Source organism: Vulpes vulpes, chromosome 8 (genome assembly GCF_048418805.1).
Source record: "Vulpes vulpes isolate BD-2025 chromosome 8, VulVul3, whole genome shotgun sequence".
NCBI classification, from domain to species: Eukaryota; Metazoa; Chordata; class Mammalia; order Carnivora; family Canidae; genus Vulpes; species Vulpes vulpes.
The window spans coordinates 59,589,806-59,733,984 of record NC_132787.1 but is presented as its reverse complement, the minus strand read 5'-3'; the positions used below and the strand labels follow the sequence as shown (position 1 = coordinate 59,733,984).

General features: G+C 37.4%; 1 protein-coding gene and 1 pseudogene across 2 annotated transcripts; both read right to left on the bottom strand.

The window, feature by feature from the left end:
* Positions 1–6,020: 6,020 nt before the first annotated feature.
* Positions 6,021–6,292, bottom strand: LOC112916825 (non-histone chromosomal protein HMG-17 pseudogene; annotated as a pseudogene).
* A 17,572-nt stretch (positions 6,293–23,864) lies between these two features.
* On the bottom strand, positions 23,865–143,442 carry TRIM33 (tripartite motif containing 33). 2 transcript variants are annotated; one of them, XM_025994727.2, is made up of 20 exons: positions 142,857–143,442; positions 90,272–90,390; positions 89,729–89,873; positions 89,435–89,567; positions 61,293–61,409; positions 58,500–58,614; positions 56,283–56,429; positions 55,695–55,812; positions 54,016–54,290; positions 53,066–53,230; positions 49,080–49,280; positions 42,189–42,321; positions 40,299–40,362; positions 37,504–37,663; positions 36,101–36,450; positions 34,230–34,353; positions 32,218–32,292; positions 30,407–30,559; positions 28,930–28,980; positions 23,865–28,850 (listed from the first exon to the last, which is right to left on the bottom strand). In XM_025994727.2, the coding sequence occupies exons 1-20, from the start codon at positions 143,380–143,382 to the stop codon at positions 28,638–28,640; spliced, it is 3,384 nt and encodes a 1,127-aa protein (XP_025850512.2). In that variant the 5' UTR covers positions 143,383–143,442; the 3' UTR covers positions 23,865–28,637. The 2 variants fall into 2 exon arrangements, with proteins under 2 accessions (XP_025850512.2, XP_072622925.1); XM_072766824.1 differs by lacking the exon at positions 28,930–28,980 and having other exon boundaries at positions 142,857–143,441.
* Between the last annotated feature and the right edge of the window lie 737 nt (positions 143,443–144,179).

The following is a 144,179-nucleotide window of genomic DNA, read 5'->3' as shown; positions in this document are numbered from 1 at the left end:
CCAGTTCCAGGGGAAGTCAAGGGACTTAAAGTATACAGAATCAGAAGATACTCCCCCGTGGTTTTTTTTTCTTTTTGATTTCTGATTGCTTCCCCCACCCTGTTTTTTTTTTTTCACCTTTCTTTCTTTTTCTTTCTCTTTTTCTTCTCTTTTTTCCTTTTTTTCTTCCTTTTTTCTTTTTTCTTTTTCTCTTTTCTTTCCTTCTTTCTCTCCTCTCTTTTTCTCCTTTTCCCAATACAACTTGTTTTGGCCACTCTGCACTGAGCAAAATGACTAGAAGGAAAACCTCACCTCAAAAGAATCAGAAACAGTCCTCTCTCCCACAGAGTTACAAAATCTGGATTACAATTCAATGTCAGAAAGCCAATTCAGAAGCACTATTATACAGCTACTGGTGGCTCTAGAAAAAAGCATAAAGGATTCAAGAGACTTCATGGCTGCAGACTTTATATCCAATCAGGCAGAAATTAAAAATCAATTGAATGAGATGCAATCCAAACTAGAAGTCCTAATGATGAAGGTTAACGAGGTGGAAGAACAAGTGAGTGACATAGAAGACAAGTTGATGGCAAAGAGCGAAACTGAGGAAAAAAGAGACAGACAATTAAAAGACCATGAAGACAGATTAAGGGAAATAAACGACAGCCTGAGGAAGAAAACCCTACATTTAATTGGGGTTCCCGAGGGCGCCGAAAGGGACAGAGGGCCAGAATATGTATTTGAACAACTCCTAGCTGAAAACTTTCCTAATCTGGGAAGGGAAACAGGCATTCAGATCCAGGAAATACAGAGATCCCCCCTAAAATCAATAAAAACAGTTCAACACCTCGACATTTAATAGTGAAGCTTGCAAATTCCAAAGATAAAGAGAAAATCCTTAAAGCAGCAAGAGACAAGAAACCCCTGACTTTAATGGGGAGGAATATTAGGGTAACAGCAGACCTCTCCACAGAGACCTGGTAGGCCAGAAAGGGCTGGCAGGATATATTCAGGGTCCTAAATGAGAAGAACATGCAACCAAGAATACTTTATCCAGCAAGGCTCTCATTCAAAATGGAAGGAGAGATAAAGAGCTTCCAAGACAGGCAGGAACTGAAAGAATATGTGACCTCCAAACCAGCTCTGCAAGAAATTTTAAGGGGGACTCTTAAAATTCCCCTTTAAGAAGAAGTTCAGTGGAACAATCCACAAAAACAAGGACTGAATAGATATCATGATGACACTAAACTCATATCTGTCAATAGTAACTCTGAACGTGAACGGGCTTAATGACCCCATCAAAAGGCACAGGGTTTCAGACTGGATAAAAAAGCAGGACCCATCTATTTGCTGTCTACAAGAGACTCCTTTTAGACAGAAGGACACCTACAACCTGAAAATAAAAGGTTGGAGGACCATTTACCATTCAAATGGTCCTCAAAAGAAAGCAGGGGTAGCCATCCTTATATCGGATAAACTAAAATTTACCCTGAAGACTGTAGTGAGAGATGAAGAGGGACACTATCTCATACTTAAAGGATCTATCCAACAAGAGGAATTAACAATCCTCAATATATATGCCCCGAATGTGGGAGCTGCCAAATATTTAAACCAATTAATAACCAAAGTGAAGAAATACTTAGATAATAATACACTTATACTTGGTGACTTCAGTCTAGCTCTTTCTACCCTCGATAGGTCTTCTAAGCACAACATCTCCAAAGAAACGAGAGCTTTAAATGATACACTGGACCAGATGGATTTCACAGATATCTACAGAACTTTACATCCAAACTCAACTGAATACACATTCTTCTCAAGTGCACATGGAACTTTCTCCAGAATAGACCACATACTGGGTCAAAAATCGGGTCTGAACCGATACCAAAAGATTGGGATCATCCCCTGCATATTCTCAGGCCATAATGCCTTGAAATTAGAACTAAATCACAACAAGAAGTTTGGAAGGACCTCAAACACGTGGAGGTTAAGGACCATCCTGCTAAAAGATGAAAGGGTCAACCAGGAAATTAAGGAAGAATTAAAAAGATTCATGGAAACTAATGAGAATGAAGATACAACCATTCAAAATCTTTGGGATGCAGCAAAAGCAGTCCTAAGGGGGAAATACATCGCAATACAAGCATCCATTCAAAAACTGGAAAGAACTCAAATACAAAAGCTAACCTTACACATAAAGGAGCTAGAGAAAAAACAGCAGTTGGGCCCTACGCCCAGCAGAAGAGAGTTAATTAAAATTTGAGCAGAACTCAATGAAATCGAGACCAGAAGAACTGTGGAACAGATCAACAGAACCAGGAGTTGGTTCTTTGAAAGAATTATTAAGATAGATAAACCATTAGCCAGCCTTATTAAAAAGAAGAGAAAGAACTCAAATTAATAAAATCATGAATGAGAAAGGAGAGATCACTACCAACACCAAGGATACAAATGATTTTAAAAACATATTATGAACAGCAATACGCCAATAAATTAGGCAATCTAGAAGAAATGGACGCATTCCTGGAAAGCCACAAACTACCAAAACTGGAACAGGAAGAAATAGAAAACCTGAACAGACCAATAACCAGGGAGGAAATTGAAGCAGTCGTCAAAAACCTTCCAAGACACAAGAGTCCAGGGCCAGATGGCTTCCCAGGGGAATTCTATCAAACATTTAAAGAAGAAATCATACCTATTCTACTAAAGCTGTTTGGAAAGATAGAAAGAGATGGAGTACTTCCAAATTCGATTTATGAGGCCAGCATCACCTTAATTCCAAAACCAGACAAAGACCCCACCAAAAAGGAGAATTACAGAACAATATCTCTGATGAACATGGATGCAAAAATTCTCAACAAGATACTAGCCAATAGGATCCAACAGCACATTAAGAAAATTATTCACCATGACCAAGTAGGATTTATCCCCGGGACACAAGGCTGGTTCAACACTCGTAAAACAATCAATGTGATTCATCATATCAGCAAGAGAAAAACCAAGAACCATATGATCCTCTCATTAGATGCAGAGAAAGCATTTGACAAAATACAGCATCCATTCCTGATCAAAACTCTTCAGAGTGTAGGGATAGAGGGAACTTTCCTCGACATCTTAAAAGCCATCTACGAAAAGCCCACAGCAAATATCATTCTCAATGGGGAAGTACTGGGAGCCTTTCCCCTAAGATCAGGAACAAGACAGGGATGTCCACTGTCACCATTGCTATTCAACATAGTATTGGAAGTCCTCGCCTCAGCAGTCAGACAACAAAAAGACATTAAAGGCATTCAAATTGGCAAAGAAGAAGTCAAAATCTCCCTCTTCGCCAATGACATGATACTCTACATAGAAAACCCAAAAACCTCCACCCCAAGATTGCTAGAACTCATACAGCAATTTGGCAGCGTGGCAGGATACAAAATCAATGCCCAGAAATCAATGGCATTTCTATACACTAACAATGAGACTGAAGAAAGAGAAATTAAGGAGTCAATCCCATTTACAATTGCACCCAAAAACATAAGATACCTAGGAATAAACCTAACCAAAGAGGTAAAGGATCTATACCCTAAAAACTACAGACCACTTCTGAAAGAAATTGAGGAAGACACAAAGAGATGGAAAAATATTCCATGCTCATGGATTGGCAGAATTAATATTGTGAAAATGTCAATGCTACCCAGGGCAATTTACACGTTTAATGCAATCCCTATCAAAATACCATGGACTTTCTTCAGAGAGTTAGAACAAATTATTTTAAGATTTGTGTGGAATCAGAAAAGACCCCGAATAGCCAGGGGAATTTTAAAAAAGAAAACCATAGCTGGGGGCATCACAATGCCAGATTTCACATTGTACTACAAAGCTGTGGTCATCAAGACAGTGTGGTACTGGCACAAAAACAGACACATAGATCAATGGAACCAGAATAGAGAATCCAGAAGTGGACCCTGAACTTTATGGTCAACTAATATTCTATAAAGGAGGAAAGACTATCCATTGGAAGAAAGTCTCTTCAATAAATGGTGTTGGGAAAATTGGACATCCACATGCAGAAGAATGAAACTGGACCACTCTCTTGCACCATACACAAAGATAAACTCAAAATGGATGAAAGATCTAAATGTGAGACAAGATTCCATCAAAATCCTAGAGGAGAACACAGGCAACACCCTTTTTGAACTTGGCCACAGTAACTTCTTGCAAGATACATCCACGAAGGCAAAAGACACAAAAGCAAAAATGAACTATTGGGACTTCATCAAGATAAGAAGCTTTTGCACAGCAAAGGATACAGTCAACAAAACTAAAAGACAACCTACAAAATGGGAGAAGATATTTGCAAATGACGTATCAGATAAAGGGCTAGTTTCCAAGATCTATAAAGAACTTCTTAAACTCAACACCAAAGAAACAAACAATCCAATCATGAAATGGGCAAAAGACATGAAGAGAAATCTCACAGAGGAAGACAGACATGGCCAACAAGCACATGAGAAAATGCTCTACATCACTTGCCATCAGGGAAATACAAATCAAAACCACAATGAGATACCACCTCACACCAGTGAGAATGGGGAAAATTAACAAGGCAGGAAACCACAAATGTTGGAGAGGATGCAGAGAAAAGGGAACCCTCTTACACTGTTGGTGGGAATGTGAACTGGTGCAGCCACTCTGGAAAACTGTGTGGAGGTTCCTCAAAGAGTTAAAAATAGACCTGCCCTACGACCCAGCAATTGCACTGTTGGGGATTTACCCCAAAGACTCAGATGCAATGAAACGCCGGGACACCTGCACCCCGATGTTTCTAGCAGCAATGTCCACAATAGCCAAACTGTGGAAGGAGCCTCGGTGTCCATCGAAAGATGAATGGATAAAGAAGATGTGGTCTATGTATACAATGGAATATTACTCAGCCATTAGAAACGACAAATACCCACTATTTGCTTCAACGTGGATGGAACTGGAGGGTATTATGCTGAGTGAAGTAAGTCAGTCGGAGAAGGACAAACATTATATGTTCTCATTCATTTGGGGAATATAAATAATAGTGAAAGGGAATATAAGGGAAGGGAGAAGAAATTTGCGGGAAATATCAGAAAGGGAGACAGAACATAAAGACTCCTAACTCTGGGAAACGAACTAGGGGTGGTGGAAGGGGAGGAGGGCGGGGGGTGGGGGTGAGTGGGTGACGGGCACTGAGGGGCACACTTGACGGGATGAGCACTGGGTGTTATTCTGTACGTTGGTAAATTGAACACCAATAAAAATTAATTTTTTAAAAAAATAAAATAAAATAAAATAAAAAATAAAAACATTTCTCAGTTAAAAAAATAAAACAAACAACAAAAAACAAAGGACTACCAAAATCAGAAAGCCACTATAAAACCCAATGAAGTCTTCATGTGATGCTCTGAACAGGGAAAGTTTAGAGTGAGGGTTGACAGTTCACATTTAGCATGTTGTTTAACAACTTTTCACAAGCCGACCCTGACTTTCAGGAAATGAAATGAAAATGGCAGAATTATCAATCTGAAGATCCACAAGCTAAAAAAGGAACTATTTTGAGGGACACCATCTCAGTGGTGACACTGTAAAGTCCAGATTGCATGATATACTGGGAACCATTTCATGGGGTCAGGTTCCAACAGGTCTCTGGGGTTAAGGAAGTCAAGTCTATGTTGAAGGCAGAGAGGGAGAAGAGGACATAAAAAAAATAATTTTGGTTTTTCCACACCACCAAGGTGGCTCATGTGAAACATCAAGGAATCCCTCTTCCTGGGAGCCAAGAGGAAGTTTCTCAAAACTAGAAGGGAAAGGTGTTTTTTCCCCTTGCTATCAATCTAGCTTCGAAGATATTCTATTAGTGACATATGCCCTTCCCCCAAAATAACAACGAAGTGTTCCATGTGCTAACAATATAGCTTAAAAAAAAAGTAAAACAAAATTCTACATTTTTATAAAACTTGATAAAAAAATAGTATTTCAAACTGTACAGTCACCAGAAGTACACAGTTATCAAAAATGCACATACTTCACTTAGCATCTCCAGCACCTCAAGCTTTCTGTGCCTGGTCTGTTTTGGCATCTCCGTTTTCTGTAGTGTTATTTTCATCCTTGCCAGCATCAGCTTCCCCTTTTTTCCTTTGGGTACCATCTCTCCCTTCTTTGCAGGGGCCTTTTTAGGCTTGAGCTCTGGCTTTGGAGGAGCAGGTTTAGCAGATAACCTTGCAGATCTTCTCTGTGGCTCATCCTTCACCTTGGCTTTTTCTCCTTTAGCATCCCCTTCAGCCTTTCTCTTGGGCATGGTGGTGACAGGGGTGGACGTAAGCACTGGACTGGGGGATGCAATGGCTCGTGGGCTTTGGCCGGTCTGGGGGTCGTTATCGCCTCTTCTTCTTCACACTGCTCCTCTCGAAGAATTTCTATGCAGTTTTCTCTCTGTGTGTCCTCAGGCCCTTCCTCTGAGACTGTGCCCACTGTGTTTCTCACATGTGAGAACTCTCCGACTTGTGGGGCTACCCAGGTCTGAGGCTACACAGCCAGGATCTGTCAGGCTTGCTTCTCACTCCAAGCCCGGCTCCTCCTCTCCCAGGCCTACCCTGAGAAGGACCCTGAGTGCCACCCCTGTGCAAGAGGGCCCAGGTGAACTGCCTGCAGGAGACAGGCTGAGCTGGGTTCAGTCTAAAGGGCGCACACTGCAAAACTCCCATCCACACATGAAACCAGACAATATCTCCCCCAAGCCCCTAGATATTATAATATGCACTTTATTTGAAAAGAAATCACTTTTAGGATGCTCACTATCACTCACCATCAGGGAAATGCAAAGAAACCACAAAGAGCTATCACCTCACACCTGTCAGAATGGCTAACATCAAAAACACAAGAAACAACAAGGGCCAGCAAGGATGTGGAGAAAAACCACCTTGTGCACTGTTGGTGGGATTGGTGCAGTCACTATGGAAGATGTTACAGAGATTCTCTGAAACCTTAAAAATAGAATTACCATATGATCCAGCAATCCCATTTCTGGGTATCTATCCAAAGAAAACAAAAACACTAACTCAGAAAGATAACACACACCTCCATGTTCTTTGCAGCAGTATTTCCAATAGTCAATATTGGAAAACAGCCCAAGAGTCAATCAATGAACAAACAGATGAGGAAAATGCGGTATATAGAAAGTGGAGTATTATTGAGCCATAAAAAGAATGAGATGTTGCTATTTGTGACAACGTGGATGGACCATTATGCTAAGTGAAGTAAAACAAAGAAAAAAGCAAATACTGTATGATACCACTTATATGTGGAATCTAAAAGAAAGGAAGGAAGGAAGGAAGGAAGGAAGGAAGGAAGGAAGGAAGGAAGGAAGGAAGGGAGGGAGGGAGACCAAGCTCATAGATGCAGAGAACAAATCGATGGTGGTCAGAGGTGGGAGGTGGGAAGTGGGCAAAATGGGTGAAGGAGTTCAAAAGATACAAAGTTCCAGTCATAAAATAAATAAGCCCTGGGGATATAAGGTGCCGCATGGTGACTATAATTAATACTGCATTGTGTATTCGAAAGTTTAAGGCAGCAGATCGTAGAAGTTCTCATCTCAGGAAAAGAAATTCCACGAGACCTACTGTGGTGATCACTTCACAATACGTACAGATATCAAATTGTTATGTTGTACACCTGGAGCTAATAATGTGGTCTGTCAGCTATACCTCAATAACAAAAAAGAAATCGCTTTTAAGGACCTCTCTACCATGAAGATACAAAATGAGTCCAGTTTGTTTAAGAACGGCACTAAACATTTCCTGAGTGATTGCCATGTGCTGCTGACTGTTTTTACTCATGAAATCCTCACAAGGATCCTGTGAGGCAGGTATTATCATAATGATTATTCCTATTTTACAGATGAGAAGACCGAGGCAGAGAAAGGATAAGCAACATGCCCAAGGCCACAGAGCTAGGACTTGGCCCCAGCAATCTGCTGTGAGCCCATGCTAACGACCAGGCTATAGGTCTACAGACATGTCACCAAGGAAGGAAAAACATCTGAGAGTCAGAATAATGACTTAGGAGCCAAGCAGTGCCCAGAGAGACTGGCTAACTAGGATGATGTGCACGGGGGAGGAGAGGAGACCAAGAGGGGCGAGTCCACACACAGGGTGGCCTCCCGCACACAACGGCAGCCCCAGGACATCCAGACGGAAATCCGAAATCCCAGAAGGGCTGTCATGCTGTCCACTCGCACTCCATTCCCCAGAAGAACCCGGGCATCTGCACAGCAGTGGAGGGTACTGCTCCCCTCCTGTGTCTGTCTCTCCCCCACTCCCTAGAAGCCCTGCTCCTTTCTCTTTGCAGGACCATGGCCCTCATGGCATGTGGTCACCTTTGGTCTACTCCTGACTAGATGCAGGGAAAGGCCTGGGTCACAACTACAGGTGAGGGGACTGGTACCCTTCCTCAACTCTGTGTGTGCGAGCTATGACATTTTCCAGGTAGCACATCCTTGGGAGAAATATGGCTCTCTGTTAACGCCATGGCAGGCTTCACATGACAGGCTGTTATTGCAGCGTAAGAGGCTGGGCAGGTGGTTAGTCTCAGTCCAAGGAGGAGGATCAGACTGACCTGGCCTGTCTCTGCAGCCTGGGGCCCAGCTCAGGCACTGGGCATCCTTGGGTCAGCTGCCCTCTGCCACAGGCTCTCCTTGGGGCTGCCCTGCCACAGGGACCACAGGCGCTTCCAACAGCGTGTGTGTGTGTGTGTGTGTGTGTGTGTGTGTGTGTGTGTGTATGTGTGTTCCTGGCACAGGGCGGGTGAATCCCACACAGGCAAGTGGGGCTCCGACTGCAAAGCTGAGGAAAGGCCCTAATACAGTCAGCCTGCTCAGGTTCAAAGTGCCAGACAACCTCCACCAGCTGCTCCTGCTTCCTTCACCTCCTCAAGCAGAAGGCCATGTCCTAGGGCATAGGACCAACGGCTACAACAAATCACTCTAAGAACACAAGAGCTTAAACAAGAGAGAAGTCTTTTCATTTGTCAGGTAACAGTCCAGAAGCAGACAGGTTATCCAGGTGGACAGCTCTGCCCTCAGCACGCAGTTACCACTTGCAGGTCCAAACGGCATGTGTGCTTCTTGCCCAGGCCGCAGCCACCAGGAAGGGGAGGAGCAGAGAGTGCCCACTCAGTCCTCTCCCATGCGTGGCTGGGGGACAGGATACCTTATTTCAGCTCACACCTTGTTGGCTGAACTCAGTTTCATGCAAGGGAGGCTGGGAAATGTCCTTGGCTTGATGGCCACAGGCCCTGGTGAATGTCTCTTACTGTGGCAAAAGGAAGAGCAGACACAGAGGCACAAGGTCCCACACAGGGAGACCCAGTCTTCATGAGGTGAGCTTCTTCTGCTCCCAGCCATTGCTTCCCTCCCCCTTTGTCCCATCTTGACCCTCCAAGGGAACCAGGGGTTTCAACACTCGAGCCTCCCTGCGCTAGGCCAACAGGGATCCTCGTGGGGGGCTCACTGGTGATGATGAGGGACTGCTTCATTGGAAGCCCTGCAGGGTTCTTGACCACCCAGCTTCCGTGCCCACCTATGTCATTTGTCACTGAATTTCAGTTCCCCGCCCACCCCCACGTTCCTCCAAGGGGTCTCAGGAGGTAAAGGAGACATGGCCCTGGTCCCAGGGAGCACTGGAGCCCTACCTCCAGTTCTCTCTCAGCCTCCTCCAACAGCTGGTTCTCCTCTCCCTCCTATGTGGTCAAGGTGCGGCCTGGGTGGGAGCAGAGTTCTGGTGTCACGCTGCCCTTTGCACCCAGCCCTCTCCCTGCACGCCTGTCCCTGCAGCTCTCTTGGCTCAGTGACTGGCTGGGCTGCAGAGACCCCTTTCTCCGTGTTGCACAGCAAGCAGCAGAAGACAGGCACTGCAAGCACAGGCCCACCTGTCTTCTCCCCAACTTGGATGCACATCTCCACAGTGAGTGCAGCCACCGCCAGCCTGGGTGGACCTGCAGGCAACAGCTCGCAAGGCCAGGCAGATGCCACATCCCTGATGTGGTGAGCAAGGTGTCAGATCCAGGGGAGTGGACCTGATGGACCGATGGATCTCCTCCTCCCCAATGCACACGCACATACAATTACTGTAGACACACCCCTCCACACCAACTTGCTCTTAAGCTGTCATGGAGGAATGCCCTCAAACAAATTCATACTGAGGTTGTAGTGATTTCATGGGCCGAGAGGCAGGATGGCATAGTGGCTAAAGGGCGTAGGTCTAAAGCCAAGTAAACTGAGTAAATCTGAAGTCTGCCACTTCCTAGCTCTGGGGCCTTGAGTAAATTACTCAACCCCTCTGAGCCTCAGTTCTTGCATTTATAAAATAGGGGCACCTGGGTGGCTCAGTGGTTGAGCATCTGCCTTTGGCTCAGGGTGTGATCCTGGGGTCCTGGGATCAAGTCCCATATCGGGCTCCCTGCAGGGAGCCTGCTTCTCCCTCTGCCTCTGTCTCTGCCTCTCTCTGCGTCTCTCATGAATAAATAAATAATCTAAAACAAAAAAGAAAACAAATTCTTTTAAAAAAAATAAAATGGATAAGTATTTTTAAAAAGAATTTTCATTAGTTTTTTTCAAGAAATTTATGCCATTAGAAAATTTAGATGAAATTAATAAAGTTGTCCATAATATCTATTTTTAAAATTCCTTTTAACTTTTTAATTATAAAATAAAACACAGATATAGAAAATCACACAAATGCATAGGTTAGTGAATTTTGATGAAGTTAACACCTTTGTAACTAGCCAATCAAACCATAAATAGAACCCTGGTAGCCACCCCAGAACACCCAGGCCTTGTTCCTATCACAGCCCACTTCCTCCCTCTGAAAGCAACCACCATCCCAAGTTATGAGAATCATTTCTTCAAGTTCAAGTTTTTATAACCCAAGAGTGCATCCTGAAGCAATATAATTTAGTCTCCCTCCCTCCCCCCCCCATTTTTATTAACTGGCATGTCTTTTAAGTCCCTTTTAATGCATAGGTTGCAATTTCCATCCGTCTTTCCCTCATATATCTGCTGATGCACACAGGGCATTTCACCTATAGAGTTTCAATCTGGATTTTGCTGACTGCATAATCATGGTGCAGTTCAACATGTTCATTTTAGCCCTGTAATCTCTACAAATTGGCAGTCGGATCCAGAGGCTTCATCAGATTCAGGTTCTATTCCTTTGGCCTATACGTTGGGTTGTGTTCTTTCATCAGGAAGCATGCTTCCTCCCCTTTCCCCCCATGGATGGCTCACTCCAGTAATTAACTGAGTGTTGCAAAATGATACTTTGATTCTATAATCTCATTTTCATTCATTAACTAGAATAACTTTATAAAGGAATGCTTCCCTCATCTAGTACTTGGTTATCCAGTGATACAGTTCATGTAGGCAAAGACAAAATAACGTATTTCTTTTTTTTTAATGTATTTGATTCTTTCCACTTATTTACCATTTTTAAAGGTAATGAATTGCTTCCCATCATCTTCTAAGGGTAGATGTTCATCATCTTAATTTTTATATCATTATGAACTCATAAATATAAGTATATACTATGGGCTCCAACCAAGTGCAATTATAATTCTTTCTGACATTAAAACTGTACCACTTTTGGAAAGGGAAAACCTCTTCATAGTGGCTTCTAAGTCCTTATGACATGAAAATAGTAGTGGTTAGCTTCCTTTATTCACTTACATGACAAGACGCCCCAGGCTTGTCTTATACGTTTCCCACACCAAAACTGCAATCAGTCATTTCACTGAAAATCGGATTAATTTTAGTGGGGATAGTATTTCAGGACCACATGATGAGCTAGGAATTGGTAGTAGCTTGGGAAAAATGACGTCTTTAGTGGAACAGTTAGGAAGCAAAAAATTCCAAAACCCTAAGAAAGTATTCTTTTAAAATAAACTTGGGATGCAATTTACCTACAAATGCATTTATTTAAAATAGATGAATTTTGACAAATTTACACATTTTTGTAACCACCATCCCAATCAAGATACAAAACATTTTCATGTTCTTGCAACCTTTTTCAGGTAAATCTACCTTCACCGCCAGAAGCAACCACTAATCTAATTTCTATTACCATATATTAGGTAGCCCTGGATGGTGTGTTCTATAAACCCTCACTGAACTTCATAGTCTTTTGCCTGTCTGACCATTTCTTCTTGTAATTCTGCCAATCTTTCCTTTATCTTTTGAATTTATTAAGTGTGTGCAAGTTTGTATTTGTATTTATTTCCTTGTCATTATGTGGTTACTGTTAGTATTTGTATTTAATATTTACTTGTCATTATGTGGTTACTGTTAGTTTTCACCGGGTGTATTTTTTCAGCCTTTCTGAGAGCCTTATCTTACGGATATCTTTTGTAAACAGCATATGTATGGATTTTTACATGGAATGCAACAGTTTTTTTTTTCTACTAGGCGTTTTGGTTTGTTTACACATACTGATTATTATTAATATTTGGATTTATTTCCAGCATATTGTTTCATGCTTTCTATCCATTATTTCTCCTTCCTTCCTTTCCTGCCTACTTTTAGATTTCCCCCTCTCTTTTCCTTGTATGTATATTACATATTGCTTTTATTCTTTTTAAAAGGTTGCCTTTGAAGTTTCAGTGTGCATGTTTAACTCAAGATCCAACAAACAAACATCTTTTGACTCCACTGTCAAAAAACTCAAAGCCCAAGAAAATGTTCTGAGCACCCCTTTCCTATGTATATGCTATTTTTAATCAGTAGTTTAGGGAATCGCTGGGTGGCTCAGCGGTTTGGCACTTACCTTTGGCCCAGGGCTCGATCCTGGAGTTCCAGGATCAAGTCCCACGTTGGGCTCCTGACATGGAGCCTGCTTCTCCCTCCTTCTGTGCCTCTGTGTCTATCATGAATAGTAAATAAATAAATCTTAAACAAATAAAAAAATAAATCAGTAGTTTGAGGTTTTTTTCAATACATTTATTAAGATATTTCAAATACCACATAATTCATCCATTTATAGTATATAATTAAGGGTTTTTAGTATATTCACAATATGTACAATCATCACTACTATCAGTTTTAGAACATTTTCATCACCTCCAAAAGAAACTGTACTCTGTAGTTATCAGTCTCTACCTCCAAGGAACCACTGATCTATTTTGTCTCTACAGATTTCTCTGTTCTGGACATTTTATATAAATGGAATCTTGTTGAAATGTGATTTTTTTTGTGACTGGTCTTTTCACTTACTATACTGTTTTCAAAGTTCATCTAAAAGTAGAATTGTTGGATCATATGGTAACCCTACTCTTGTTTGAATAGTGCTAGGCTATTTTTCAAAGCAGTCGGACCATGTTACATTCCCACTAGCAGCATATGAGGATTCTGATTTCTCCTCATGCTCTCACATTTGTTATTATCTGACTTTTCACTTTCAGTCATCATAGTAGGTGTGAAATAGTGTATTATTGCGATGTGCTTTGCCTATCTCTGACAATGTTGATTATGTTTCCAGTGTGTTTGTTTACTGGCCATTTGTATATCTTCTTTGGAGAAATGTCTATTCAGATCCTTGCCCATTTCTTAATTGGGTTGTCTTTTTATTATTGAATTTTAAAAGATTTTTAAAAAGATTTGCCAAAGAGAGAGAGAGAGAGGACAAGTAGGCAGAGCAGCAGACAGAGGGAGAAGCAGACTCCCCAGCGAGCAGAGAGTCGGACGTGGAGCTCAATGCCAGGACCCTGGGATCATGACCTGAGCTGACAACAGACATTTAACCAGCTGAGTCACTCAGGAGCCCCTTAAAAGATTTTTATACAGGGGTGCCTGGGTGACTCTGTCAATTGAGCATCTGAATCATGATTTAAGCTCAGGTCATGATCTGAAGGTGAGAGATTGAGCCCTACATCAGGCTCTGCAATGGGCTTTTGAATGAATAAATGAATGAATTAATTAAAAAATCTATACATTCTGGGTACAAGTCCCTTATCAGATATAGGATTTGTATGTTATTTTCTCCCATTCTGTGGGTTGTCTTTTTACTTTCTTGATGGTGCCCTTTGATGAACAAATTTTTTAGTTTTGATGTCAAATTTATCTTTTTGTTGTTCCTTATGCTTTTGGCATCACATGTAAGAATGCTCTGCGAAACACAAGATAATGAAGATTTTTTTCCCCTATGTTGTCTTCCAAAAGTTTTATAGTTTAGCTCTTACATTTACATGCCCATGGCTATCCAGGTGAACTATTAATATATATATATATATATATATATATATATATATATATATATATACACACACATATATATATATATATATTTTTTTTTTTTTTAACTATTAACATTTGTTAAAAAGACTGTTCCTTTCCCATTGGATCATCTTGGTACTCTTGTTAGCAAATCAGTTGACCAAAGTATGGGTTTATCTCTGGACTCTCAATTCTATTTGACTGATCTATTTCTGTCCTTGTGCCAGTACTAGTGTGTCTTTTTTTAAATTAATTAATTAATTCATGAAAGACAGACGGGGGAGTGGGCAGAGGGAGGAACAGGCTCCACACAGGGAGCTTGACATGGGACTCAATTCCGGGACTCCAGGATCACACCCTGGCCAAAGGCAGGTGCTAAACCGCTGAGCCACCCAGGGAGTCCCAGTACTAGTGTGTCTTATCATTGCTTTGTAGATAGGTTTGAAATGGGGGAAGTGTGAGGCCTCATTCTTTTTTAGGATTGTTTTAGCTATTCTGGGTCCCCTGCAATTCTGAATGAATTTTAAAATCAGCTTGTCAATTTCAACACATCAATTGGGATTTTGATAGAGTTTACAATGAATCCATATTGAATACTGCAATCTTGAGTTTTCTGATCTATGAACATGAGATTTTTCCAAGTAGTTAGATGTTCTTTAATTTCTTTCAATGTTTTGTAGTTTTCAGAGTACAAATTTTGCACTTGTTAAATTTAATCCCTAAGTTTTTTGATGCTATTATAAATGGAATTACTTCAATTTTTTTGATTGTTCATTGCAAGTATGTAGAAATGCAATATATTTTTGTATACTATCTTTGATCTTGCAACCTTGCTGAACATGATTATTAGTTCTAATAGATTTTTAGTGTCTTAGGATTTTCTCTATATAAGCTCATGTCACCTGTAGAGATCATTTTACTTCTTTCTTTCCAATTTGGAGGCCTTTCATTTCTTTTTCTTGCCCAAAGGCTGTAGTTAGAACCTCCAGTACAATGTTGAACAGTAGTAAGAGCAGATATCCTTGCCTTTTTCCTAATGACTGAGAAAAAGCATTTGATCTTTTAAATCTGATGTTAGCTAAGGATTTTTCATTGAGTCCCTTAATCATTTGAGGAAGTTCCCTTCTATTCCTAGTTTGAGTGTTGGGCATTGGAACCAGTCAAATGCTTTCCTTGAATCTGAGATGGTCATGTAATTTTTTTATTGTATTGATACAATGTATTACATTGATTTCCAGGTGTTGAACTAACTGTGCATCCCTAGGATAAATCCTGCTCAGTCATGGTGTAGAATTCTATGTTGTTTTATTCATTTTGTAAGTATCTTGTTGAGGATCTATGCATTCATATTCATGAGACATACTGGCCTGTAGTCTTTTCTTGTCTGGTTTTGGTACCAGGGTAATAAAAGCCATATAAAAGGAGTTGAGAAGTTTTCATTTTTCTCTTTGTAGTAAGAGTTTGTGAATAACTGGCCTTAATTCTTCTTTAAATGTTTACTAGAATTAAGTCATGAAGCCAGCTGTGCCAGTGCTTTTTTGTATGTGTAGTTTTGTTTTAAATTACTACTTCAGATTCTTCACTTGTTACAGGTCTATTGAAAGTGTATTTTTTCTTTAGTGAGTTTTAGTTTATCTTTCTAGGAATTTATCCATCTCACCTAGGTTATCTCATTTGTTGTCATACAATTCTTTATTGCATTCTTATAATTTTTTTATTTCAAAAAAATAAATGTGAACTTTCTAAGGTCACATTATTGATTTGAAATCTTTCTTAATATAGGAATTTACAACTCTTAAGATTCCCTCTACGCACTCTTTAAGCTGAATTTAATAACTTCTGTAATATTGTGCCATTTTCATTAATCTCATTGGGTTTTCTGATTTCTCGATTTCTTTATTGACCTATTGGTTATTTGAAGTGTCGTGTTCAATAATCCCACATATTTCTGATTTTTCTCAACTTTTTTTCCGGTTATTGATTCCTAATTTTATTCCACTGCTGCTAAAGAACATACTTTGCACTATTTCTATTCTCTTAAGTTTATTGGTTTGTTTTTTGGCTTACCATATGACCTACCCTGGAGAACGTTCCATACACACTTGAAGAGTATGTATATATATATACATCTGTTGTCTTTTGAGTGCTCTACAAATGTCTATTAGATCAGTTAGTTTGGGGATCCCTGGGTGGCGCAGCGGTTTGGCGCCTGCCTTTGGCCCAGGGCACGATTCTGGAGACCCGGGATCGAATCCCACATCGGGCTCCCGGTGCATGGAGCCTGCTTCTCCCTCTGCCTGTGTCTCTGCCTCTCTCTCTCTCTCTCTCTCTCTCTATCATAAATAAATAAAAATTAAAAAAAATATATATTAGATCAGTTAGTTTGTAGTGTTGTTCATCTTCTTTTGTTGTTATACTTTTTTATTCATTATTGAAATGTAGAATATTGAAGTTTCCAACCACTTTTGTGGTTGTGTATTTATTTTCCCCTTCATCTCTGTTTTTGTTTTCAGGTATATTGGTGCTTTGTTATTAGGTGTACATATGTTTAGAATGTCTCCTGATGTCAATTGACACTTTTGTCATTATAAAATGTGCCTTCTTTGATTTTTTGTGTTAAGACCTATTTTCTCTTAAAATACAACCACTCTAGCTTTGTTGTGATTGCTGTTTGCAGCATATGACTTATTTCCTCCTGTTACTTTCAATCTATTTGTATCTTGTAATCTAAAGTGTGTTTCCTGCAGACAGTAGAGAGTTGAATCAGGTCTTTTTTTACCAAGTCTGACAATCTCTGTAATTTTAATTGTTTAACACATCATATTTAATGTTATTATATTGTTGATGTCTTATTTTACTTTTTTGCTTTCTATTTTTCATGTCTCTTTTGTTCTATTCCTCCTTCAATGCTTTCTTTTACTTCAAGTGAATAATTTCCAAAGTATTTTCTTTAGTGAATTTCCACTAAAATTTTTAAGTTCCTCTAGGCTTTACCATATACACCTTATCAGAATGAGCTTTTGATTTATACTAATTCCATATAGGAACATTACTCTTCTGTTTCCTCCTTTTTGTGATGTTGTTATATATAAACTTCCTTTGATGTTACAAACTCAACAAATAGTTACAGTAATTTTCTTAGGCTAATACAAATTCCCTCCAACCCACTCCCTTTATGCTATTAGCAAATATATATATATTACATTTCTGTATGACCCCAATGATATACCACATACATCATGTTTTATACAGTCCCACTTTTTGTATCAAGAGGAAGGAAATAAGCATTTATGTGGTCTTATGTTATTGTTTCTGTAATACTCTGGGGAATTTTTAAGCTATTACATCTTTGAATATTTTTACTTCTTTTTCTCCTCTCCTTCTGGTACTTCCGTTAGGTGTGTGTCAGAATGTGCTTAATGGCATCCCAAATTTCTATGAAGCTGCATGAATTTTTCTCCATTTTCTCTCTGTTGCTCTATCTTCAAGTTTGTTTATTCTTTCTTCTGCCAGCTCAAGTCTACTGTTCAGTCTCTCTAGTGAATTTTTTATTTCAGTTATACATTTCAACTCCAGAATTCTTATTTGGATCTTTTTAATATCAATCTCTTTATTGATATTCTCCATTTGATGTGACATTGACATCATACCTTCATTTACTTTTTAACCATAGTGTCCTTTAGTTCTGGGAACATGTTCAGAAGGACTTCTTTCAAGTTTTCCCTTATAAATCCAGCACTGGTTACTCTCACTGGCAGTTTCTATTGCCTGCTTTACTTCTAGCATGTGACTTATACTTTTGTGTTTCTCTGCATGATTATTTTTTGGGGACTGGAAACTTTAGATAACATACCAACTGGTCCTTCTCTACTTCCACCCCAAGTGACTGTTGTTTAGCAACTGGCTGAATTATTTTAGTTAACTGTATTCCCTCCCCTGATCCAGCATAAGCCTCTGATGTTTTTCCTTGAGAAAGCATAGCTTTGGGTAAATTTCCCTGGGATGGCAGTGGGTTTGAAAGGGCTCCCATGTTCTTTGACCAGGCCAGTTGTTAAACTCCAGTAATTGCCAGCTGCTTTACTGTTTTCAATAAGCTGTGGAGCATAAATAAACTATAAACTAATCCAATCATATCCTGGGTCCTTTAAAGGCATAGTTACTGAGATCTGTGTATGATAATCTTATAATTCCAAGATGGCTCTTTCGGGCTTATTTCCCAGTTCTCTCCTGCAAACCAACTAACCTACAGTTTAGACTATATTTTGAATATCTCTTCAGTTGCCTTTTGTCATAACCTCCAGTGCTGTGCCCTCACACTTGAATTTTGCCGCTATTACAACTGAAGTCCATTCTTTTGGAAAAGATTAGAAGCTATCAGTTTCATAAAGTGCCTCTTTTTCAAGTTAAAAATCTCAAAGCCAAGGCTTAGCTGGAATAATGTGAAACTTCTGAATGACACCCCTACTTGAGAAGCTTAGTGCTAGTGGAGGGAGCAGGTAAGTAGCCTGGGGCCTTCTCACTTGTCTTTCCTGGTATAGAATCACCACCTCATGTGCCAAGGCAAAGGTGGTCATTGTCCCCATAATTCTAAGCATGCCCTACCCAAGGTAGAGCCTCCACTCTCTGAGTGGGGGCTGAAAAGAATATGACCCACCCTGACCTATAGACTTCTGAATCACACTCACTTGAAACTACACCTCAGCAACAGGCACTTGGAGATAGGATGAGAAAGACAGGTCTTGCTTTTCCCAGGAAGATAGTTTTTCAATTGGAAGCTGAGAAAGACAAAGCCTTCTGTTTTTGGCTGTAGCAGTCTAGAGTCTCCATGTTGCTGAGCTGGAGTGAGAAGCTAGGGAGGAACCTTCATTCAAATGTCACAGACTCAAAACAAAACAAAACAAAACAAACAAACAAAAACAAATGTCACAGACTCACCATCCCTACAACATTTTCGTAAGTTTTCTTAAAAAGATGTTTCTTCACCTGTTGTTTGCACAGATGTTTCTACATCTGCTGTTTGCTTATAGGGTCACTTCTGGAGGCTTCACGTTTTAATTTTCACCACTTTCCCTGGAAGCAGGGAAGTAGTCGCACTGTCATGCTAGAAGTCATCTGGTTCATTTTTTAACTCAAAACTTGAGTTTAGGTTACCCTCATTAACCATCTTCTTTGGTCATGATTACGTCTTGTGTCTTAAAACTTGTTTTTCCAGGAGTAAACCAAGAATGCGTTTAATGAAGATATGTCGATAGTAAGCTCTCACTTTTTATACAAAATGACCTTGCCCCCTTTTTTCTTAGTTTTATTAGGTATAAAATTCTAGATTGATAGCTTCCTCTATCTAAAAATATTATCCCATTGTCTTCTGGTTTTCATTGTTGTTCTCAAGTAGCTGTAGCACTAATTACCATGAACTTCATAAGCCTTCTTTTGCTCTTTTAAAGACTTGTTTTTGGTAGTTTGCTTCATAAGAGTGTCAACTCTAATTTCTCAGTTGTGTAGGTCCTATATTTTGTTGATCTTCCAGAACTTAGCTCAGTAGGTCTAGATGTTGATTTTCTAAACTCCACAAATCTGATATGACTTTAAGTAAATGTGAAAAGTTCTCAGCCAAAATACCATCCCTAACTATTCTCTATATCATTCTTCTGGTACTCTATAAGACGTTCACTGGCCTTCACCATTTGCTCTTGGTGACCTTTAACTTCTCCTTTATATATTCTGTGTACTGTACTGCATACTGTATTAATTTATATTGGTCTTCTTTGATCTGTATGTTTTTCTTCTCTAGATGTTTTCTTCTCAAATCTGATTTTTCTTCCCATGTACCCATTATCCCTATCCACCTACACCATTTTTAAGCCTCTTATTCTTTCTCAATTTTTGGACATTCTTTTTTCCTTATGCATTTTGTATTTCATTGAATCTAAACGATCATGTATTGAAGGATACACTTTTTATACCACTAATATAACCAATATATTACAATGCCATCACAAGTTTAGAGGTAATAAGCCTTTTCAGTCTCTGAACATACTCATCAGTAATTCCAATGTCTGAAAAAATAATAATTCCAATGTCTGCAATCATTACAGGCCAGATTCTGCTCTTCCTCCTAATTTTTAAATAATGACTTGTTCCTCATTTTTGTGACTCTGAATGAGTCCAAGAATATTGTAACACTATCTTTAAAAATTCTTTGAGATTGGGTTTGGAGTACTTTTTTAAAAGATTTTATTTATTCATGAAAGACACAGAGGCAGAGACAGGGAGAAGCAGGCTCCCTGTGAGGATCCTGCAGATATGTTTTCTACATCTGCTGTTTGCTTATAGGGTCACTTCTGGAGGCTTCAAGCTTTAATTTTCCTCGATCCCCAAACTGGGATCACCTGCTGAGCCAAAGGCAGATGCTCAACCGCTGGGCCACCCAGGCATCCCTGAAGTACCTTCCTTAAAATTTTGAGTACTAAAACTTGTTTAAATGCCTGGAATCATTTCTAACCTGATATACTTTAAGCCTTAGTTTTTCTGATGACACAGATAAGTGTAAGTCGGGTTCCAAACCTGTTTTAAGTGTTAGCTTGTAGACACCAATTCTCAGGGGAGAACTTTTTTTATTCTTCTCTCGGCCAGTTTTCTCTTCTCTCTTGAGGTACGGTATTCTGGCTCATTCTTTCACTGAATGTGTCATATTTTGAGGTATCAGGTTTTGGAAGATTATCTGACTCTGACTTCACACCTATGTTGTGGCCCTAGTCTCCCTAAAGCTTAGCCTATTCCAAAGTCTTTAGGACACAAAAGGATTAGCAGAGCCTTGGCAGTAACTGTCTTTTTCAATACTTCTTTGGATTCATACTTTTGTTCTACCCTCGTTTAAACCTTATTTTGACAACTTTCAAGTCTTCAAAAACTTGAAATAGCAATAAAATAAACACCCTACTTTTCACTAAGATTCACCAGTTATTTTGCCACATCCACACTATATCACATATATATTTTACACACACACCCATTTTGCCTAATCAAATATTCCTAGATATTTTATTCCTAGATATTTCAGTATGTATTTCGTAAGAAAAAGGATATTCTCCCGTGTAAGCAAGAAACTATTGTCACCTAAGAAAACTAAACATTCCATATCATTAAGAATTCTATACAAATCTCCACAGATGTCTCTAAGATGGCTTTAATTTCCAGGTTTACTTAATTCAAGATCAAATCTAATTTAATGCATTACTCGTTTGTTTTGTTTTTTAAAATTTATTTTGGAGAGTAAGCATGGGGATGGAGGACAGGAGATGGAGGGAAAAAGCCAAGTAGACTCTGAGCTGAGCGCAAAGCTGATGCGGGGCTCAATCTCACAATCCTGAGGTCAAGACCTGAGCCAAAACCATGAGTCCAATGCTTAACTGTGCCACCCACGTGCCATTACATGTTGCTTTTTGATCTATAATGGTCTCCCTGCCTGTTTTACCCAACAGTTACTTTAAAAATTCACATCAGGCATCTTTGCAAATGTCCTACATTGCCAGAGCGTGGTCCCAGAGTCCCGAGATTGAATCCCCCATCGGGCTCCCTGCATGGACCCTGCTTCTGCCTCTGCCTGTGTCTTTGCCTCTCTCTCTCTGCGTCTCTCATGAGTAAATAAATAAAATTAATTATTTCATATGATTAGATTCTCAAATATTTTTGGTAAAAATGTTACAGGTGATAAAGGTGGAGCTTTTGTTTTGTACTGGTCTCAATCTACCAATAAATAATGGTGTGGCTGGACTGGCCTCCGAGGTTCTAATTATTATTGTAAGACACTTCAGCAACAACCATCAGGAAACTGAAGAAATAGTTTATTTTCACACATTTCACTAAAAATTAAAGTGAAGCTCAGAGTTCATATAGGTAACTGGTTAACCAAAGTTTACCAGTTCAAACTAAAGGGTACAAATGGCCAAAACTCACGATTTTTCCACCACACAAAATACATCCAGAAAGGTACCAATTTGGAAGTTCCATTCTGGTATTTCACTCGGTTATTCATGGTCATAGTTCTGCATAACCTAAAGAAAAGCCAAGGCTAAATTTCTTGAAAAACAATCTATACTCAATCTAATCCACTGTATTCTTAATGCTGCTCAAAATGGAATAGTTCTTCCAAGGTCATCTATGGCTTCTATATTGCTCAACTTAGTGGCCACTTTACCTTCACTTCATCTCTTGCTCTAACACTTGGTATCAATGATACTCCTTTTGAAACCCCTTATAAAACCTCTCTCATCTTCCATTATGGCTCCTCTGCCTTTCCTCATGACTAACCTACAGTCTTCTTATAGAGTCTTTTTTTTTTTTTTAAAGATTTTATTTATTTATTCATGAGAGACAGAGAGAGAGAGGCAGGCAGAGACACAGGCAGAGGGAGAAGCAGGCTCCATGCAGGGAGCCCGATGTGGGACTCGATCCAGGGACCATGGGATCATGCCCTGAGCCGAAGGCAGATGCTCAACCGCTGAGCCACCCAGGTGTCCCTAGAGTCTTTTTAAAATATACTCCTTAAATGTTTCCTCTGTTACCATAAGTATCCTATTCTTCTCATTCTATAAATTTCCTAGGCAATATTGTTATTTTCACATTGTTTTAGTTAACATTATGCTAATAGCTCATCTTTTGATAGGTGTTTGCTGAATGCCTATCATGTGCCAATTTCAATGATAATAAGATAGACGGGATTCCTGATGGATCTTGGAGGTTCTGTCTGCAGCCTAGTTATTTCTCATAAGCACCAGAACCATGGACACCTGCACCTTAATTTTCCACAGGTACCTTAAACTCAACATATCCCCAAAACGAACCCATTCCCCTCCACTTATAATCTTTTCTCCCACTCTTTTTAATAGGTGCATTTAAAATATGCTTACTTTCTGTTCTAGATCTCTCTAGTTTCCATCTCCACTGCCAGATAGCTAGCTTAGGGATCACCTGGATTATTCACAGCCTACAATTCCCTCTCCACTTTCAATATTCTCCATAACCCATTCTTCACAGTTTAAAACAAACTTTCAAAAGGGCAAGTCTGATTATGTCAACTCTCCAAGACCTATTCTGTTCATAATTCTTCACGGGCTCGTTGTTGCCATCAGTGAAAGCCCCAAACCCTTTAACATGACTTACAAGGCACTGCTTTAAAAAGGACCCTGTCTCAGTTCTCCAGCTTAGTATTTTACTACTCCAAGTTATACTCTACTCCAAACTGAACTTCTCAGGTCCTGGAATATATTTATGTTCCCTTTCATTTTCAGACTTTTCTATATTTTATTCTCTCATCACTCTCTCTTTGCCTGGTCTCCTATCATCATATTTTTAGGAATGAAAGAGATCACTTTCTTCATCAATGAAGTTTGGTGTTAGTCCCTTTCCTATATGTTTCTACCATATTGTGTTGATCCCTATCACAACACACATTGTTCTCAAATAGAGTCTAACCACTTGTGAAGGCAGGGACTCTGTTTTATCTTGTTCACTTCTGTATCTCCAGTGCCCGGCACACACTATACATTTTTCAAATAAACTTAAATGATTAAATCTCAACTTAAAGAGGAAGAAAAAAAGGAATTCATTTGCAAACTTTTTCAATTTTCTAATTTAATAGAAATAACCAAAACAATGTGGCTTTCAAACAAGGCTTTAAACTAATCTAATACAACTTCTACAACACATTCCAGAGCATTATAACAAGAAATATTTACAGGCAGCTAATGTATTAAATAACCATGAAAAAGAAAATCTTGCTTTTAATACACACCAGCAAAAAACACAGGAACGGAACAATTAGAAACTGCAACCTTGTTTTAAAAAATTAAATATGATTATTTAGAGAATACAATACCACAGAAACAGCACTTTTTCTTTAAGAATCATATTGAAGGGTAGTTAATTATGTGCAAAAATAATAGTTGTAGTAATAGTAGGAATAATAATAATAATAATGAGGGGAGGAGACCAGTTGAAATACTGGAAGCAAGGAACTAGTAAGGCTGTAAATTTAACCCTTTCGTGTGTATGTCTACATAGAAAATTAACAGGCTTTCAGATTGCACATACCATTTTCATAGGCTTATATACATGTTTCACTGTGATTTAAAACATAGTAAATGCCTACATTTTTCAGACTAGGAGCAGACAAGCACTTCCTTCGTAAGACTGAAATTTAGGCCACACCTGAAAGGGAATATTGCAGTGGCACTTACAAAATCATTTCAGTGCCTTCCCACATACAAATTTGGTGAATTTAAAAGAACAGCATTTTTGACTTTAAAGATTACTTGCTAGAAAAGGGCTAAACATAATTTTGTACATTTTGTAGTATGATTATGACAAATATATCCAAATTGACCTATTTTTGAAGATAATTTTCTCAGATACAATAAAAAATATATAAAAGACCACGAAGGCAAACACAAGGAACTAAGATGAAAGATATGCTTTACATGCATTTTGGCCAATAAAAGAAACCATTATATCCAAGAGTACATGTTGAAATCTGAAATGTCTATGTAAACTGTGGCATATAAATTTTTTTTTCTTAAAAAAGTACCTTCAATTTTTTTTACTCAAATACTTACTTTTAAAAAAATATGCAACTTTCCCCAATTTTTAAAATAAAATGCCACAATATATTGTCATAAGCTCCAGCATACATTTAAATTTCTTATTTTTTTAAAAGATAGACTGGGTGATATGCATACAAACTTTCCTATAAAATCACCATCCGAGAGAGGACTATGACGTGCCTATTAGGCAACAGACTTAAAGCAGTGTTATTGCTTTATCAAGGAGGAGAGAACTGTGAGAAAAATAAAACAAAGCATCCAGGTTCAGTTCAAGATCAAACTGATAAACCTTGAAAACCTTGGATCATCTTCAGCAGATTATTAATACAGATGGTATGAATTAAGAATGATTGTTTTAATTAGGGGAGTTGGGGTAGGTGGATTTCATAAAACTACTCACCGATCCAATGCTGAGTATGCAAATAAGCAGTGCTGACTTCAACAAGAAATGAGATTTTTCTATTTCCTGTGTTGTTCATTGGAAAAGGGTAAGGGACTTAAAAGGCCAAGGAAGAGGGGGCCACAGAATCTACTCCCGTTTTGGATACTAAGAGATTGCTGAATAACATACGGTAGGCCAAAATCCAAGGGCACAGTCAGAAGACCTAAATCTACTGGCTTACTAATACTAATCACTAATAATTACATGGCAGGATACCTGCTGAGGTAATTGATAAACCTACAATTTGTACACTATAAACCTTTGCTTCTAATTAAAAGCATTATTTCTTTGGATTAACTAAAAATCTCAAAAACCATTACAACAAAAAGTGAGAGTTAACTAATATTATTTCAAATTCCCTTATATAAGACATAGAAGTCAGAAAGTACCTTGTTGATTCCAAAAAGACAAATTTCAACAGGGGATCCAATGCCTTATCATCTCTCTGTGGTCATGATTTGATATTTCTATATAGAACATGACCTATAATCTTACCATACTTTGGAATACTACATGCTTCACCTTGCAAAACAATTCTTTTACTCAGTGAATCAGCTGAACCAAGTGCTAAAACAAATGCAAATAAAGGCCAGCAGAATAGACTGAGGAACACTTTGTTCTTAGTGTTCTGATGGGTGATGGGAACTGAAGTACTACAAAACTTTGCACACTTCTTTAAGAAAAAAAAAATTTAACATCTCCAAATCTAAAATACTGCCTTTTAACAAAGAGTAATTAAATTGCCTTCAGGAATTGATATTCAATGTTTGCTTTTTTTGAAAAATAAACTAGTAGAAAAACATGAAGATATCTGAATACCAATTTAAGTTTTTATATTTTTTAACGGTTATATTAGATAGTGGCTGAACAAATCAGCTTAAGAACACAGTGATTAGTGTACAAGAAAAAAAGCTTCAGTGAAATCTAAACCCTCATTTAAGGGTGGTTGATAGCTATTTACTTAATAGTAAATTCTCAGTAGTATGAACTGTCTTCTATTAAGAGAAATGGAGCGTATTACACGTTGACAATAAAGTGGCTTTTCAAAAACCAATCTCAAAAAAAAAAAAAAAAAAAAAAAAAAAAAAAAAAAAAAAGAATTCCACCTCACATAGAAAGGGAACACTATCTTTTAAGGCCCCAAATATCAAGAAATAAATATTTACTTAAAATTTAATTTCTCCCCCATGGGTAGAACCTATGTATAAGACTTTTTCTAAGAATCATGAAAGGATTCATCTGAAGAGCAAGTGTAAAATATTAGAAATCAATGGCTTGACAAAAGGAAGTTATACTGCTACTCAGTGCTTTCCAAAACGTGCCCTTAGATATGACTCCTGATAAACTGAAATCATAAATGTGGTGGTAAAGAGGGAAATACACATAAATAAAGCATTTTAAAATGATTCTCTCCCTCGTTTAAGAAAATTCTTCTTACGTACCTGAAATTTGAGTAAAATGATAAGTTTGGTGTAAATTTTAAAGCTGAACTTACAACAAGAAGCTAAAAAGAAGCCACAGAATGAAGTTAGTCAACAGCTGTAATAAAATCAACACCACTTACATACACCATCAGAAGGCCTGAATAATATTCACGTTTACCCCCAACACTTGTTAAGAAAAGAAAAACCCAAAGGAATTTGTATAATAATTTCTTTAGAGCACTTTATTTGATTCAATATGCACTAAAAAATATTTACCTTAGACAATTATGTCAAATAATTTTTACTGAGTAGTCTACTGTCCGAACTGCAGAAGCTGAAGTTTTAAAAAGGCAAACGATTTGCCACAAATCTGCTGACGTCTGAAAAATATCTAATGGCAAGTCTTCTATTTTGGTCACTTTATATTTTAAGGTGTCCATACAAAAGTAGGACTAAATGTTTTTAATCCAACAAAAGAGAAGCCTGTACACAGTCTAGAATACACATCTTGGATCTGAGCATCACAAATGAAGAGAAGAAAAATGAAACCAAGCCAAGGTGGTTTACCTGTCTCAGGGGCTGAACTCAGGGTAGTAAAGGTGGGTTTACTCCAGTAACCATTCAAGTGGGGATTGGCTCATTTTCAGGATTTACTTACAGGCCTCTTCTAAGTCCGTTAAGCCCCCAGTCCATGCAAATGTCCCACTTGGTGGACAGATGAGTAATCTAACCCCACCGGGTTTATTTTAATAGTTTTGATATTTAACAATAAGCTGCTTCTGAAGATTTTCTGAGAAGTCTGTTCTCTATTAAAATAAGATAGAACCTCAAAATATGAATGTGAACATTAGAAATAGACAGCATATATTACAAATCCATTCTTGATAGGAACATTAGTAAGAATACACATTAGCTTAAAAAACAGGCTCAGCAAATGTTGCTGATCTGCCAGAAGTTTTAGTTCACTATTTACAAATAAGACAAAGTGAAATACAGAAAATTTTACACATTTGGTAGTTGACAGATTATTGTTTGCCAATAGTGGTCTATCAGAAAACTGATATGAAGGAAGACTGGATAAGAGCCAGTTGTCACCTTCTCAATCAAATTTAAATGTACAGAAAACTAGATTAATTTTGAAACAAACATTCTGCCTTTGATGGGAGTAACTTTATGATTAAATGATCTGACTGGGAAGTGCGATTCCATGGAAGTGTTTCTCTGGAAATGACTACTATATGATCTGCCACTGAAAAGTTACCATATTTATTTCAGCAGACCATTAAAATTGATTAAATGATCAATGATGTTTCCTAGACTCCAGGTATAAATAGAAAATAAAACTACTGTTGAGTTATTTAAACCAATAAAAAACTAAGGTCCAACAGCATCAAAGTGAGAAAAAATATAATGGATGATTCAATGCACATCTGCATTGACATCAAAGTGGAATCTGAGCAACTTTGATTTTACCTAGAAAACAAACTGGTATGTATGTGTGTGGAAGGGGAGGCATAGAAGTCGTTTTTAATAGCTGTGCACTCTTGTCCAAGAGACAATTTATCAAACGACATGACCTTCAAGTATTTACTTGTACACCAGCATCCTGCAGCAATCAATACCACATGATCACCAACATCTGCCATTCTAAAGAACCATCCTCTTTAGTAACAGAAATCTTCAAATCATTTCACTTTTACTTTTCGTTTTTTACTTTTAAAGTTGCAAATAGAGTTCTCTCCCCCTTTCTTCGCAAGAAGTGACTTCTGTCCATTACTTCAATCTAATACTGTGTAAAAGCTATCAGCTTCGTCAAGGAGGTGCCCATTGCAGGCAGGATATTCCAGCAACACTTAAATAAAAAGTTTTCTTTTCTCTCTCTTTCTCTTTTTAAAACAATTATTTAAGTTCATGTCATTTTACTTTATATGTACTGGTCTCTCATCTGACTTTAGGCGTTTTCTGCGGGGCTGTATAAAGTCTTCGTCAGAGTCCTCAGTTACCTCACCATCATCCTCTTCCTGCTCAAACTCTGGCAAAGGTGCGAAGGTCCTGTCTGAGTAGATCTCTGTGAGTTTATCTTCAAAGTACAATGCAACTGCTTTCCCTGCCTGAGCTACTTCTGAATCAGCCTGCAAGCAAAAGATAGGAATATTCACCTATTGGTAATGCATATTCCTTCACCAAGTTTGCATGGTCTGAAAAGCTTACCTTCAAATTAATCTCTTGTGTTTCTGCATAAACTTGAACAACTTTCATCATCTAAAAAGGATACCAGAGTCAAAAAAAAAAAAGGGAAATTATAATCCTTTCTAAAGTTATGAAACTGCATAGGATTGGTGACGAAAGTCAGCCATATTAGGGGGAACAAATTGCTATAACCAGATCAAGTGCTTTCTAAAATTCTATGGAACATGGAACTACTTTCTTTACAACGTTCTGTTGCTAAAGCTACTGTGAAACCTCAAGAATGGTTTCAAATTCTAAATTAGTAAAGTCAATCTGAAATGGAGGTCAAGTGAATACATCAATCTAATTAAGACCAAAAAATAAATCATTTAAGAAATGTTGCTTTTTTAAAAACTACCAAACCATCAACAAACCACTTATCAGAATTCTATCTGTATGGCAATTTGTTAACCATAAACTATTTAACTATCACTAAAGCAGATAAAATGTGTCTTCCTTGCAAATGTTAGTTAGCTACAATTCACAAAAGCACATTTATTTGAAAATAATCTAATTGGATTACACAATACGACAAAAAACTTAGGGCTGTATCAATTTAACTTCAAGTAAGTAAGGTTTTACTATACTCTCTGTGGTATACTGCTACACTATACATTTAACCTATAACGATTATTTTTTCCCCAAATTTTAAAAAGATCACCTAGATGCTTGCAGAGGTAGCTATGAGTATACTTTAAATGATTCAACATGCTTTTAGTAATAGTCATATGCCACCAAATTTCATCAGCAATAAAGAAGATCTTTTACGCTTTTGATCTTTCTAAATATTCTGTAGATTCTTATCCAATTCATTTTCTTCTCCTAGAAAAATGAAAATCTTCCTTAACCACAGGAGACTTGCCTTTTCTCAAAGAAAACAAAATTTCCTTGAAGGAGTTATGGATCACATGTTCCCTCAAGGATAGCCCATCCTTATCCTCAAAAATTACATAACCAAAATTAATGAAAGTCTTATTGCTGAGATAAGAAAACTTAACATTATATACTCTGGCCTATGATTCAAGATGAGCCACCAGTGATTAGTTTATGATTTTAGGGTTCTACATTTAATAGACTAATATTATTAATCTACATTAAAAACAAAATCAAAGGAACCAGTACAAATCCTTTTTCTAAATGTACCCTATCAAATATAAGCTGTTTATAATCATTTCCCACAAAATATACTTAACTACAGACTACTCTCTATACTTGTGTATCTCAACCCTCAACTTATTCAAAAAGGCATATCCAATATACTTCAAGTTATACACAGTAAACATACTTCTTTAGAGCTGTGATGCAATCAAATTTTACTTTTGACAGAACTGCAGCAGAAAAAAAATTTTTGAGTCAAATTAGAAAAATCTTTTGGAAAGAAAAATAAGATTAAAAAAAAAAAACAAGCAAAAACCGAAAACTAATAATCCAAGACTTTATAGTTTGGAAGCTAACATACTTCATTAAACCTTTCACAGTTCTTGAAGATCAAACGGACATCAGCCACAAAGTCATCTGGGATTTGGTAGTGTTGGGAATGTTTTTTCTGAAGCTTCTTTTTCACGGTGGATAAGTCCATTGGTTTCTTTATAATTTTATAGTAGTTTGGTATCTGAAGAAACAAATAAATAGGGATATATGAGGATTCTCCAAAAATGCCAAACTGTTTTATTTGAAAATGCACAGCATATTGATTTTGGAAAACAACATATGTTAATTATTGAATTGGCTGCTTGCAAATTTTGGGTATTGTAAATGTATTTTAAATCTTATGTCCAATCATCTATCATAAAAACTAAATCATATTCAGAATATGTGGCAGTCTAAATGGTTAATGAAAGTCCCAAAGCTCCATCTTTGGTAAAGAGCTTTGGAAAGAACACAATCAGCAAGAGTAGCCAATGACTACTGCTAAGGACACAACTGGCTCATCAGAGTTTTATGACAGCCAGGGAGTTTTTTTTTTTTTTTAAAAGGAAAGAAAAAATAAAAAGAACTAAATGTATTATTAGTAGAATGCTATCTTTTAAAAGCTATTAACTTTATATCATAAAGAACTCTGGACATAAAACAACAGAGGGAGAAAGAGTGTAAGTAACACAAGAAAAATTGTATTAACCCTTTAATAGTGATCATGCCAGGGAAAGTTCTGGCCCCAACTTTTGGCCAAAAATTTGTATCCTTGAGAAACAAATGAACTTGGAGAGCTATATAAACAGTTCATGAAAAGAAATGTTTGAAAGTTATTTTCTACTGTAAAGTCCCTGAATTTGAAGACAAACTTCCTAGTATCAAATGATTACTATTTGCATAAAACACCTTGTGTCCAGTAGGCCTTTTTGTGCTTTAAAACTCATTTCTGAGCCTACCCAGGAAACAAGTCCACTATTTAATATTCTATAACAGGTCTGGTATTCAACAGTATTTTAATTCAGCAACTGATGGTAAGCAAATGTATATAGCCTATTCTCATTCCATTTATGAAGCAGTGAGCACCCGATATTCCTTTTTTGTATGGGGCTTTAGAGCTTTTATTCCTTACAAAAGTCTCCTTTAAGATAAACAAAGAGCACGGGCTTGCAAATTTTCAGTCTTTTCTTAACCTTGACTATTCTTTATAAAAGTGGCCTTATCTTCGTAAGATAGCCAGTGTGAAAGATTCAATTTTATATTTTTATTCAAATTAATACTTACATAGAGAGATTGTTTTCTCCCCAAGGTACTGAGCCTAGAATCACAGAACTGGAAGTTTAGAAATAATTTAGTCCAATACTCCCACTGTATGTTTAAAAAAATAGAGGTAGAAAATTATGTAATTTCCCCAAAGTTATTAGGCTGGACTGGGAGAAGAAGTTAAGTCTTCTGACTCTTGGTCCAAGATTCTTTCCATTACACCTATATCCCTTATGTCCATTTTAAAAGTGAAAAGGTACATTGAAATTAAATCTTCCTGACAGCAATAAAACCTTTTAAAAACTGCGATTTTGACAAGTTAATCTCACATCTATAGAGCCCTAATAAAATTTCAGATTAGTAAGTACTTACAACATTATCAGATATTGTGCTAAAGCATTCTATAAAGGTATCCATCCTATGTGTCTTGGAATATCGAAAATGGGATAACAAATAGTAGTAGAAAAGAAAACTTGAACCTTGGAGAGGTTGAGATTATTCAAGAACCCTGAGATAAGAAGTCTTAAGGCAGAGCCAACATTCTAAAGTCTTATACTACCCTTCTTCACCAGAAATGTCCTAAAGTAAACAACTCACCGAAGCAGGAACTGGCTCCTGGAATTCAATACTTAATTCATGGCAATAGAGGTAAAGCAGAAGACGTTCACATTTCTGGCCCCAAAAAAGAAAGGAAAACTCATGAGATGTTTTTTCCCCTAATAAGACACTCTTGAGAAAGAGAACTTTATCACTACAAAGCATTACTACAATAAACTGAACATATGCCTCCTATATATTGACTTATCTAACTAAATACACACACTCAAAGAAAATCGTCTTGTTTCCCATTTAGTTTTGAGACCTCTGTTCTGCTTTAAATGAATTTTATCAGAGTGCTTCTGTTCTTAGATGATGACTAAGGTAATTTATCTACTATTTGTACAAATGGAAATGAGTCATAAAAGTCACATATAGCATTTTTGTATGAAAATTATAGATTACTAGATAATCCTAGTAATCTATAGTAATCCTAGTAATCTATAAATCATTGCTGCTGCTATTCACTGTAACGCTCTGATGCAAGCAGGACATATATTCTTTCTTTTCCTGAAATGACTCCACACAGGTCCAAAATTAGACAAAACGGTCTTCTCAATATAATTCTAAAACTCTTTTATACAATCAGAAGTAAGCTGAAATGCATTTTACATTTACAGTTTTCATTTGCTTAAATTTATTTTAATATGTCTGTACACTCTAAACAGATAGTAGACAGGGATTTTGCAAGTATATACATCAGATTAGACCCAAACACAACTGTAATGATCACAGAGCAGAGATTTTGTTTTTGGAGATGAGACTATAGACCAGCTCAGCAGAAATCTGAGTGAAAAGAGGAGAGGGGGATGCCTGGGTGGCTCAGGAATTTAGTGCCTGCCTTCGGACCCAGGGCATGATCCTAGAGTCCCGGGATGGAGTCCCACATCAGGTTCCCTGCATGGAGCCTGCTTCTCCCTCTGCCTATGTCTCTCTCTTTGTGTGTCTCTCATGAATAAAAGGAAAGAGAGAGAGAGAGAGAGAGAGCGAGAGAGAGAAAGAAAGAAAGAAAGAGAGAAAGAAAGAAAGAAAGAAAGAAAGAAAAAGAAAGAAAGAAGAGAAAAGAAAAGAAAAGAAAAGAAAAAAGAAAGGAAAGAAAAGAAAGGAAAAGAAAAGAAAAGAGAGAGAAGGAAAGGAAAGGAAAGGAAGGGAAAGGAAAGGGGAAAGGAAAGGAAAAAGGAAAGGAAAGGGGAAAGGAAAGGAAAGGGGAAAGGAAAAAGGAAAGGAAAAAGGAAAGGAAAAAGGAAAGGAAAGGAAAGGAAAGGAAAGGAAAGGAAAGGAAAGGAAAGGAAAGGGAAAAGAAAGAAAAAAAGAGAAAAGAAAAGAAAAAAGAAAAAAGAAAAGAAAAGAAAAGAAAAGAAAAAAGAAAGGGATAGAGAGAGGGAGAGAGAAAGAAAGAAAGCAAAGAGGATTTTGGATTTCATTTTTAAAGACAGAAAGCTACTGGAGGACTTTAAGCAAGGAAGTGACAGACTCATTTATATTTTTAAAAAGAACACTATGTAGGGGCACCTGGGTGGCTCAGTCAGTTAAGCATCAGACTCTTGATTTTGGCTCAGGTCATGGTCTCATCAGGGTTGTGAGATCGAGCCCCTGTATCAGGTTCTGCAGTATAGAAAACTATAGTTTAAAGAGGCAAGAGTAAATTCAGGGAATCCGAGTGAAGAGATAATTATGATAGTGCAGATGAACAACTATAATGGCTATCTCAGAAGTTGATGGTGAGGAGAAGTAAGAAAATCGTATTTTGGTCATTCCTGATTCTTTTATTTCTAACAGATTTCTGGCTTGAGCAATAGAAATAAGTGGTGATACCTTATAATGATAGGAAATGTAGAGGAAGAGTGCAGTTTTTTATATTATTTGTTTATTATTTATGTTTTTTTGAAATCAAGCTTTTGGTTGGGACATGTTAATTATGAGGAAGCTAAGATGTAAGCTAGATGTCTGGAGGTACATAGCCAGGCAACTACAGAATCCCTAATAATAAATCTAACTATTCTGACACTTACCCTTTGGTCCACGGGGCTTAACCCTTGTGCAGTTTTCCCCTTCTTACTATGTTGCAAATTATCACAATCGTATTCAACTTCTGGTTTCCCAATATCTCTGCAAAATGTGCATATCCAATCCCCACTAAAGAGGAAAACAGGCAATTAGTCCGTGTAATTCTAACAAAACTCACTCTAGAGAAGCTAGTTCTCTGGAAGTAAATCTCCAGTTTGTTTTCTTTCCTTCCCAGTTTTTGAGGGAAAGAGAGGCTCTATTCCTGTCATATCTCATAAAGTGAAGCTGTAGGAGAAAAGCTTCCCAAAACTTTTCCTACTCGTTCTTCAGTTACTTTCTAGAAAACTTTATAAAACTGGTGTCCCTGCATTTCAAAAAGGATCTCTTCATAACACAAAGTTGATAGTCAGTACTTGTGGCATAAGAGTGTCAACACCAGTACTACCTCACAATGACCCCATACACATGAAGAAGAAAAGAGTACAGGATATGGAATTCCTCGGGTATCCCATGCTGGTTTGGCATGTATTGAATATGCCAAAAATAAAACCATTCTTCTTCATGGCTAGCCAAAGCCAAAAATATACACATACCTCTGTAAGTGCAAGCACATGTATATATACCCCTTACTTTTTAAATCTGTTCAGTCTATGGTTTGTTTTTATCAGGATTTCCATTAAACCGTAAATTCCAAAATGGTGCATTCCCAGTAATTCTCCCCCTCTCCCCGACCATAAAGAAATTCTAAATCTAGAGTCTAGTCTGTGCCAACAGTTCCAATTCCTTCCAAAGTATCAGCCTTTGAGAGAAAGAATTCAGTGGCAAAATTCTAACATTCCAGCAGATGTTACTACCCAAAGGAAAGAAAAATATGAAAAGCCTTAATTACAACATCATAACGCAAACACTTTTCTTTTATAAAAGAGTAAAGTAAAAAAAGGCCCTTATTACATCTCTGGCAAATGACTAATAACCTCTCTTAAGACTTAGGTAAGAATTATGATTTCTTCAGAAAAATATTCTGGCACTGTTTATATATATATCTACCACTTTTCTAATTATTCAAAAGGTTGAATTATTCAAAATGGGTAGCATTTATTCAACTAAAATCACTGCTTCTCAGGAATCTGAGAGGAAATGTGAATGTTTTATCTATAGGCAAATAAAAGCTGGGCTTTCCCAAGAACACCATTTACTGTCACTTAAAAGGAAATTTTGGGGTAAGACTTTAGGAAGGGGAAAAATAGTCTCTGAAATCCATCAGAGATAAAATGGCATGGATACAACTTGATAAATAAGAAATGTGCACACAGCGCTAAGGCTGGCACTACCAATTAACTGCTTCCAGTGGTCAAGAAGTGGTAACTAAAAAACTCAAGATGTTGAAGGTGTTTTTACAAAGCACTTTTTTCCTTTAAAATGCCTTTTGAGAGTTTTCAAACATTAGAAAAGTAAGTTGTGGTAAGATCCAAAAGAGTTGTCTCCAACTGAATAGTATTCTTAAATGAAATTTCTGTAGACCCTATTAAGATTGATTGCAAAAGATAAAAAATTCAGCATCAATAGGAAATCAACTAATCTCTCCAACATCCCAGACCTCTGCCTCTCATAATTTAGAGTTTTATCTACTTTGCTTACACTAAATATAAACTGAAGGCCAGGAAATAGTCTATGTTTTATCATTCATATATTACTTAGATCTTGGACATTTTACCATTCAGTTATTAGTTTCTCTAGAAAATAATACCAAAGGAGTAAAAGGGTCCCTGTCTGATAGAAATACTATGCATTGGTTAGGATTTTATGGGTTGTTGTTGTTGTTGTTTTTGTAGCTTATAAAAATAAAGAACAAAAAAATCAATTATTTCACCGGTACCTTGGAAAGCTAAGAAGTGTTGGAACATGACAAGTTAGATGAAAGACCTTTGGACATTTTTCACAGCACAAGAGATCCCCTCCATTTTGGCAGACAGCACACCAGTCTTCATTTGGGTCATCATCTTTGCTACTGCCATCTCCTCCAATCCTTGACGACCTGTGTACAAGGCTTCGAATCGGGGACTTTCCATTAACAAGGCTGCTGAGCCCTGACTGTTTGCAGCTTTCATTTGTATCTGCAGGTTCAGTTTTCACATGGTTTTCCAGGCTTGCTAATGCATCCAACTCACTCTCTAGGTGCAGGTTGGTTGAGAGAGGTGGTGTCAAGCTACTCTCAGGACTGCTCAACTAAAATAAAACAAGGACAAATTCTTGAAGAAGCATTTAATCCTTATTGTATGCAGTGTGAGTGTAACGTAAAAATTATGTCAATATACAAACATATATACTGACAAAATTAATTTGGAAATGACATTAGTGACATAAAGGAATGAAAATAACCCCAAAACTATTAGGCATGTCAATGTATGATCTTATAGAGCACGCTAATATTGGTTCAGTTCGATAGTAAGAAAATGTTAAGCACATTGATTGGAAAGTGGGCATAGGGTTATACTTATCCTACAAAGAAGTGACTACGAGACCCTATTTTTCACACAAGAATCTACTGCATAGCTTTTAAGAAATGCTGTTCTGCCTACTTATCATTTTACTACTCTAAACACAAGGCTAAATCCCTCTGCTTTCTAAATCTACATATACTGTATTAAACATGCTAATATTCCAAGTTGAAATGTCTATGTGCCAACCATGTAGAATATGACACCCAAGCCTGGGCAAGAAGAAAAAATCAAGTTCAAGATTTACTGCCAGGGTAAGTAGATGGGGGTGGCCTTCCTTCACCTATATTATAAATTTTATAAAATGTTCTATCTGGAAAACTCTAAAATAGTAATTCATTAGCCAAAGACAATCATCCCATCACAAAACTCTTTGATCATTAAACTTCTTTCATGCCAGCAGCCCTAAGTCTGAGTTCACAGGTCCAGGAAAATAGTCAAGGATCTTTTGTGGCTGAGACTCAATGTGATTCCTGAGTTAATTAATAAGGTTGAAACAAAATAGAACCCGATTTAGAATCGTGGCAAAAATATTGACCAATAACAAACCAAATGATCATTTCAAATGACTCCTGAATACAATTAAATCTTTTGTGATAAATTACAGCTGATACTTAGAGGAAAAACTTGAATTACAGAAGGAGATATCCGACTTATACCAGGCATAAATATCCAAAATTAATAAATGTCCATAGGGCCACTATTCAGTCTAATATGCAGAAAATGGAAGAATTCATGAAGTGGCCTCCTTAAATCCCTGACAGCCTCAGTGGGAACTTACCATGCAGGCACTTCTCCTGCCATCTTCTGTCTTTTCTTGTTTCACAGCTCCTGAAAAGCTACATATTTCATCTTCAGTTCCAGGTTCTTGCTTGACCTTAACTTGATCAGACTTGAAACTAAGACTTGTCTTCTCAGCAGTTCTTCCTGATGACCCACAGCTAATAAAATACAAAAAATGTCACATATGTTTGACTGTAAAATGTATGTGAAATCAATTATATGAAAAAAAATGTTTATTAAAGTAAAAACAAGAAGCAATATATTAACTTTCCAGAAAATAAAGACACTTCATAATGTAGGTAAGAGAAGTATGATAGAAGCTTAGCTTCAAATTCTTTTAAAACATAGATCAAACTTTCAAAAGACCCTGAAAACATATTTTATGGTGAGGCATTTATACTAAATCATTTAAGAACTCTATTAAATAACCACTTTCCAAGACTAGTTAATATAGAATGTCAACAATTGCTTTTCTCTGTAAAAGTAGTTTTGATTCTTCTCTGCCCCCCGCTCCTCACTCCCCACCCCACAAAAGAAGCATTAATAACAGTAGTTCGTGAAGCCTCCTCAAAGGAAATTCTATTTTGGCTTTTGAGAGCAGGAAATTGGAAGAAGAGGATAACAAGTAATCAACAACTCAAGCCATCCTTATTTGAGTTAACAAAATAATAGGCTAAGAGAACAGGTATATGACTAATTGGTTCTATCTAGACCACAAAGCAAAACCACTGGCAAGAGAAATGAATAACTGATAAGACTGTACTGCTACTGAGAATGAACACCTTTTTCACTCAATATGTACTTTTCTTCTAAAAGTACTGATTATTTAAAGTATAAAAGTCATGCAAGTATTTAATAGCACTAGTCTTCAGAATGCACACACACAACCAAATTTTTAAAAAAATGTACGTAGCTTAAATCTTTCTTGCATTGTACTAAATTATTCAAACTAAGGTATATAAATCAGTCAACATTTATTCTATTTTGTTAACACACTCCACACACCACCTCCATTTCTTAGCTCTGTCCACCAAAAAGGCAGGAGAAACAATTCAGCAGCAATGAGTGCCCTAGTGCCCAGAAGACTGTCTCCAAGCACTATTTCCTCACTAACACAATCAGGATTTCTTAAGAGAAATGGTGGGCGCTAGTCCTGAGGCAGGAAATATATAAGACTAACCTGGAACATCATTTTTTAACAGGAAATAAAGGAAGCTTTCAAAGACTCCTAGGTTATACCAAAGGACTAAGGAGCTAAACTGAAAGAGCTCTGACAGGCCAAAAATGAAACAATCAGTAACCCATCAGTAAAAATAACATCTATAATAGTTTATAACATAAAATGTTTAAATATATGAGTTCACAACTGACTGAGCCACCCAGGTGCCCCTAAATATATGAGTTCATAAAGGTAATAATAAAAAAAACCTCATTGGTCACTGTTGGAAGGTGCTAGGAACTAACTCATTATTATGAAAAGAGAAATAATCTCTTATGCCTTTCTTATATCCAAATAAATAGTTGATGACAGAAAAGTTTCTCTTTTCAGAAATATTCTAAATTAGTAAACAAAACGTAGAAATAACACAATAATTAAAATATCATTATTTTTGAGGGCACCTGGGTGGTTCCATTGGTTAAGCATCTACCTTTGGCTCTGGTCATGATCTTGGAGTCCTGGGATTGATCCCCACATTGGGCTCTCTGTTCAGTGAGAAGTTTGCATCTCCTTCTCCCTTTGCCCTTCCCCCACCCCAGGGCATGTGCTGGCTTGCTTGCTCTCACTCTCTGTCTCCCAAATAAAATCCTTAAAAAAATGTTTAATTAAAAAAAATTTGTTTTTCAACCAGTTAAAAAAAAAAAAAAAAGCTAGGCAATTATCAATTAATGGTTGCTGTCATGAACAAAAAACCATCAAACATTATGTGTCCCTGATGGAAGCACATGCCACCATCAATGAAATATTCTTCCTATCCCACCTTCCCCCTGATTAAACCTGAATCGGATCAAACCTCATGATCAAAATTATCAATACACAGGGAAAAAAAACAGCACATAGTGTATTTAAATGACAAGCTAGGGAAAACTCTGTATGAGAAACAATACATTTCTTCAACATATAAACTGATTTTGACTCAATATATCTGTTGATGGCAATGTATAGAGTTCATTGGAGTTTGATTCAAAGAAACCACTTTTTTTTAAAAGGGATGTATGGCATCAAGTGGATCTCTACTGATGTTAAAGAATTAGTGTTTTGGTTTATACCAAAGTGGTTATACCACTTTTTTTTAGGTGTAATAATGGTTCTATGGTTAAAATTTTTAAAATTCTTTCAATGAGAGATCCCTGGATGGCTCAGCGAGTTAGAGCCTGCCTCTGGCCCAGGGTGTGATCCTGGAGTCCAGGGATTGAGTCCCGCATCAGACTCCCTGCATGGAGCCTGCTTCTGCTCAGACTCTCTCTCTCTCTCTCTCTCTCTCTGTTGCTCATGAATAAAGTCTTTAAAATAAAATAAAATTCTTAAAAAAAAAAATAAAAAATAAAATTCTTTCAATGATATATACTGAAATAGTCCAAGTAAAATGATAAGACCTGTGAAGTTTGTATCAAAATAATCCAAGCCAGGGGAGAATAATATATAGGAGTACAGAATAAATAAGACTGGCTATAACTTGGTAACTGTTGAAGCTGGGTGCTAAGATAGAAGTTAAATGTAATATTCTACTTTTTTAAATACCTTTTGAAATGTTTCTTAAGGAAAAGAAAACTATTAATAATGTTAACACTCACCTGCCTCGGCTGCCAGTACTAGAGGTACTAGGAGGTCTCACAGGTGTGTGAGAATTGGATAAACCTGGAAAATAATGAAAATATGAGTAGAAATGCAGGTAATATTCATAATTCTACCTACTAGTTAAAGAATTAAAGATTACTATAATGCAAGTTAGCAATTCTTGGAAATCAGACTTAGCCTTCATGTCAAATCAGGGATGGCATGTGTAACCCTTGGCAGGGCAGGCATCAACCAGCTTCTGTCAAACTATCAAACTAAGTCCAAATAGGATTCTCAGAATCCTCCTCAGAGAAATACTATCTAATCAATGAAAACTACCAGATCAAGAGAAAGCTATTTGCCATTCCATCCCAAGTCATCTGGTAAATCTCCTATTTAGATTCCTAATAATTATTCTTTCTTTTCAAAGTCCTGGAATAACTATATTAAACCTTAAAAATTCCACAACTCAAAAGCCATATTAATGAAGCATCTCATGAGAAACTCACATTTTTATATTTGAACTATTTTTGCTCTAAAAATAGCGAGGTGGTCTGTTTAACAGAAGTAAAAAATAAGTAACATTTAAGAAGTAAGTAACATTTAATTTAAACCAAAAAAATACACTCCATAACCACTTCTGCACTGTCAATCTGTTTGGACTTGCTTTAATCATTCATTCATGGTAAGAAAGTCAATAAAACAACTGGGATTTTGGAAGAGATCTGTATTTCACAGACTTAATTAGTCACAACTTTAATAATTATCAGTGTTTAAAGTTTTTGTTTTAAAACTGCAATTTGAAATTTTACTTCTTTCTTCAACTCTTGTTTTTGAAAATTTTTTTCAATATTTCATTATCTTACAAGTTTTAAACTCAGTATGAAACCAAAGAACTCTTCAACTGACCATCTATATTATAAAATGTAAGACATGGCAAGCAAATGCATCTATAAATCCAACAAAGAACAAGAATACAGCTGGGGATTGAGGAGGGGTAATTAACAACTCTGAACAGTAAATACTACAGATATATATTATTTCAGTTAGGTGAAAATTGCCAGCAGTATCTGAAGAAAAATAATTAGAAAAAGCAGTCAGGAAAAAAAAAAATGGCCTGATATTATGATGGTTAATTTTATGTGTCAACTTGGTTAGAATATAGCTACCCAGTTGTTTGGCCAAACACCAGTCTAGATGTTGCTATGAAGGTATTTTTAGATATGATTAGCATTTTAATCAGTAGATTTCTGCCTAAGCCTACCAACCTCCACAATGTGGGTGGGTCTCATCCAATCAGCTGAAGACCTGAAAAAATTGAGGTCCCCAGAAGAAGGAATTTCACCTCCAGACCCAAGCCTGTAACATCAACTTTGCCCTGAGTCTCCAGCCTGCTGACCTGCCCTATGGCTTGCCAGTCCTAACAGTCATTTGAGCCAGTTCTGTAAAACTTCACTTACTCTACACACATACCTCCTATTGGTTCTGTCTTCCTAGAGAACTCCAATACATATACAGTTGATCCTTAAATAATATGTTTGGGACATTGACCCCCTCAATGGTGCAATCAAAAATGACATATAACCTTTGACTCCCTAAAAATATATCTAAGAGATATTTTTTATTATTTATTATTATTATTATTTATTTATCTTTTATTTATTGACTAGAAGGCATATTGATACCAATTAACCTATATTTGGTACAGTACATATATTATATACTGCATTCTTATAATAAAGTAAGCTAAAGAAACTGTTATTAAGAAAATGGTAAGGAAGAGAAAATACATTTACATTACTGCACTTATCAAAAAGAATCCACATATTTGTGGATACATGCAGTTCAAACCTGTATTGTTTGAGGGTCAGCTGTAACAAAAGAAATGCCACCTCTGATGGCTTTACCTGATGATCCTGGAGACAGGGCAGAGGGTCCTGGGGAGGGATTCATGGTGCTTGTAGGCTGTGGGGGTAGGTGACTGCCTGAGATGTATCTACTTAGTAGATTATCTAAACTACTTGAACCAGCATCTTCCAACTAAAGAGAAAGAATGAAATGATAAATTTGCTTTGATTAAAGCAGAGAAGCTATTACTTTCATTAGTATAATTGCTTATGTTCACAGTTTACTAACAGATTATAGTATCAAATTTGGCTTAACTGTTGTTTCTTCAGCCTCTCCTGAGGACCCACCGAGTTTAAAGTTTTTGTGAACAAATCTATAATTTCAGCAAATACCTGAGGTAGCTCAAGACAAAACCCAATAATCCAATAAACCCTTCATGTTCAACTATGAAAATAAAATAGCTCTGACATATACTGACACTTTTGTCTTTTCTCAAAGTTGATGAAGAACCCTACTTATCAACATCCTTGTCCATCTAGTCTTCCTCTATTTCAGCATTCATAATCCTGTCAGAATCATTCACCTGAATAGAAATTTAATCATGTCCATGTCTAACTTTATTTTTTTTTAAGATTTTATTTATTTACGTATGATAGACACACAGAGAGAGAGAGAGGCAGAGACACAGGCAGAGGGAGGGACAGGCTCCATGCAGGGAGCCCACTGTGGGAATAGATCCCAGAACTCCAGGATTATTCCGTAGGCCGAAGGCAGGCGCTAAACCACTGAGCCACCCAGGGATCCCTCATGCCTTTAAACCATGGTTTAAAAAACTTTAAAAAGACTACACTCAGAAAAAAAACCCTTAGCCTGGGATATAGGGCCCCTTATTACACAGGGGCAGCCCACAGGAGAATGAGCCCTTTTCTCACTTACAGGCAGGGCAGCAGGTTAAAGCCAGAGGGCCAGACTACCTAAACCTCAACTTCCACTCTTAAAACCTCCCAACTATGCTGAAGAACTGTAATGGTGAAACAATATGTATGTAAGAAACAGTAAATACTATATAATTATGAAAATTACCTTAAGAAAAATTTTACACTATTCCAAAAAAAGCAAACTATTCTTAAATAAGTGAAAATCTTGCTTATCGGTCTCCTTGTGCTCATACTTGGCCTTTTAATCTTCTCTCCCATCAGAGGCAAGATTACCTTTTATGCAAATCTACTTCTTATTCAAGACAGAAAACACATACATTTACTTCTTTCCTTTCTTCTCAAAATTGCACTGATTTTCATGGTTATAAAATAGAAAAGGATGTCATCAAAGTAGAAACTTTAAAGAAAATTACAGAAATAAAGCAAGGTAGAATCGGACTGATAGAAAAATGATCAAAATAAACCAGCTCACAACATACCACACACAGGCCAGGGAGGACTCTTCTAAAAAAATAAATAGGTCTTTCTCATTAAAGCCCTTAAAAAACCTCCTATCAGAAACATAAAGGGCTAAACGTGGGAACAGGCAGTGGGCTCAAAAGGGGGGCAATGAAGGGCTCTATGAGGAGTTGTGCCTGCCCGGTGATCACAGCTGTTGGCAGATAGTTCACTTGTAAGCTGTAACTTTAGGAGAATTCCTAGCTGCAACTAGTCAACTGGAGGGTTTCTGGAGGGTGAGCTCATAATATGGGCCACAGATGGAAATTGGGACAATGTCACACATGAACACAGAGGAGGGGATGATTCAAAACAGACAGGAAAGACCCAGATTACCTATAACCTCTACTCCCATTCCTTCTATACTCTCCTACCTGCAATTTATATCTCTGGCCAGATAGGCCTAAGGCTAGAAGACAGGACTGATTAGGAAGAGGCAAACTGGGAGTACATAAAAGGGCCTCCATAATGTCACTACAGCCTCCAACAGGGAAATATTAGCTGAAGCACTCTCCCCCAGGTTTCACTAGACCTGGATGAAGAGTCAGCATTAATAAAGTTATAAGTCTAACTTGAAAAACATTAATTCATTTATTCATTACATCAGTGTTTTTTGAGCATCCTTGAGTAACTACATAGATTATATGTTATATAATTTCTATGAATTAAAAGGAAAAAGACAATCCACAGAAGAAATACAAATCATCACTGAAACTAAGAAAAGGCAACCAAGCACACAAATAAACCAAATGTAAATGAAATCAATAATATCTTTTTACCCAGCAGATTGGTAAAGATGGGGAGGAAAGACTGATTTATTTAGACAGTACTAGGAGCACAGTACAGAAATGGGTATCCCGTAACATTTAAATCTACATGAGTATCAGAAATAGTTTTCCCAAAATGTCATAATATCCAATACAGTATCCAGATAAATAGTTGCTAAGTATGTCAAATATGAAAAATCCTTCTAAGAGATTTCATTTATTTATTTGAGACAGAAAGAGCACAAGCGGGGGGCGGGTGGGGAGGAATGGAGGACGGAGGAGGAGAGGGAGAAGCAGACTCCCTGATGAGCAGAGAGTCCAATCTGGGGTTTGGGAACTTGAGATGGTGACCTGAGCTGAAGGCAGATGCTTAACAACTGAGCCACCCAGTTGCCCTGAAAAATTCTTTATAAAGAATAAATCATTAGAATATTACATCAACTGGGGCACCTGGGTAGCTCAGTCAGTTAAGCATCCAACTTTTGATTTCAGCTCAAGTTCCTAATCTCAGAGTCCTGAGATTGAGCCCCATGTCTTAGTGTGGAGTTCTGCTTAACATTCTCTCTTTCCCTCTTCCTCTGCCCCACCCCCCTGCACTCACATGTGCTCTCTCTAAATAAAATCTTTAAAAAAAAAGGATCATAGCTATTAATTATAATCGAATCTGAACAGAATCTAATATTCATTTATGTATTCAAAAAGTATTCAGGTTCATCATGTATCAACTCAAGGTGTAAATTACAAACATGCATTATCACTATGCTGGAGATGGGCAACAGTTCAAAATAAATGTAATTTAGGTTGAGAGAATTCTATTTAAATCACCTTCTAATCCATACTTGATGGCTATCATAACTACTATTAAGATATATCAACAAAACTCCAAAACTGCCTTTGAATTTACTTCTGACTTACATCACACAGTTAATGCTATCCTGTTTACTTCCTGTGTAGCCTCTGTCAGGTTTATTCTTACTATACCATGAAAAGTAGAGGATAGGACAGAAAGCAAGTGATTCTTAAAGAGAGGATAGGTTTCTTTCCCTTTCTGTTCTTGGTTCATATGGTTAACTATTTCTTACTATAGATGTGCTTTCATGGTAACCACCTCTACTTTTAAAAGTAAAGGACAGTAACAAGTGTTGGCAAGAATGTGTAAAAACTGAAATCCTCAAACAATGTTGGTAGGAACATAAAATGCAGCCTCCACTGTGGAAAACAGTTTGGCAGTTCCTCAAAAGCTTACACATACAATATATGACATGGCAATTCTACTCCTGGAAATTTACCACAGAGAACCAATAACCTGTGTTTATGCAAACACTTGTATAATCTGTTCACAGCAGCATTATTCCTAGCAGCTAAAAACTAGAAACTCAAATGTCCATCAACGGATGAACCCATAAACAAACATGCTATATCCATACAACAGAATACTCAGCCATAAAAAGGAATTAAGTACTGATGCAGGCTATAATATGGATGGACCTGAAAAACACTGCTAAGTGAAAGAAGCCAGACACAGAAGGCCATGTATTATAATCCCATTCATGCAAAATGTCTAGAAGAGGCAAAAACATAGAAACAGAAAGTAAATCAGTGGTTTCCAGGGGTGGGAAAGAAGGAAACATGACTGCTTAATGGATAGGGTTTCTTTCGGGGTAATAAAAATGTTCTGGAAATAACGGTAATGGTTCACAATCTTGTGCATATACTAAAAACCAGTGAACTGTTCATTTTTAAAAATTGGATTTTCTGGTATGTGAATTATATTTCAACTTTTAATAGGTGATAAAAAGGAAACTCTTAATATGATGCCAGCTTTTCAAAGATGTGTAGCATCTATACTTCTTCCATCTGATCTCTGTCAGCACCAAATGAAGATCAGAGTAGCATGAGCAAATTACACTAAGTAAAATATTAGTATACTTCCTTTTCCTTTTGAAAGTTTTTTAAGACCTGGAACCACGCCTTATTTATCTTTTTATTCTCAGTCCCCAAGGACTTTAGCATATACTAAGTATTTAGCAAGACCTGAATGATTCTTTTAACACTGTACATGTCTCTTAATACTGTACCTTTCCAGGCCTACAATCCTGAACTACCTCCCTACTATCTCTATGGACAGTGGGGAGAAAACCAGACTTGTAATCAGAAGCCTGAGCTTTGAATTCCAACTTTTCCATGTATTGGGTGACTAGTCACTAACCTTTCTTACTCTCATCCATAAAATAGGGATAGCACTTATCATAAGATGGTTTTACATATTAAACTGCTATACAGCCTGTGAAAAGTAGTTTGTAAACTATAAGCTTATAACTCAGAAATTCTATTTTTTAGGGGCACCTGGATGGCTCAGTCAGGTAGGCATCTGACTCCTGACTGTGGCTTAGGTCATGATCTCAGGGTATTGAATGGAGCCCTGCTTTAGGATCCACGCTCAGCAGGGAGTTTGCATGAGATTCATTCCCTCTGCCCCTCTTCCTGTTCAAGCGTGCTATCTCTTTTTTTTTTTTTTAATTTTTTATTATTTATTTATGATAGTCACAGAGAGAGAGAGAGAGAGAGAGACAGAGACACAGGCAGAGGGAGAAGCAGGCTCCATGCACCGGGAGCCCGATGTGGGATTCGATCCCGGGTCTCCAGGATCGCGCCCTGGGCCAAAGGCACGCGCCGAACCGCTGCGCCACCCAGGGATCCCAAGCGTGCTATCTCTAATAAATAAATAAATCTTAAGAAATTTTATTTTTTATAGATATGTTCCCACGTTTCCCATTCTATATGGTCTAGTCCTCTCAGCAACAATACAACTTGAAGTTAAAGAAACATCCTTTAAAACTAACTCTAATAAAACCCATTAAATATATTAAAATATTAAAAGGCAATCAAGGGCCCCAGTGTCTTAGTAATTTCACTGCTCTTTGATCCTATGGTGACCCTTGATTCTGAGTAACTTACACAATGCATGAGATGATGACTTGGTATAACTTCAAAGGTTAGAGACACCTGGGTGGCTCAGTGACTGAGCATCTGCCTTTGGCTCAGGTCATGATCCTGGGGTCCTGGGATTGAGTCCTGTATCAGCCTCCCCACAGGGAGCCTGCTTCTGTCTTGGACTCTCTCTGTGTCTCTCATAAATAAATAAATACTTTAAATGTTTTTTTTAACTTCAAAGGTTATATTTAAATTTATAAATAAAATGCTTTTTGTCAAGTCATTGCCTTGGCTTGATGCAGACATGCAGTGTGCTATGCCCACTCTTGGTGCCTTACTATTTCCACAAACCCTCAGGATGGCCCACAAGCAGACCTACCAACCTAAACAAATATTTTGATGAGCACGACAAGTACTGGCATGTCACATTACCCAGAGAATTTTCCAAACAAGTACCCAAAACCTATCTGATGTCTGAAGAGGAGTGGAGAAGACCTGGTGTCCACGAGTCTAGGCTGGGTTCATTACACAATTCATAAGCCAGAATCATGTATTCTTCTCTTAACCACTTCCAAATTATCAACAAAATAAAGTATATCTGGGAATCATTAATTAAACCTGTTTCAAATTTAATGTGTTTTATGTATGTAGTGTTCAGTGAATACCTGAAAAATGTACAAATCATCCATCCCTAACTGTGCATGAGCTGTATTCTTCACAGCAACAGAGCTCAGTTAAATGCAACTGTAAGTAAGCTGCAGTAAGGTGGATTTGCTAAGATTTTTTTTTTTAAGTAACCTCTAAACCCAATGTGGGGCTTGAACTCACAACCCCAAGATCAAGAGTTGCATGCTCCACCGATGGAGCCAGCCAGGTGTTTAAGACAAAATTTTTTCTAGTCTGTTTTTCCTTTAATATAAATGATTGACTCTATTACTTTTGTATTTAAAAGTTTGTATGTCGCATTTAAAAATTATTTATTTGAGAGAGAGAGAGAGCACACGCTCAAGTGGACACAGAGAGGAGAAGGGAAAGCAAGACTCCCAAGCAGCCTTCATGCTCAACAAGGAGCCTGATGCAGGGCCTGATCTCAGAACCATGAGATCATGACCTGAGCTGAAATCAAGAGTTGGATGCTTAACCAACCCAGGTACCACTCCCCACAAAAATTTTTAATAAAATGCTTTTAATTCAAATGAATTCATGAAATTTCAGAATGCAAAAAAAAAAAAAAAAAAAAGAAATTTCAGAATGCACTGCAAGATTTTTTTTTTTTCCAGGAAAATGCTACAGGTGAAAGGAAGAGAAACCTCAGAGGCCTTTTACCTTTTTTATCTTCTACTCTTCATCACTTCCTCTCTCAGTATACACCACCCCCACCAACTGCAACTGCCTGTTATCTAGACCTTCCAACCTTTTCTTCTCAGTCCAACCTGTTTGCACAAGGGGTACACCATCCCTTTTGGACCTAACATAAGATGTGACCACATTGTGGTCCTGGGTCTCCTCTCCTCTCTGGATCCAGACTCATAGCAGGAGTGCTTTATCTAATATATAATAAGGCTTGCCCGCTGGCAAGTGGCAGAAAGATTAGCATATTTGATTATCTTATTACTTTAAAATGTTGAGGTATGCTAGTTTTAGCACACATAACTTTTAAAAATCAAATATTATACTCTACTCTTTGGAAACTTCAAAACACGTTCCTAAAAGGAAAAGGAAAAGGAAAAGGAAAGAGAAAGAAAGAGAAAAGAAGACCCTTAACTCTCTAATTAACAGGAGGCTTTAATCTCTCATCCACTTAAATACAAACCTGTATGGGTGGAATATCTGGCAGTGACGGAAGGTTTTCAGGATTGGTAACTGAGGGAATTAGCTCTATTGCTGTAACAGATGGACTGGTGGGGCCTCGATTTGCGTTTGCCATCGTAGCTGTAGTAGGACTGGTTGGATTAATCGTGGTGTTGTGCACCGACACAACAGGAAAGGGTCCAGCATGCCCTGGGTTTGAGTGCTGTTAGGAAAAAAGATGTTATCATTACTTGATCTGCCAAGACATTTTAATATGAACTATACCTTCACAACAATTTTCAGTTTAGGAAGGATACACAAGTGTCTGATACTTGTGACTGAGAAACAAAGAAGTAAGCACTACCTTAACAAGAGCCAAGACACAGAAGAAATCTGTGTCCATGAATAGATAAACAAAGAAGATGTGGTATGTATGACTGTGTGTGTCCATGGGTGTGTTTGTATACACAACAGAATATTTTTCAGCCATAAAAAATGAGGCAATTCTATCATTTGCCACAGTATGGATGGACCTTGAAGGAATTATGCTAAGTGAAGTAAGACAGAGAAATATAAAAATATGACCACAGTTCTAACACCGTATGTGATATACAGGAAAGCTGTTAAGAAAGTAAAACCTAAAGAAGATGTGGTATTTACACACACACACACACACACACACACACATACACACACAATGGAATATCAGCTATCAGAAAGAATGAAATCTTGCCATTTGTAATGATATACACAGAGCCAGAGTGTATTATCCTAAGCAAAATAAGTCAGTCAGAAAAAGACAGATACCACATGATTTCACTCATATGTGGAATTTAAGAAACAAAACAGAAGAACACATGGGAGGGGAGAAAAAAAAGAAAAAAAGAGAGAGGGAAACAAACCATGAGACTCTTAAAGGTACAAACTGAGGGTTAATAAAGCGGGGTAGGTGGGGGATGGGCTTCATGGGTCATGGGTATTACAGAGGGCACTGTTATGTATTAAAGCACTGGGTGCTGTACGTAAGTGATGGTTACAGAACTCTACTTCTGAAACCAATATTGTGCTATATGCTAACTAATTAGAAATTAAATAAAAAATTTGAAAGGTAAAAAAGGTAAATCCTAAGATTTATTACAAGGAGGGGAAAAATTTTTTTTTAATTGTGTCTATATAACATGATGGATGTTAGCAGAATCTATTGAGACAATCATTTTGCAAAATATTTAAATCAAACCATTATACTGTAAGCCTTAAATTTATACAGTGATATAAATCAATTGTTAATAAAACTGGAAAAGAGAGTAAAGCCTTCTCCAACTCATACAAAAATATTCAAATTTAGGCTTTTACATTTTCCTACTCATTTCTGTGTAGTATTTAGAAAAAGGTAGACTTGCCAATAATTTTCAACCTGTCAACCTGGTGATATGATGTTATTTCAGAACAAAGATGTGTATAAATAGATGATCTGGAAGCCCCTAAAGTTTTCAAACATCAGACCAGTAAAACCTCTGCTCTATCTATATTCCTCTTTGGCCCTTTTGTATTTTTAAAAACACAAATAACTGCGAAAAAAGATCATGTAGTTATGCACTATATAATTGATATGGTAGAAAAAAAACAAAAAATGTACAAACAGAAATACGACATCAATTCCTAACTGTAATACTCTGTGACTTCGGGCAAATCCATAATCTCAGTAATTTAGAAATGTGGATAATACCTCACTTGCTTCATTGTGAGGGACTGTTAGGAGAATCACCTTTAAGATAACATAGGCAAAAATCTTTGGGAAACAAATTACACACATATAAAAAAATTAGAAATATAAACATGCAAAATCCTAACATCCAATGATTTCTGCAGGAGCCCTAACATCTGATTCTGGAGCTTTTGCACTCTTCCAAGGTATACCTGCCCCTTGGTAATATATATATAGATTTTAAATTTTATTTAAACCTCTGTTAATATTTGAGGGCTTTCCACATACTAATGGGTACATGGGTATGTATCTTTAAGGAAATTAATGTCCAGATCTTCAACCTTCATTATATATTTTTTTTCTAAAGAAAATACGATTTCCGTAGGAATGTGCCAGAGTCTACACTATGGATTCTCCTCTTCTACTTCTTTCACAATTGCCTTTCAACCCCCAGCCCCAAAACAGTATACCTCTGACCCATTCCTAATCTTATCTAGCATCCTGCCCAGAGGCAGAAAATACTCTCAGAATGACAAGCAAAGGTATGAGTTTCAAGTTGATGAAAAAGTGCTCAGCTCAAAAACCTGGTAACAAATCCCTGAGTGGGTTCTGATATGAAGAAACTATCAAATCATAAAAAGATTTAAAAGTAGTATTGATTATCTCATTTTGAGTTTCAGTTTATAATCTACAAAAGTTCAAATAATGGAGGAAAATGAGAAAATTCTTTTAATTCCCGGATACATGTTTTTGTGAACAAGTTTCCTGAGCATCATGAGAAAACAAAAACCAGGAAAAAACAGTAATAAAAATTGATGTTGAACTCTCATTTACTCCAGTAGTAAGTAACAGACATACAAATAGATATAAATGAATACAAAGGGGGAAAAGGCTCCATATATCTCATAAAGAAATGTGTATCTAAAAGAATTTTACTTTTTTTTATGTTTCCTAATACTCTTAAACCATGTAAATATATTTCTGCTATTTAAACAATTGTATAGGAATTATTGTAATGAAAATTCAGTTCAAAAAAATCTTTTTAAGCTTAATAACAGTCTTATTGTCACTGGAAATTTAACAATTTTTAAATTGAGAGATATTTTTCCTGCAGAAAACTGCAACTAACTGATCTGTGAGTCTATCAAATGTAACTATATTAAATTTCTGTAGAGAAAGTAGAAGAGTAATTCAAATCCAAGGAGAAAAGAGAGAATTAAACTTTGATTTTCAAAAAAGAGCTTGCTATGGTATTTGGGATTCTAGTGGATTCGTGTATAAGAATGATGTAAGGGTTTTACTTTATAATGTTAATATTTACAATATGCCAGAAATTATGTCCTCAGCAACCACTTAAACTTATAATAGAACTTTTTTTTTAATTTATTTATTTTTATAATAGAACTTTTAAATGTCAATTTTAAATGTAAAGGAATGCCTAGTTTTCAAAAGTCTTTCCAGAGGTACTTGGGTCTAAAAGTTGAAGGACCACTGCTCTGGGACTGCTTATCCAACTTTAGTGTGCTGATTGATCTGAGTTAGTAGAAGTTTACATATTTGAGTATTTTGCTCCTAGAAATCCTGATTCAGTGACTAAGGCTCAGAACCTATTTCTGACAAAGACCCCCCCCCCATAGTAATTCTGATGGTCATTAAAGCACACTTTGAGAAACATCACTGTAATGGTTATGAAATGAAATTTATTATTTTATAACTAGAAACCACATGTAAAAGTAGCCTGATTTTATAATCCTAACTCCTGTTTAATATAACCTATGTTAGGCAAAAATTAGAAAACGTGTTTCTAAATACACTTATTTTTAAGAGTAGGCATATCTATATTCTTAAAAGAAAAATAAGCAGAGAGAAGCAAAAAATAAATAAATTACACAGAGCATAGCTCTATTGTTTTCAAAGCCCTTTTTTATAGATTAGCTCCAAACACTGCATTAAAAGAGGACAGGAATAATTTCAGGAAACAAAGGTTCTAAACTTGACTTTACCATTACCTCTTGTGATCATGAATAAATAACAAGCTCCTCTGTTTTTTACTTCTGTAAAATGAACTGGCTGTATTAGAGCAGAGGTTTTTAATGCACAGTATATAATGAGTGGAATGCCATTAAAGAAGCTCTTAAAATTGAATTCATGTGTATATGTATTTTTCTGGGACAAGAAGATACACAGCATTAATCAAATTCTCAAAGGTATTAATGGCCATACATCCCCCCACCTGATTAAGAAAAATGATGTCTTTTAGTTTTAAAATTGTATGATTCTTACAAATGTAACTCTAGGCATACTTGTCTTTGGAGGTGTGGCTGCATCATGGAATACTGAGGGCCGCTGTGCCTGGGTATCCCTGGTATTCGGGCAGCATTCTGAGCCAATCTCATCTGATGGGCTTGGAAAGCTCCACAGTTCATGTTGCCTCTTTGCATCGTTTGCACACTGATCAATCTTGGAGGCTAAAAAAGGTAGAAATTGCATTTACGTAATAATATTTATCAACTTATCTTTCAATTATAAAATTTTATGGTAATAATTAGGACAGAAGGGCATAAAGTAAAAAGTGTAAGTTACATTCTCCCCCAGTTCTAGCCTCAATCTCTTCCTCTTGGGGGGTGTGTGTGTAAGACTTATTAACATTAATTTATCCAAACCTGGATTAATGGTTTTGATTTGGATGGGGAAGGGGAGATCAGGAAAGATACAGGGATGGAAATGATTTGAACAAATGCCTGAAGAACTTATCAGGTCGAGGTGCCTGCGTGGCTCAGTCAGTTAAGCGTCCGACTCCCAATTTCTAAGAGGCTAAGGTTGTGATCTCAGGGTCATGGGATCAAGCCCTGTGTGGGGAGCTCCGTGCTCAGCACCAAATCTACTCCAGATTCCCTCTCACCCTCCCCGCTATCACTGACTTAAATAAATAAGAACTTACCAGATCTTAGGCAAAAACTATCTAGTTCTCTGGCCCAAAACCACATGTGGAAAACAAAAAATATGATAAAAATTTGTGCTCCTCTATAGTAAGTACAGAGTCAAGTTTGTTTCCCATGTAAGTATTTAATGCCCTTCCTCACATCTCCCCCAAATCCCTGCCAAACCCAGAGGAAACATTTAAACTCTAACGTTTGAGCTTTGTCCTTGCTAGTAACTTTGAAATGTGTAAATTCATCCATACAGGACAGAAGTGTAATCTTGAGGCCTTCATAATCTTTATCAATAATGTCATGCATGATATAATACTCACCTGTTGCTGTAACATCTGCGGGGCTGCTTGTCTAGGGTGCTGCTGTGTTGTTGTTGTTGTTGTTGATACAGGTGCAGGTGGTTGCTGCATCCTCATCTGCTGCAACTGTTGATGTTTCTGTGCATACACTTGTTGTTGCATGTGCTGGAGTCGAAGCTGTGCTAAGTTAATCTGTCCAGGGGTTTTACTAATGTGGTTTGTCCCTGGAGGAACTTGCCCAACTACAACATTAGGAGTATAACCAGGAGCTGGCTTACTCTCTATTACTAGATTACCTGAAGGATTTAAAAAATGAGAATAATTTGCATATAAACGATTAAATTATCTACTTTGTGGATTAGTCACTATCTTTTCCTCTTTCCTTTGACAATTATCAGCACTCAAAGCATTTGACAGTTCAGCAGAGATAGAAGCTAGGTTTAAAGATAATGAAGATCATAAACAGTCCAAAGCCAAATAATTGACTTTTGATTATTCAGAATAATATATTGCCTGCCCTTATTCTTTATTTACACAAATGCATAAAAAATTAAAGATCTGAAAGAGATATTATCAGAAGAGGCCCATCTAGTCAGTCAAAATCCATTCTCCTGGATAGATTCAAGGAAACCTAAGATTGCTAATGCTGATGCCATTGCCTTTGAATTGCCAAAATCTGCAGGGGAGAGCATGACACTGCTCCAGAACTGTCTTCTGTGGAAACGTGGAATGTTTTAACCACTTATGTCCCTAGAAATGACAATTTTCCTTGCCTCTCACAGAGCTCTTGTTTTCTAGGAATAGAAAACAAGTTTTAGGAAGGTCTGATGTAAGGCAGAATTGGCAAACATTTCCTTTGATGGGTCAGGTAATTTAGGCTTTGCAGGCTACTTAAGATCTGTCACATATTCTTTTTTTTTTTTTTCATTTGTTTTCACAACTCTTTAAAATGTAAAAAAACAAAAAACTTAGCTGCCATGCCATACAAAAAGTTTGCTAATGCCTGATCTAAGGCTATAGTCAAGTTTTAAAATACACAAAAATTACTTTTTTACAGAAATCCATCCACCTCTGCTTTTACAACTTCCAATGGTGAGGACTTGACTATTTTGAAAGTGACTGTACTCAATGTGTAGACAGTTCTAATCATTGGGAAGTTTTTGGTCTTTGTTTTAAATTGAGCTGTTTGACTCCCTGTAACTTTCACCTGTGGTCCACAGGTCCACATTGAGGAGCAACAAGAGTAAAGTCCATCCCTCTTTCGTGTGGAAAAGAGCTATTCTTAGCTTTCAAACATTCTTCAGTATTTGACTTTCAGACACATCAGCATCCTGTAGGTCCTCCTCCAGTGGATAATTAGTATAACTAATATACAAATTACTAAGCATCTAATAAACTCTTTCAAGAAAATAAAGGCCCATTTGCTAACTTTTCGACATGAAACAGTCATTATCAATTTTAAAAGATGGGGGGGGGGTAGTTAGCAATGATAAACGTTTTTTAAATCTAAAATTAGGAGACTTTCAACATTCTTAAAGATGTTATGAACACAGCTCAAGTGAGTTTCCGATGAGGAACATATTTTCCAAGAAGTTTACATGTAAGAGTGAATTTAAGTTTTAAGTATCTAAGTTTTGCTTTAGATACTTTCTCCTAATTCAGTGTTCCCAGTTATATTCATGAAACTAATTATTTCTCACCTAAATTGACTACATTCTTTGCCCAGAAGGTGGGATCACAATGGAAACGAATTGCTCCATTAGCAGCAGGCACAGGATCACACCGTGCTTTCAAAATATGGCGCAATTGAAAAGTAATCTTAAAGGAAAAAATTCACATTAGTCTTAAAAATTTAAGTATCACTTGAGAAATCACACATGATAAAGACATTAAAAGCTCATCAAGCCCCACAATGTCAATCTCAGATGAGACAGTACACGTTTAAAAGACTATCTATATTAGCAATCAAATGCACATGCTTGAACTTCTGACATTTCTGGTGATAAACTGCATTATGATACCAGGTATTTTCAGGAAAATAAATACTGTCTCATTCCATTCATATGAGATTCTAGAAAATAAAAGAAATCAGACTAATGGTTGCCTAGGGTCAGGAGTAAAGGGAACAAGGAAGCTTTTGTGGGTGATGGAAATTTTCTGTATCTTAACATAGTGGTGATTACATATGCAAAACTACAAAATCTATACTTTAAAAAAGTGCAGTTAACTGAATGTAAGTATGTTAACATCAAGTCAATTTAAAACCATAAATATACTATGTGTCTCACCAGTCGCTTGCTGTACAGTAGTGCTGTGCTGCTGCCACTCGCAATTGCCCAGTTTGTAAAGTTCATAACATGTTTCACCTGTCGGGAAAGGCCTGTAATGTCATTCTGTTGCTGTAGTAACTTCATCTGTCTTTCTTTTGTAACATTCTGAAACAGAACAAGAGTTCAGTGAAGAATTCTATATGAAAATTTCAACTCACAATTCTTATTATAAATGAACAAATTCCTACATTATTTTTTAAAATTAGGATAAGTTGACAAGCACTTCATTATTTAATGAGCTTCTGATCAAAAGAAAAGTCACTAACAAAAGCGGAACTAAAACTTCGTTCTCTAAACTAACAAGGGATATTCCATATACAGAAATTGTTAGTTGATGTCTCTCTTTTCCTTCAGAAGATAAAATGTCTTTGTTAAAAATAGTATCTATTAGGCTGATCCAACATACAGAATCTATGACACAATGAGCTGACATTTAGAAATCTGATATATTCAACTCTATTCGTTTCAGACCAAAGAAAATTTTGTGTTACCACTGCCACCTACTGGTGTAGCATGAGGCTAAAGTAAAATCTATTCCTTTAAATACTTAAGACAAAATGAGAAAGGTAAATTCCAACACTCTAAGAGTAGAGTTAGGGAAAGTTTTGAAATGACAAAAGTTCATAAAGAACAAGAAAGTAAGTAAGAGCTGAAGGACCAATGGGTGGGGGGAGAAATGCTGCAAAGGAAAAATAAACTATCTGGGAACTTAAATTCCCAGAAGCGATAGGTGATGTTCTATACACACTTTGACATTAGGTACGCCAAACAACGTAACTATAGTTGGTACTTAACCATTTTCTTAATGCCTCAACTTGATTTACTGGACAATTTTTTTTCCTAAGAAAACAAGTTGCTCATTTTGTAATGTAAAACAAGGGATAAAAGTATTCAACTGATAGAAGCTGATTCACAACTTTCCTAGAAATCATCCCTTTTACAAAGCTTAGGAAAATAAATCTCTATTTTACGAAGTTTAAGAATGTATTATACTAGAAAACATCTATTGTTTAAATTCAGCATATTAGGGGTATGTGGAAGATTTACCATTTGGTATTTTTGTATATTTAGTATTAAGAGGCATCTTTTCACTCAAAAGTTCTTGACATGGTTTAAGAACATTATTTTACACCTATAGTTAAAATATATTTGCAGTAAGGTAAAAGGTTATCAAAAATAGTTGCTGTTCCGCTGCTCTCCATTTACACAGTCCTTTTAAAAACAAAAATCTACTAAGAGTTATACACATGGTTGGATGTACAACAGAAAAGGGATCTCTAACTTTATGTGTGAGAGTACTTTCATCTCACAATTGAGTCTTAATAAAAAGATATTTTTCAAAAAAACAAAATTCAGAAATAACACTGCCAACAGAGTTTCTTTCATTTGTGTGTAACTATGTGTCTAGTATTTACACAATGTTCTATAAAGGAATGGAGCAGAAAAAAATAACTACTGTGGAAAATCTGAGGTTAATAGTAATGGAAGTTAAAAAAATCAAATACACAGTTTAAATTGCTACCATTTAGTGGTGCAGAAAATACAGCCCCATATTATCTGAGCCTATTAAAGAGCACCAAATTTGGAAAACCAATGAACTGTGGTCAGTAGTTTCAAACTTAATTTGGATTTCACAAATTAACTGGATTCTTATCTAAAAATTTATATCTACATATTAATCTCAAATTATGCAATACAAAAACAATACAACAAAATTATCAGTGATTTTAAAGTTTATAAATTTTGAAACGTGCAGCATTTTAAACAAAACTATGGAATATTTTTTAAATGAAACACACAAATGACTCAAGCAGACTCCCAATATACATTCACGTGTAAAAGTTAAATTGAGGCCCTATCTTAGGGGCTGGGGAGGATGTAGCAGGTTGGCTTTGTCTTGGTTTTGTATCACACTTTAGTAATAATTCTTTCATTTCTAAAAGGACAACACTATCTCCTCATTTATACAGCTAAAATCAGTTATTATTAAATTGGGCTGCAAATTAACTCAATAAAGCTCTATTTTCTAATAGGAAATGAAAATTTTTAAATGTTTTTAATTTTCTTTATTTCCATGCCCCCACCCAACCAATCTAAAAGAGCTTTCAATAAACATTAAAACAGCTAAAGCGCAAGAGAAGCAGTCTTTGTTTTTATTTTGGCTTTGAACCATACCTCTAGCTGCTGTAAGAGAGATTTTCCTTTCTTATTAATTTCATTGATAAGGGTGAAAATGGCCACTTTAATTTCCTGTTCTACTCGTTTGTTAGTCTCATTTACTTCTTTTATCCTGAATAAGAGAAATGCATCATTAGGTTATCAACTTATCCTATGTCTCTGAATCAACTGTTACAGAAATTCATCCAACTGGGCACTTAAGTGAATAATTAAAATAAAACCTTTGTCAAAATGTACAACTTATGTTTTGGTAGATCTGAGCACTCAATTTGGTCGAAACAAGTTATTTATACAAAGAACAGATTAAATATTTAGTAATTTTAAATTAAGTTCATAAAGGCCTGTTTAGTAGTCTAGATGGCAATCTCCTTTAGTTCCTATGACATGAATGTGATATATAAACATCTGACTCCATAATTGCTGTCAAATGTCAAATCTGGCGCATCGGATCTGCTTAATGCTTTTCAAGAATAATGTGCAAAAGAATAATGTTGCAAGCAGTAATTATCTGTTGAAATAATAGGAATTAAACTTAGAATTTATTTTCACTTATAACTTAACCACCTCAAATGTGGGTTCTGATACATGCCCCCCCTTTCATAGGTTCTTCCCAAAACATCTTCAATTCATTTTGTTAAGAGTTATTAGGTGTTTTAGAAGAAGTATAGGCTCCCATTTTGGTGATGAAAGTTTTGTTTGCAGATATGAAATAGCTGATACCTATGGGGGGGGGGAAGGGGAGCAGCCCACCAATATAAATACATATAATATTAAACAACAATATAAATACATATAATATTAAACAACCAAAGAAATTAGCCTTCAACTTTTATACATTTTACTTCTTTACAAACTATTACTCACACTTTCAATCTCTAAAATGTCTTTTATTTGCCCAATTCAAATTTGAGTAACTTTAGGACAGTCTGAGTAATAATAATGTAATTTTCCTTCGTCTATACATCAGTGCTTGTTTGGGCACTTACTTGAAGATTTGATTCAATTCTATCCTTACTACAGTAAGTGGAAGATGTATTTTTAAAAATAAGAGTGCTAATTACAATTGATAATGTAGGATTCTAACTTAAAATGATTCAGCCCAAGACTGAAACAGTAAGCATGCGAAAAGAGAAGTTAGCCACAGTCAGATTCTCATTAAATTCAAGCATGTACTATTCAATTGTGAAGAACAACAAATCAATGTACATTAAATAATGGAGATAGGAGGTCACTACACATTGTGTCTACACACTGTGTCTAAAGGGAAGTATTATTGGAGATTTCAATACTTAAAAAAAAACCTTCCTGGATATGAAATCATTAATCTCCCCAACCCTCTGCATTAACACATGAACTTCTTGTTCTACTTCTATACAGATTCAGAAACATACATATAAAATATCTGTATAAAAATATGGGACTGCCATATAAATGAACTCATTATCTTGAAAAGAACATTCTTGAAAAGAACATTCATCTGTGATTTATGAAAAGATAGCTACCCTCCCCAATATTACCCAACATAGCAGTAACTTTGAAACATCCTGGCATTTTCATGACAATTAACTATCCATGATTAGCATATATAAAGTATATAGAGTTGACTCTTGGGCAAAGTGGGGGGTTAGGTACTCTTAACTCCATGCCGTCAAAAATCCATGCATACCCTTTGACTCCCCAAAAGCTTAGCTAATAGCCTACTGCTGATTAGAAGCCTTACTGGTAACATAAACAGACAATGAATATGTTTTATATATGTATTATATATTCTTACAATCAAGTTAGAGAAAAGAAAATGTTGTATTTATTGACAACAAATCTGCATATAAGTGGACCCTCTCAATTCAAATCCATGTTGTTCAAGGGTCAACTGCATTGTTACATATTACCTCAGAGTAACCTTTATTTTCTTTTGGTATCACTTAAGATGAAAGTTCTACCACCTTATAGTCTAATATATAATGTACTCTTCATTCATCTATTTAATATTTGAGTATTGCCATTTTTAATATCATAAATTAATTTTAACATTCTAGAAGTACTTTAAGTCTCAATATTTGTGAAACTGAAAAATATTTATTGATTCTACTCATACCTCCAGGAATACACAGATTTTAATTATGCCAGATCCAGGTGTTCATATTTCTACACCAAGTCTTCACCTAACAAGGATGTATTCACCTAACAATATGTATTCATTTATGGAACTGATTCCCACTTGCCTTATCAGTAAATTTAGTTCATTTAGAAATGAACCTGAATAAAATTTTAATTGATGCTATTATTGATAAAAATAATAAATAGCTATTATTGATAAAAATAATAAATAGCTAAAATCTTGAGGGTTTTAATATGTGACACAAACCGCTAGTCGTAAATCTTATACTACTACTACTAAGAGAAATAGTATTTTCAATTCCTACTTTACAGACGGGAAGGTACATATTTGCCCACCATTCTTCACACTCTATACTATGTCTTCCACAAAGTTAAATTTTCTAATTCAACTCTGAATGTATTAATTGATTTTTCCACAGTTAATTAAGGCTTTTACAAAGTCTGGTTTTACAGATTATAAAATAATCAAAAATGTAAAGAGTATTCAAAATACTGGTGAATTAAATCTTACTTAACAAACATTATAATGCAAACTCAAACTTAGAGCATTTACCCTTCCAAAAATATGTTTTCTATATATGCTTAATATAAAAGGAACACAAAGTTTAAACTGGACCTACTGTATTTAAAAATTCTTAAAGTGAAATTATGGTTTTAAGGCAACACACTTACCTATTCTGCACCTGAGTAGCAGCAAAATGAACATAATTCTTTTTCTCAAGAAGCTTAGCCAAGAGATTCTCAATTGCACCTTTCTGGTTTTGAAAAGCTTCTTCCAAAAACTGATACCTTAAACACACAAACAAAAAAACACTACATTTAAAACAGAAAATCTACTATTAAAATTCTTAAAAAGTGAAAAAATTGCTATGTGACTCAAGTTTAAGACTTTACTTAAATAATCAACATGCTACGCTGGCCTCACACACCTTACCTTAATACCAACTTTTAACTATCAATCCTTTCCTTTTGGCCTGAGCCAGAGAAACCCTTACAAGACCAAAAAAATTAACTTTAAAAACCATTCAACTGCTCTTAAATTAGAATTTTGATTCAGAATTACATTTTTTTAAAAGATCCAAATATCAGAATAAGTTGTGTACATTTTAAGCCATAAAATATAACACAGAAAATATTTTCAAAAGTGGGAAAACTATCCATAGTTTTAACATCATAAAACCACTATTACCACTGTAATGTAAATTCCCAGAGTCCTGGGATTGAGCCTACATCTCCCTCTCCCTGCCCTGCCCCCTGCTTGCTTTCTCTCTCCTCAAATAAATAAAATCTTTTAAAATATATACATATAAAATAAAAGTATAATCATAATGTATGTGCAATTTGACCTCTGACTTTTATCTTGTCTTTACAATCATCACTTGAAACAATTTTTCAGCTCCCCATGCTATATAGTCAAATTTTTCCAAAAGAATTATAGCAATTAAAAATCGCAAACACCAGTTTTATTATTACTTTGTCAACATGAGTAGTGTATGTCAATATTTCCTAATATTATTATACTGAAAATTTAGACTTGATAGTAGAGACTACAGTTCTTTGGCTACTAGGAAGGTAGAATGGTTTTCTTTCCTAGGTTTATTTCCTTTGTGTAAATTACTCATTAAGTCAACAAATATTGTGGGGATTCTTCTGTATGCTAGGGTCACATGAGTAAAAAAAAAAAAATCCATTACTGTTCATATTCTTGTAATAAATAGGCACACATACAAAATGATACCATACTGTGAGGTAACAGGTATAGTGGAGGTATATATATATATATAATCCACAACAAGAACCTAGTGCATAAGCCAGCCAGCCTTAATACCAAGGAAAGCTTCACAGAGAAGTCAGAATGGTATTTTCTTATGCTAAACACAGAGGCATATTTCGGGAACTACAAACACTTCAATTTTGCCAAAAGAAAGCCATGCAAAGGTCAGAATATAAGATAATAATTAATAAAACCCAAATCAGACTGTGAAGAGCTGGGTATACCATGCTAATGTATAATGATTTTATCTTCTCAGTAATGGGAAACCCTCGAAAAGTTCTAACCAAGATGTTATAATCTGATTTATATTCCAAGAAAATTGTCAGACAGAAATATAAAAAATAAATCTGAAGAAGAGAGAACAGGATAACTAGCTAGAACTCAATGACAGTAGCCCAGATAAGAAATCAGAAAATAACACTAGCTGGCACAGCTGCACAAATAAGTTTGAACAATGGACTCTGTCAGATCAGCACCTTTGGTTATTTGGGAGTTTACATGGCTCCAGTTAAATTAAGGTCCATGGTATGACCTAAAAATTAGATGCCTAGCTACGGCACAATCAAGAGAACACTGGAAATGAGTTCAAGATATTGACAAAAATTACAATTGTCTATGGGGATACTAAAATTATTAAAGTAAAGGCAGAAATTGACGTTCAGAGGAAGACTATGAGCACCTAGATGTCTGTGTCTTCAGTGAAGGTCTCACTTATGGTAAACATAGGAGAAAAGGCTATGAAAGTTGTGAACACTGAGGAAAGTTCGGTACGAGGAAGGAAAAGTTTGCTTTGTGCTCAGGTTCAAGACGTAAAGGAAAAAAAGGCAGTGTAGGAGGCAAAGTGTACAGCAACATGAGGCCTGGTGTAATAGAGAACATTCAGCAAGTGAGGTTTTTATTTTGTGGGCTGCTTTAAGTTTTTTTTTTTTTTATTGTAGTAAAATACACATAATGAAACTGATCACTCAACGATTTTAAGAATTCATTTTTAAAGCAAAAACCAAAACACCCAAAATCTTGTCTGTAAAGTCTAGCACTTTATAATTTGTGTAAGATATTAAACAGCAAAAACGGATGTGGGTATTTTAATTTTAAATTAAAACTATCAAAATTAATTAATTAATTAAAACTATCTATTGTGGGGATCCTTGGGTGGCTCAGTGGTTTAGCGCCTGCCTTCAGCCCAGGGCGTGATCCTGGAGTCCCGGGATCGAGTCCCACATCGGGCTCCCCTGCATGGAGCCTGCTTCTCCCTCTGCCTGTGTCTCTGCCTCTCTCTCTCTGTCTCTCATGAATAAATAAATAAAACCTTAAAACAAAACAAAAAAAAACTATCTATTGTTAGATTGGTAACCCAAAGATTGTTGTTTTTGTTTCATTTCATTCTTTCATTGAAGAACATTTGATTTATTCCCTACACCACAATTTCTCTATGTCCAAAATAAAACTTTACTTTGTAAAATCTGTACAAATGAAGAAGAAATATGAGATTACCATCCTAACCTTTGAGACCGAGAGGGAGAAAGATCTTTTGATGCAGTTTGGTTATGTCAGTAATGTCAGTAATAGAAAGGCACCTGGTAGAAAGCTCAACTAGTCTCATAATTCAGAAAACTGTAATTCAGAAAATCTAACCCTTACAAATTTATCTCCTCACCTCAAAATAAATGTTTCAGAATCCTATTTCTAGAAATATTTTGTTGATTCATCACGTGAACAAGTATTAAGCAAACACATGATGATATACCTACATTTAAGTATGTGTTCTTTCCTCCCCTTATACAGGAGTTGACATCTGAGCTGAATGTTTAAGTATGAGTAAGTTAGTGCTCAAGATAAATTTGAAAGGAAGTTTTCCCACCGGGGGGAAAAAAATCTGAACGTATAGAAGTAATAGTTCTGAAACTATCTGTCATTTTCAAGGCTAAGGAAAAGAAAGTAAAACTAGAAAAGTAGAGAATTACCAGATGCTAACAAGACTTGCACATTTTCTTAAGGGCATTCAGATAATAATGAACAATGAACCATTAAGGAATTGAATGAAAAGCGATAATCGGATTTGTCTCTGTTCACTTGATTAATTACAATTATATTATTAGAAGAAAAATACTACCTGGATTTTGAACAACAAAAAAGCAATATGGAAGTAGTTCTGGCTACAAGCTACTTCAGATTCTCCTAGCTAACAGAATAAACTAACACTGCATTTTCTTCAAATCAAAATTATAGTTGACATACTTCAGAAATGGGGAGGAAAAAGGATAATTAATAAACGGATTAAGTATAATTTTGATTAGGGTTACTGGGTGGCTCAGTTGGTTAAGTGTCCCAACTTGATTTTGGCTCAGGTCATGATCTCAGGGTCCTACGATTGAGCCTTGAGTCAGGCTCTGCACTCAGTGGGGTATCTGCTTGAGAATCTCTCCTCCTTCAGCACCTCCCCCCTGCATGCATGCTCTGTCTCTCTCTCTCTCCAAAATAAATAAATCAATCTTTTAACTATAATTTTGATCACTATGTAAATACACAAGAGCCATTTCTTAGGTGTTAATCTTGTATATGAAGTAGAAGTGATTCTTAACCTAGGGTTTCTAGTCACAATGAGCTATATTCAGTATTTCAAAACATGTAGGTAAAAATTACAGAGGTCCATGATTTATTAGTACAGGCAGGCTAGGTAAGACTTTCTGTGCTTTTGATTAGAATTGTAAACTCAGTATAATATATATACCACTGGTTATGTAGTTTGGAACAGATATCAACATCATAATCATATATTTTTTTATTAATGAAAAATAATGCAGTTTGCTAAGAAATTTTTGAAAACACAGTTCTTCTAAGTAAAGACTGAGAGATAAGGACCATTTTTTTAAAAAGACTGAGAAAGAATTATCTAGTAACTTGAAACTGTAACTTTTGAATGCACATTTAGTCTTACTAGATCCTGAGCTATACAGGGGTGCTACTTCACTTGCCAAGTAATCACAGTATTATTTAGTAATTGTCAGCATTTAACAATTGGTAAGATTTTACTCTGGCACTTCTAGGAAAATATATCATCTTAGTTTATAACCAAACTGAGTATCTAGGGAAACATCTTTTAAAACTAGTATGTAATAATTCTGACTCAGTATCTTTTTTTTTCTTTTCTTTTCTTTCTTTTTTTTTTTTTTTTTTTTTGGTTATTTTGAGAGAGAGAGAAAGCATATGTGCATGCAGGTGTGAGGCAACAGGCAGATGGAGACACGGAGATAATCTCAAGCAGATTCCTCATTGAGTGCTGAGCCAATGCAGGGCTCAATCTCACAAACCCAAGATAATGGCCTAAGCCGAAACCAATAGTCAGACACTCAACTGACTGAGCCACCCAGGCGCCTCACAGTTTCTTTTTTAATTCAGTACTCCATTTTAAAAATGACATAAAACTTTATATATTTAAGGTTCAGTTCTACTGAACCTATAATCCATTTTCAAAGGTATGCATTTATTATACCCAAGTTTGTGGATATCCCCTCCTGCTCTATCCTCAAGATTACTTTGAAAAAAATCCCAAACATACTATATCTAAGTATTTATTAACCTACAGATAGCAACAGATCTTTTGAGAACTATGTTTTCAGATGCTGTGATAAGTATCTTACATGGATTCTCTTATTTAATCTTTAGAAAAATTTAATGATGTACATACCATTACTAGCTTCACACTAATAACAGATGGATAATTTTGATAACCCTCTGTGTGTTAATCAGACAAATATATAATACTTATTTTATAGGACTAGTCCAAGAGTTAAATTGGTCAAAACACACAAAGCACTTATTGAGCATAGTACTTTGCTTACTGGAACATAGTAATGGCTTAAAATTAGCTGTCATTGCTATTTTTTGCAGTAATTTTACATGATTTGCATTATGACAATGTTAAACTTCAAAACTTCAATAACAAAGGGCCTACTGTGCACGAAGACCTCATGTTTTTAAGAAAAATTTAAAATGAGGTTATGTTCCTTATTTAAAGCTCCATATGAAATGATAATAAGCCATACAGAGTTCACAAAAGTTGCAGAGTAGGACTCTGAGCAACTATGAGAACCTAAAAAGGGTGGAAATTTCAAGAAAGCCTGGGGAAGACATTAGGATTCTCACATCACCAGAACAGGGAGGGGCACCTGGGTGCCTCAGTGGGTGAGCTTCTGCCTTCGGCTCAGGTCACGATCCCAAGGATCCAGAATGAGGACTGAGCCTCGCATCAGGCTCCCTGCAGAGAGCCTGCTTCTCCTTCTGCCTATGCCTCTGCCTCTCTCTTTATGTCCCTCATTCATAGATAGATAGATAGATAGATACATAGATAGATAGATAGATAGATAGATAGATAGATAGATATAAGATAGAATAAAACACAACTAAACTAAACTAAACTAAATCTTTAAAAAAAACAGAACAGGGAATAAAAACCAACTTTAAATCTCAAAGGGCACACAGTGACATCAGTTGATAGGTCAATTGTGTATGACTTCAGTAGTACAACAGGCTATTACTTTCTAATATTGTCTTCAAATTTACCTATCTTTTCTTCTATAATGTCCAATCTACTGTTAATCCCATCCAAAATCAATGGGATTTTGGAAAAAAATAAAACATGGGGGTTGGGGGGAACAGCAGTGGAGAGATAGAAGAATATTGAGTTTGGGGACAACTGTAATATGCAATAATATATAATATGTATAACTAGCATTTCCAAATGGGAAAAAAGGGGGAAAAACCTGGAAGAAATATAATAATGGAGTAGGCTTTTCCAAATTTGATAAAAAAATATAACCCTACAGATTTAAGAACCTCAACATCCTCCAAGTACAAGAAACATTATGAAAGTTACTCAAAAGTGTATAGTTTCCAAACTGCTTAAAGCCAATAGGAAAAAAAAAAAGAATCTTAAAAATGGCTAGAAGGAAAAAAAGATATATACAGACTAATAAAGATAGAACAGGTGGGCCACCTGGGTGGTTCAGTGGGTTAAGTGTCAGACTGTTGATTTTCACTCAGATCATGGTATCAGGGTCATGAGATTGAGCCCTGGGTCAGGCTCCACTGGGCTGGGTGTGGAGTCTGCTTAAGATTCTCTCTCTCTCGCTCTGCCTCTCCTCCCCACCCCCTCCCTGCTCATGCACAATCATTCTCTCTCAAGAAAATAAGTAATAATAACAATAATAACATAAAGAAAGGAGAATTAAGATGAATATATAAAATAATGTGGGGAAAAATACAATTTAGTGGAGATAACCCACAAGTTGGGTCTTTGAAAAGACTAATACTGATAAATCTAGAAAAGACTGATCAAGAAAAACAGAAGGCACAAATACCTGATATCAAGGATTAAAAAGAAGTCACCATTATTACAGACCTGAAGACATTAAAAAATAACAATGAAAACTTGTATCAAGAAATTTGAAAATCTAGGTAAAATGGACTAATTTACAGAAAAATGTAACTTTACAAAACTAAAGCAAGAAGATACAGAAAACCTGAGTCTATAGCTCAAAAATAAATGTAACCAAAAAATTCCTATCCAAAAGGGACACCTGGCTACCTGGCTCAGTCAATAGAGCATATGACTCTTGATCTCAGAGTTATGTGTTCAAGCATCATGTTGGGTGTGGAGTCTACTTAAAATAAACAACAACAATAATTTTTAAAATTCCTGTCCAAAATACATATTCTAGAGAAACACAGAATAAAATATGTATTCCTAGAGATAGGAAGAAATATTCCTATTTTTTACAGTAGCCCACAGAGTAGAAACAACCCAAGTTACTGTCCATATAGCAATGGATAATATATAATAAATAATATAATATAATATAATATAATATAATATAATATAATATATAATGGATGCCTGGATGGCTCAGTTGGTTGAGTGTATGACCCTTGATCTTGGGGTTCTGAGTTCGAGCCCTGCAGCAGATATAGAGATTACTTAAACATAAAACCTTTTAAAAATAAATAAATAAATATAAGATAATGGATAAACTATAGCCAAGAGGTTCCCAAACTTTCTTAAATCATGATGCCATTTAGTGTCTCAGAAATTCTTTGCAGAGAACTAAAAGCAATACCCAGCAGTTCCATTTATCAAATGGTAAGGTTATAAACACAACAAAAATTCAGATTTATTAAGATATTTTAGTCATTCCTTACACTGTACTTTTAGGTACTTCTCTCTCTCTCTCTCTCTCTCTCTCTCTCTCTCTCTCTATATATATATATATATATATATATATATATATACATTCTCTGTATATAATATATTTTTCTGTATATATATATATATACATACATTCTCTGTATATCTATATATATATCTATATATATAGTCTTGTGTTTTTAAAACTTTTTCAAAGAATGCAGTCGTTAATGACATGCAATGAATTCTATTTGCCAAGAAGCATTTAAAGGGTAAGGATACCATAGTAAACAAAACAAAACTTGGTCTTCTTCTTCCTTTCCTTATATTCTAATTAAGGAGAAAACAAAATTTTAAATAGAGTTATGTGATAGAGAAGACACAAGCGGCAAAAAATTCTAGATTAGAAATCGAGAAAAGGGTTCCTGAGATCTCAAAGGTAGGAACCAGCCATGCAGAAATCATAGATGAATCATAAAGTGACCAAAGGCATGTTTGCATACCTGCAAAGCAAAATGACCAACCGAGTTTTTACTTTTGTAATAATTTACCAATTAACATTTTTACCAACACACACCTCAACTGACCTGTCCCTTTGCCAAATGGATAACTGATTATTCTAAATATGTTTCTTTCTCAAATCTTCCCTCCTAATATTCCTCTCATCAAGCTAACTCTTAGAGATAACCAATTCTTCTCTTTCTAGTCATAAATAATCATTCGGCTGGGTAAGTGAATCTGATACCTATGAGTTCCTAAGATAATCTGATAGGCACACAAACTATAGTACTAAAGTTAACAACCTTTTTTTTTCCAGCAAAACCAAAAGGAATTAACTCTATTTCAGAGTTAATCACTAAAGTGAACTACAGTTGAACCATATATTCAATCTCAAGACACATATAGACTAAAACTCTCCAAGATAGCAAAAACAGTCTCAGTTATTATTATTATATAGTCATCACCTAGCATGGTATCTAGTACAATGGTCAGCCCTCAAATATCTACTGAACAGAAGAGCTGAATGAATACTGAATACTGCAACAAGCTGCTTTTACTCTGACAATAAATGTACCATATGAAAACAATATACTTGGGGGCACCTGGGTATCTCGGTCGGTTAAGCATTCGACTTGGATCTCAGCTCAGCCCTTGACATCAGGGTCATGAGTCCCTCAGTGGGCATAGAGCCTACTAGAAAGGAGGGTGCGAGGGAGGGAGGGAGGCAGGCAAGCAAACAAAATTATTTAGGACAGGAAATCTTGATTTGTCACCATAGCTCTGGATCTAGCTTCCTGAGAATAATGATGGTACATATTAATTTATATGTCATTTTTACCAGCAACTTGGATATTATCTGAAAGTTTCTTGGAACTTTGCAAGAATATAGAGAGAAAAAAATGAGTTTGGCAAAGGGTTCTTCTAAAGTAGAGGTTATCAACCTTCAATGAGTAACTGAGGTGATTTACCAGTATTTGTAACATACCGTAAAAAATTTTAATACCCAGAATGTAATTTAAAATTCTTATTTAACTGGTCTGGAGTAAGACTAAGACATTAATATTTTTTTAAAGCTTTCTAGGTAGGTCTACACCTAGGATTGAAAAGCATCTACTCTAAAGCTTATTTATTCATAATAAATAATAATAAAAATATATATATACTTGGAATAAATTCTATGTCTACCCTGTCCTAATAAAATCTAACCAAGCCCTTGCAAGATCTTCCAAGAAACAGAATTTAGAAATTGAGTCCAACCAAGTTAGAGAGGCTTGGGAAATACATTGGGCTTTCCATAGATCCTCCCTTAAAAAAGAAGAAACCAAGCTTATACAAGATCAAGGTGATCAGCCAGTAACTTAACCCCCTGACAGAATAACAACCAACAGTCTACACAGGAAAGAATCCAAAGTTTCTAATGTAACATCCACAACATCCCAAACCTCAATTTAAAAATCACTAGGTATCAAAGAAACAGTAAAAAATAATTCTTTTAATTTTAAAAATTTAAAAAGTAAAAAGAAAAAAACCAACAGTAAAATATAACTTAAAATAAAGAAAAACAGTTCAATAGAAACTGACACCAAGATGGTCCAGATGTTGTATTTACGCAAGGATTTAAAATGGGTTATTGTCTATTCAAAATTTACATGAAAACATCTTTCAGTGAGTGAACTAAGAGAAAATCTGAGCAGAGAAATTAAACTATAAAAGGAGAAATGGAAATTCCAGCAAAGTGCAATAATTGAAATAATTCACAGGATGAGCCTGGCAGTAGTAAATGGGAAATGGCTGAAGGATTAATTCAAATAAACACAAATGTCAAATTATAAAGTTTGAAAATGAAAAGATTAAAGGAAAATGATCAAAGCCTAGAGTACAAAACAATACTTGAAGTTTCAGAAGACAGAAATAATGCAAGGGGTTGGGGGGGTGAATTTTTTAAGGAAATAATGGCCAAGTTCCCAAATTTGATGAAAATGATAAAGTGGGATACCTGGGTGGCTCAGCAGTTAAGCATCTGCCTTTGGCTCAGGGCATAATCCTGGAGTCCCAGGACTGAGTATCACATCGGGCTCACATGGAGCCTGCTTCTCTGCCTATGTCTCTGCCCTCTCTCTCTCTCTCTCTCTCTCTCTCATGAATAAATAATATCTTTAAGAAGAAGGAGGGGGGGAGAGAGAGAGAGAGAGAGAGAGAGAAAGCAAGCAAGCGATAAACTTACAGGCAAAGAAGGTGAGTGAACCACTCGTAGGATGAACAAAATAAAATATATACCTTAAAACATAATGGTCAAATGGTAAAGACCACAGAAAAAGAGGATCTTGAAAACAACCAGAGAAGCAACACACAACATTTATGTAAGAATAAAATGGATGACATCATTAAAAACAAAGGAGGCCAGAATACAAAGCAATGACAGCTATAAAATGCTGAAAGCAAAAAACATCAATCCAGAATTCTATAACTAGTGTATAAACATCCTTCTAAACAGGATTTTCTGATGAATGTAAACTAGAAATATTAACTGCAGCAGACCTGAGAAAAAAGAAATGCTGAAGGATATTCTTCAGGGCAAGGGAAAATAATAAAAGATAGTATAACTCATATAAATGAGAAGATATAAAGAGAAACAGCAATGATAATAAACAGAAAAATATAAAAACCTATGATTTCACTTTTCCTTCTCATAATTTTCTTAAAAGATACCTTTTTTGGGGGGCAGTGGAGGAGACACAGAGAGAACATGCATATGAAGGAGGAAGGGAAGAAGGAGAGGGAGAGAGATACTAGTACACCAAGCAGGTTGTATGCTCAGCATACAGCCTGATGTGGGGCTGATCCTACAACCCTGAGATCATGACCTGGGCTGAGCCACCCAAGTACCCCAAAGACAACTAATTTTTTAAAAAAGGCATTGTAAGGCAAGATTTATAAGGTATGTATAAATGATATGGCATTAGTACAAAAGATAAGGGTTTGATAAACTGAATTATCCTTTTGTTTGTAAGGTTACTGCATTCATAAAGCAGGAAATAGTACAATACTTTACGGAGGCTTTAAGTTAAAGCTGGATATCATGAACTCTGGAGCAGTCATTAAAATAATAGAACTAGGGGCAACTGGATGGCTCAGATGGTTAGGCATCATCAGTCTTTGGCTCAGATCACGATCTCTGGGGTCCTATGATTGAGTCCCTGGTCTGTCTCCCTGCTCAGTGGGGAGTCTGCTTTTCCCTTTCCCTCTGCCCCACCTCCCACCGTTCATGCTCCCTTGCTCTCTTTCTCTCTCTCAAATGAATAAATAAAATGTTTAAAAAAAATAATAGAATTAGAGCTTAAAATGCTAAAAGTGGATGTAAAATGAAATACCAAAAAGTTTTACTACATTGAAACATGACAGGAAAAAAAGAACACAGAAAATAAAAAATGAAACTAAATGATAAACTTAACCATATCAATAATTACATTAAATGTAATGGGATTAAAAATTCCAATTGAGGGGTGCCTGGGTGGCTCAGTGGTTGAACGTCTACCTGCCTTTGGCTCAGATAGTGATCCCAGAGTTCTGGGATCAAGTCCCGCATCAGGCTCCCTGCATCAGGGAGCCTGCTACTGTCTCTGCCTCTCTCTGTCTCTCATGAATAATTAAAATCTTAAAAAAAAAAAAAAACTGAAAAGGCTAGGGCCTCCACAGGGCACTTGGCTGATCCAGTTGGAAGAGCATACAATTCTTGAGCTCAGGGTCTTGAGTTCAAGCCCCACACTAGGTGTAGAAATTACTTAAATGTTAAAAAAAAGGGGGGGGGTCTCCAATTAAGACACAGCCCTCAACAATTTATATAATTAAAACTTGATTTCTGTGAAAATACAAAGATATAACTGACAACTCCTATATTCAGGCAGGTCTATCACCTCTTTTATTCCTATATCTAAATAAGTATTTGTTGAATAGATGAAATGCCTAAATGTGTGTCAAATACTGTTCCAGCTCCCGGCACACTGTGAATAAAACACATGCCTATCTTCATGAAGCTTATATTCTAATGAGAAAAAAGACAAAAAATAAGATGCAAATTACAGAACATGTTTAGAAAGTAGTAAGTGCAATATAAAAAAAGAAAACCAAAACAGGATAAGGAGGATTAGGAGTAAAGGGACAAATTACAATCTTAAACACAGTGATCAGAGTAGATCTCACTGACAGAGACTTGATGGATATATGGAAGTCAGCTATGCAAACAAGTGGACCAAGAAGAGTCCCACATACAGAAAACAGGCAGACAACAGCATGTTTGCCATGTTTTAGAAACAACAAAAGACAAGAGTGAGGGAGGAGAGCAGTAGGAGATGTATGAACATACAAGCCACAGTAAGGAATCTGACTTTTAGCTCTGACTAAAGTGGAGAGCCACTGAAGGTTTTGAGCAGGGAGCTCTAGTACTTAAGAATGAACTGAAGGAGAGCACTGACAAGCATAAGGATAACTAAGGAGAGGACTGCAGTCATCCAGGCTAGAAATGATAGTGTCTGAGATCAGCCTCGTAATAATGGAGCTAATAGCAATGAGGTAGTAAGGAATTGTGAGATTCAGGGATATATTTTGAAGTGGGAGCCAAAAAGATGTTCTGGTAAGTTTTGAGTTTGGGTATGAGAAAACTGTGGAATCAAGGATAGTGCCAAGATTTCCGGCTTATGCAATGGGAAAAATGCAAATGCCAAAAATTGAGATAGGGCAAGTCTGCCAGTGAAAAAGATTTGAAGTGATCAGTTCTATTTTGGATATATTATATTTGAAAAAGCAGACACTCAAGAAGAGATGTTACAGTTTATAGAATAGACAAATCTGAAAGTTCAGTAGAGAGTACTGAGCTAGAAATAGAAATTTGGACATCATCAACATATGGATGGTATTTAAAGCCATAAATCTGTAGCTGTAGATAATGAAGTAATGCCTGGCACATTCAACATTAAGAGATGAAGGAAAATGAGCAAATGAAACTGAGAAGTAATTAGTGTGATAGGAGGAAAACTAAAAGAATGTGGTCTCTTGGTAGCCAAGTAAATAACATGTATTAAGGGAATGATCAACCATGTCGTATGTTGCTGAACTGTCAAGTATTAAGATGATGACCAAGTAATGACCTCTAGATTTAGTAATGAAATGGCTATTGATGACCTTGAAAAGAACAATGTTGATAAAACACTGACAGAAAGAATGGGACAGGAGAAATTAGGGGACTGCAGATTACAAGCAATCCTTTCAAAATATTTTCCTGCAAAGAGGAACAGGGACAACTGCCCAAAGGGAAAGTGGGTTAAAGAAAAGGTTTTACCTTCTCATTTTTAAAGATGGAAGAAAAAATAGCAGAATATTAAAATACTGCTGGGAATAACTGGTAGACAAGTAGATGTGGCAGGGAAAGTCTGCAGAAGTTCTCTCTGTATTTCTTCAGTTTTCTCAATGAAGTAGGAAGCATTCCCAGTATCTGGAAGTGGGGATGGACAATGAAATGCTAACAAGAAACACTGTTAATGCACAGTATGACTGACAGGTAACATTAAGAATCTACCTAAGGTAAGTGGTCATGAAATGAGCATAAGATTGGTTGGTGTCATGCATTTTTTCTCCCATGATGTTCCGCTGCATAACCAAAGCATGACAGAAGGCAAGTGGGTTTAATCAAGATTGCGGTTTTACCAAGAGTTTGACCAAGTGGGATACAGGAGTCAAGCTAAATGTGAGTGAGTGAAAATGATTAGCCTGAAATAAAACTGGAAAAGGGTTAAGTGAAAACACAGAAGAGTGATGTAAAGTGAAAGAATAGTACTATCAATGGATTAAAAGTCACTGAGTAGTGAAAAACTGTGGAAGTCTGATACTAAGTAGAATGTGCTAGACTGAGAAGAGATGTGGTCACTTGAAATTAAATATAATTATTGGAAATGCCAATGTCTAATGTACAATCATGGATGTGACTGGTAATGTAAAGGACATAAACTTTATTTTTTTTATTTTTTTATTTTTTACAGAGGACATAAACTTTAGAAAGGAGTTCAAAAACACAAAGACTAGAGTATCTGGAGGATCAAGTCTGTGTATATTAAAAAACTCCAGGAATTAAGACAACAGTACTATCTACAGGTGGCCTCTGAGTTAGGAACTGTTTAAGAGATGAAATCAAATGACCCATGGATTTTTCTATGACAGCACCAATGAGGAATAGAAATGATGATGTAAGATTAAAATTTGGAGACTTTTAGGGAGGAAGGATAAAGAATGGTCTAAAAACAGCAAAGAGGGATCCCTGGGTGGCGCAGCGGTTTGGCGCCTGCCTTTGGCCCAGGGCGCGATCCTGGAGACTCGGGATCGAATCCCACATCGGGCTCCCTGCATGGAGCCTGCTTCTCCCTCTGCCTATGTCTCTGCCTCTCTCTCTCTCTCTCTCTCTGTGTGTGACTATCATAAATTTAAAAAAAAAATAAAAAATAAAAAAAATAAAAACAGCAAAGAGACTGACTATACATCTCCAGGTCTGGTGATACATGAAATATCAAAGAAAATATAGCCACCAGTGAAGAGGGCTGCAGGGGAAGCAGTGTCCTACCGCTTTGTTTCCACTATAGCAGAGAAAGCACAGAAAAGGATTTTAAAAAGAGATTGAGGATAAAGAGATCCTGCTGATGACAAACCATGAATCCCAGAGAACAGTGTGGCGGAGACACAACTATCACATGCAGAGCCTATGGGACTTAAATTATGGCAGATGAGGGGAAACCTGGAAATGTGGGACTTTTCTTGGGTGACAAATAGGGATAAAGAACATGGTAATGTTAGCCCTCATAAATTTAAAGCGAGTAATGATGGAGAAGTGCAAATGGTGGTAAAGAAGGGTGGGGCCTGGGGCTTCCTCTTATAATCTGTTAGAAGAAACTGTAATAAAGTCAACCACATCTTCATCCCACATAAGGAAAAAAGAGTCAGAACTGTGTGGTCTTAAAATCTGCAGGTTTACTTATGACCCTCATCTCAGGAGAAGCAAACTCACTCCAAATGTATATGTTCCATCTTGCTCTATGATGAGAATTCATGGAACAGAAATCTGAGAGGGCTCACTAAATGTGAGGACCCTCTCTCTTGAAAGGATGGGGGCAGGGCTATGGGATGTCTTTAAAATCAGAGGCCTAAATAGTTTAATCAACTTTACTTATTTAAAATTTAAAAAAAAAAAATTATTTTTTAAGTAATTGCTACACCCAACGTGGGACTCAAACTTATAACCCGGAGATTAAGAATCACATACTCTACTGACCAAGCCAGCCAGGCACCCCAGTTTTATCAATTTTAGACAGTGAAGAAAATTCAACATTTATACTACCATCTTCCTTACTTCTATCATGCTTAATCTAATTTTATCATTAAAATAGTTGTTTACATTATTTTAAGGTTTCAAATTTAGTATGGCCAAAACTTAAATACCAATTCCCTAAAAATGCCTAACAAACCATGTCTTCCCACAGTCTTTTCCATTTCAGTAAATTCAATCCTATCCTTCCACTTACTCTTAGTAACGTGCAAGCCAAAAATCTTGGTGTTGGTGATACCCCTCATATAACTCATACAAATGCAAATTCATACATCACAGTTTCAGGCATCAAATCCAACTTCAAAATATGTGTAGAATATGACCACATCTTACTATCTCCAATGTTAGCACTCTAGTCTAAGCTATCACTGTCTTGTCTAAATTACTGAAAACAGCCTTATCTCCTAATTCTATTTTTGCACCCCTTTAATCTTTCCTCACTGTAGATGGCAAGACCGTTTCAAAACAATAAAGTTAAATCATTCCACTGCTCAAAGCTTAAGTGTCCCACTAAGAGCCAGCAAGCATTCTTACAATGGCCCACAAAGCACTCAACAGTTGGCCACTTCTGCCCCTCTGACCTCACCTGATACCAATCTTCCTCTTGTTCATTCCATTCAGACTATGGAGCCTCAGAGAAATCAAGGATGCTACTATCTCTGGCCCCTGTCAGTTGCTTTCTCTATCTAAAACATGCTCCTCTGGGCCAAGTAGAGCTGCTCCCATTCTTCCTTCAGTCTCTACTCAGAGCCAACTTCATCATGGAAGCCTTTTGAAATCATCCTACTTAAAATAAAAACATAGGGCAGCCTGGGTGGCTCAGCGGTTTAGCGCCGCCTTCAGCCCAGGACGTGATCCTGGAGACCTGGGACAGAGTCCCACGTCCGGCTTCCTGCATGGGGTCTGCTTCTCCCTGCTTCTCCCTCCTACTGTGTCCCTCATGAATAAATAAAATCTTTTTAAAACTTAAACAAATAAAATAAAATAAAAACATCCACATGTCCACATATCCTGTCTCGACTTCTCAGCTTTATTTTTCTATATAACAATCAACATTTGATATATTACTTATTTGTCTGAGTCTTATGAAAAATTAGGTCCTTGCAGGCAATGAGTTTAATTTTTTTCACTGAAATATACCACGGCTAGCACTCAGTAGGCATACAATTATTTTTTGAATAAATGACCATGTAAATACTCTGCCCAAGGACAAGCCAAGGAGTGTAGTAAGAATAATTTTTTTTTAAGAATAATTTTTTTATTAAACTTTTTAAAATTATTGAGTGCCCTCGGTTCCCCTCTGCTTAACTTTCAATTTACCAATCCCTAATAAATCTCATTTTTCACCAGATGTGTCAAAAATTTGTGAATATTATTTTTTAAATGACCTAACAATACCAAATATATTAGAAGTAATTCCACTTTTTCATTTTTTCCCTGGACGTATCCTCAGTCTTCACGCTTCAGTTTAACTACTATATAGATGTCATTCTGGACATTCCAATATTCACAATTCACCATTCACGTTCTTGGTTTACTAACATTTTTGTGGATCACACTAATAGCACTCCAGAAAGAGGTGCATGAGAGGCAGTTTCTGAATCCTTGTATGCTGAAAAATATCTACCTCTCATTCTCACAATAATTCAGCTGTGGAATGGGCAACTGGCTGGCTCAGTTAGTAGAGCATGCCACTCTTGACCTTGAGGTTGTGAGTTTGAGCCCTATATTGAGTGTAGATTACTTAAAAATAATCTTGAAAAAAATAATTACCTATAGAAACCTATGGAAAATCCTTTCCCTCTCAGCTCCCAACTTTTGAAATCACTGTTTCACCACTTTCGTCTATTTCCTTATATTGACACTTTTAAAGATCCTATTTAGATTCCCATTTCATTACATGTTGCCTACTTTGGAAACTTTGCTGATCTTCACTTTAATCCACTGCATGCTATCATTCTATGGTGACATACACTTTTTCTGTGGGTCCCTTTTAACAATCAATGTATTTGGTACTAAACAGGTCATTTCAGACTGGCAACTCTAGGTTCTTAGGAGTGTTTCCTGTATTATTTGATCATTTCTTTTTCTGTAATTTGTATTGGCTGGCTGCTGGATATCTTGTAATTTTCTTATCTGTCTTTTCTCTTTTTGCTGTATTTTCTAGGATACTAACTAGAATTTATCTACCAAACCTGTTAATTTTTTATTTTAGCTATCATGCTACTAAGAGCTCTTTTTTTTTTTTTTAATGAATTCTTTTTACAAAGATTCTATCCTATAGAATCCAGTAGCTTGCCATACCTTTCAGGATGTCATCATTTTGACTTTACATTTCCTTTTGTTCCTATCTTATGCCTTTGCAGCCCTTTTATTCAGTGTCTTGGTCTCTTTCATGTGGGTGGCTATGTCAATCAGAAATCTGTACTACCCAGCAGCCCAGGTGGCTCAGCGGTTTAGCGCCGCCTTCAGCCCAGGGCCTGATCCTGGAGACCTGGGATCAAGTCCCACATCACGCTCCCAGCATGGAGCCGGCTTCTCCCTCTGCCTGTGTCTCTGCCTCTCTCTCTCTCTGTTTCTCTCTGTGTCTCTCATGAATAAAAAAATAAAATCTTAAAAAAAAAATGTACTACTGTAGTGACTTGTGACTAATAAAGATTCATATAGGGAGACCTGGGTGGCTCAGTGGTTAAGCATCTGCCTTCGGCCCAGGGCGTGATCCTGGAGTCCCAGGATTGAGTCCCACACATCGGGCTCCCCATAGGAAGCCTGCTTCTCCCTCTGCCTATGTCTCTGCCTCCCTCTGTGTCTCTCAAGAATAAATAAATAAAATCTTTAAAAAAAAAAAAGATTCATATAATTAGACCAGATGTAGCTGACGGTGTTAGCTGAACAACATCAAAACTACAATCTGGGATCCCTGGGTGGCGCAGCAGTTTAGCGCCTGCCTTTGGCCCAGGGCGTGATCCTGGAGACCCGGGATCGAATCCCATGTCGGGCTCCTGGTGCATGGAGCCTGCTTCTCCCTCTGCCTGTGTCTCTGCCTCTCTCTCTCTCTCTCTTTCTCTCTCTCTCTGTGACTATCATAAATAAATAAAAATTAAAAAAAAACAAAAAACAAAAACTACAATCTCTGAGAGGATCCCGGCTTTACCCTAAGAGCATATAATGGTATCATTATATGCTCCAGGTATCACATCCTAATTCAAGGAAGGAAAAAGCTGGAAAAAAGCTGACACCAACATTTGTCCCTTTTAAAAATCACAAACTAAGGAGAATTCTACTTGTATTTTATGGGCATAAACTATGGATCAGAGCTATCTTAATGCCAGGAAATATTTAGCTTTTCCAGTCTCTATATTTGAAGCCAGACAAGAGAGGGAAGAGTTAAGAATTCTCAACATAGTCCACAATGTATACCACATGGCACATGAGGGTGTCTCTTCTCAAATGCCAGATGATCCATTCACCCATTCACATTTAAGTATACTTAAAATCTGCTTAGAGTCATGTGTGAGAGCAGAACTTATGAACTAGTGAGCTTCACTTAAGGCAATCTTCTTAATTAGAAATGAACCCCAATGTCATTTAGAAGCTTCTTCTGATCACTTTCTCCAGAGTGAAAAGGCTTCTCTAATTACAGCGGGAGGACAGCAAGGGATAGTTTAAAAAAAAAAAAAAAAAAAGTCACTACTGCAATCTGGAAGCAAGTAAGGGAAAGTGAAGGTCCCAGAGTTTACTGCAGACTTACACTTAACCACCCTGATATTCAGCCATGTACCTCATTTCCACTCTCCATCTAGACCTGCTATCGCCCAGAGGATAAGCCCAACTTCTGCGATACTTATGGCCTCCAAATCCTGATTCATAATAGGTTTCTGAGAATTAAATCACGTAGTTTCCATGATATATGTTCTTTGCGTGCCCTTGGGTTGTAGTTCTTTCAATTCTACTAAGTCAATTATCAGATCCACCATATGTTCAATCCATTTCCCAGCTTTTAAAAATTTCACTGCAATATCCACTGATGTCTCTCCTCTCATCATTTTGATTTTTTTTAAAGTCTATACCTATTTTATTCATTTATTGTGAATAGAATTATAGAGGGAGGTGGAATAACTCCATGGTAGAGCTAGAAACCATGTAATGTTCAAAACTGCACAAAATTTCATAAAATCCTATAGCTGTTTTCCTTTTTGAGAACAACTTCCAAGGTCATTAAAGAATAAATACCAAAGACTTCAGTAAAATGTTTTTTAAAAGATAGAAGAAAGAAAACGTAAGCTTACAATGTTAGTAATAGCTAATTGCTAAACTGATATTGAGTAGTTATTGTGCAAGTACTTTGTAGGTGAAATTCTCATTCAATCCCTATAGCCAGCTTCTAAAGTTGGTACTACATTTTCTGCATTTTTTTTTTTTCATTTTCTGCATTTAAAAGATGCACAGAGGCACCTGAGTGGCTCAGTATGTTACGCATTCTACTCTTGATTTTGGCTCAGGTCATGAAATCAAGCCCCACTCCATGCTTAGCATGAAGCCTGCTTAAGATTCTCTTTCTCTACTTATGCACATGCTCTCTCCCTCTCTTAAAATCGTTTTCTTTTTTTCTTAAAATCGTTTTTAAAAAAATACATATATATATATATATATATATATATACGTGTATATATATATATATATATATATATATATATATATATATATATATATATATATATATATATAGTGCCTGGGTGGCTCAGTCGGTTAAGCATTTCACTTGTGATTTTGGGCTCAGGTGATGATTTCAGGGTCATGAGACTGAGCCCCATATAAGGCTCCATGTTTAGTGAGGAGTCTGCTTGGGATTCTCTCTCTGTCCCTTCCCTCACTCATCCACAGGCTTGCTCTAAAATACAGAAATATTTAAAAAAAAAATACAGACACACACACATTAGAGTTCATCTTTATCACTATAATATTTAGCGTGGAGGAAACAAAACTACAATTTTAAACTGTGTAAGTCGATAACAATTACAGAATGAAACTAAATCTTTTTGATAACTTAAGATTCAATATAAGAATCTAAGAAAAGTACAACAAAATTGAACTAAGGAAAGAATAAAGATAGAACTATGAGAATTAGAACACTTTTAAAGAACAGAATAAGTGACTTCAATCACTCAACCAATAAAAGACTCCAATCTATGGCCAAGGCTAATAAGGAAAACAGAAATAAACTAAGCTATATACAACATTACAAACAAGAGATATAACCACGGATTTTTGTAAAATCTTAATGCCATTTAATTCTCACCAAATATGTTAAAATTTCTAATGAATAATTTTCCAAGAAAATGTAAATTATCATAATCAGGTAACTGACTCAAGGAGAGAAGGGAAAGCTGACTTGATCACTAAGCATACAGGAAATTGAGACCCCTGAAGAACCAGTCCTAAAAGACCTTAAAATCCAGGTAGGGAAAAGGAGTGGGGAAGATGAAGCAAAAAATGTTGCCTGCATTTATAGAAGCAGAGAGTTTACAACAGGATTTGCTACTATAAGAGCACAAGGAGGAGTTGACAAACAGTGTAATAAGTATAACCTTCACAAATAGGAAAGTCTGGCTTTTGTCTTAACTACTGAGAGTACTGAAATGTACTGCCTGATCAAAGTACCTGTGTTTACCTGGCACCTTGAGCTACATGAGAATGACATGGTGTATAGTGGAAGATTTTGGTCACACGGTATCAGCTCAACCTCAGGGAAGGGCTAGAGACAGGTCAGTCACATCGCCAGTGAGCAATATTCTATATGACAGAGCTCCAATAAAGATTCTAGACACCCAATAGAAGACTCAAATCTCTGGCCAGGCTAGAGAAAAGAAAAAAGAAAAAGAAAATAAACTCAGCTATACAACTTTCATAGCTATTGGGGGGGGGGGGGCATCAGATGAGCCCCCTTGGTTTACAATATTCTCTGCATACTGCCATACATCATTGCTGGTAGGAGTTAATTATGTCCAAGATTCCACTGAGAGAAGATAACTGGAACCTCGACATTTGGAACACTCCTAGACTCTGCACCATGCATCTTTCCCTTGTATGATTTTAATCTGTATCCTCTCACTATCCTTCCAGTATGATAGTTTTCAGTGAGTTCTAGCAAATTATCTAACAATTCCAGCAAATTATTGAATCTCATGTAACCTCAGGAAATCCTCAACTTACAATGAATGTCAGAAGGGTGGTTTGGGGGAGGGCATCTGGGCAGCTCAGTCGGCTAAGCATTTGATTCTTGATTTCAGCTCAGGTCGTGATCTCAGGGTCATGAGACAGAACCATACACTAGGCTCCACAATGAGCATGGAGACTTCTTGGGAGACTTCTTGGGATATTCTCTCTCTCTCTCTCTCTCTCTCTCTCTCTCTCCCCCCTTCCCTCTGTCCCTCCTCTGTCTCTCTCTCAAAAAAAGGAATGATCTGGATGCTCCTCAAATTCTGCACTTGGTGTCAAATGTGAGGGCACTTACATTGTTCTCTAGATTCATAATTGGTATCAGAAATGGGATTCACTAGAATGATCCTGACTCACTGAAACATGAGGTTTGGGAAGAGGAAGGAAGAGAGGACAAGCGTTTATGAACCTCTGATTCCTGGATAACTATCTCATCACTCATGGTACGAACTGCAGCTGAAGTTACTAGAGGTAAGTTATCAATGGAATTTAGAAAGGTAGATGCAACTCCCCAGGAGTTGACTCCCTGGATAAATAAGGAAATGCAAGCCAATAAGAAACAATTATACAATCCTTTGGTTTTGGTTTTGGTTTTTTTTTTTTTTTCCAATCTTTTGGTTCTTGATTCTCAAGTAGCTAAAATGAACAGTGTTGGGACAGATACTAACACTGGGGAAAGCTTAGGTTTCAGCTATGAACTATGGCCACTGCTAGCCTCAGGGCCATTCCAAAGGGAAAAAGTATGGTGGGGAAAAAAGAATCCTCATGAACTCTAGTCACAGAATGTACTCCAGGTTTAGGAAAAGACAAAACCAAGAAACTAATAAAAAGGAATATTTCACTTGTAGATCGATGCTTCTAAAAGAAAAACCTTTACTAAAATATTGTGAGAGTGATTACCTAAAGGCAGATCACTGGTTTTGAATGGTGCAAAATAGAAGAGCAATGTCTGAGCTGATGCAGGACCCACAACTCACTAGTGAACAACCACAGATGGATATACATAATTCAGACACACAGGAGGTCATTCCCAAGGGGACAGCTAACCCAGTGGACCAGATAAATGATCCCATAAAGTTTGCTGACCCTAAAATAGAGGAAGAGAACTGTTCTCCTATAAATGTAGAGATTCCCCAGAAGCAGTGGCTAATGTGCTTCTTTATGCAAGCCATGCTAGACTTGCATTATGAAGATCAGGATATTCACCTGCCGAGCATCCTCTTACTGAGATTATAGTAAGTACTGTGATTAAGGGGCACACTTCTACATGGGCACCCCATGCAACCTTACTGCTACAATATTTAGCAATGATCTGAGAAGTCTTATCAGATCTATTTTCTCAGATTCCCAATATGTGGTTTACAGATGCTGAGAAAATTAGAGATTCGAGTGAAAATAGGAAAACAAAGGGGAGAGTCAAGGGATTTAACACAGCAGGATGGAAATCTTCAGATGGCTACGTAAAAAAATGAGAATGAATAAAGCAGATATTGATGGGGTTGAAACAAGTATCTTAATGTAGTATGATTAGAAGTTGGATGGACCAATAAGAATCACTGCTGCTCCGCAAAATTAAAGGGCCCTAAAGAACTCTGCTGTATTTATACAAGTTCAGAGAAATTTTAAAAGCCAGAGGACAAAGAAGACCTGAAAAACCTGACCTGGAATTGCCAAGGGTGACTGTCCAATAAATTTATCACACTGAATACTGAAAGAGAGGCCAGGGTATTCTGGTTCAACACCCAACTGGAGAAACAAGGTAATATGCGCTTGTGTGTGTAAAATAGCCAGGGAGTAGATTAAAGACATTTCTTTAACTCCTCAACATGAGAGCCCAATGCACTATAATTCTAAAATCTGTTAAAATCCTACTGGGGAGCTACAGTTGGATTGGGAAGAGACACAATAGTTGTAGGATTAAGGTAAAAATTTAGAATAGGGATCCCTGGGTGGCTCAGTGGTTTAGCGCCTGCCATTGGCCCAGGGCATGATCCTGGAGTCCTGGGATCAAGTCCCGCATCAGACTCCCTGTATGGAGCCTGCTTCTCCCTCTGCCTGTGTCTCTGCCTCTCTCTCTGTCTCTCATGAATGAATGAATGAATGAATAATAAATTAATAAATAAAGGCAACTTGAACTCCAATAAAAGAAAAAAAATTTTTTTTAATTTGGATTAAAGTTAGAATGCTTGAACAAACTTTCTGTGAAGTGGTTACTTCCCCTTTCCTTAACTGAACTATTGGATATAATGTCAAACTGCTATTGTAAAACAGAAGGCATATAAATTCACCTTAAGGCCAGTATTAACCCCCCCTAAAAAAGGGCCAGTATTGATTAGATATGCTAAGACAGGAACCACTGAAACTGTCTGAGCCCACAAAAATTAATTTGAGACAGTATATGATACCTGGTGGATAAAGAGATTATCACTTTAATGACAAGCTGTAAGACAGACTACTGGTACCAATGAATTCTCTGAACAATAACAAAGTATATGTAGCCTATGAAAAAGTGTAAGGCTCATCAAACCTAACAGTAGACTATAAAGCTTGAATAAAGTAGTGCCCCCATAATATCAGCAGTCCCTTATTTCATTTCAATAGTAGAAAAATATATATAGCAGACTATAAGAGTGGTACTCAGTGACTGACCCTGCAAATGTTTTTTTCTGCCTTGATTTCCCCCCACAAAAAAGCCAACAACAATTTTCCTTCACATGGAAGGATCAACAATTTACATTTACTCTATTGCCAAAGGATTACTTAAATTCACCAGGTTACTGGTATGAGACTAGAAAGGATACAAGATCTTGATGATACCATGACAATATCACAAACTAAAGATAAAGGTACAACTGACTTAAGTGCAACAAGGACACCTATGACCAAAAGAACATGTTGATAAATCCACCAGGTCCAAGGACCTGCCCAAACAAGTGAAATTCTTAGGAATTTCTTAGGCAGGTGCCACCCTTAACATTCCACAAGTAAAGAAAAATAGTTTTTGCCATCTATCCCTAAAACTAAACAAGAAAAGCCCAACGTTTGGTGGTATATTTGAATTGTGAAGGACACATATTCCACATATGGGAATACTAGTAGCATCAATCAATACAACTATCCAAAAGAAGGCTGTATTTGAATGGGATCCCGAACAAAGGCAGGCCATATCTTAACTGCAAAAAGCACTCTGTTTCCCGATGCTCTTGGGCTCCTACAATACAAAGATCTGACTTGGGGACTTTGAGCAACACAAACTTATGTAGAATAAAATTTATGGCAAAAAGCCAATGAGTACCACTCAGCAGCATTAGGGTTTTGGACCAGAAAATTTCTGGATACCATGCTAAAATATACGCCATTTGAGAGAAAATTACTAACTTGCTCTTGGGCATTAAGACTGACTCTATGACTAAAGGACATAATATAACTCTACAATGTGAAACATACACAATGTATTGAGCAATAGAGGAACATTCTAGTAAGGAAAGCAGTGCCCAGAGGAGTTCCACATAAAATAGAAATGGTTTGTTCAGGAACATGTGACCAGCATGATGCAGAGTTATTTATTGTATTTATGAGCAAACAGCCTCTTTTCCCCTAATGATGACTTTAAAACCACTTGAGCTGCTGAATCCTAGAACCATATGTACCCTATGAACAGCTCTTTAAGAACAAAAAAAGAGAGCTGCTTGGTTGTCAACTATACTTCAAAACTGAATAAACTAATACATCGAAGAGAAAAGGGAAGGGAAGAGGGAAAGGAAGGGAAGGAGGAAGGGAAGGGAAAGGGAAAGGGGAGGGGGAAGGGAGCAGGGAAGTGGGAAGGGAAGAGAAGGGAAAAGAACACAAACTAGTTTGTGGATAACAGTTCCAAGGTGAACAGCATCCTATTTAGAAGATCATTACTCCAACTGAAGACAATAACAAATCATATCAATGAGCTCAATGAGCTAAACATGCTGTTTTCCAAATAGGGTTTTTACTGAGCTCTGCAGTTGATGTCAGAAATGAGTGTAGTCGGGGCACCTGGGTGCTTAGTCAGTTAAGCATCTGCCTTCGGCTCAGGTCATGATCCTGGGGTCCTGGGATTAAGTGTCACATTGGGCTTCCTGCTCAATGGGGAATCTTTCTCCCTCTGCCCCTCCTTCTACTTGTACTTGCTCTCTCTCCCTCTCTCTTATGAATATAATCTTTGAAAGAAGAAAGAGGGGCGCCTGGGTGGCTCAGTTGGTTGAGCATCTGTCTTTGGCTCAGGTCGAGATCCCGGGGTCCCGGGATGGAGTCCCACATCGGGCTTCCTGCGCGGAGCCTGCTTTTCCCTCTGCCTGTGTTTCTGCCTCTCTGTGTCTTTCATGAATAAATAAATAAAATCTTAAAAAAAAAAAAAAGAAGGAAGAAATGAGGGTAGTCTTGTGAGTTGTATGCTAACTTTGTACAGATGATGAAGAGAGAAGACTCTACTATGACTCAATAATGTCTGCTATATGGAACACCCGAAACTTCAGCTATAGGGGAACCACTGAAAGGTGTTTTAAAAGGGGAGTGAAGGGTGAGGAAGGACTCCATTTTAGCAAAATAACCCTGACAGCAATGTGGACAGAATGAATTTGACAAGGTAAAACTCAAAGCAAGAAGACCAACGCTAAGTGTGCTGTAGTAAAAGGAACCTAGGGTTTTATTTTATTTTTTTAAGATTATTTATTTATTTATTCAGAGAGAGAGAGAGAGAGGCAGAGACACAGGCAGAGGGAGAAGCAGGCACCATGCAGAGAGCCTGATGTGATCCAGGATCTCTAGGATCACGCCCTAGGCTGTAGGCAGCGCTAAACCACTGGGCCACCAGGGCTGCCTAAACCTAGGGTTTCAAAGTGCAATGACAGGGGCACCTGAGTGGCTCAGTCTGTTAAGCGCCCAACTCTTGATTTCAACTCAGGGTCATGAGATGGAGTCCCACATCGGGCTCTATTCTGGGCTGGGCATAGAGCCTGCCTGAGATTCCATCTCCCCCTCCTTCCTCTGCCCAACCCCCTCACCCCTTGCACTGAGGAGTGTGTGTGCACATGCACGCACGTGCTCTCTCTCTTTCAAATAAATAAAGATCAATGACATGAGTTCTACAAGAGTCTATCCTGGAAAAAATATACAATATAAAATATAAAATCATCTCTTTAATCAAGAGAGGATTAAAACTTAAAACCAAGTGGTAAAGGAAATGGTGAGGAAAAAAGAAGGATCAGGCAGGGCTAACCTCTGAGGGAAGAACAGTTGAAGCTATTCTTTCATGGGAAAAAGGATGCCATCTTCCTTCTCTTTTTGCTTCTCACCAATAATTTAAAAAGCATAAGTAACCCAAGGGCTCAAAGATCTGACCTACAGCTGTGAGAATGGCAATCTGTCTTGAGATTATTACAAAACAATCAATGGTAAAATCTGGCCCTGAGGTGAAGGCATCCATAAGATTAGTCACATGAAGCGAAACATTAGCCAACTTGCAGGTAAGATTAAACATTCGGGAAAACAAAAACAAAAACATTCGGGGACAAATTAAAGTTACAAAAGTTTAAAGTAGCAATTCTAAACAAATGTTCTATAGTACAGTAAAAAAGAACAAAGACCATTAATTTTATTTGGTCAAGTTTGAGAGATTCCATATCCTGTGTCTGTATCCATATGCCATATGGAAGAAAATAAGCATATGGGTTTAAAATAGATCCAACTGCCTGTGTTCAAACCCAGGCTCTACTACTTATGGTGAGAACCTATATAGATTTACTGAAGCTTTCTGCAAGTAGGCTCCCTCACCTTTTTAAAATAACACTTCTTGGATAGTTGGTGTGAATTAAACAAACATGCAGCATTCAAAAAAGTACCTCGCACAAACTACAGTAATTGTTAGCTATTAGGGCTAATGTATTCCCTCTTTAAGAGGATTCTAAGGAATTCCAATGAACTTAAGGAATTAAAAGCACTAAGACACTCTATAGTTAAACACATTAAAATGTGATTAATCCTACTTAACCTACCCTTTTTTTGGGCAGGAGATCCATAAAACCTATTTCCATCAAATCAGCAGAAATGTCATAAGAACACTTGAGAAAAGGCAGAACTAAGAACACTTAAGAAAAGGCAGAACTATGGGTAAGCAAGACCATCTTTTAAACTACAATACAACTTAATAGAAACTGGGAATTTTGCTAGAAGACTATTATACTCCTGACTAGAAATTTCAGTATGTTTCCAGAATAGTTCTAATGTAACAGACTAGTTAATAAGCGAAAACTACTGAATTCTGAGTGTATAACAGGGTTAGAATAGAAAGCTAGGTCTTACAAAATTAGTAATTCTGCTTGCTTATTTACACAGTTTGCAGAAAAACAAGAGATTTATATCTAACATGAAACCAGTATAGTTATGCTTTGATGTTAAAATGTGTATCAGCCATACTCACAGGAATATTACCTTTTTAGGTTACAGCCCAGAGCCTAAATACCACAGAATACTTGAAAAAAGCTTATTTGAACCAGAAGCACAACAAATAAATTAATACAATTCCTTTCTGGCAAAACCAAATGTAATGATACATTTTTAACAAATTTTCATAAGACAATTAGATTTGAATGTGGAAACCATTGAATAGTTCATGAAAAACATCTTGCTTTAAGAAATAAAATATATGAAAATGAGAAAATGCTAGCAAACAAAATTATGAATTAATTTAATAATTTTATAAAACAATAATATTTCGTGTTAAGCGATTATGACTTCTGTACCTATGTTCTTTGTGTTCCAATAGCTGACAGTCTCTACATGTCAATCTATCACATGTTTCACAGAAAAGTTTCAATTGTTCTTGTTTGTGTACAGGGCAGAAAACAGGGCGCTGACCAGATGCTCCAACAGATTCTGCAGTAAAATAAAACATATAGTTTTAAACTAAAAATTTTTATCTAACTTTCTAAATTCTTATTAATATTGATGTCCAAAGCATATAAAGAATAAATAGAAATGCTGTGAGGTAAAGGAGATTAATAGTATATTAATCATTAAAACTGCTTCTATCTTACCTGAGACATCTTCTTTCTTCCTGATCAAGTGATCTTTAGTGAATTTTACTCTTTGATGTGCTTCAATACATGTCTTACATAGCCACTCTCCACATTCTACACAAAAGCCAACTGCACTTGCATTGTCTTCACAACTAGTACATACCTAAAAGAGGAAACAAATACTAATCTACATCAAATTTACAAAATATATAAATCCACAAAATAAAAACTTTCTGACCTGCTCTCAAATATACTAAATGACTAGAATAAAATTTTGTTATCCACTTATCTTCAATAAAATCCTTTTCCTTCCATATCAAAAATTCAAGTAAGTAAAAATCTAAGTTTTGTAACACAAAAACCATATATAAGATTTGAATTTTTAAGTAATAACTTTTCATCTAATCAGTTACAAGAGTATAAAAAAGAATTAAGATCCTATTTTCAACTGGAAAAATAGAATTATATCTGAACTATTCTAAATTATGTAACTATCCAAATAGATTATTTACATTTCAATATCAAGATAAGAATATAAAGAAAAACTAATAAGAAGCATACCTGTTCTGATTTCTCATCAGAACTGCTAGGAGCTTCAGATGTATCTTTCACAAAATAATTATCCACAAGGTCTATCTGTCTGCATTCTTGGCGGCATACTGGGCACCGTATTACACCAACTACAACACAAAACAACAACATTAAATATTCCTCAAGAAAAAATAAGGAAACTGTGCATGATGCCCCTATGAAAAGCATTCATTCATATGTCACAGACAAGACCAAAGAAATGAACATTAAGAGTTGAGTAAAATAAATCCACTGAGTTATTCCATTGGGGGGGAAATGATACCCTATTTAGAAAGAGAAAACAAGCATTTATACAAAAAAAAAAATTCTAAAAGTGCTTTATTACAATGTGTTAGTCAGATAATGGCTTCCAAAGATATCCAGATCTTAATCTCTGGAACCTGTCAGAGTCACTTTATACAGCAAAGGCAACCTCTTGGGTATGATTAAATTAAGGCTGTTGAGATGGGAACATGCTGTCCTGGTTTATTTGGGGGGACCCCACATGTCATCTTTCAAGAGGGAGGCTGAGGAAGATTAGACTATAGAAAAGGGAAAGATGGCTAACAATGGAAGCAGAGATCGGAGTCATATACTTTGGGGATGAAACAGTAAGACAAGAAATACAAGTGGCCACTGTAAACTAAAAAGATAAGGAAATGGGTTTTCTCCTTTTCAGAGCCTCTAGAAGGAATCAGATGAGACTACACTTTTACTCCAGCAGACATTGTGGCTATAGCCCAGTAGAACTGGCAATAGTGGATGTGTGTTATTTTAAGCCACCCAGTCAATGGCAATTTTGTTACAGCAGCAACAGAAATACAAAATCTAGCATCTTAAAAATTCTGAATTGGTTCAGAACTACTTGAACTCACTTTCATGTGGGATGAAAGATCACATGTGCCTAAACCTCCTAGTGTTCTAGCATCTATCAAAAGAAATAAACGTATGGAAGTTAAAGTTAAAAACAAAAACAGCAATGCACTCAACACAACAAACTACTGTCAGCCATAAAACACGGATATAGTAAAAATGACACAATCCTTACTTTCAAGAAAGGGTTCAAGATTAGAATGTAATATATATAGTTTATACCATGTACAACTATAGAAAGCATCATATGTATACGAGATTAGAATATAAACAGAATCCCCAAGAATTGTTAAGTATACAAATTACAGGACCTGAAGAAGTAGTTCCAATGGAAAATAGAAACTTAGACACAGTGTTACTCTAAAAGTAGAAATTTCAGGGGGCACCTGGGTGGCTCAATCCACTGAGCATATGACTCTTGGTTTCCACTCAGGTCATGATCTGGCTCCAAGCTGGGGGTGGTGCTTGAGATTCTCCCTTCCTTTCCCTCTGCCCCACCACCACCTGACCTCTGCTCAGAGGCACACGCGCTCACTCTCTCAAATAGATGATAGATAAGTAGGAACATCAATCTCTCAGTAGACATATATACTGTTAAAATAAACTAAAAGTTATATATCTGAAAACAAAATGTAGTTTTTATAATATAAAGTGCATATAAAGATCCTGCTCAACGGAAATACATAATTTTTTTTTCAGATTTTACTTTATTCATGAAAGACAGAGAGAGAGAGATGCAGAGACACAGGCAGAGGGAGAAGCAGGCTCCCCACAGGGAGCCCAATGCAGGATTCGATCCCAGGACCCCAGGATCACGCTCTGAGCCAGAGGCAGATGCTCAACCACTGAGCCCCCAGGCGTCTCTAAAAGTAACTTTTCAAGTCAAAAGAAGAAACAGTATTGGAAAGAGAAAGGAGGAAAAGGGATATAAATATTTCTTCATTTGAGTTGGCACGGAGTTAGAAACCTTCCAAAGAAACACAGAGTACAAAAAAATAAAAATAAAAGAAACAGAGTACAATAAAACAAGGAAGTAAGTGTAAGTAATTGTAGGAGCAAAACTACGGGAGCAACTAACGTCTCACAATAAATTAAGCTTTCACTGAAGAGGTCACACTTAAACACGGTCTTGAAAAATTAACATTCGTTTACTAGTGTGCAGGCAAGTTTATTTTGCTGACCTTGGTTCTTCAAATCCTGTACATTCCTAAGGAAGGCCTATCTCCAACACTGGCCCTCAAATAGCTCCTGTGACATGACCTCTAACTCTCAGAATATTCTGCCTGATAAGACTGTTGTATGCCTGAGGCCTTGGGCCATGCTGTATTAAGTTTGACCTCTAAAGGTGGATGGGCACTCAGTAGGTAGTGTGAGTTCTATGGAGGAGGCACCCCTATGTGACCATTCACCAATCAAAACCCTAGACACGGAGGCTCAGGTAAGCTTTCCTGATTGGCAATACTCCTGCATATTGTCAGACATAGTTACTCTAAAACCAAGCATCTCCTTGTGCAACTACACTGAAAGGAGACATCTTGAAGCTTGTGCTTATTTTCTCCTGGACTTCATACCATGCATCTTTTCTCTCCTTGAAACAAAATGCAACCATGAGAATAATCAATCCTTCCAATATATCACTGAGCCTGAGGGTGACTCCAAACTTGGCTAGGAAAAGAAGAAACAGTATGCAAAAACAACAGTAAGTACAAAGTTCACAAATAAAAAAAAAGGGCTATAAAAGATAGAAAAATGCCCACACATACATAAGCATATATAAGATACTGAAAAAGTTAAGAAATTGGCAGCATCTAAACAAAGGAATATTTCTGTTGAAGGATACAAAAGATGGAGAGACATTCTGTTCTAAGCAAGAAACAATATTATAAAAGTATCCATGGGGCTCCTGGGTGGCTCAGTTGGTTAAGCCTCTGCCTTCGCTCAGGGTCCTGGGACAGAGACCTGAGTCAGGCTCCCTGCTGTGCAGGGAGTCAGCTTGTCCCTCTCCCTCTGCTATGCTTGTTCTCTCTCATGCTCTATCTCTCTCAAATAAATACATAAAATCTTTTAGAGTATCCATCATACCCTACCCCTGTAAGTGAATCATTTCATGTACATCTTTGTCTTTCTGGGGACGCCTGGATGGCTCAAGGTCTGGCACCTGCCTTTGGCCCAGGGCGTGATCCTGGAGTCCCGAGATCAAGTCCCACATTGCACTCGCTGCATGGAGCCTGCTTCTCCCTCTGCCTGTGTCTCTGCCTCTCTCTCTCTCATGAATAAATATATAAAATTTTAAAAAAATCTTTGTCTTTTTAAACCCAATAAACTGATTCTCAGATTCTTAAAAGTACTTCAATCTAGCAAGTAGGCATCACAGTTATAACAAAAATTCACCTATATCTCATCTCAAATCCCCATTAAAGTAATATTAAGGAATTTGGAAGATAAAATATCTACAAAGATGAAGGCAAAGGAAAGAGCAAAGCACTCAATTCAGTATATATGCAATTTTAAGAAATGTAGAAGCGAAATGAAACGAACATTGCAAAAGAAACCCAACCAAAAGTACACCAGGAGTGAAAAAATACATCAGAAATACTCTTATTTGCCATAAAAATTTTCAGACAAGGCTGGATTTCAGAAATTTGAGGCATGAAAGAAGTTCCAATGAGAGAGAAGAATAAATTAAAGTCCACAGATATCAGCAAACCCCATTCCTAGGCTGACTACTTACACCTAACAGATTACCCAGCAGCTAAGGTGTCTTACCACCAAAACCAAAAGAGCTGAAGCTTCTTCAGGGATCATTCTGCTATCTGCTTCTTCTTTTTTTTTTTTTTTTAATTTTATTTACTTATTCATAGTCACAGAGAGAGAGAGGCAGGGACACAGGCAGAGGGAGAGAAGCAGGCTCCATGCTCGATCCTGGGTTTCCAGGATCACACCCCAGGCTGCAGGCGGCGCCAAACTGCTGTGCCACCGGGGCTGCCCTGCTTCTATATTCAATAAATTTAAAAATTATATATATGTTTGCTTTGAAAATGAGAGCCATTTTCCATTTGAGTTTATAAAGTAAGTATTATCCTTGTAATTAGTATAGATGAGTGTGCTCCTGACTCATTGAGTGCTGGTTGTCATGATGAGTTCTGATCATTATATAAAACTAAAACCCAAACTCCAAAACCAAAGCTGCTGATTAACTTTATGCATAACATCCCTAGAACGGATTTCATTACTTCAAAGTTCAAGTTCTGAGAGACCCATTCAGGCCTATTAGTTTCTTTTTAAATGACAATTTACTATAGTGTGTAATTATGGGGGATGTAGGGGACATAGGGGAAGGAAGACACTTTTTAGAAAATACACAAGTCTACAAATCAGTTTATCTCCACAGTGTTAAGAGAAATTTAGCTTCAATAAGTTGACTGGTATGAACTTCCATTCAAGAATGATGGCTAAACAGATATGGAAAAGACCATCTGAAATGGCCAAACACAGAAATAACTAAAATACAACAAATTAATAGGTACTTTGAAAAATATATAACTAAGTCCCCAACCTAAAAAAGGCAAAACATGCCAGAAACAAAAGGGAACTCATAGGTACTTTGAAAAATATATAACTAAGTCCCCAACCTAAAAAAGGCAAAACATGCCAGAAACAAAAGGGAACTCAAAGTTCAAGTGATCCAGTATCAGCTGATGCAAGTGGGTCAACAGGGGTTATAAGTATTCCTACTGGGAACAGGAAATACGACAAAGGTTAAAAGGTGAACTTGAACCCCTTCCATAAGACCATGGGGCAGGCTTTAAGTGCCCTACAACCTAAAATTTTTACCAACCCTAGAGTCATCCACAAGAAGTCAGGACACCAAATAAGCTTTACACATAGATATACAAGCAAATTTTGTGCTATCTGAACAGTACCCACAAAGGCCAAGTCAAGAAACTAGTAAGAAGCTTACCTGGGAGCTTCCAAGTTGTTGAACTCATGGAGATTACGGGAGAGGCACACTTAGAGCATGGAAGCTTCACATCCCTTCCCACATACCCTGCCCTGTGGATCTCTTCCTCTTGGCTGTTTCTGTGTTATAACATTTTATAATAAGCTGGAAATCTGTCTAGTGCTGGATGACTATGGGGAAGTTCATGATACAACTTCCAGCCCTGTACCCTCACGCCCTAGCCCCAGTTTTCCTGAGACTTCAGAAACTGAATGGAAAATTGGGAGTAAATCTACCACAAATAAGAAGGAGCTCGAGGAATTCAGTCCAACATACTCTGGTCATCCTCCTCAAGGCTTAAGTCAACATTTCTCTTTTGCTCTCTATCCTAAAATCTTTTTATTTCTTTTAAGATTTATTATATTAGGGATGCCTGGGTGGCTCAGCGGTTGAGCATCTGCCTTCAGCTCAGGGCGTGATCCTGGAGTCCCGGGATCGAGTCCTATATCAGGCTCCCTGCATGGAGCCTGCTTCTCCCTCTATATCTCTGCCCCTCTCTCTGTCTCTCAGAATAAATAAAATCTGGATACCCGGGTGGCGCAGGGGTTTGGCTCCTGCCTTTGGCCCAGGGCACAATCCTGGAGACCCGGGATCGAATCCCACGTCGGGCTCCCGGGGCATGGAGCCTGCTTCTTCCTCTGCCTGTGTCTCTGCCTCTCTCTCTCTCTTGTGTGTGACTATCATAAATAAATTTAAAAAAATTAAAAAGAATAAATAAAATCTTAAAAAAAAAAGATTTATTATTTTAGAATGAGAGAAAATGTGGGCTCCAGGGAGGGCCCAAGGGAGAGATCTCAAGCAGGCTCCTCACTGAGCATGGATGGAGCCCAGCCCAGGGCAATCTCACCACCATGAGATCATGACCTGAGCCAAAATCAGAAGTCAGATGCTTAACTGAGCCATCCAGGTGCCCCCCCCCCCAAGTTCAAATTCTTATTTTAAAACCCCTTCAGGGACAGCCCGGGTGGCTCGGTTTAGGGCCGCCTTCAGCCCAGGGCCTGATACTGGAGCCTGCTTCTCACTCTGCCTGTGTCTCTGTCTATCTCTATCTCTCTCTCTTTCTCTGTCTCTCATGAATAAACAAAATAAAATCTTTTATAAATAAATAAAAATAAATAAATAAAACCCCTTCATTAACCAACTCAGAACTCTAAAAAAAAATGTCCTCATATATACTTCTCTTTCTGGGATTCCTATGAAGATGAATTCACATATTCATTCAACAACAAAAAAAAGAAGCTTCTCTGGAACCTTACAAACACAAAACTATCTCATTAGAATACCTCTCAATCCAGGGCACAAGTGGGACATCAACTTAGGACAGGCTCACAAAATAAAATTACAATGCATGAGGGAACCCAGTAAGAGTGAATCAACAAACACTATTAAGGCAAGAAATAAAACCTAAACCACAGAAAATAAAACAATTTGAAAAAGAACTCAACAATGTGTAAAGTGTTGAGAGATAAAGGAACAAACAGAATCTATGAAAACAGAGCTAAAAAAGAATCACAAATACAAATTATAGAGAAATTCAGTTTACTGAATAAACTCAAAACACAAGTTAAATAGTAAGCAAGAGATAACTGAATAGAAAATGAATTAGAAGACAGATATGAAGAAATCACACAGAATTCAGCAAAGAGATAAAGAAGGAACTACAAAAGAAAATAAGAAAGCTAAAGAGCTGAATGAGAAACTCTAGTTTCAAACATAGTAAAGAGGGAGGAAAAACTCTGTTAGTTATTAATTACAAGACAATTAGATTGATAGCAGATCTCATTAGTAAAAAGCAATGAAAAAAGTAACAGGGGTATCTTGAAAGCTTCTAGAGAAAGTAAGTCAATTTAGCAATTTAAATCCTGATAATGTCACTAATCAAAAGCAAGTTAAATTTCCAGACATAACAATACTGCTCATTGTTACAAGAATAAAGCTGTAAATTTGACCATATAAAACTGCCAGTTTTAGACTATGTATGCTCTGAAAATACGGTAATTTTACACAATTTAACTTACTATTGACTTTAAGAACATGGAAAATATTTAGGGGTGCCTGGCTGGCTCATCAGTAGAGCATGCAACTCCTGATCTCAGGGTCATGAGTTTGAGCCCCATATTGGGCACAGAGTTTATTTTAATAAAAAAATTTTTAAAAAGTAGGAAAATGTTGAGACACAAAAAATAATCTGCAAAGTTATTAATAAAACATGTCTATATCTAAATATGCATGAGTTAAAAATATATACAGATAAATATTAATTTAGGAAGATAAATAACATGAAATTAAAATATCAAACTATAATAATATGGTCTCTTATAATTAAGCTATACCTTTAAAAAATCATTCTAAATACAGTATGAAGGGAAAATTGAGAGACTAAGTGTCAATTAAAAAGGTAAGGGGTGCCTGACTAGCTCAGTCAGTTAAGCATCTGACTCTTGATCTCAGCTCAGGTCTTGATCTCAGGGTCGTGAGCTGGGTATGGAGTCTACTTTAAATAATTAATTAAGGTTAAATCTTGCCATTATAAAATATAAGTGAGGCATCAAAGTTCAACTGCATAAAGTACAGTCAAGTTGTTGGAAAGAGAAATAACTGTACAAACTTTCTTAGCCAGCCAATCACAAGTGTCCGAAGTTAAGACTGCAGTTTAGTATCATGCTTAAGTGTGTTCTAAAGACCACAGTTTGAAAACAATTATTATAAAATACCAGAAGAAATTCTAGGAATATCTACTCTACTGGCTGCCACCATTTTTTTCAATTTGATTCACAAAAATTGGCTGATAAGACTAGTGGGGACACAGGGACTCTCTGCAACCACATATCCCCTGTCTTGTTTCTCTGTCCAACTTTGCTCTTCCTACTTCTGGCCTTCACCAGTAAGAATTTTAACCTGCCTGTTTGAGAATGAAGGTTGTGCCTCATGAGGAGAGGAGACAATCATGACCAAATTATATCTATTTTTTTTAAAGATTTTATTTATTTATTTATTCATGAGAGACACAGAAAGAGAGAGAGAGAGAGGCAGAGACACAGGCAGAGGGAGAAGCAGGCTCCATGCAAGGAGCCTGACATGGGACTCAATCCCAGGTCCCCAGATCAGGCCCTGGGCTGAAGGCAGCACTAAACCGCTGAGCCACCTGGGCTGCCCACCAAATTATATCTAAACTTGCATTACTATAAGGTTTTACTGTAAGACCAGTTAGTATTTACTTTGAAATTTTTATGTATCAGTTTACTTAGTGCTCATACATAACCTCTCTGCGAAGTAGTTTCAATTAGTATCTTCACTTCAAAGGTGAGGAAATTGAGCTTCAGAGAAATCAGGTAATGTTCTCAAGGTCACTGGACACTAAATGGGGAGGGGGGATTTTAAGATCTAAAACCACAATATCGGAATCAATAATCCATGCTTTTAAAACCTATACTAAAGAGGCTAATTAAAAGGCTGATCCATTAGTAATGAAGTAAGACACTAAACTAAGGCAGTCATAATAGAAATAACAGAGGATAAATCAGAGACAGAATCAACTGTTTAATGAATAACTGCAGGGTGATGGAGAAGTAGCAGTTACAGCAAAGCAAAAAATTAGAAATTCTAGATGATTTACAAGTTTCTGGCATGGATAATTACACAATTACTCAAAATAAGGGAAAGGGAAAAAAGTGAGGGAAAAGTAATTTTAGCCAAAATGTAATGAATATGTTTCGGATAGACTGTGTTTAACTAGCAAAGTTTTGCAGCTGAAGCGTCTAGAAAGAACCATCAGCATATAACTAGTTAAAATCTGAAGCACAGTTATGATTAGCAAGGGGTGATCAAAGACAGTATGGTATCTTTCAATATACTGATATTTATGGTCAAGCAGAAGAAAAGGAGTTCACAGATTCAAGACACAGATTTCAACATTTACAATTGTAAATCCCAAGAAGTACATTTTACATTAAAAGCCAGTAAGGACCACCTGGCTGACTCAGTCCACAAAGCATGTAACACTTGATCTCAGGGTTGTGAGTTCAAGCCCTACATTGGATACAGAGATGATTTAAAACTAAAATATATTTAAGTAGGTTCCATGCTCAACATGGGGCTTGAACTCACAACCCTGAGATCAAGAGTCATGTGCTGGGCAGCCTGGGTGGCTCAGCGGTTTAGCGCCGCCTTCAGCCCAGGGCCTGATCCTGGAGACCCGCGATCGAGTTCTATGTCTTCTCCCTCTGCCTGTGTCTCTGCCCCTCTCTCTCTCTCTCTCTCTCTCTCTCTCATGAATAAATATTAAAAAGAAAAAAAAGAGTCATGTGCTCTACTGACTGAACCATCCAAACACCCCAAAAATAAAATCTTGAAGGAAAAAGGCCAGTACAAACACACATATGCATAACTGAAATAAATGAGAATCAGACAGAAGTCAATTACAAAACAAACAAATACTTTTTCTATTAACTCTTCATGATTAACTTGTCATCACTGTACCAATTTACTTTTAAAATTATATTCTATTCCTAGGGGTGCCTGAGTAGCTCAGTGTGTTGAGCACCTGACTGTTGGTTTCAGTTCAAGCCATGATCTCATAGGTCATGGGATATGAGCACCAGGTCAGGCTCCTCACTTAGCAGGGAGTCTGCTTGAAATTCCCTTCCTGGACCCTTTCACTTTGTTTTGCTCTCTAGTGCACATGTGTGGGCTCCCTAAAAATAAATAAATCTTTTAAAAATAAATAAAATTAGATTCTATCCCTGAATGCCAGTTAACTACTAGCATGAATTGACACTTTTTTTTTTTTTTTGATGTAAGCACTAAATCCAGCATGGGGCTTGAACTCAAAACCCCAAATTCAAGAGTCGCGTGCTCTACAAACTGAGCCAGCCAGGCACCCCAACCTAATGCTCTTTTTATTCAACCCCTAGCTTTTTTCCCATATCCTGGAATGGTTAGTCCAAATCTTTAATCATCAACTTCTATCTCTTTTCCCTTAGAAAATAACTGTGAATACAAAATATAGATACATTTTCAGGTGAGAAGGAAATACAAGAGGACTTGCACCCATGGCATGGCCTTTAATTACCCAAGTGGGAGGCCAGATCAAGTGATCAGAGTGAGAGTCTTGTGAGCTTAAGTGCTAGAAAGACTGAATAATCCAGAGAACAGGAAAAACAGGCTAGAAAGTATATTATCAGGTATCAAGAATCCCAAGTTTGAAAGATATAACCATTCCTAAGACTAACTCCTCCCTCCATCTTGAACCCATCTCCTGTCCAGCTCTATTCGTTCCCTGTGTACATCCAGTAATATGAACCTAGGAAGTATTACATATTTACTGAAAGGCAGGCAAAAAATAATAACTAGAAGGGCACCTGGGTGGCTCAGTCAGTCTGACTCTTGATTTCAGCTCAGGTCATAAGACAGAGCCCTGCATGGGGTTCCATGCCTAGCATGAAGCCTGCTTAAGATTCTCTCTTTCCGGGATCCCTGGGTGGCGCAGCGGTTTGGCGCCTCCCTTTGGCCCGGGGCGTGATCCTGGAGACCCGGGATCAAATCCCACTTCGGGCTCCCTGCATGGAGCCTGCTTCTCCCTCTGCCTGTGTCTCTGCCTCTCTCTGTGTGACTATCATGAATAAATAAAATCTTTAAAAAAAAAAAAAAAAAGATTCTCTCTTTCCCTCTTTGTCCCTTCCCGACCTGCATGCTCTTAAAAAAAAATTTTCAATTCAAAAACTTTGTATAGGGATCCCTGGGTGGCGCAGCGGTTTAGCGCCTGCCTTTGGCCCAGGGCGTGATCCTGGAGACCCGGGATCGAATCCCACATCGGGCTCCCGGTGCATGGAGCCTGCTTCTCCCTCTGCCTGTGTCTCTGCCTCTCCTTCTCTCTCTGTGTGACTATCGTAAATAAATAAAAATTTAAAAAAAACAAAAAAAAACTTTGTATAATTAGAAAATAAGTTCATTAACATATATATCAATCTAATTACAATATTCAGCATTATGTTTTTTTTTTTCAAGATTTTATTTATTTATTCATGAGAGACACACAGAGGCAGAGACACAGGCAGAGGAAGAAGCAGGCTCCATGCAGGAAGCCCAACATGGGACTCGATCCTGGCTCTCCAGGATCAGGCCCTGGGCCGAAGGCAGGCGCTGAACCACTGAGCCACCCAGGGATCCCTACTCAGCATTATCTGAAATAAAATACCAAAGTGTCTTTTTTCTTTTTTTCAGTTTTTTTTTTTTTTTTTTTTTTTAATATTAACAGAAACTTGTGCAAGGGATGCCTGGGTGGTTCAGTGGTTATGTCTCTACCTTTGGCTCAGGTCGTGATCCTGGGGTCCTGGGATCGAGTCCTACATCACACTTGCCTGCAGGGAGCTTGTTCTCCTTCAGCTTATCTCTGCCTCTCTCTCTGTGTCTCTCATGAATAAATAAAATCTTCTTTTTAAAAAAAAAAAAGGAAAGAAAACTTGTATAAAAATAATGTGGCTTTTTGTTTTTAAGTAGGCTCCACATCTAGCATGGAGCCCAACATAGGGCTTGAACTAGATCAAGACCTGGAGTGAGATCAACAGTCACATGCTTCACTTACTGAACTACCCAGGCACCTCAAAATAACTTTTTTTATATTGGTGATATGGACAAGTTATAGCCTGCCAGCTAATAAAAAAAAATGCAGTATCAAACAGTTCAGCCAACGATTTTTAAGATTTTATTTATTTGACAGAGAGAAAGAGAGAGAGAGAGGTAGAGACAGCATATGCATGCACAAACAGGGGGAGGAGAGTTGGAGAAGCAGGTTCCCCACAAACCAGGGAGCCTGATGGGGGGAGGGGGTCCCAGGACTCCAGGATCATGATCTGAGCCAAAGGCAGATGCCCACCCAACTGAGCCGTCCAGGTTCCCCAGCCAATAATTTATTAAGAATGATTTTTTTTTTTTTTTTAAGAATGATTTTTATACTTTTAAAAAAGAAGAAAAGAAGAAGGTAAAAGCTACAGAGATAGTATTTGGACACAAAGTCTAAAGTGTTTACTACCAGGTTCATTACAGAGAAAGTATAGAACATCCAGCTTAAATGACTGGATTTCGCTAACCCAGGTGGAAACGATGCCATATAACAGAAAATTTAACACAGTTCTTAAATTCAAGTACTCCAATCCAAATCTACAGAAATTCTGAGTCTTCTTTGTACCTATATTTCACACGACAAAGGGCTTCAATCTGTGTATGCATACATATGCTTGCGTGAGTAAACTTGCATGCAACTCTAATTTCCTTTCTCTCTTTTTATGGGGGCAAGGGGTAGGCAGCCAAAAAGACCCAGAGAAGCATGAAGATATGACCATGAAGACCCATGATTTGATGGGCTATTTGGGTCTGTTTATTCACTGGCCCCTTTAGGAGACAATCTGACTTCTGCAAAGGGAGGCTCAAACAGTCCCTGGATCATGAAAGGGAAGCTCCTACACTAACTGTACAAGCTGAGCAGGGAAAGAGTAAGATCTGATACTTCCAGGATAACATAATTTGAAAATGCATTCAGTACAGGACAGCTGAAACATAGTTTCTTTTTGTTTTTTGTTTTTTTAAGATTTTATTTACATATCCATGAGAGACACAGAGAGAGGCAGAGACAGGAGAAGCAAGCTCCATGCAAGGAGCCTGATATGGGACTTGATCCTGGGTCTCCAGGATCACGCCCTGAGGCAAAGGCAGATGCTCAACCACTGAGCCACTCAAGCATCCCTGAAACAAAGTTTATGATGTCTTCCATGGTCTACTGGTTCACCACTGACCAACAGCCACACCACCACCCTCAAGCTTGACCCTGTAAATGAAGTCATACTCATGAATACGCAAAGAACAAGTATAACCCATTTGAGGAGGTTCAGTAACTTGAGGGAGACTGAAGTGAACAATCAGAACCAGATGGCTGCTGAGGCAGAACTAATGAAAGAAACGAGAGAACTTGAGTTCAGAAAAATGTACTGAGAACTTTCACAGAAATGCAATTAGAATACAGATAACAAAAGGAAAAGGGCTCTGCTAGAATTAAGTAAGATTTCAAAATTTTAATAATCAGAAGACCTGAAAACAGAATGGAAACTCCTAAGAGGCAAATTGATAGTTTGGAAGATCAAATTAAGAAACATACCTAAAACAAAAGAGCGCTGAAAGAGAAAAGGATAAATAAATACATACCAGCAAATGGGTAACTATTACAGTTACACTACTGAAAATCAAAGACAAGAAAAGTGACTCATGATATACAGGGAAACAATAAGAGTAATAGTAGACTTAGCAGAACCACTAGAGACCAGGAAGCAGTGGAATGACATTATTCAAATGAGTGAAAGAAAAAATTACCAACCAAGAATTCTTTTTTTTTTTTTTAAGATTTTATTTATTTATTCATGAGAGACACAGAGAGAGAGGCAGAGACACAGGCAGAGGGAGAAGCAGGTTCCATGCAGGGAGCCTGATGTGGGACTTGATCCCGGGACTCTAGGATCATGCCCTGAACCAAAGGCAGACGCTTTTACCGCTGAGCCACCCAGGTATCCCCCAACCAAGAATTCTACAGTCATCAAAATTAACCTGTGAAAGTGGAAATAACCACATATAAACATGGATTGAGGAAATTCATTGCAAGTCCACCTGCCTTACAAGAAATACTAAAGAAGGTTCCTTAGTCTGAAAGGAAGTGACATCAGACAGTAACTCAAACGTAGACAAAGAAATAAAGACCACAGGTAAGGTTAATTACATAAGTGTTTAACAATATAAACCTACTTTTTCTTTTTAACTGACTTAAAAGAAAACTCTACAAACAGCAGCACAAAGGAAGAGAAAGGAAATGGAAGTCATCCAGAAGCAAGGGCATGACATCAAACCATAACCCAAAACCACAAAAATTAAAGTGTACCAGAAATAGTAAATATATACAGATTCATATAAAGCACTGTATTTTTTTCCTTTATTCTCAACTTCTTTGAAAACTCTAAGAGTGTACCAACAATAACAATAAACATATTACTGGGTTTATAACACAGATGTAACATAGAGAACACCACCACAAAGGAGAACTACATCGGAGAAAGAGTCTATTATTTTACTGAAACCAAGTTAGTAATAATCTAATGTGGACTGTGATGGGGTGCCCGGGTGGTTCAGGTGATTAAGCATCCCACTTCTTGGTACTAGCTCAGGTCTTGATCTCAGGGTTGTGAGGTCAAGTCCTATACTGGGCTCCACAGTGGGTACAGAGCCTACTTAAAAAAAAAAAAAAAAAAAAGACAATAAAATTTACAGACACACTCAAAAACCCATCTATTTTGGAACACTGAGAACCACTAAGAGACAAAACAAGAAGTGCTGATTCTACAAAAACTAGGAGAATTTCAGATAAAACAGTGAGAGATGCTGCCCTTCTTAAATGAGAATGATCCTATGATCCTCACTCCCACCCCAACAGTCTGACCTGCAAGATCAGTAGATTTACTTGAGCAGGATTGACCATAAAACCAGTAGCTTTGGTGCAGTATGAGGCAGAATCAATTAGGGGAGGAGGGCAAACGTGAAAAACAGAAGCTTGCTGCTAAAAATAAGAATCTCAGGAAATAACAGTTTGCTATATATACCAAGGTTAAGGTCATAGAGCAAGCACCAACCCAAATATAAAATTAACACAGCTGACTCTTGAACACAGATTTGAACAGTGCAGGTCCACTTACAGGTGGGATTTTTACATTACTGTAAATGCATTTTCTCTTCCTTATGATTTTCTTAATATTTTCTTGGGGTACCTGGATAGCTTAGTTCATTAAGCAGCTGACTTCTGCTCAGGTCACGATCTCAGGGTCTTGGGATCAACCCTGTGTTGGGCTCCATGCTCAGTGGGGAACTCTGTTTCACCCTCTGGCCCTGCTCCCCACTTACATGCACATGCATGTACTCTCTAATAAATAAAATCTTACAAAAAAATAAAACCTTAAAAACTTAAAAAATAAAATAATGTTCTCTCTAGCTTGCTTTATTGTAGGAATACAGTATATGATACATATAATGTATAAAATGTGTTAATCAACTATTTATGTTATCAGTAAGGTTTCCTATCACCAGCAGGCTATTAGTAGTAACGTTCGGGGAGAGTCAAAAGTTATATGAGGATTTACAAGTACGCCAGAGTCAGTGCCCCCTTCCCCACGTTGTTCTAGGGTCAACTCTATACTTAAAATGAGAGAGTCACAGAAGGACTAAAACTCTCCACACGTAATTGGCTAACTAAATGGGAGACCCAAGAAATCCCAGCAAAAACTAAAGGTCTTGTGAGACTAAAAACTGGCCACAAATTTGAAAGTTTTCCCAAATCACTGAGATCAATCATTACTGGGTGTACGACTCATAGGCTCAAGGCATTCAATCACAACTAATGCTGAAAGCACAGTGACCACCAAAATATGCAAATATAGGAGCAAGCCCTACAAAACCAGGCTAAACAAAAACAAAAACACTGAAAAAGGACGTTAGCAGCTATACACTCACTATACAAAAGATAGATTCCACATTTTAAGTCTAGGCAAGTATTAAAAAATACCAACAAATAGGGGTGCCTGGGTGGCAGGGTCAGTTAAGTGTCTGCCTTCAGCTCAGGTCATGATCCTTGGGTCCTGAGATTGAGCTTAATGTTGGGCTCCAAGTTCAGCGGGGAGCCTGCTTCTCTCTCTGGTGCGCGCTCTCTCTCTCAAATAAATAAATAATTCTTAAAAAAAATACCAACAAACCACAGAAAGATAAAGCAGAATTTAAAGTGGCTACAATATAGATACATATTATCTAAGATATAAAATTGAGAAAACATTCAAAGAAATAGCAAAAGTGTGACCTGTGACCTAAGGGAAGAAGAAAAAAATCAATCTGATCACTTGAGCCCAGACACTGGAGGTAGTAGACAAAGATTTTGAAACAGCTATTATAAATATTCCCAAGAATAAAAGGAACCTTTCGAAGAATAAAGTAAAATAGAAGGGCAGTGCCTCAACAGAAAGTCTCAATAGAGTACTAGAAACTGTAACAACCCACAAAGATGAAGTACAATATCAAAAATAAAAATTTCATTATATAGCTGAGCTCAATAGCAGACTTGGGTGAACCTGTAGATAAATAAACGTATTCAGGGACACCTGGGTGGCTCAGCGGTTGAGCATCTGCCTTAGGCTCAGAGCATTATCCTGGGATCTGAGATTGAGTCCCACATCAGGCTCCTCCCAGGGAGCATGTTTCTCCCTCTGTCTGTGTCTCTGCCCCTCTCTCTCTCTCTCTCTTTCTGTCTCTCATGAATAAATACATAAAATCTTTAAAAAAATAAAAATAAACATATTCAATCCAAAAAAAGGAAAAATGACTAAAGAAAATGAAACAGATCCTCAGAGACTAGCAAGACAATGCCGAAAATCCCAACATAAATGTAATGCGAATCCAAAAACATAAAGTAGGAAAAACATGTAGAAATAATAGCTGAAAATGTTCCAAACTTGATGAAATACATTAATCTGCAGATTCAAAAGGCTGGAAGAACTCCAATTATGATAAAAAGAAAGCCAATCAAACCTAGATTATCTCAAACTCAAACTGCTGACAAAGATTTTCAATTAAAATACTCAAAAGTAGCAAGAGAAAAACAATTCATTACATAGGAGAGAACAATACCATTAACAGCACTTTTCATCAGAAACAATGAGGCCAGAAAGCAATGAAATAACATTTAAAGTACAGAAAGACTGTAAACCAAGAATTTAATAGTAAGCAAAAATATTCTTCAAAATGAAAGCAAAATAAAAATATCCTTGGGTAGATAAAATTTAAGAGAATGTCATTTGCATGGTTGTACCACAAAAAATAATAAAGGAAGTACATCAGGCTGAAAAGAATTGAAATGACAGATCCACAGGAAGGAAATGAAAAGCACTAGAAATAGTAAACATGGAGGAAGACACAAAATATTTTTTCCCACTTAACTTCTTTAATGGAAACAAGACTGTTTAAAACAATAATCATAACAATGCATTGATGACTTTTTAAATATTTACATGGAATAGTATAACAGTAACAGTACAAAGAAGAGGAATGGATCTACAGTGAAGCAAAGTTTCTGAATTTTAACAAAATTAATATAGTATTATTCTGAAGAGGCTTAAAATAGACATGTAATTGCCAAAGCTATAACTAAAACAAAAAGTGAAAACAAAATCAGAGAAAATTTTAAAGTGCATTAAAAATATCAATGGGGGATCCCTGGGTGGTACAGCAGTTTAGCGCCTGCCTTTGGCCCGGGGCGTGATCCTGGAGACAGGGGATTGAATCCCACGTCGGGCTCCCTGCATGGAGCCTGCTTCTCCCTCTGCCTGTGTCTCTGCCTCTCTCTCTCTCTCTCTCTTTGTGACTATCATGAATAAATAAATAAAATCTTTAAAAAAAAAATCAATGGACACAAAATGTATAATAAAATAACAAACTGACATGATACAGATAGAAAACAAACGGCAAAATAGCCAACTTATATCTAATCTTTTACTTATATTAAATAGAAGTGGACTAAGCACTCCAGAGATTATCAGACTAGATAAAACACAAAACCCAACTATATGCTATCTAAAACAAGCATTTATAGATTCAAACACATAACAGGTTTAAAGTAAAAGAAGGGGATTGAGCACGTGGGTGGTTCAGTCAGTTAAGCATCCAACTCTTGATTTCAGCTCAGGTCATGAACTCAGCCTCATGAGAGCTAGCTCTGCACTGGGCTCTGCACTGAGCATGGAGCTTTGGGATCTCTCTCTCTCTCTCTCTCTCTCTCTCTCTCTGTCCCTCTGCCCCTCCACCTGTTTGTGCAGGCACACATGCTCTCTTCCTCCTCCCTCTCAAATTAATTAATTATTTTTAAAATAAATAAAGTAAAAGGAAGGGAAAAGACCAGGAAAATAACCATAAGAAAAATAGAATGGCTAAGTCAACATCAGGGGAAAAAATTCAAATGAGTAATTTTACGAGATACAAAGATAAAAATTTTTATATGCTAAGTATCAATACATCACGAATATGTAACAATTATGAATGTATATGCACCTAACAAATAAATGAAGCAATAGGTAACAGATGAATGAAGAATCAACAATTCAACCATTTCAGTTGTAGATTTCAATATTCATCCCAGGAATTAATTATTAGTAAGAATACAGATCCCTGAACATACTAACCAACTTGATATAACTGATAAATATAGAGCACTCCATAAGAGACAGTACAATACACATACTATTGACAGTATAGTACACACACCACAAATAGAACATTCTCAAGGACAGACCATTTATTAGTCCAGAGATGGGCATATTAAGACCCATATGATAGATAAAGTCCAGTCTATTTCTATGTGGCCCTCAAGAACTGGTTTGCTTTTTTTTTTTCTATTATTTAAAAGTTGTGAGAGGTTTTTATTTCCTCCTGACACCAAATTCCTGGTATCATTTCCAATACTACTTCTCCAACTGTGACACCAACTAGATGGCCTACAATTCAATTCTGACACTAACTACCTAGAATTAGCATTAGACTCTAAAAGTTAAAGGCTCAGCATCACAAGACTGCCCCCAGATGCCAATCACAAGTCCTAGGTTATCACTAGTACTTATTACCAACTGGTGATATATTCAGGAGGTTTCCACAACCCTGTTTCGGGTTCAATTATTCATGAGAATGACTTCCAGAACTCAGGGAAGTTCTTTTTTTTTTTTTTTTTTTTAAGATTTTATTTATTTATTCATGAGAGACACACACAGAGAAAAAAAGAGAGAGAGGGAGAGACAGGGGCAGAGGGAGAAGTAGGCTCCATGCAGGGAGCCTGATGCAGGACTCGATCCCGAACTTCAGGATCACAACCCAACCAGAAAGCAGACGCCCAACCGCTGAGCCACCCAGGCGTCACTGGAAAGTTCTTTACTTACTATTAACAACTTTATATTATAAAGGACAGAACTCAGGGGGTGCCCAGGTGGCTCAGTTGGATGGATGGCTGCCTTCAGCTCAGATCATGATCTCAGGGTCCTGGGATTTAGTCCAGCATTAGGCTCCCTGCTTAGCCTGCTTCTCACTCTCCTTGCCCTCTACTCATTCTCTCTATATATCACTCTCAAATAAATAAATAAATAAAATTTGTTAAAAAGGATAGAACTCAGGAATACTCAAATGGAAGAGATGCACAGTACAAGGCATGAAGAAGCACAGAGCTTCCATATCTTTTCCAGGAACCACACTTTTTCACACATGCATGCCTTAACCACCCAAAGCACTCCAAATACCACTGTTTAGAGGTTTTTACAGAGGTCCCATTGCATAGGCACACACTGGCCATTGGTGGTTAATTCAATCTTTAGCCCCTCATCACTCCTCAGAGGTCCAGGATCTTTCAGCCCCTCCTCTAATCACATAGCTGGTTTCTCTTACCAGCCTCTATCCTGAAGCCATCTAGAGGCCCACTAAGAGTCATCCTCTTAGAATAACCTCAGGTGTGATTGAAAGTGGTTTGTTACAAGAAACAAAAGATGCCATCAGCCCTATCATTCAGTCTTAAATGCTCTGTGTCAGGAACCAAGAACAAAGACCAAATACATACTTCAAACTATATGGGGAAGGATGGTGGGAGCCACAAGAGAGACCTGACATGGCCTACAAAGCGTAAAACATAAATTATTGTTGGTAAAGAAATAGTTTACCAACTCTTGTACTAATTAATTCATAAGACAAATCTCAATAATTGGAAAAGGCTTCAAATCATAGATAGTATGTTCTCCTACCACAATTTAATTAGAAAACAACAACAGAAAGAAATATGGAAAGCCCCAAATATTTGGAAATTTAAAAAACAAATTTCTAAGTAACCCATGGATAAAAAGAGAAATCACAAAAACAATTAGAAAATACTGAATTGGGGTACACCTGGCTGGCCCAATCAGTCACGTAATTCTTGATTTCATGGTCATGAGTTTGAGCCCCACAATGGGTGTAAAGATCAAATAAACTTTAACAAGTTATCTTTAAAAAAAAAAAAAATACTGAACTGAATTAAAAATTAAAACTAATATGTATAAAATCATAGAATGTAGCTAACATAGTACTTGGAATCCAACAAAACATTCTGTCATGATAAAATGTTCCATATCTGCACTGTCCAGTGTGGTAGCCACTAGGTAAATGAGAGTAGTAAACACCTGAAAGGTGACTACAGTGACTGAGAAACTCAAAATTTCAATTTTCTTTAATATTAACAGCCATATAGAGATATTAGCTACCACATTTAATAGCACGGACTAGGAGAGAAATTTAAGAGATTTGAAGACATACTAGAAAGAAAAAAATACACATCTAAAACAAATAATCCTAATATGCCCTTTAATAAACTAAAAAGAAAAAAACTAAAATTAAATATAATGAGATAAAGATCAGAGTAGATATCAATGAAAGGAGGGAGGATGAAACACAAAATGGTTCTTTAGAAAGACCAACAAAACTGATCAACAATTAAGTGGATGGAGGAAAGGGTGAAGTTAAGGAAGGGATGGTTGATGAGGGAAGAATAATATACAAGAGAAAGAGAGAGAGTGAGAGTGATTGGTTTATAAGTGAAAAAAAGAACAAAGACTGCCAAAATCAAGAGTGCAAGAGCAAAACAGAGGACTTAACAGATTCTACAGAAATCAAAAATAAGGGAAAAACAGGAATATGCTTATGTCAACAAGATGGACAACTTAATGAAATTCTTAAACAAATAAAAATTACCAAAACTGACTCAAGAAGAAACAGAAACAATAAACTAATATCAAGTAAAGAAATTAGATCAAGGACTATAAAATCTTTTGCAAAATAAATGTCCAGGCCCAGCAGGTTTCAGTTGTGAATTCTCTCAAGGAAGAAATAAAACGGGATCCCTGGGTGGCGCAGCGGTTTGGCGCCTGCCTTTGGCCCAGGGCGCGATCCTGGAGACCCAGGATCGAATCCCACATCGGGCTCCTGGTGCGTGGAGCCTGCTTCTCCCTCTGCCTATGTCTCTGCCTCTCTCTCTCTCTCTGTTACTATCACTAAAAAAAAAAAGAAAGAAAGAAAAGAAAAGAAAAGAAAAGAAAAGAAAAGAAAAGAAAAGAAAAGAAAGAAAAGAAAAGAAAGAAAAGGAAGAAATAATACAAACCACATAAAACCTCTTTAGAAAACAGAGGGGGAAAGAACACTTTGCAACCCATTTAAAGAGGCCAATATTGCCTGTTACAAAGACAAAGATTTGAGAGATAAAATATCACCAGAAAATTATGGAATGGGGAGTACAGATGTATTAAAAGAGGAGACAAGGATCATTCCCAAATTTCTGGTTAAGGAACGAGTAATTACTCAAGCAGGTAGCACTTATAAGAGGAGATCTGGAATCTACGGAGATGAGTTCAAGTTTAGACCTGGTGAATTTGAAATGCATTTGGGTCATTTAATAAAACATGTTAAAAAGGCAGTTTTGTTAAACAACATATATGAGTCTGCATACGGATAATCTTTTATCCTAAATGGTCTGAAAAAAAAAATAAATTAATGGCCTGAAAAAAATTCATGTACTTACTAGCTTTCTAGTTAATATTTGTTTTACTTTTTCTGATAAAAATTATATAGGGAGCACTTTATATTTTAGAAATTTGAGGGTTTAAATGAGTTGCCTTTACATAACCATTTATTTTGCTTGAAATTCTAACCATGCCCATGTTCTACTTTTTCAAAACAATTACAAAAGTTGAACTAGTCAAGAACATCTTTAAAAAAAAAAAAAAAACCCTAATTAATCTTGACCTAGGACATTTTTTCATTTGCAAATATATATTATACTGATCATCCCTTCTTCTTTAACTGTTTAAGTCTCCCAGACTCCAATATCATTTTCCTGAGAGCAAATATCATTTAACATTTTCTTGTACTGAACAGGACTTGAAAGCATGAATCTGATAACTCCTGAGTTCGTAAGTTCACACCTATAAATTGTAAAATGTTAACACCTAAAGAAATCTTCAATATCTCTACTTCAATAAATGTAAAAATTGGACAGCTGCATGCAACAGAATGAAACTCAGATCTTAATCATACAAAATCAACTGAAATGAATCAAAGACTCAAATTTAAGACATGATACCATAAAACTTCTTGAAAGAAACATGGAGATAAGCTCCTTGACACTGGTCTTGGAAATGATTTTTTGGATTTGAGACAACAGCAAAGGCAACAAAATCAAAAATAAACTCGGACTACATCAAACTAAAAAAGTTCTGCACAGCACAAGACACCACCAACAAAACAAACAGGCAACCTCGGGGATCCCTGAGTGGTTCAGCTGTTTAGTGCCTGAGCTCCTGGGATCAAGTCCTGTGTCGGGCTCCCTGTGTGGAGTCTGCTTCTCCCTCTGCCTGCATCTCTGCCTCTCTATCTGTGTCTCTCATGAAAAAATAAATAAAATCTTAAAAAAAAAAAAGGCAACCTATAAAATGGAACAAAATATGTACAAATCATCCGTCAAATAAAGGGTTAATATCCAAAAGATTAAAAAAGCTCACAAAACTCAATAGCAAAAATACAAACAATCCAGTTAAAAAATGAGCAGAGGTACTGAATAGGCATTATCCCAAGGAAAACATACATATGCCCAACAGGTATATGAAAAGGTGCTCAATCATCAAGGAAATGCAAATTACAACTGCGATGAGATAGCACCTTGAAAATGTTAGAATGGCTATTATCAAAAAGGGAAGAGATGCCATCTCACACAAGTCAGAATGGCTAAAATTAACAAGTCAGGAAACAACAGATGTTGGCAAGGATGTGGAGAAAGAGGAACTTGTACACTATTGGTGGGAATGTGCTGGTGCAGCCACTCTGGAAAACTCTGGTAGGAAGGTTCCTCAAAGTTGAAAATAGAGCTACTCTACAACCCAGCAATTGTACTACTGGATACTTACCCCAAAAGTACAAATTGTAGTGATCTGAATGGGCACCTGTACCCCAATGTTTATAGCAGCAATGTCCACAAAGGCCAAACTATGGAAAGAGCCCAGGTGTCCATCAATAGATGGATAAAGATGTGATATAGATTATATACATATATATTCACACATACACGCACACTTACATACAATGGAATACTACTTACCCAACAAGAAATGAAACCTTGCCATCTGCAATGACATGGATGGAACTAGAGAATATTATGCTAAGCAAAATAAGTCAATCAGAAAAAGACAATTATCATGTGATCTCACTCGTATGTGGAATTTAAGAAACAAAATGGAGGATCATAGAGGAAGAGAGGATAAAATAAAACAAGACAAAATCAGAGAGGGAGACACATCATGAGACTTTTAATCACAGGAAACAAACTAAGGGTTTGAGGAGGGGATGAAAGCGTGAAGATGAGGTAACTGGGTGATGGACATTAAGGCACATGATATAATGAGCATTGGGTATTATGTAAGACTGATGAATCATTGACCTTTACCTTTGAAAACAATAATGCATGTTAGTAGAATTTAAATTTTTTAAAAAAGAGAAAACAAATGTCACTGAGAACATGAAAAAAAGAGAACCCTTATGCACTGCTGGTGTGAATGTAAATTGGTGACTCCACTATGGAAAAGAGTATGGAGGTTTCTCAAAAAATTAAAATAAAACGAAGAAGAAAAAAACCTACTAGGGGCACCTGGCTGGCTCAGTCAGTGGAGCATGCGACTCTTGATCTTGGGGTTATGAGTTTGAGCCCCATATCAGGTACAGACATTAATAAAAAACAGTAAACTCTTTAAAAAAAATAACAACGGAACTACCACATAACCCACCAATTCCACTGCTGGGTATATAGCCAAGGAAAATGAAAACAAGATAGCAAAGGCCAATCTTGGGATCCCTGGGTGGCTCAGGGGTTTAGCACCTGCCTTCAGCCCAGGGCGTGATCCTGGAGTCCTGGATCGAGTCCTGCATCGGGCTCCCTGCATGGAGCCTGCTTCTCCCTCTGCCTGTGTTTCTGCCTCTCTCTCTCTCTCTCTCTCTCTCTCTGTGTGTGTGTGTCTCATGAATAAATAAATAAAATTTAAATAAATAAATAAATAAATAAATAAATAAATAAATAAACTACCAAAAAAAAAAAATGTCCTGGCCCTCTGCATCAATGAGTAATCACAGAACTGAACTTTTACCCCTACTTGACAGTAAGTAGAAGAAATAGGGTTGAGGGAGGTGAGGAAGGCATCACTCCACTTCCTAGCATGCTAAGGTCCCAGGGCAGAACTGAGATTCCAACCCTACCCTGCAAAAATGTGGTGTAAGTCATGATTAGGCTTTCTCCTCCCCTGGTGTCAGTGGGATTCAATGGAATTAAGCTTATATGGCAACAAAGTTTTATGAGTTGGTATCCCACTTTCATCGGGAATAACCAAGGAACTGAAATTCCATTCTCAGCCATGTGCAACAAGGCACTGAGAGTCAGCACTGTACTGTGCTTGGGATGATGTTAGCAGGGCCCAGTGAGAAGCTGAATATATACACCTTTAGGCAGACTGCTTTCTGAAAAAGATACTACACTGTCCTGAGAATCAAAATACAGCACCTGACATATCTCTAACACACTCTAATATCACTGTCAGGCCAAAAACCAGAAAATCACAACTTAAATGACAAAGACAATTGATATATGCTCATATCAAGATGCTAGAACTATCTGACAAAGAATTTCAAAAAAACAACATAAAAATATTTCCCAAAGCAATTACAAACTCTTGAAAAAAAATAGGTCAAAGAAATAGAACTTAATTTTAAAAACCAAGTGGAAAGTATAGAACTAAAAAATATAATAAGGGGCACTTGGGTGGTTCAGTGACTTGAGCACTGGACTCTTGGTTTCTGCTTGGATCATGATTTTAGGGTACTGGGATCAAGCTCTGCACTGAGCTCTGCACTCAATACAGAGAACTGAGGTTCTCTCCCCCTACTCTTCTTCCTTCAATTCCTGAGTGCTCTCTAAAATAAATAAATATATATATATAATAACTAAATAAATAAATAAATATATTTATATAAAATAACAAAAGATAATAATAATATAAATATATATATAAAATAACAAAAGATAAATGGCCTCAATACTAAAGTGAAAATGGCAGAGAATGGAGTCATTGAACTTCAGACAAAATCAACAGAATTTACCCAAAATAGATGGGGAAAAAGAAACAACACAAACTTAAGGACCCATGAGACAATAAAAAAAACAGTTAACATTCATATATCATTGCCACCCTGGTAAGTGGCACTTAAAATTTATTTTAATGTGGTTAAAAAATAATAATAATGTGGTTAAGAAGATGTGACATATATACAAAACAATATTACTCAGCCATCAAAAAGAACAAAAATCTTGCTATATGCAATGACATGGATGGAACTAGAGGATATTATGCTGAGCAAAATAAGTCAAAGACAAATACCATATGATTTCACTCGTGGAATTTGAGAAATAAAACAGATTAACATAGGAGTAGGGAAAGAAAAATAAAATAAGATAAAAACAAGGAGACAAACTGTAAGAGTCTCTTAACTATAGGAAACAAACTGAGAGTTACTGAAAGGGAGGTGGGTGGGGGGAGGATAACTGGGTGATGAGCATTAAGGAGAGCAATTGCCATAATGAGAACTGAGTGTTATATGCAACTGATGTATCACTAAATTCTACCCCTAAAGCTAATGACACTTTATATTAACTAAATTGAATTTAAAAGTTTTAACTTGGGATCCCTGGGTGGCGCAGTGGTTTGGCGCCTGCCTTTGGCCCAGGGCGCGATCCTGGAGACCCGGGATCGAATCCCACGTCGGGCTCCCGGTGCATGGAGCCTGCTTCTTCCTCTGCCTGTGTCTCTGCCTCTCTGTGTGTGTGTGTGTGTGTGTGTGTGTGACTATCATAAATAAATAAAAATTAAAATAAATAAATAAATGTTTAACTTATTTTAAGAAATAATGGCTCAAAATGTCCCAAAACTGCCAAAAGAAAAAAAACAAACCTACCAATTCAAAAACCTTAAAAGTCCCAAACAAGATAAACCCAAAGAAATCCACAGTAGGACACAGTTAATTCTGAAAGCTAAAAACAAAGAAAAAAATCTTGAAAGCAGCTAATGACTGCATGACGGGAATATCCATTCAAATGATAGCAGATATCCCAAGAAAACCATGGAGGCCACAAGGAAGTGGCACAATATTTTTCAAAAGCTGAAAGAAAAGAACTCTTAAGCACAAGCTCTATATGCATCAAAAAATACCCTTTAGGAATAAAGGAAAACTAAAACCATTCTCAGTGGAGGAAAACTACAAAAATTTGTCACTAGCAAACCTATGCCTAACATACAGCTAAAGGAAATCTGCTAAACAGAAAAAAAAAATGCTAACAGAAAAAACTTTGATCTTCAGAAAAGAAAGAACATTATAAAAGTTAATGAGGGTAAACATAATACTTCTCATGGGTATCTTAAATCTTATATGACGACTGGTGTAAGAAGTGTAACACACACACACACAAAAAGTATGACACTATCTGATATAACACTATATAGAAGAAATACTTAAAGACAACCACATTATAAAACTAAAAAGGGTAGAGGTGCCTGGGTGGCTTGGTCAGTTAAGTGTTCAACTCTTGATTTCAGCTCAGGTCCTGATCTCAGGGTCATGAGTTCACATCCTGTGTTGGGCTCCACACTGATGCATGAAGCCTACTTAGAAACAAAACACTAAAACTAAGAAGGGTAAAAGGATCTAAATAGAAGTTCCTATATTTACTCCAAATGGTAAATTGTGAACATAAATTACAAATGGTTATACTATCTGAAACTACTAGGGGGTACCTGGGCGGTTCAGTCAGTTGGGCATCTGCCTTCAGCTCAGATCATGATATCTGACCTTGCATCTGAGCCCCGCATCTGGCTCCCTGTTCAGCAGGGAGTCTGCTTCTCCCTCTCCCTCTTCCTTTCCCTCTGTGTGTGCGTGCTCTAGCTCTCTCTCCCCTAAATAAATCTTTTAAAAAAATAAAAAACCACTAAGAAACTATTCAAGCACTATATATAACTATTAAAAAACTATATAAAAAGCATCATAATTAAAGATGAAATCTTTAAAAAAATATTTAGGTAATCCCATGAAGGCAAGAAAAGAAAAACAGAAGACTCAAATAAATAAGAGCACATTTACACCCTAATGCATCAGTAATTACCTTACATGTGAACAGTCTAAATGTATCAGTTAAAGACAGACTGGCAGAATGGATAAAATAAAAACATGGCCCAACAATGTACAGTGTAAAGAAAACTCACTTCAAACAAAGACACATAAGTATCCTGAAAGCAAAAAGGTGGAGACAGACATACCAAGAAAATTATTAAGAAAAAAGAAAGACAGGGAAAACTTTTGAAAAAATATTGAGAGGAACTCTGCAGATCCCTCCCCAGAGAAGCAACCATAACTGGTGAAAAAATTTTTTCTTTAAGTAAGTTCCACATCCAACATGGGGGTTGAATGCACCACCCTGAGATCAAGAGTTGCATGCTCTGCCAACTGAGCCAGCTTGACATCCCATTGAATGTTATTAAACACACACACACACACACACACACACATACAGTAATTTTAGTCTCCTGAAATTGTCCTAAGGGCATACAGTAAAACAAAATTTTTTAATTAAAAATCCAAGAGAATCAACTTAATCTTGGTAAAAACAACAACAGGTCTATGGCATTTAAGCTGCAACCACCTCCGTACCTCCCCTACCAACTCATCACGATGGAAACACCACTCCAGGTAGGAAGGGCCAAAAAGGCCTCTCCTACCAGCTCCAAGTCAAGGGCTACACAATACCTTCCCTGAGAGGGGCAGACCACCTGCATTTCTCTCCCCAGAGCTCTGGATTTTACATATTAAATTTGAGGTACTGTGGCCAGGAGCTCAGGAGCTCCCTTCCTCCATTCTAACCCAATTCATAGGACACAGTTCTATTCAGGCACAGCTGGACAAAAATACAGGAGCAACTGGATCACTTGTTGGTAGAATAGAGGTTCCATGACTAAGAGGCAAGCCACTAAGACCAGAAGCTACTGTACCCCATCAAGGACTCTGTTCATACAGCAGGGATTTCTCCCCAGAAGTGAGCCACTGGCCCCACCTACAGTTCCAGAGCAGTGGGCCCAAGAGAATTTGCCCAGGAGGAGAGGCAGGTTATAATAATAAGAGAGCCCTCAAGCTCTTCCCAACAGAAATGACTTTATTTGAAGTGTGTGCAAAAGTTCAAACCTAAGGGCTTAAAATGGAGGAAATTTTCATGGCAATTAGGAGGAAGCCAGTAGCTCCATGAGAACAAGCTAAACCACAGGCCAGCTAGTTTATGAGAGAACCCAAGGAACCTAGAAAGGAGTACTCCCAGGGTCATACAAAACCTCAGTAACCTCAAAAACTACCTTGGAAAGGAGTATGAATTTAATTACAATGAATTGAATTTAATTACGAAAAAAGTTATGTCCCAGGCCACTGTCAAAAAGAATAGATAACCAGACCCCAATTACTGGAGCCTAACAGCTTTGTGTGATACTAAATGTTTAACAGAGATCAAGGAAATTGTTAAAAAGCGCCCTTCTAAAATCACTATATCCCAGGGCGACTATATATGCCCAAAGCTGTGCTCTCTGACAGGAAACATCAGAGGCTTCACACTGCAGGGGAAATTGACTTCATTTCACAAATGACCTAGTCAAGTCATTAAACAAACAGTAACACAACTGTTATCCCTGGGAATAGGGGAGATGAGTTTCATGAAAAAAATACAGAAACGGAAAAATGGAAAAACAAAGGATGTAAGACATATAGAAAAGGCAAAATGGCAGACATAAATCCAACTACATCAACAGTAACATTAAATGTGAATGGAGCAAACAATCCAGAGCAGCCCGGGTGGCTCAGAGGTTTGGCACCGCCTTCGGCCCAGGGCCTGATCCTGGAGACCCGGGATCTAGTCCCACATCAGGTTCCGGGCATGGAGCCCGCTTCTCCCTCTGCCTGTGTCTCTGCCTCTCTCTGTCTCTCATGAATAAATAAATAAAATCTTTAAAAAAAAAAAAACCTACCTACAAATTCCACACAATTTCTATCAAAATCCTTGCTGGCAGGCACCTGGCTGGCTTTCTTACAGAAATTGTCAAACAGATGCTAAAATTTATATGAAAACTCAAGGGATTTCGAATAGCTAAAACAATCTTGAAAAAGAACAAAGATGAAGGGACGCCTGGGTGGCTCAGTGGTTGAGCATCTGCCTTTGGCTCAGGGTGTGATCCTAGAGTTCTGGGATCAAGTCCCACAACGGGCTCCCTGCATGGAGCCTGCTTCTTCCGCTGCCTGTGTCTCTGCCTCTATGTCTCTCATGAATAAATAAAAAATCTTTAAAAAAAAAAAAAAAAAGAACAAAGATGAAAAAGAACAAAATTACCAATTTCAAAATTTACTACCAAAAAAATTACTACAAAGGTACATTAAACAATGCTGTAAGCATAAGGATATATATACAGAAATCAGTGGAACGGAATTAAGAGTCCAGAAATAAAAACTCACTTTTATGGTCATTTTAGCACTTAAGAGTGCTAAGACAATTGAATGGGTAAGGTAAATGGTGCTGGGACAATGGCTATCCATATGCAAAAAATAAAAATAAAAAAATTGAGGCTGGATCCTTACTTCACACACAAATTTTACATATACAAATTCACTCAACCGCGTCATAGCTCTGAATCTAAAAGCTCAAACTGTAAAGCTCTTAAAACCTAAGAGTACACCTTCATGACCTTGGGTTAGGGAATTTTTTTTTTTTAGGTATGGCATCAAACACAGAGCACAGGGACACCTGGGTGGCTCAGTGGTTGAGCGTCTGCCTTTGGCTCAGGGCATGATCCTGGAGTCCAAGGATCAAGTCCCACATCAGGCTTCCTGCATGGAGCCTGCTTCTCCATCTATGTCTCTGCCTCTCTGTCTCTCATGAATAAATAAAATATATTTTTTAAAAAAAAGCACAAAAGAGAAAGTATATTTGACTTCATCAAAATTTGGCTTCAGCATTAAACTTCTGTGCTGCCAACACTATGAATGTAATTAATGCCAATGAGTTGTACACTTAATAATGGGTGAAATAACAAACTATGTTAAATATTTTTTCAACAATAAAAATAAGTTTAAAAAAATAGCAACATGTTCAAAAAGTTTGTGCGGCAAACAATACCACCAGAAAGCTGAAAGACAACCTACAAATAGAAGATATATACAAATCAGAAATAAAGGTCTACTATCCAGAACATACAAAAACTGACAGTGATTTCAAATAATTCAAGTAAATAATGAGCAAAAGTCATTTCTCAAATATTTCTTCAAAGAAGATATACAAGTACAATAAGCACATGAGAAGATGTTCAACATCATTAGCCAACAGGAAAATGCAAATCAAAACCACAATGAATATGACCTTCAACCTACTAGAATGGCCCTAATTTTAAAAGATGTAGAAAACAGTATGGAAGTTCCTAAAAAATTAAAATAGATATACCCTATGATCCAGTAATTCCACCACTAGGTATTTACCCAAAGAAAATAAAAAACACCAATTTGGAAAAGATATATGCACTCCTACATTTACTGTAGTATTATTTTCAATAGCTAAAACACAGAAGCAACCAAAGTGTCCACTGATAGACGAATGGATAAAGAAGATGTGACATACACACATACACACACACACAATGGACTACTCCTCAACTATAAAAAAAGAATAAGATCTTGCCATTTACAACAACACGAATGGACTTGGAGATCAAGTGAAGGACTTGGAGGGTTAGCGAAATAAGTCAGAGAAAGATCAATGCTGTATGATTACACTCACATGTGCAATCTAAAAAACGAATAAACAGAGAAGCAGAATCAAACCTATAAATACAGAGAACAAAGTGATGATTACCAGAGGGGAGGAGGTTGGGAGGAATGGGCAAAATGGGTGAAGGGAAGCAAAAGATACAGGCCTCCCCATTATGGAATGATTAAGTCACAGGAATAAATTATGTTATGGAATGAATAAATCATGGGAATGAAATGTACAGTATAGGTAACTGTCAATAATGTTATAATAGCACTGTATGGCAACAAATGTTAGCTACACCTGTGGTGAGTACAACATAACCTATAAACCTGTTGAATCATGAGGTTATACAATACAAACTAATGTAACACTGTGTGTCAACTATGCTCAAATTAAAAAATAATAAAATTGTTGGCAAGATTATGGAAAAATTGAAACCCTCATACACACTGCTGATTGTAACGTAAAATGGTACAGCCATGTTGGAAAATTAGGCAGTTCCTCAAAAAATTAAAAGTAGTTACTATACAATCCAGAAATTCCACTCATTTATATATAAAGATGAAAACATAGGTTTATGCAAAAACTTGTAAAAAATGTTCAGAGCAGCATTATTCATAAAAGTTAAAAAAAGGAATTCAAATATCCATCAACAGATGAATAGGTAAATAAAATGTGGTAAAGCCATAAAATGGAATATTATTTAAGCCTAAAAAGACTGTACTAACACATCCAGCCATGTACAAACTTTGAAAATTTTGTGCTAAATGAAAGAAGCCAGCCACAGAAGACCACATATTCATTCTACAATCCCATTTATATAAAATGTCCAGAATAGGCAAATCTGTACAGACAGAAAGTAGATCAATGGCTGTCTGGGGGATGGTACTGTGGGTAAATAGGAAATGACCACGAACAGGTACAGGGGCTCTTAAGGGGGTAATAAAAATGTTCTAAGATTGACTGGTTACACAACTAGGTGAATATACTAAATACAGCTCAACTATACACTTCAAAGGTGTGAATTCTATGCTTTGTGAATTATATCTCAATAAACCCCTTATGTATTTTCTAAAAGAGTGGCTATATTAGTATCAGATCAAATAGATTTCAGAAAAAACATTTTTTAATGTTAAAAAATACATTTTTAAATGAAAAAATTAAATGTCGCCATTTACACAAAATAATTATTTTTATTCACACTTACATAGGGTCAGTCTCATTATTCATAATTATGTTCTATAAAGTTGCTACAAAAAATAAGTTACTGAATACTGAATCATCACTAGGAGATATACAGGGTTAGGTTCCTGCGACCCTCTGGTCACAAAATTTTAATCAACCAATTAATATATAAGGTTGTCTTATGTGTATTTCTGTTTAAACATACTTTAATAATTATTCTTGGTTCATTAACACTGAATTCAGCTAACAGCAGTGTAACTCCAATCACACTATATAATAAGGCTTATATCTAAGATGTATTTTTGGTCCAAGTCCCTGCTCTGCTGTGTCGGGTATACTTGGACCCAAGCTCGAGCTTGTAAATAAACCCTCATGTGTTTGCTAAAAAAAAAAAAAAAAAAAAAGATGTATTTTCTCCATAAAGTATAAATAATCTTCTTGAACCTAGGAACACTAGACTTGAGCTTTATGCTTGCAGGTCATTTTGAACAGTGAAATCACGAAACAAAAAGCACTAAAATGAGAATAACAGCACAAAATTTATCACAAGAAGGATATTAGTTTCCAATTTGAGAGCTGAAAGGCCAGAGCATCACCTTGTTCTATCCTCAGCTGTGGTAAAATATATAAACAGAAGATTTGCCATTTTAACCATTTTCATGTATCCAGTTCTGTAGCATTAATTACATTCATGATGTTGTGCAACCATTACCACCAAAACGTTTTCCACAGTGGCAGCCCATTTTACATTCACACCAGCAATGTATGAGGTCAAATTTCTCCAAATCCCTGCCAACACTTTGGTTTTTTTTATTTGAGACATTGTGGTAGATATAAAGTGGAATTTTTTGGTTTTGATTTACTCTCTAATGACTAATGATCTTGAGCATCTTTTCATCTGCTTACTGGCCACATGTATAGCTTCTTTGGAGCACTATTAGGATCTTTGGGTCGTTACTCAATTGGATTCTTTGTCTTTATTATCAGGTTGTAAGCATTCTTTATAGATTCTAGGTACTAGATTCTTTTCTGATATATGACCAACAAATACTTTCTCCCATTTATAGGTTGTTTCTTCACCTTCTTGAAAATGTCCTTTGATGTACAAAATTTTAATTTTGATGCAGTACAATTTATCAATTTTTTTTTTGTTGCTCATGCTCTTAGTAGCATATCTAAAACTCTGCCAAATCCAAAGTCATGAAGATTTACTCCTATGTTTTCTTTTAAGAGTTTTATGGATTTAGCTTTTATATTTAGGTTTCTGATCCATTTGGAGTCAATTTTTTATATGGTATGAGGTAGGAATCAAACATTCTTTTGCATATGGAAATCCCATTGCCCAACATCATTTGTTGAAAAAATTCCTTTCTCTCACTGAATGGATTTGACACCCTTGTCAAAAATCATTTGGATAGGGCAGCCCAGGTGGCTCAGCGGTTTAGCGCCGCCTTCAGCCCAGGGTGTGATCCTGGAGACCCGAATTGAGTCCCACGTGAGGCTCCCTGCATGGAGCCTGCTTCTCCCTCTGCCTGTGTCTCTGCCTCCCTCTCTCTCTCTGTCTCTCTCATGAATAAATAAATAAAATCTTAAAAAAAAAATCATTTGGATATACTTGGAAAAAATAAACTATTAACACATGTTATATGTCGCAAGAGACAGAACTAAGGACAAAGTGGGAGGGAGACTTCACCATTTAATTCTGTATACTTTTAACTTGTGGGCATGTGAAAGTACTACTTATTCAAACACCAAATTAAATTCATGTTTTAAAAATACAATTATTTGGAAAGCCACAAAATAGGATATATATCTGACAAAGGACTCATGCTTAGAATATATTTTTAAAATTCTCCAAAAAAACATTGGGGAAAATGCAGATAACCCATAGGACAAAAACACACGTACAACTTGAACAGACACATCCTAATAAAAGATATCCAAAGGCCAATAAACATATAAAAAGTCAATTTTACTGATCATCAGGGAAATGCAAATTAAACTACACACCCATTAGAATGGCTATAATGAAAAAAAAAAAAGGAACGGCTAAAATGTCAAAGACAGGTAGCAATAAAAATCTTAAAAAGGGCTGATAGAAATGTAAATTGATACAATCACTTCAGAAAACTATTTGGCAACATCTAGTAAAGCTGAACTTACCTGCAACCTATGACAAGGCAAGTCCACTCTAACACATACAGCCAAGACAAATGTGTGCATATGTTCATCAAGAGGTTATGTTAAAGGGGCAACTGGGTGACTCAGCTGCTTAAGCGTCAGACTCTTGGTTTCAGCTTAGGTCACAATCTCAGGGTTGTGGGACTGAGCACCACCTCTGGCTCAACACTCAGTGCAGTGTGCTTGAGATTTCTTCCCTCACCCTCTCCCTCTGCCTTCTCTCTCTCCCTTGCACAAGCACTTTCTCTAATAAATAAAATCTTCTAAAAAATTTTTAAAGAGATATTAAAGTAGAGTTTTATGAACACATTCATAAGAGTAAAAACCTGAGGGCTGAGGGGGTGGGGGCACCTGGGTGGCTCAGTCAGTTAAGTGTCTGCCTTCAGCTCTGGTCATAATCCTGGGGTCCTGAGATCGAACCCTGCATCAGGCTCCCGGCTCAGTGGGGAGTCTGCTTCTCCCTCTGCACCTCCCCTCGCTCATGCTCTAAAATAATTAAATATTTTTAAAACTAGTAAAAAAAAAACCTATACCATCGTATCAACTATACTTCAATAGAAAAGAAACTATAAACAACTCGATGTCCGACATTTAAATGGGTAAATAAATTTTAGTACATTCATACAACGAATGCTATGAAGACAATGAATGAAGTACATTCATAAGCAACATAAATAATTTCATGTTGAGCAAACACATGCAGTCACAAATTGGTCCATACTGCTTAGCTCCACCTAAATATAAAAAGAGGCAAAATTAACCTGGTGTTAGTAGGATCAGGGATGCCCAGCTGGCTCAGTCAGAGCATTTGACTCTTGATTTCAGAGTTGTGAGTTTGAGCCCCACCTTGGAGATAGAGATTACTTAAAAGCAAAAGCTTTTTTTAAAAAAAAGGAACACAGGATCATAGGTAGTGACTGGAAGGGGACAGTAGGTTTATAAGGTGCTAGCAATGTACTGTGTCTCATTCTGGCTGCTGGATTTATACAAGTGTGCTTGATTTATGTGTACTCACTGAACTATATAGAGTTTTATACTTTTGTTTATGTGTATTTCAATAGAATATTTACGTTAAAAATTACATGTAGTTAAAAATATACTAGTCTCCCATCATACAACTACTCTGTATAAGTAAGTCTGTTTATTATCTTGACTATGCCCCCTATTGAAAAGACAAAATCTTCAGAGGATTTTCTTTGGCATCAAATTGACTTTATCCCATGCTCCCCCAAGCATAAGCTATCTAAGCATGTTGTACCAAGTTTTACACCGTATTAAATGACCCACTGGAATCAACAGTACATCGAACATGCATCAAATGTGCAAATGTAACAAAAATAAACTTTACACGCTGTTCAAAATATGGCTGTTCAAAATCTGGCAGAAGACCTGTGAACACCTCATGTGTAACATGCTACTATGACACATCAGTTGAGATCCAGTCATCTAACTCTATCTTCAATATGTAAAACCTTGAGCGTTTTTGGAACTGGGAAGAACAGGTAGGTAAATTTTAGAAGTATATTATAATCTAGTTTGGTACAAAAGTAGTAAAAATTCTGAAGGTACCTATGTCACAGGTTAAACAGGCTTTTGTGAACTTGCTAATCACCATTTATTCAGCATTTTAATCAATTTATCAATCTGATTGCGCAATCCATAATTGGAAAATCCTCTTGCATCTGTTTCTTTCTAACTTGATAGTACAAACATTAACGATTCTAAATGATCTTTAGTTCATATTAAGATATTACAACATAGCTTACTGATATACTCTAAAGGCAAAACTTTACATTTACACTTTACATTTACTCAAACTTAAGCTTTCAAAATTATGAAGTCAGACTAATTATAAATTAGTTATATTCAACTCAAATAAAAGTGACTCATCAGATTCTAAGTCAGGACAAAAGTAGAAAACTGATGGTCTATGTGGTATTATTTGGCCAGGATGGGGTGTTTTTAGTTTTTTTTAAGATTTTATTTATTTATTCACACAGAGAGAGAGAGAGAGGCAGAGACACAGGCAGAGGGAGAAGCAGGCTCTATGCAGGGAGCCTGATGTGGAACTCGGTCCCAGGACTCAAGGATCATGCCCTGAGCTGAAGGCAGATGCTCAACCGCTGAGCCACCCAGGAATCCCAGGAAGGGGCGTTTTAAATTCAAATTTTACTGCTTTTAGGCTGATGTGCTTTGATACTTCTTGTCTTAAACTAGTTATCTGCCTGGCCCATAAAGTCATATCTGAAGGCTTGCTACTATCTCCACATGGGAGAGCCACATATAAATATAATCTTAATCTCTACCTCAGTAGCCTCATTTGTTTAAAAAAAAAAAACTGAGAATATATATTACCAAGCAAGATAATATGAAGAAATTTTTTTAAGATTTTGAGGGGCACCTGGGTGGCTCAGTCAGCTAAGAGTCTGAATTCAGCTCAGGTCATGATCAAAGGTTCCTGGGGCTGAGGAATAGGGCTCCCTGCTCAGCAGAGAGTTTGCTTCCCTTTTTCCCTCTGCCCCTCCACACACGCCCCCCTCCCCTACTTGTGCTCACTCACTCTCTCTTAAATCTTAAAAGGTTTTATTTATTTGATATTTATTTGAGAGAGAGAGAACAGGCACATGAGCAAAGGGAGGAAGAAGGGGAGAGGGACAAGCAGCCGCCACACAAAGCCCAGAGTCCAATATGGGGCTCTATCTCACAACCCTGAGATCATGACCTGAGCCAAAATCAAAAGTCTGACACTCAACCAACTTAGCCACCTCAGGGCCCCTAACATGAAAGTTAAAACACTTGAAGATGACATTTTTTTTTTAAGATTTTATTTATTTATTCATAGACACAGAGAGAAAGAGGCAGAGACACAGGCAGAGGGAGAAGCAGGCTCCATGCAGGGAGCCCGATGTGGGGCTCGATCCCGGGTCCCCAGGATCACACCCTAGGCTGCAGGCGGCGCCAAACCGCTGCGCCACTGGGGCTGCCCGACATTATTTTATAGATAAGGAACATGAAGTCTAGTCAGAGTCAAATAAACTTGTTCACATCTAATTCTCTCCTGCCACCAAGGTTCATTTCATATATCCTTTTATATACCTCACAACACAAGGTGATACTTAACAGAAAGCAGAATTTTGTATTTGAAGAGGACAGCTAAAATGCTCTCTTCTCATCATTACTGTCAACTCTTCAGACTCACTTCAGGCTCATAAACATACTACTTCAGTGAAATGATTCTAAGTTCCCTACTCTCATGTCTGCTTTATTCCCAATGAAAACCAGGTAGAAATCTTCTGAGTGACATTAGGGTTTTTTTGTATAAGTATAATGTAAAGATTAGTTTTTAAGTCATTCTCCCATTAACTGGAAAAGAAATCTGCAAATAATTTGGATATTAGCATTCTATCAATAAACTGAACACGGGATAACAAGTCAGATTGGTCTAAAATTATTATTTTAGTTATTTGTGATGTTAGAAGAAGAAAGCTGGAAATTCTCATTCTTTCAAATCCACTGAGGACAAGAGGCCAAGCTGTACATAACACAACTCCTTCAAATCCAACTTGTAACCAACCCAAATTCAAAGGTGGGATGGGACCATCAGAAAACATAATAAATATGTTCAGCTTTGCAAGCAAAGATACCATATCAGGAATAGCATGTAGATACTTATGTAACAAAATAAAATAAATTTTTACGTTTTAATGCACAAAATTCAAAATATAATATAGAGATCTAATAAATTCAGCATTACTTAGTAAATAGTAAAGAAACCTTAGTAAATAAAGTGTTTTGTAATACAGGTCTAAAGAATTACAAAATACTTTTTTTTAAAGTTAACATTTTGCTTAACTGGGAGGACGTAATTAACTTGCCAAAAGTAAAGGGGTTTCCTTGCCTGGCTAAGGAATAAAAACTCACAAACCTACCTTGATTTTATTTATTTTTAAGAAAGTCTGCCATGATAAGATATTCCATTTTAAATTTTCTGATTTATAAATAAAATCTTAAAAAAAAAAAAAAGTGACGCCAGGGTGGCTCAGCAGTTGGGCATCTGTCTTTGGCTCAGGGCATGATCCTGAAGTCCCAAAATCGAGTCCCACATCGGGTTCCTTGCATGGAGCCTGCTCCTCCCTCTGTCTATGTCTCTGCCTCTCTCGCTCTGTCTCTCATTAATATATAAAATCTTTAAAAAACTACAATAAAATAAATAAATTTTCTGATTTCCCCATCCATTGTTTTTCCCATGAGTTGGGAAGGTCATGAGAAGTACTCAGTCTGCTTATGTACTTTTAGTCGAGCTACAGTAGAAACACTTTGCCATCTAATTGGAAATGAAACAACCCACACTCTACTGTGTCTTCAAAGTGTGACATTTGAAATCCACTTTTCTCATTTGTAATGATAGGTACACACTGGTAATTAAAATTTTTTTTGGTAAATGTCATGTTACAGTCACACATATGTCTAACAAGTTGTAACTGCATGATCACTGCAACTTGTAGCACACTTTTAAAAGAGAAGCACAATCAGTTCACACAGTCTTTGTCACAACTAATCATTTGCCACTGTAGCGTGAAACCAGTCAGAAATACATATAAACAAATGGACATAGGTGTGTTCCAAAAATTTTATTTATAAAACACAAATTTGAATTTTAAATAATTTTAACATGTCACAAAATATTCTTCTGAATTTTTTTCAACCATTTAAAAATCATTCCTGGTGGGGGCGGCGGGGGGATCCCTGGGTGGCTCAGCGGTTTGGCACCTGCCTTTGGCTCAGGACGTGATCCTGGAGTCCCAGGATCGAGTTCCACACATCAGGCTCCCTGCATGGAGCCTGCTTCTCCCTCTGCCTGTGTCTCTGCCTCTCTCTCTCTCATGAATAAATAAAATCTTTAAAAAAATAAATAAAATAAAATAAAAAATAAAAATAATTCCTAGGGGCACTTGGGTGGCTCAGTCAGTTACGCATCTGCCTTCAGCTTGGGTCAGGATCCCAGGGTCCTGGAATCAAGACACATGTCAGACTCCCTGTTCAGTGGGGTATCTCCTTCTCCTTCTCCCTCTGCCACTCCCCTTGCTTGTGCTCTTGCTCTATCTCACTCTCTCTCAAATAAATAAATAAAATCTTTTTAAAAAAATCATTCTTAGCTCATGAGTCAGTTAAAACCAGGCAGCAGGCTAGATTTGTCCCATGAGCCATAGTTTGCCAACCCTTGGTCTAGAGTGAAATCCAACAATTAACAAGCACAGAACCCTCAATCAGAATTGTATTGCCTTACTCAAGAAGAAAAAGAACCAAGGATTATCCACTGTCTGAAGAAGACTCCAGGACAAAGAGATCAACATATCAAGGGAAAAAGTTAGAAAATAAAGTCAAGGTCTTTCAGAACATTAGCTGACATAAGAAAACAAAGAGAAGGAACACCTAAGGAAAAAAGACAGGAGAGAGTGTGACCCCTTGAGTGTTAACATCCAAACAGTAATAGTTCCAGAAAGAATGGAGGGAGAGGAAATTAGGTATCCTTATAAAAAAATATATTTAAAATTTAAAATCTTGTTACTATAAAGATTATAAGACTAACAGAAAAAGCACAAGAAACTTTTAAAAACAATTAAAGAGGGAAAAAAATCAATAGAGGCACATCACTTTATTTTAATGAACAAGGATAAAAAGATATTAAAAGGTTCCAGAGGGGCACCTGGATGACTCCTTTGGTGGAGCATGCAACTAACTCTTGATCTCGGGGTTACCAGTTTAAGCCCCATATTGGGTATAGAGGTTACTTAAAAGTTTTTTTAAAAATTGTTTAATCTTAAAAGGTTCCAAGAAGAGGCAAATAAAGCAAAACCCAACTGGAGTCATACAAAGAAACAAAATCAGACCAGTATCAGCAACACTGATTTAAGACTGGAAAAGCAGTGTCTTCAAAGCTCTGAGAAAAAAAAAGTTTAACCTAAAATTCCATATCCAGTCAAGCTACCCTTTAAGCAGTAGAACGAAATAAAGAGAACATCAAATATGCAAAGGCAGGGGAGGAGAGGGCACCTGGGTGGCTCTGTTGGTTTTGGCTCTGGCCAACTCAGGGTCCTGAGATCCAGCTCTACATCTCAGCAGGGAGTTGGCTTGAGATTCTCATTCTCCCTCTCTTTCTGCTCCTCCCCTCACACTCTATTTCAAATAAGTATATGGACAAATCTTTAGGGAAAAAAAAAATGCAAAGGCTCAGGGTACCTGGATGGCTCGGTTGGTGGAAGATGCAACTCTTGATCTGGGGTTGTGGGTTCAAGCCTTATGTTGGGTACTAAGATTACTTAAAAATGAAAAAATGCAAAGGCTCGAAAGTTTTATTCTCAACTCTTTCTTAGGATGAAAACATAGGGGAATAAACAAACAGGGAAAACATCAGAGGCTAGGGTATGTGTAAAGTAATTGGAACCAAGATACTCTTCATAAAGTAGCTTGAAGGATTATACCCTTAGTTGGAAAGGTGTATATGGGGATCCCTGGGTGGCTCAGCAGTTGAGCATCTGCTTTTCGCTCAGGGTGTGATCCAAATTCAAGGATAGAGTCCCACATCAGGCTTCCTGCATGGAGCCTGTTTCTCCCTCTGCCTATGTCTCTGCCTCTGTCTCTCATGAATAAATAAAATCTTTAAAAAAAAAAAAAAAAAGGAAAGGTGTATATGCAAATAATAACAGTAAATTTTAAAAGAATAAATCTGACCAATAACATACAAATAAAATTGTCTGTCACTGCCTGGGTTCAAAGCAAGGAATTCTCTCCTGAGAATTTCCAAATACAGAGAAGCCTATAAAGTACACCCTAAATCAACATCTGTCAGTTCTAAGAAATGCTAAATTAAAAATTAACTTCAGTGATTTTGCATTGGTGGCACCTCACAGAAGCAAAAGCAAAATACTCTCTGGAGGCTGGTTCCCACAAACCAGATGTGGCAAGTTTCATAAAGAAAGCCCATAAAGGGGGATGCCTGGGTGGCTCAGCAGTTGAGCATCTGCCTTCAACTCAGGGCCTGATCTCAGGATCTGGGATTGAGTCCCACACTGGGCTCCCTGCAAGGAGCCTACTTCTCCCTCTGCTTGTGTCTCTGCCTCTCTCTCTCACTCTGTTTCTCACGAATAAACAAAAAGAAAAAAGAGGAAAGGAAAGGAAAAGGAAAAGGAAAAGGAAAAGGAAAAGGAAAAGGAAGCCAGCCCATAAAGAACATGCTCACAATCCCAAACTATAAATACTGGTAACACCCCTTACTATAATCAAGTAGGAAGAGCCAAGTAGTAGTAAAATAAGACCTCAAGACCTTCACATAATGTAATTACCCAATATAAATATGAAATCAAAATAATTTTGGGATGCCTTTCACTCAGGGTGTGATCCCAGAGTCCCGGGATCAGAGTTCCACATTGCACTCCCTGCATGGAGCCTGCTTCTCCCTCTATGTCTCTGCCTGTGTCTCTCTCTGTCTCTCATGAATAAATAAAATCTTAAAAAAAAAAAAAAGAAATCAGAATACTTTTGGTATTTTAAAAATACAAACAAATGAAAAACAGCAGTAAACACTGCTAAATCTAATTTAAGGGAAACTATTTACAGTAAAACATGTATGTGTGTTGCGTGTGTGTGTGTGTGTGTGTGTGTGTAAAGCATATAGGAATAACTCAAAGAAGATGTGAAAAACCTCTCCAGGGGTCAGGGGGAATGTATATACTATTCAAAAACACAGAAAATTATAGCTAATTGAAAGGCAAATAATGTTTATGAATGGGCAGACACTGTATTATAAAGATAGCATTTTCTCCCTAATTAACCTGTACAGATGGTCCCTGACTTATAATGGTTCGACTACTTCTCAACTTTCCAATGGTGTGAAAGTGATATGAATTCAGAAAAAAACATATTCTGAATCTTGATCTTTTCCCAGGCGAATGATATGCAGTACCTATTTTCTCATGATGCTGGGAGCAGCAGTGAGCCACACCTCCCTATTAGCCACATGATTATGAGGGTAAACAACCAACACACTTAAAATCATTCTGTACCCATATAATCATTCTGATTTTTCACTTTCAGCACAGCATTCAGTAAATTACATGATCTATTCAACACTTTATTACAAATTAGGTTTTGTGTTAGATGATTTTGCCCAACTAAAGACTAACATAAGTGTTCTGAACTCATTTAAGGTAGGCTAGGCAAAGTTGTAATGTACATGAAGCTGGGTGTATTAACACATTTGGATGTTTGCAATTTACAATGGGTTTATTGGGACATAATCCCATCAGCTATTAAGAAAGATCTGTATATTCAAAGGAATTCCAACCAAAATGCTAACAAATTTTTTAAGTGAACTTTCACAGGATTCTAAAATGTGTAACAGCAGGATGCCTATGGGTGGCTCAGTCAGTTAAGTATCCCACTCCTGGATTCAGCTCAGGTCATGGTCTTGCAGTCATGAAATCCAGCCCTACACTGGGCTCTGCACTCCATTCAGAATCTGCTTCAGATTCTTACTCCTTCTTCCTCCCCCTCTGCCCCTCCCTGCTTGCTCTGCGTCTCTCTCTAAAAATAAATAAATAGATAAATAAATAAATGTTTAAAGCTAGAAGTACAAAAAGTCAACATCAGTGAAGATCCTCTTCAAGGAACACCTGGGTGGCTCAGCGGTTGGTGTCTGCCTTTGGCTCAGGGCGTGATCCTGGAGTTCCAGGATCAAGACCCACATCAGGCTCCCCGCATGGAGCCCGCTTCTCCTTCTGCCTGTGTCTCTGCCTTCTGTCTCTCTCATGAATAAATAAAATAAATAAATAAATAAATAAATAAATAAATAAATAAATAAATAAATAAATAAAATATATATTAAAAAAAAGATCATCTTAAAGATGAACAAGGTATATGTGGAAAGTGAAATTATGTAAATGAACAAAATTTATTACTTATTATAAAGCTAAAGTAAGATGGAAAAAATGGGGGAAAAGTCAAGTGTATTCGTTATCTATTGCTGCATAACAAATCACCCTCAAACTTAGTGGCTCAAAACAACAATATGTTATCTCAGAGTTTCTTCGAGTCAGGAATTTGGGAGTGACTTGGCAAGTAATTCTGCCTCAGTGCCTCTAAAAGGCTGCAGTGATATGTGAGCCAGAACTGTAGTCATCTGAAAACCTGACCATTCTAGAGAATTCACCTCCAAAGTGGCCCATTCACATGACTGGATATTGGCAAAAGGCCCAGTTTCTCTCCACTTGGGCTTCTGTATAGGATTGCTACAGCGGCAATCATTTTCATCTAGAACAAGGGATCCAAAGAGTAAAGAAAAAGCTGTGTGCCTTTAATGACCTAGCTTCAGAAGTCACTTTTAATTCTCCTGTATTTACTCTCTTAGTTTCCCAGACCAGTTCTGAGTCACTGTAGGGGACACTATAGAAGAGTGTAAATACCAGAGAGAGGAACACTGGGGCCATCTTGGAGGCTGGCTACCACACCAAGTCACAGTAGGCTTAGAATAAATGTTCAACTTACATAACCAACAAAGGATCAGTATGCAGAACTTATCAAAATTCTTGTAAATCAAAGTTTTTTAAAATGTGAGCAAGCAGGATGCCTGCGTGGCTCAGTGGTTGAGCATCTACCTTTGGCTCAGGGCATGATCCCGTGGTCCCAGGATCGAGTCCCACATTGGGCTCCCTGGATAGAGCCTACTTCTCCCTCTGCCTCTGTTCTCTGTGTTTCTCATGAATAAATAAATAAAATCTTAAAAACAAAATGTGAGCAAGCTAAAGAAAAATAGAAGATATACAAATAATTCATAAAAGCAGCAATATAAACTGCATATAATAAGCATTCAGAAAGTATTATTCATCAGTACCACATAATTCTTGCTATTTGCTTTAAATATTTTTCTAAAAATAATACATTTATGTTCATTCAATCCTTCTCTCCCCACCCCCATTTACCCCTGGGACCAATGTCCACTCTAGAAACTGGCTAGGGATAGAGGTTCAATTTGTGGCCACAGAAGAGACACACACTAATGTACCCAACACCATGAGCCCAAACTCTGAAGCTGGACTCAGAAAAGTGATGGTCTCAGTCAACCAGTCATAAATATGAAAAAATAAAAAATCAGTAGGCTTACAGTGAGCTATTTACGAAATGTCAACTTTAGTTATTCAGTATAAACATATGAATTTTGCTACCCTCTAGTATTCTATAACCTAGAATTTTTCCCAACGACTACATCATTTCCTGATTACCCTTTTTTGGTCTCAGGATCCGTCTTATGCTATTTAATTACTGAGGACCTAACAGAGCTTTTCTTTAGATAGATGGGTTTTATCCATCAATATATATAATATTAGAAGTAAAAATTGAGAATTTTAAAATATTAATATTTCAATAGCTGATAATTCACTTTTATTAAAATTAAATGGTACATTAGTTTATTTAAAAATAAAACTGCATGCTTAAACAACATTTTTATGAGAAATAATTATATCTCCAAAAACAAAAAGGCTAAGAGTGGCGTTGTTTTTACACTTTTAAGCCTCTGTAATGTCTGGTTTAATTAATACATTCAGATTGCTGAATATATGCTTTTGCATTTAATCTGTTGTGACAGATTGTTTTGTTGAAGAATATGAAGAGAATAGCTATGTATTTTTAAAAAGGGAAGACTATTTTAATGGCCTTTCAAACAACAGTGTGGATATTCTTTGAATACAAAAATATAGAGTCAAGGCATCTGTCTGGCTCAGTTGGTAGAGCATGCGACTCAGTGTCATGAGCTTGAGCCCTGTGCTGGGCATGGAAATTACTCAAAATTTAAAAAATACATATATACATATACATACACACACACACACACAAACACAAAGTGTATTTCTTTCTTTTTTTTCTTTTCTTTCTTTCTTTCTTTCTTTCTTTCTTTCTTTCTTTCTTTCTTTCTTCTTTCTTTTTTAAGAGCGAGAGAAAGTGTTTGCAAGCAGGAAGATGGGGAGGGGCAGAAGAGAGAATCTTAAGCAAGCTCCATGCTGTACTCCAAGACATGGAGCTCGATCTCACCACCCTAAGATCATGACCGGAGCCAAAATCAAGAGTTGGATGCTTACCTGAGTGAGCCACCCAGGCTCTCCTGAAGTATATTTATTTCTTAAATGTCAGTAACATTGTGCAATTTCAAACCATACTGATGAACATTTACTATTCCACTATAGTAATATAGTGAACTTCCACTATATTAAAATCTACTTGTCTGCTTTACACTTTGAATCTCTTTCCTATGCATAATTTTGTAACATGATGCATTGGTCAACTGGTCATTTGGAAAATACTCGTTCACTGTGTAGATCTTCCAAATGTTGACATTTCGTTGCACACTATCAAAAAAAAAAAATTTGAAACTTTGATACACTACCCAACCTTATCAGAAAAGCCTACAAATATTGAGAAGCTTTCAAGCTCATGGTTGCACATACAAGTTTACTCAAAAATCCTAATTTTCATTTAAAAGCTCAATCTCTATCACTGGCAGCATATGTTGGTTATTTTCCTTGAATTGACAGGCTCAATTCACTCATTTTTGAGAAAATGGCTGCCAAAGCCACATGTCTGAAAACCATAGTTTGTCAATCATTGTTTTTTTTTTTTATTCCCAATCAGTTTCAAGTAAAAATTAGTTTCCATGAAAATAAAGAAGCTTATTTAGCTTGGAATTCAAAGGACTGCACAAGTACTTTTCTTCTTATGCTTCAGTCTGCAGCAGAAACATTTAATGCACATTTCCCATTTCATCACACAGAATTCTCAAAAAAAATCAAGATTTAATAAAATAATGTCCTAATGCTTCATAAAAAACAAAATGAAACTAGCATGTTTTTTGCTGCTGTTTGTTTTTACTCTAAGTGTACTGTGGTAAAAATATAATGACTCTTTTTTTTTTTAAGATTTTATTTATTTATTCATGTGAGACAGAGAGAGAGAGAGAGAGAGAGAGGCAGACACACAAACAGAGGGAGAGGCAGGCTCCATGAAGGGAGCTTGATGTGGGACTTGATCCCGGGACTCCAGGATCCTGGGACTCCAGGATCCCACCCTGGGCCAAAGGCAGTCACTAAACCGCTGAGCCACCCAGGGATCCCCAATACAATGACTCTTAATATGGTTTGGAAGCACTATCTTAATCCTTGCTAAGATGCCAGCAGTTTCACACATCACTGCTTTTGCATCACTAATATAAATACCAAAACAGTGAGTAAGGCAAATAATAAGTATTATTATGAAAAGTTTTAACTTTGCCAGTGTCTGAAGGGGAATCTGAGACAATCTCCTCAAAATTCTAAGGACCAACTTTGAGAATCACTACTTTAAGGTATTCTCAGTTAGGGTCTGCTAAGAATATAGATAATGAAATAAACAGATCCTTCTAAAATTTTCGGTGTTACAGATAGTAGGCCATGTAAAAACTTAGGTCTTACAACATTACAACATTACATTACAACTCAGAGTTCATGAGTTTTTACTTTATAAATTTTAAGTAGCTGGAGAGATTGGAATGCAAATGATTTTGTCAAGTGTGCTGTACATCACTAGATACCAGAAAAGTCTAGAAAAACACCAACAATTTAGGTTCCTTTGTCTTCTGTTTACTGAATAGAAGTAGTCATTAAAAAAATGGGGGACAACTGGAAAATAACAGAAATAATAGTTTTGGGGGTCTTACCATGTGCCAGCACTATTATGAAGCACTTTACAATGTATTAACTCATTGAATCCTCACAATAACACTATGAAGTAGGTTTAATTATTACCCTTGATTTACAGATGTTAAGAAACTTATTCATAGACATTCTAGTAAGTAGTAAATGATGGAGCTCAAAAATGAATTCGGGTACTCTGAATCTTGAATTGTGTGCACTTAAACAACCACAGAGCATTTAACCAACCACAAAAGTATTTCAGTTTTCTCTGACACATCTTTAATGACTGCTTGCTGATGACTATATTATCATTCAAAAACTCAAGCTTGTTTATGTAAATAGGGCATTAGAGAAAGTAGGGCCTAAAAAAATCTTAAACAGATAAGCCACAGAACTAGCAACCTGCCATGGGGGGGGTGGGGGGGGACACAAGAATTTCCAAAGGCTCAAACAGAAAACTCCCCTGAGTGGCTCATAATACTCAGTGATAAAACACAGAACCACTGTGAGAAGATGCTCTTCACACTACACCCAGAGGTATCCCTCTTCCACTTACCATATTAAGGTTGCCATTTCAGACTTTTCACAGTAAGTTGAAGATACAGAAATATAATCATTTTTTCACGTTGATTCTTCCATCATTTCCCACAAATAAGATTAAAATTATGCAGATAAAAAAGTTGGTATAGAAGACAATACAATCATAGAATTTTACAGAATAGGAACTTAAACTGTTCCTACTGCAGAAGATGGTAAGAGGCTGTTTAGTGCCTTAACCAAGGTTACACAGCTAATTAACAGCAGAACACAATGCAAGTTACTCTCAATCCAGTTCTTCATACATATCATGCTATCTTGGATATGCCCTACTAGACGTCTCACCCCCTTCAAGAGTTCATTTGAGAGTTTGTTCAGATGCATCAATACAAATCTGTATTTCTATTGATACATTACAGATCTATATAACACCCACTACTGACATCAAACCCAACCTGAAATAGAATTTTTTAAAAATGGGCAGCCCAGGTGGCTCAGCGGTTTTGCACCACCTTCAGCCCAGGGCCTGATCCTGGAGACCCTGGATCGAGTCCCACGTCAGGATCTCTGCATGGAGCCTGCTTCTCCCTCTGCCTGTATCTCTGCCTCTCTCTCTCTCTCTCTCTCTCTGTCTCTCATGAATAAATAAATAAATAAAATCTTTAAAAAAAAAAAAAGAATTTTTTAAAAATGATGAAGCACTTTTAAAAGCTTACTGTTAAGACTCAACAAGTATTAACTAATTTATCTATTTGGTTTTCCAAACACTTCAACAGTAAATAGATCAGCCATTATGGTCAAATATCTAAATTCATGTTTCTTAAAAGTAGATACCAGAAGCGCACTTACTAAAAATGAGATACCTAGGGGTGCCTGGGTGGCTCAGTCTGTTAAGCATCTGACTCTTGATTTCAGCTCAGGTCATGATATTAAGCCCTGCATTGGGCACTGGACTCCTCACGGACTCTACTGGAGATTCTCTCTCTCTCTCTCTCTCTGTCTCTCTCCCCCCCCCCCCTCTGTCCCTCCCCATACTCGAATGGACACTCTCTAAAATAAATGAATAGGGATGCCTGGGGAGCTCAGCAGTTGAGCATTTGCCTTTGGCTCAGGATGTGATCCCAGAGTTCTGGGAACGAGTCCCACCTGCATGAGCCTGCTTCTCCCTCTGCCTATGTCTCTGCCTCTCTCTCTGTGTCTCTCATGAATAAATAAATAAAATCTTAAAAATAAAATAAAATAAAATAAACAAATAAATACTTAAAAATAAATTCCTAGTATCATCCCCAAATCAACTGGGTGTCTGAAACTCTCAAAATGGCATTTTATAAAGTTCTCCCAGTGATTCTTATTCATTCAAAAGATATTTATTGAACAATCACTCTACAATATCCTAGTGAGAAACAGAAAAGCGAGTACAAAAGCATTTTATATATTAGCTGTGCTAAGAAGAAAAAAAGATAAGGGAGTGACCAACCTGAAGGACTACTTTAAAAAGAGCAGACACAGGATTTTTAGGTGATGAAAATACTCTGTGTCATATTATAGTGATGGATTCATGTCATTATATATTTGTCTAAACCGACGGAATGTACAAACACTAAGAATGAACACTAATGCAAACTATGGACTTTGGGTGATTATGATAGGCAAATGTAGGTCCATCAATTGTGACAAATGTACTACTCTGGTGGAAGATACTGATAACATGGGGAAGCCGTGCAGGTGTGGGGGCTGGGAACGAATAGGAAATCCCTATATCTTCCTCTTAATCTTGCTATAAGCCTGAAACTACTCTAAAAATAAAGCCTTCAAAAAAATTTAAAAAGGGGAGTCAGATAAGGCCTTTCTGAGGAGGAACCATCTGAAGTGAGGAACTCTTCACTCAAGAAAAGTGGTACTTAAACTTAGTGTGCATCAAAATCACCTGGACTTGTTAAAACGGATGGCTGGTCAGAAGGTCTGGAGTGGGGCCCAAGAATTTGCATTCCTAACAAGATCGCAGATGATGTTCATGCTTGCTGCTGGTCCAGAAACCACACTTTGGAGAACCACTGATCTAAAAGGATCAGCTAAAAAATGTGGATAACTTTGGTGTGTTACAAGAACAGAAAAAAAGGCCAGTTAGCAGAAAGGGTAAAATGCACCCGTCACTGTTTGAAAAACACTTAACATGTTGACTTGTTATGGCTCTCTAGACCAGAGAGGAAACCAGTGTTCAATAATACCTTACATTTGCAAGCATTTCACAGTATTTTCACATTTATTATTTCATCTGACTTAATAAGATGTAAGTGAAGGATTAGCTACGTTTTGGAGATAAGGAAACTGAAGGACAGAAACATTATAAACCACCTTTACAGAAAACAATTAAGTGGCAGAACTATGTCCCCTGACCCCAAACCCAGTGTTCCTTCTATAACTTTTTTTTTTTAAGATTATATTTATTTATTCATAAGAGACACACAGAGAGAGAGAAGCAGAGACACAGGCAGAAGGAGAAGCAAGCTCCATGTCAGGAGCCTGATACGGGAGTCGATCCTGGGACTCCAGGATCACATCCTGGGCAGAAGGCAGGCGCTACACTGAGCCACCCAGGGATCCCCTAGAACTCTTTTCTAAAGAGCAAAGCAAAGGATACATATAGGAGTTAATACTAATACATTATTTTCTAAACTCCCTGTCTAAAACTATGATGGCTTCCAGGCTTGATTTGTTTTAGCTACTAGTTAGAAAGCAACATTACCTTAAAATGACAATGCTTAGTCCCATCTACTTTTCACTCCTAGCTCAAAAACAAAGGATGGAGAATGAAGAGGGAATTAACAGACTATTACTCTCTCTCTCTCTCCTGCATAAATATGAGAGCCAATTTCATAACCTCAGTCTTCCAGCCACATCAGTCAAACACAATTCTCATCTTGTGTTCCTTCTACATCTCTCATCTAGTCCAGGTTCCCAAAAGAACACTGAATCCCACACATCTCCCTATACTCATGAGGCCGTGAGCAGTTAGTTATACACACCCATTATCCACCCTCCATACACCCATTATCACTTAGTATCTTCACTATCAAATCCTTATTCTTAATGTAACATTCTTACCTGTATGTCTCAATAATACTTCAAACACAAAACATCCATAACTGAAATCATTATCCTCCTTTCACCACAAACACATACACACCTGCTTCTGTTCCTGAATTATGTGTATTAAAAGCACTGCTACCCACCTAACAAGAAACCTGGAACTCATCCTAGACACATCCTAGTCTCCCCCACACCAATCTCAACACCTCCCAACTTCATTCCCATGGCTACTTAATATTATTTACTACTATTAATTAAATAGCTGCCATTTCATTACTAACCACCAAGTACTAGTTACCCTATGTACACACTTCATTCTATCATAACCCTATAACCACATGAGGTAGGTAATTCTGTCCTTGTTTCCAAACTGAAAAAATTAAGGCTAAAAAAAAAAATTAATCTATCCAAATCATACGTGGGAAGTAAAAAGTAGACACCCTCACAAAGTCCATCCCTTTCCCCATATCAAAATGCTTCCTTAACATGTTATTAGTGCTTTATTAATTCCAAATGCTCATTTCTCTATAAACTGTCAAGATTCCCGTCCTCCAGCCCTGCCTCCCCTTCCTCTTCGATATGTGATCTTTTTGGATAACAAAAGTGATTCTTTTATCCTCTTGATAAAAAAGCCCTTGGGGTGCCTGGGTGGCTCAGTGGTTAAGCCCCTGCCTTTGGCTCAGATCTTGATCCTGGGGTCCTGGGATGGAAGTCCTGCATCAGGCTCCCTAAAGGGAGCCTGTTCCTCTCTGTCTCTCATGAATAAATAAAAATCTTAAAAAAAAAAAAAAAAAAAAAAAGGCCTTCATGGACACCTTGTCTACACTGTACAAGACATACTTTACAGGATGAATCCCAAACCCTTTAGTACAGGTCAGGAATCCTTTACTTGAAGTTCCAAATTTCAAGAGCTTTGAAATGTGAAAGTTTTTCATGAATCTACAACAAAACCCTCCCTCAATTTTAAGTTATTAATGTCTATTCCATCAATGGGATACTTGTATGTTTCACTGCAGAAACATGAATGTGTTTTATAATGACTAGTTAACCTTTATCTCCAGAGATGTGTAAAGTACCCAGTACCCTGAAAACTCCCAATCCAGTGAACTCACCCTTCAAGAAACCTGCTCAATGGTTTCCTTTTCAATAAAGTTCCCCTGACCTCCTGATTTGTCACAACCACTGTACCAAGTACCCACCACCACTGCTGTTGGCAGGATATGTGTTTCACCTATAGGACTATGAACGAGCCCTTCACTCACTATTTTATTCAATCCTAATACACTGTCTGGATCAGTAGGGGCTCATTAATTTACAATGAAACCCAGCTGTCTTTAACTCCCAATTCCCTTCAAAGCTCATCTCTCCTTCACCCCTGAACCTGAGGATATTTCCCAAAACATGCAGGCCCTTCAAAGCTCTTCCGATTCCAGAGTTCTCCTTCCCAATGTCATCCTAAAACTACTTTCCATCAGACGGCTTCTCTCAGCCCCAAACTCTCCAATACCCTTTATCCGCCCCTATTCAGTCGCTAGTCCTTCTGTCCCCCTAGCCTCGAACGTGTCAAGTCCTTCCTTCCACGGCAAGTCATCCTCACAGCCCTTACTGCTTACCTACTCCCTTCTCAGTGCCTCTCCCGCTACAGGCCTCTCCTCCCTCAACACTCCTGCAAAGCGGTTCCCAGCCCCTCTCCTGCCTCCGTCCGAGTCCAGCAGCTCCGAACCTGCGCTCGGCCGGGAGTCCACGCCTTCTCCGCCAGGATCCGCACACCCAAACCTCCCCTGCGGCCCGGGTCCCCTCCCCCCGCCTCCAGCCGCCGGCACCCCTCCCTTCACCCTCCCCTTATCTCTGGCGGCCCACCTTCTTTGGAAGGCGTCCCGGGGCCGTGTCTTTCACCTCTCGGACCCCTCGGGTTCGCTCCGGTCCGAGGAGCCCCGGGCCCGAGCAGCTCCGACCCCAGACCCTCCTCGGCCCAGACCTCCGGCAGGGCCTGCCGCTCACCTTGCTGGATGTCGCCGTTGCTGCCCCCCGGGATGGGCACGCTGAGCTGGCGCTCCGGCTCGGGCAGGCAGCGCAGGCAGAAGGAGTGAAGGCAGGGCAGCAGCTTGGGCTCCGCCTCACGCCGGCTCTGCAAGCTCTGCTGACACACGGCGCAGGTGTCCAGGAGCGAGGCTGGCGGTCCAGGAGGCGGCCCCGCCGACGGACCCGGAACGGGAGCCGAGGCTGGAGCTGGGCCCGGCGTCGCTACCGCCCCCCCGGGAACTCCAGGGCCCACTGAGGCCGCAGGGGCTGAGGCAGCCGGGGCCGAGCCGGAGGAGGCCGCGGACACCCCCCCGTCGTCGGGCCCGGCCGCGCCGCTCTCCGCGCCCGCCCTGCCGCCTTCCTCCTCCTCCTCCTCTACCAGCACCGCGGCGAGAGGCGGCTCCGCCTCCTGCGCCGCGGGCCCGGCGGCCCCGGCAGTTACCGGCGCGCTACCGCTGCCCCCGCCGCCGCTCTCAGCCTCGCCGCCGCCTTTGTTTTCCGCCATGTTTTCCTCTTTGAACCCGCCGGACCGCCCCGCGCCGCCCGCCGCCCGCGCCGCCGCCGCCGCCGCCGCCGCCCCCAGCCCCAGCCGCAGCCGCAGCGAGAGCGGCAGCCGAGAGCGAGCAGGCAGCCGAACGAACGAGAGCGCGCGCGCACGCGGCGCCCCCGCCCTCGCGTCGCGCGGCTGAAGGAGAGCGGGCGCGGCGCGCGCACGTACGCACGGACGTCCTCCCGAGGGAGGCGGGAACTCGCGGCGCGGGCGGGGAGTCGGCCCCGCCCCCCTCTCCGACCTCCGGCACCGGCGTGCTGCGTGCGCGCGGCGGCCCTGCTGCTCGCGGGAGTGTTTAGAGCCAGCGGCCGCGGACGCCGAGCAGCGCTTAGTCGGCGGCAGTGGTTATGAACTCGGACGCAGCGGTGGTGCGGGGCGAAAAGCGGGAAAGGGTAGGAGGCGGGGAGGCCCGGACCGCTCGAGCCGGCGACTCCCGAGGGGCGCCGTCCCCGGGGGCGGGCGCGTCTCGGCGCGAACCTCGCTCGTCGCACGGTCGGACGCCGCAGCCCGCCGGCTCCGAGGCGCGCGCCGCCTGGGGCCCCGTGCCTGTGCCGGCTGCGTTCCTTTGGGTGGTCGTGCCGTGGGGGAGTCGTGAAGAGGGGCCTTCCTCTGGAGGCCCGCCAGCAGAAAGAGGCTGAAAAGATCCCGTGAGGAAGAAACTCTTTAACAGCTATTTTTAGCTTCTTGAGGTGATTGATTCTCAGACGTTGCTACGTATCACAAAACCTACTGAGGAGCTTTTTCTTTAAGAT

What these genes read in the sequence shown, in the direction of transcription:
- TRIM33 (XM_025994727.2), bottom strand. Translation starts at nt 143,382, where the DNA reads ATGGCGGAAAACAAAGGCGGCGGCGAGGCTGAGAGCGGCGGCGGGGGC. An exon ending in CCTGTCTCCAGGATCATCAG is followed by an intron (nt 40,363 to 42,188) that starts GTAAAGCCATCA and finishes ATTATTTTCCAG; the next exon opens with GTTTATCCAATTCTCACACA. An exon ending in ACACTTCTTAGCTTTCCAAG is followed by an intron (nt 34,354 to 36,100) that starts GTACCGGTGAAA and finishes TTTCCTCTTTAG; the next exon opens with TGGGGATTGGATATGCACAT.